Genomic DNA, 144179 nt, shown 5'->3' on the forward strand with positions numbered 1-144179 from the left:
TTTGGTCGTCTTTGTGATGAAATCTAAGACAATTTAAATGGCAGAGGTATGTTTGGAGTCAGGGGGTAATGCTCTGCTGTCGTTATGAAAGGGCAATGGAGAGGATCAGATTAGAGGCTGAACAGCGAGAGTCTTTCAAAGCGGCTCCGTATCATCTCCGTCTTCTTGTCCCTGCCTGTAGAGAGGTTAAATTAAATGGCTATAATAAATGTTTTGGTAATGCTGATGCGGTATGGCCGGCTATCAAAAGAAAACACTACGTAGAGAGAAGGTACGGTGGAAGATCAGAGACAGGAACAAATGGAGGGTGGGAGAACTATGTCAGCACATTACCAGCATTAGAAACGGACTTGTTTTCACTTAAACCTCAATTATGATGCCAGCTCCAAAAACAATTATATTGATGAATGCTTTCTAAGTTACTGTAATTAAATTATTCCATTTAATTAACAGATTATATTGAATTTCTCCCCAGAGGACGGCATTAGCCTCATCTGCTGTTTTACAAACAGGAGTACTCTAATGTTGTGTGCAATTGAAATGATTTCTAATGCCTAATGAAACAGTGTCACATCAGATAAATGCTGTCCTGAGTAAGAGAGCCAAGCTTGTAACTCAGCAGAAAAACAACTTGAGACAAAACAATAAAGTCACAGAAGTACAGTACTGAATGTGTTTTTTTTTTTTCCAAGGGCAGGCTTTGTAAAACTGACATCAAATGAATTATAATGCTGAGTTCCTACTTGATGTTTTAAAGAGAACACAGAAAGCCAGATGAAATATGCATTAAGCAGGTTTCAAAACATAATTGTCCTTGGATCAACCCTTAAGTGCTTATTTGAATGTGTCTTGAAAATGAGAGCTTTAAAATGAATTTGTTCGACTCACAGAGGCACATTAGTTTTGAAGGGAGATTATATAAAACAGCATCATGTGCACATTTCGTACTTACAGAAGGTAATTATACTCAATATAAAACTGCGACAGTTTTGGTCCACTGTTTCTCTGCAGTTGAGTTGAGTTGAGTTTGAGTTGGAGCTGCAGAAAGTGAGTCACCTGTAGCTGACCATTGCCCTCTGGTGGGAGGAATAAGCATCTGCTGGAAGACGGCTAAATACTGAGCCAATGAAAGATTTATTTTTATTTGTTGTTACAAATATCACAAATGTAAAACTAATCTATTCAAAACAAAGTGAAAAATATTTGAGGATGAAGACAATTAAAGTGTAATATTGAGTTATAACAACATAAAGAAACCAGGCAAGAAGACCTCCCAGATTTGTTCTTAATTATGTTCATATTTAGCCCTACCCTTTGATGAATTAGGATCAAAATTATTTTCTCCCAACCAAGAACTTGGATTCTGAGAGGAAAACTCAAAAGATAATAAAAATAATGAAAAAAATCTCTTCTGATCTTCATTTTAATAAAAAGTGGCAGGTCAAAAATTATTTAAAAACATCTCAGTAATCATTGACAAAACCTGTTCTGGCGTTACAGCAATCAAAACCTTTTTATAATTGTTGACCAGCGTTTTGCACATTTCCACTGGTATTTTGACAATTTATCTTTGGTGAGGAGTTCTTTGGGATTGGAAGGTTTCCTTGCCAGCCATCACCCCACATATTCACTATGAGATTGAAGTTGAAACTCTGGCTCGTCTGCTCCAAAACGTTAATATTACTTCCAGTGGTCAGAAGTTGGTCAAATCAGAAACTTACATAAAAATGTTTTTCTCTTTATGGACCTAATATAACCTTAATAACATATTAATTTAGTTTTCAATCCCTATAATAATTTTTTTACACTTTCACCTACTTTCACTATTCTTTTGTGTCAAGTTTGTGTTTTTATGAACTTTTTGTGCATTTGTCTGCAATTAGTTAGTTAGTAAGTTAATTGGTTAGTAGATTTTTTATCATTTAGGTTTTTGTAATTATTTTATCTTTATTGACCTAGTTAGTTAGTTAGTTAGTTAGTTAGTTACACTTAACTCCTCGCTCATTATTTCTATAAGCCATTTTTAAGCATCAGGATTGGGTCCTCTCAGAGAATTGTGTTATATATGTACAACATACATGTTTAATTTGTCTTTATAATTTAATAAAAGGAACATCAGCCACAAACTGATTTTTTTTCTTGCAAATATCCCCTCTCACAAGAAGAAGCAGCAGAAGTAAAGGTACCGTCTTGTTGGTTGTGATTATTGTCCAATCCCCTGCTGGCCTGGCAATATTAGTCCATGTGAGAGGAGGGATGACTTGTGATGCTGTAAGCACATACCAAGCATTCTCCCTCCTCTGCTGTGCAGTTGTTGGGCATATTGTGAGGTTTTAATACGGGGGCTGATATGGAGAAGGGCCCATATCACACTCACCGTACAGGAAAGAGAGGCGGCCAAAAACGGCAGTTGCTTCTCTTGGAGTTGAGGCGATCGTGGATTTAAATTGCACTCTGAAAGGTCAACACATGACAGGGCGATCGGTCAGCTCCCAACATGAGGATCTGAACTCAAGGGGATATTCTTCAAATTACTTTTTACTCTATTATGAGAAAATGTGAACATTTTGTTGCCGAAGATTCAGTTTCAAAGTGTAGTGTTGACACGTCTGAATTTTAAGCACACATATTCTTCACCAGAACATGCAAATTCATTCTACGTTGGCAACAAACAGCAGAAAGGCATCAGCACAGAAAGTAATAAAGCTACTAAATTTAATTAGAATGAACCATTGAAGTGATTATTGGCATCTTACTTTTTTAACTAAAATAAGCTTTCAAAGCAAAACTAAACCAAACCAAACTAAACCAAACAGGGCCTTCATTTTACATTATACATGTCAAAAAATAACCAAGGAACAAACAAAAGATAAGAAACTGCTTTTATTCAAACACATTTTGTGCATATTGTGAAAGCAGCAAATATGTGAAAATCCCTGTCTCAACAGCTCATGAGCTTCACAGTAATAATAAAACTGTCCGATGTGTTGCCAACAGGAAACCTAGAGAGAGAAACCTGTGAAGGATGCCAAATGTGAGAAAAAAGAAAGATAAAAGGAGAAATCAGCAGAAAAGACATGTGAAAAGCTTCAGGCTGAATGGAGTGCTGCTTTTTACTGCAATCTAACACTTTACATCATATTGAACCAAGCAAGACTCTGTAGAAGTCAAAGCAGGAAAAAACTCCTGAGAAATCTTTCTGTTAATTTATCAAACAGTATTTTGGGAGGAATTTCAAAGATAAAATAAACCAACATATAGATGCTGTGGTCCTTTTGAGATTAAAGACATAAACAGTCATATACAAAAAATAATTTTGTATATATGTTCCAATGAGGCTTGTTTGTCAGATTAAAAGAACTATTTCAAAATAACTTTTAGTCAGGTATTACACATACTTTTCATCAAGCCCACATTTCTGTATTAAAAATGTTTTTTAGTGGTCTAATATAATATTCTAATCCTAAATGTCATGTTTTTTGTCAGCTGTAACACAAAATCATCACAGTTAACAGAAATAAAGGCCTGAAAGCATCAGTCTGTGTGTCATTAATCTATATAACGTGTTTCACTTAGTGAACTGAGTTACTGAAATAATGAACTTTTCATTAATATTCTGATTTATGGAATATGACTTATATATGTAAAACATATTATGATATCAGAGGGAACTTGTTGCATTTGAGAGAGAGGGATGTTTTTAGGTGAATGTTTTCCATCAGCAGAAATGCACAAAGCAGGTCTTTAATTGTTGAATGAAAATGTTTCAGGAGGTAAAGATACACTATGGTAAATTGAGCAGACAGGTTCTAGATCTGATTGAAGGACTCTTAAAAACAACCCAGTTTGTATTATTTTCACTTACCCAGTTTTGGGACAAATGAGAACCAGGCTTGGGAAGATTCAACACTACAGGGTTCAGTTTCACTTCTATAGCGGTTTATCAAGTCAGAGGACTCCAAAGCACTTTACACCACAATCAGTGATCCACCCATTCACACATTGACAGTACTACACTGTAGCCACAGCTGCCCTGGGGTAGACTGACAGAAGTGAGGCTGCCATACAATCGTCGCCACCGAGCCCTCTGACCACCATCAGCAGGCAAGGAGGGTGAAGTATCTTGCCCAAGGACACAACGACTGAGACAGACAGAGAGGGTGTTACCTACCACCTGAGCCACCGTCGCTTGACCCCTTTATTTGAGAGTGAGCTGAAAAGAATAATCCACAAGAGTACAAGTAACAAGTAATATGTGGGTTCAAATTAATCATTTTTATTTTTCTAACAATTTTACATTAAGAATAATCAGATTATAAAAAAGGAACAACTGCAAAATTTCTAACTGGATTTTAATTGACAAATTATTCATTATGAAACACTTATTTCATAATAAACATAAATGCACAGATCAGATATTTCTGATCAGTGCATAGACCTGGCGATCCTGATTTCAGCTGATTCAGATTTTTCTTTAAGAACAATAAAGGTCAATGTATAATCCTCAAGGACAGAGAAATATATTCTTTTACCCGAGGCTGCAAGAACGAGAACAAAGTTCGTCCTCGCCAGGAGATTTCACACTTCCCAAGAGCTCAAGCGCAGAACTTTTATGTTTCTTAGACACCACACAAGAAAATAGTTCTGCCCAGAAAATGCTTCCAGAACAAGCTGCAAGAAATCCCAAACTAGGGCTGCAAGAACAGAACAATGTAATGTTTTTCTTGCCGCCCTGGGAGAGAGAACAAATGTCTCTGTTCTGCCAGAATACGTAAGATATAAGGACATTCAAAACTTTTTTTCTCCCATTCCTGCCAAGAATGTTCATTCATTATTTATTTTTGGAGAGTGACATCATACTGTTTGTGAGAGAACAATTGGGTCATGTGACAGAACACTGCTTATCGCATCCGAAAGTTGGGTCCAAAACAACCAAAACTGAAAGAAATGAATTTGAGCTTTCTGTTGTAGCTTCCCTGAACAAACAGCCATAGAGCAGAATCCTTATTAACTTCATTTTAAACACATCAATAATAAAACTAGCGAACTTTAAATCTTAACTTAAGAGTGCTGTGATTAGCAGTGAATTCAGTGACTCGAAAAGAGATCAGAATTTTTATTTCTCTGCCTGCTGATCACTGGTCAGATATTCTAGCCCAGATGACCAGCCCTTTGGTTAAAGTGTTGAATATGTACTAGCCTGTGCTAACCACTTAGCTGATAAAAGGCTAATGTTATCTTAAGTGAACATTTCCTCCTGTGGAAGAGCTTTATTGGGCTTCATCAGTTCAAAATGGCGGTCTGTTAAAAATGATGAGACTCCCTCTGGTCTCTTCTCTAACCCAATTTGTTGGATTATAATTTTTGAGCAAATGTTTGTTTAAAACAGCCAAACTTCTTTCCTAACCACCCAGCAGTTTTTAACAGGTGGTGAAAACATCAGTTTCAGCAAGAGGTCAAGCTGAAATTATAGCAGGCGGGAGACAAAAGAGCTGACAGGTGCCAAGAAATTTTTAGATGCCTCAAAAATATGCTGTCAGTGGCACCAAAAGGCCTGCAATCATAATTATAGCGTGCAAAATAAATATTTTCACCAAGGTGTACTTTTTTTTTCAAATTATTTTGTCCACCTTCTTTTAAGAGTGTTTCATGAATGTAGTTTTTCCATAACCTTTAATTTGTTTTATTGTCTGTGTTGTTAGTGCTTAAATCTCAGAGTTGTTAATTATCTAAACAAAACTTTAGACGCATCCGTTCATAAATGCTTGTTTATAGCAGGAAAGACAAATAAATAATAAATAAATTAAAGCTAAAAAAAAAAATTTAAGTAGGGATTATTTATAAAAATTAAAAGAACCTCGTTAGATTTTCAGCCATGAAGATCTCAGATTTGTGTGGTTGGGGGGGAAAGATGTTTATTTGTTCATCAATATTACATAAAAACATTAGTGGTTCAACACATTCCACACAGAGTAAGAATAAAACATACTATTTAGTTCACTCTGTTTGTTCACGTGTTTGACCTTATATAACTCCAGCGATACTGATATTCAGAACATGTTGTTTCAAGCCTGCAGTGGGTGCATTTACAGCATTTTTATAAGAGGACAAGAACTGCCCGAAGGAGCGTTTGGTTAAGAGCGACAGTATAAGTGCGTCCTGAAAAAAATCTCACGTACTCACCGAGTTTTCATGTGTATCCAATCAATAAAACATGACTCAGCCTTGTTCCTATCTATAATAACATTGTGACCCACATTTCCAGATTTTAACTCTAACATGTGCACACTTTAGTGGAAAAGATTAAGAACCTAGATAAGTCAATTCTGTTTTGTTAAGCTTTCTTACTAAACTCCTGCCAATGGCATCAAAAGAGGCATAAAGACTCATTACTGAGCCAGATCCATGGATACAGAAACATTATTCGGACAGCAGTCTGTAAAATGAGCGTATCAAGTGCCGTTCAGTCTTATTTAAAGACAAAGTTCCAACAACTGCAGGCACAGATCAGATCAGATCATAACTCCTGAACATAAGGATGAAACAAAAAGTATTTGCGTGAAACGAGGGGCTTTGCTGCAGGCTCAGGAATGTTGGCATCAAGTATGCAGCTCTGACAGACAGCTGCTCCGCTGTGGCGTTTTTAACATGCCAGACCAGATATCCGAGGCTTGCTGGATCACTAAAGGAAAATCAGAAAATGATCCAAAAAAAGAAAACTACTGAGGTGTGGACTAGCTTGATTTAACCACTATGTGCATGTTGTTTTATTATTCTTATTCAAATTTGAAGGGATTCTAGTGTTGACAAGAACAAGATGAAACAAACAAATAGACAAGACATAAAAAAGGAGTACAACTATCAACTCCTAGAGTTGAAAGGAGATGTACAGAAAGTGTGAATTCAAATTAAGGTGTCAGTGAGTAATGCAGAAGAGGGGCAAAAGACAAGCAGGGTAGGTGTTAATGGATCATAGGTATATATATTTGGTGCAATTCATCAAATGTAAATTATTTTGTAATCTATTCTTGTATAAAATGAGTTTCTAAGTTTTCTCAAGATGATTTCTGAATCTGTTCATGTCTGGATGTCTCCACAGTGCTTTGGAAAAGCATTTATACCCCTTAAACATTCTTACATTTGTTCATTTAAAAATGTACAAAAATGTTCTTCAGCACAAAGTAATGCATTAAAATTGTGAGTCAATACTTCGTAGAACAACCTGCAATTAAAGCTGCAAGTCTCTATGTCTCTAAGAGCTTTTTGATCATTCTTCCTTCCAAAGAAGCTTAAGCTCACTCAGATTGGACGGACAGTGTCTGTGAACATCCATTCTCAAGTTGTGCTGAAATGGATTTAGATCTGTGCTTTGACTATGCCATTCGAGCACATGAATATGGTCTGATCTAACCCAATGCATTGTAGCTATGGCTGCCTGTTTTTTGACCTTCTGCAAGGCGCTCTTCCCCAGTCTCAAGTCTTTTGCAGCCTCTAACATTTTTTTGCCCAGGTATGCTCTGAATTTATCTCCATCCATCTTTTCGTCAACTCTTGTCTATGTCTGCTGAAGAAAAGCATACCCACAGCATCATGCTGCCCCTGCCATGCTTCATGATGAGGATGGTATGTTCTATGTTAAGGGAACGGTGAAGTGTCCGGTTTCCTCCACACATAATGTTTTGTATATAGACCAAATGTTCCGTTTGGTCTCATCTGAAGACCACATTCCTTAATGTTCTATCTATCTATCTATCTATCTATCTATCTATCTATCTATCTATCTATCTATCTATCTATCTATCTATCTATCTATCTATCTATCTATCTATCTATCTATCTATCTATCTATCTATCTATACTATACTATACTATACTATACTATACTATAAGTATTGTGCTGGAAAACAGACCATAACAATTTTTAGAAGAAAGAAAATATATATTTTCATAGAATGCAAAAAGAATTTAGTGTATACGGATCTTTAGGGTCTAAACTTACAAATTAAACGAGGAACAAAATGTAAAAAGCACAACCTAAAGAATATTAAACAATGACTGAAGGCGTTGCCTTATTTGTGGACAAAGCCTCTCCATTACGTGGAGAAACAAATTAATACCCCTCAGTCGGATTGAGTCATCATAAACTTTTTTTAAGAGTCAAACCACCAGTTTATTTCCGCTCATAATCACCACACCGCAACATTCATTACACTCGGTGTGCTAAATGCCGCCTGGTTGCCCTGTTTATTTTGCACATGTTCGGCGCCGCCCTGCAGACGCGCTGATATCACGCAGTTGCGTAATTTGACAAGCCAGTGCAAACCAGAGGAGGATGAGCGTTTGACAGCTGGGTACCCGGGGACTGTTTTCGAGGCAAAGATAATTCATTGATGCTGAATTTGTTCGGAGATTTTAATTCTTTTACGACATAGGACGACCGTAAGGCTATCTGTGCTTTTAATGGCCGCAGCTCTGACGAATTCGGTTTGGGTTGCTCCTAGGCAGGACGCGCAGTTTCTCCACAAAACCCACCCAGCGGCGCCGCTGACATCATCCGACGGTCTGAGGGGTGAGGATCATGGACAAGTGCTGTGTAACGCCATCCTGGGAATTTCATCTTTCCCAGATTATAATCTGGTAGGTTGGCTGCGTTTTTGTATTGGCACTGCCTCTCAGCATCTCTGTCTCGCTGTTTTCTTTCTGATGTCCGCATATTTAGTGTGAAAAACAGGTTTGTTTTCATTAAATGTCTGATCCTGATATTGACGATTACTAACTAAGACCAAATTTTACATATTTTTGCTGATAACATTCACTGCTGTGTTGGGATGAATGGGATGTGCACCCGCCCCTGAAACTTGTCCAGCATAGTCCTGCAGAGCAACTGGATGGTCTAATTTCAGCTTTGCATTTGGAAACAGCTTACATGCAGCCTGAAGTCTTTGCATGGAGCTACATGTAAATCGTAGCTGTGGTTCAGTTGACTTACTATTGACAAAACTATGTCTTTGGTACACATGCAGGTCCAACATCAACTCCAAAGTGTATGTACTATAGTTTCCTGTCAAATAACATTGACATTTTTAATCGGAGGTGATTTCTTGAATTCTTCACGCCATTCTCCACACCTAGGTTATTAGAAGCTTGATTGAAGTTCACTGTAAAAACTGTGTTTAAAAAAAGGGGATATTTTGCCAATCCATTCCAGGGTTAAATATGAGCCAGGCCATAAATTACCCTAATAATTTGGATTTGTTTGATTCAGCATCCTGGGTTTTTAACCCTAAAAATAGATTATCGTGGTCTATCGCTCTCTTGCAATTTTCATTATAAATCCAGATTAGTTGGTCCCTGAGGCTGAAGCCATCTGCTACTCTAAGAGGGGGAAAGACCAAAGTGGACTTATGTTATCTCAAAACAACTCCAGTCTCAAAAACCTCATAGTGGTTTATACTAATTCTATCTAACCAACCTGTAAACCACTGTAACATTTGCATTTGATTGTTATTTACACATTAGATGCTGATTTACCCAGGAAATACACAGGAAAAAGTGTGCCACCAATAATCTTCCTGTGTGAAACAGATTCTAACAGAACATGTAAAGCCTTTTCAGTCAGAGGACTGGCCAGAGTAACAAATAACCTGGATTAGTAAACAAGTCATTTTGGATTAAAATGAAAGATTTGTATTATTTGTTTAATTCTGTTTATAAATGAATTTGTTACAAACAAAGACAACAGTCTCAAACAGAAATAACAAAATTTGGGTAGCAAATTTGATACTTAATTCATATAAAACCAGAGGTGCATTGATCAGACATGGCCAAGTTCCAGCTTTGATTTGCCAAAATCAATTTTTCCTGATTCCAATTTCTCTTTAAGAGCTATCATTAACAGCATTCAAAACATTTAGTTTTTTCAATCATTATTTTTAGATTTGATTATGTGTGTCTGAGAGAACATACATTGTGACAGGTTTTACTATTTTAAAAAAAAAGGTGATGACAAAAACAAAGTTACAGAGTTAACTGTTTGGCGTTGGCTTGTAGTATGATTAATTAGCATGCTAGTGCATTGAGCATAGGTTTCTGTTGACAGCAGCCTCCGCTTGTGTTCCCTACCTTAACTCTGTGATTTCCAAATCCATCATCATACATGTCAGCCAGAAGGTAACAATGTAAAAGGATAAAACGGTCCAACTTTGTGTCATATGTTTACCATTTCTGGTATCAATGTTTTCCTTCAATGCCAGTTCGATGAAATGTCCCCAACTAAAGTCAAATTGATATTCTGTGGCAGACAGTTCCTTTTTATACACAAAAATGTCTGGTGGCAAACAACCAACACTGCAAAACTACAAAATGGCAAAGCAATGAACTGACCAGCACCTGCTAATGTCTAACTTTCTGTGTTAGCCACCTGATTGAACAGCCAACATGCTTCCATAGATTATACAGTTTCCTTTCTGGAAGCTTCAACACATCAGATAATGAAAATAGCTAACAGAGTCTCCTTCCTGCAATGACAAATTCACCACCACAGTGTTGCGGTTAGCGTGACCTAGTAGTGGTTAGATACGGTGCAATGTCACAATATGTTTTTTATGTGTCCGACTGGCTGATCACTAGTCAGAGCAGGTTAAGCTGGACTGCACAAAATATAGTCTAACAATACTGACTCTGACTGAATAAGCGGTTCTTTGGCCAAAGTGTGAATGTTGACCATGGCTAGCAAGAGCTTAAGCTAACTACTACAAAAAAACTGATGTTAAACTTGTTTTTTTGTTGGGAATCATGTTCTTTAACACAGCTCCATGACATCAACATTATTAAATCACATAATTGTACAAGCTTACCATTTCTAATTGGATCCTGTGGGAAGTTCAGTAAAGCGTGATCAGGTTGTATATTTCAAAATGGCTCCCTGTGAAGCTTGATTAGACTCCTGGCTCTTCCTAGTCTCATTTCTAATATAAAAAAACTGGATCACAATTTTTGGCAAAGTGTTTGTTTAAAACCACCAAACTTTCATCTCAACAGCATAAACCCAGCATTTGAGTTTAAGAAGGAACATCACAGTTTTCTTGTGTGTTATTTACCTAATAATTTCCATTCTGCTCCCTCTAACAGGGTAAACCCGAGATGGACAACTACTTCCTCCAAGATGTAATAAATTCAAAAACTGACAGGGATACTGCTCCCATGCTGGAGCCACCTTTCAACGAAGACTTCGCCTCTTCTTACAGCGTCAACATGAGCCTGCTGCTTCCTGATGCCGCTTACCTGCACCCTGGCCTCTGCAGGACTGTGAGGCAAATCAAAACGGAGCCATCACACTCCCTGATGCACTCCACCTGCCAGGGCAACGGAGTACCAGCAACCCTCCCAGAGTACTCAGGAATGTTTAAAGCAGCTGACACTCCTGGTGGTAGCTTTTTCATCAAGCAAGAAGTGCCGGAATTCCAAGAGATTCCCCAGTTTCAGATGTTGAACAGTGAATTGGAGCAGAACTCTTTCCCCATCACCCCTTTAAGTGTTCCATGCGGGAATCAACACGTAGGACAACTATCAAACAGTTCACAGACTGAATGTTTTCCATTTAATCAGCACTCTGGTCATCAGTTTAGATCAACTTATATGCCACCATCTCCGCCAAATACTGAGCCTTCAAGTCCCTCCAACATTTCTCCTCCTCCCTCCTACGAAGCCAGCATTGCCTCAAAGACAACACTTCAGACCCACAGTTCCACTGAACCCAGACAGACTTCCAGCGAGCCATCGATTCAAAACCATGACCAAAATTATGCTTCTGGCTTCAGCCAAAGTCCAGTTGGTGGACCGCCTCAGAACTCCAGCCTGGCACCAGCTCAGACAACACCAGGTGTCGGGCCACTGTCTCCAGAGTTGGCCCAGTCTGCTCCGGTCAAGTACAACCGGAGGAATAACCCTGATCTGGAAAGACGCAGGATTCACCACTGTGATGTTCCAGGTGAGACTGTCTCTACGCCTAGCAGTGATGACAGGAGTTTGTAAGATTTATGCCTAAATATTTTTTCTTTCTTTTTAAGGGTGCCAGAAAGTATATACAAAGTCATCTCATTTAAAGGCCCATCTACGGACCCACACAGGTAAACTCCTTTCAGTTGCACATCTTTTTTTGGGGGTGAACATGATGATGTTGCCAGGCAGAGAAGTTTTCTTGGCTTGCATATTTATTCTGTTTGGCCCACGTCGTGCTGCTGTCAAATCACATAAACCCTGCAGCTCTCACAAAGAGGGGGGAGGGTAGAAACATCCAGTGATTTATGGCCCACATATGAGGCATGCTATCCATTTTTTTTTCTCCTTTTCCAAACTCTTTTATTAGATGTATGCTCTCAACAAGACTCTTAAATGATGTCCTCGAGGGAGGGTAGGGGGTATAGATCCACAAAAGTTGTGGGTTCCTGCTTCAGCTTAACTGTGTGATTTCTGCCTGGCGAAGGTGAGAAGCCGTACCAGTGCTCCTGGGAGGGATGCGAGTGGTGCTTCGCCCGCTCTGATGAGCTGACGCGGCACTTCAGGAAACACACCGGGGTGAAGCCTTTCCAGTGCGGTGTATGCAGCCGCTGTTTCTCTCGTTCTGACCACCTGGCCCTGCACACGAAGAGACACCAGAGCTAAGGAATCCCTTCACTGTATCTGCTCAGTCTTTTTAGATTTTACTTAACATGGAATAAATATTGAAAAAACAAAAGACTGCAGTTTATTCTATTTACTCTCAAAAGATAAAGATTGATGTTCTGATCTAACACTAATTGTATTTTTTATTCTAAGAATATTAAATCTGATTGTTGCCTTACTTTGTCTCATCATTGTGAGACATTTGCAGATCTATCAGTTAAACCTATTTAAGCAAATTTGTCCTTTTTCAAGCCTTGATTTTGATAATGTACCACATATATGAACATTTGACACATTTTTTTATCTCAGAACTGTTCATTGTGCAGATCATATCAGCATTGTGTTAGTTTATTTATGAAAGTTTTGTGCTGTCAACTGAAAGGAAAAGGATGTTGTTTTAGCCTGTAGGTCAAAGCATGATCATGAATGTGAACTATGGAGAATATCAGTGATCGGTAAAAGCTGCACATGCAAGATGAAATTAAGAGAAAGTACTTTGTTGTTGAGTACAGTTTGTCATGCAGTCAGTGCGTTGCTCATTGCATGACTTTAATACTCCCAGGTTTATGATACTTTAAATCAGTAGAGCATTGGCCACGAGAAGATCCTTTTTTTTTTTTTTCTCCTTTCCCTGTAATAAAAGGATGATGTTTGGCTTTAGATGTCAATGGTGTCATTTAGAAAGCAGAATTATTGCAAGGGAAAAATATTTCTTCTGCTTTTTCATCATACTATAATAATCAAACACATTTTAATGTCAAAGATAACTTGAGAAAAAACACAAGCATTTTTGTAAATTATGAGCTGTTTTACATTCAGCTATCCATAGTTTATACAAGAGGGGTAGCAAGGGGGACTGTCACCAATTTCCAGCAGTAATTGGTCAAGAAGGCAGGGTAATCCTTAGACATTTCGCTAATTCATCACAGGGCTACAAAGCGACACACAGGACAAACAACCATCCATGCACACACACTTCTAAGTGCAATTTGGAGTAACCAATTAATTCAACATGCATATTTTTGGATTGTGGATGGAAGCTGGAGTACCCAGAGAGAATTCACACATGCACAGGGAGAACATGCAGTCTCAATGCAGGAAGACCCCACGCTGAGATTTGAACCTAGGACCTCGTTGCTGCAAGGCAACAGTGCTACCAACTGCAGCCATAGAGTGAATGTATTAAGAAACAAAAAACAAGCTATCTCACTAACTTGGCCCTGTGTGACAATATTATTGTTCCCCTGGTTAAAATCAAGAATGAAATGGGATTAACCACATTTTCTTGGTTTAATTTAACTAGCCACACCCAGGGTTGATTACTGTCTGACCTATAGAATCAAGAACTCCTGTCTGACAACGTGAAGCAAGCTAAAATATCTCAAAAGGCAATACAGCATTCTGCAAAGAAATGTAAGAATTTCTAAGAAGTTCAGAGTCCAGTAAATCAAAGTGATCTACAAATGGGGAAAACATGGACTGATCAGCCAAATTACTCCAAGAGCACCTCAACGATTCATCCCAGACGTCACCAAAGAATGCAGAGCAACATCTAAAGCACTGCAGACCTCACTCACCTTAGTCTGTGATTAAACAAGGAAAAAGGTATAGGTAGGTAAAAAATGCAATTAATGGGAGAAGTCCTAGGCTAAAACTACTGCAGACCAAACAGAACACAACGGCCATTTGTTGGGGATCATCAAGATGTTTTTTTGGCAAATTTGATTGTAATCATGAACCTCATAGTTCCAAATCAGTCTTTCTTGTTTGTCTCTTTTTTAATTTACTTGTTTAGACCAGTTTAGGTTATTTTAGATCATTATGGAATGTAATTTAAAAAAAGTTATTTTTAATGTCTGTTCAATTATTTTACTTAAAACTGAAATGTCAAAGATACAAAGTTTTTAAAAACTCTGGGCCCGGTAACATTGATAGCTTTGAAGCAAGAAGAATAAAATAAAGATTTAGTAACTATTTTTTTTTTCTCAGAAACTGAATCACACAGTCAAACATTATCCACATGTGAATTCATAATAAAAATAAATCATGCATATGTGTTTTAATAAGCTATTGGTTCTTGGCAGATCTTAGAATTAGGAAAATCCAAACTCGGTTGAAAACCAGCTCACTGCATTACATCTGTTATCACGTATTTAATAAAAATGACTAATGACTCATGATTCAGCAACTTGTGGAGCCATTTTTAACTGCAACCAATTAAAGTAATTATCTTTGGCCTTATCTCTCTTTCACACCTTTGTGAAAGATTTTGGCCCACTTGTGTCTGTGAGTAATCAAAGATCGCTGTTTAAGGCCCATCCACTGTTAATTTTGACTGAATATTTTCATTTAGTTTTAGCAACAGTGTTTTTACTAAAATGTAACTTACTAAATCTTATGACATAACATCATTTGCCATGAATGTTATGACAAATGATGTCATGACATTTGTCATAACATTATTAAATTATATTTAATAATATAATTAAAATTTGGGGAATCTCAAAAATGTGCACAAGGTGGAACAAAATCTGTCATTTTGCAATACATAAACACAAATTTACTTTTATTTAAAACCTAGCTAACAAAACTTTTACGTTTCACTGGCTATTTTTCAGCTAATCCTACCTTTTCACATAAAAGTGAGGTCTGATTGGATTTTATCTGCTTTCTGTATTGTTGTCTGTTTTTTATTGGTTTATGAATAAAAATATTATAGAGATTTTATATTAGCTTTGATCTCAGGAAAAGGTTTGTTGATGAAAAAATTTGATCAGCAAAACTAACCCTGGTCCCACCATGGTATGTCCACCATGTTTGAGGCCCGAGCTTTGATTGGTCCATCATGACCCTCCACTGTTTCTCTGTCTTTGATTTGCTGGCATCCCTGTCCTGTTACAGGATTCAGTTTTTGCTTAGGCTTTGCTGTTGACAGATGGCCTCTCTGATGTTTTTATCGCCATTGAGGAGGTAATAACCGGCTCAAAGATCATAAGGTGCATTTGTCTGCAAAACAAGCCTCAGCTTGATATGCTGTGTTTGCTCATCTGAGGCTTTATTTATTTGATTGTGTGACCTGGTAAGAACCCAGAAGTTACTTTTATTGTGCTCTGATGCCTAAAAACAGAAAGATAACATTTATTTTGCTATGACCTTATATTTAAATGAAAGTACACAACATCATCTTGTCTGTTCAAGTCTTTTAGTTTGATTTGTACTTTTATAATTAGTCCAAGCTGTACCATTATTAGAACCAGTTTTAGAGCAATTGTGGCAAACAAAACAAGATGTCCTTGTCTTTCTTTACAGTTCACGGAAAGTGTGCTTGTGACATGAGTCATAGAGAAGGTACCGACAAAGGTTGCCAAGAGAGTCTGCTAAAGCTGCAGAAGGTGCCCGAGCTTGTTCTGAGAGTAGAGAACTTACCTGCATGTAGGGACGACTCAGTGCAGTTTTTTCTTTTTATTTTCTTGACATACAACTCAACATGATCTTTACAGTACAGCATCTAGGAAGTGATAAATCTGGAAGTTGATGTACTACAAACGAGAAATACATGGTGGAGTGGGAATAGCTTGTAATCATTTGAAGTCTTTTGCGGTTGACAAAAACATTAATCCAGATCCAGTTATAATGGAGCACAGAACAGGATGTTCAGGGTGTTTCCTTTAAACTGTAACCTGTTCTCAGAAACTGCATTCACTTCATGCTGGGTTGGAGCATACCAGGTCTTAAAATATCACTCTCTGTTGGTGCTGGATTATAGCAACAAAGCAATGTAGTTTCATCCTGAGAGATGTTTTACATAGAACTTTGAATACATCAATGCAAGAATGTGACTTCCAAATATCTCTGCACACATGCATTAAAAAGTACAATACACCTTGAATCAGCTATGGTTTTAAATGGTTTTAAGGCGTGCAGTGGCACAACCAATGGGGTCATGGGTGGCAATGGTGACTAAAGGACTGAGCTTCATTTGCCAGTTCCAATTTAAAATTCAGGGTGGCTGATAGCTGTTATATTCAACGGTTTCCTTTACTGTTTCGTTAACTTAGCTTATATGGCTTTTTTGTATTTCTAATTTCCTCTCTCTGGTATTAGAACTTCTTTCTGATGAGACGTGCAGTGGTAGGCTAAATTGAGATGGTTGACCAGTAGCTTATTTAAATTAATGTTCTTCTTTCTCAGTGAGAGTCAATTCACATAGAAATTTGACATTTCCTTCTCTGCGTCATTTTTCTGCTGTTAATAGTATTATTGCACAGAAAAAATCCACATAGATCTGTAAAGCTCAGTGTAAGGGAAGGTGTGAGTGTCTTGTTATATTTGACAAAAAACTAAGAAAGCATTTCAGAAAAAGATCATCAAACAGACATTTAAACATGATGGCAGTGGTGTGATGTCCTAGTTCTGGTTTCCTGCTTCAGGACACGGATGATGTATCGTATTTGATGGAACATGCAAACCAGCAAGTACACCTCTTGACTGTCTTAAAAATGGAAGATCCTGGTGTGGCCTAGTCAAAATCTGGAATTAAAATCCAACTCAGGATATGTGGGATGACCTTAAAAGGGCTGTTTATCATTGAAAGCTCTTAAATGTGGCTGAAATAAAACAATTCTGCAATGAATTGCACCAGGGTGATGTAAAAGACTGTTGGGGAGTTATAAATCATGATGGCAGTTGTTGCTGCCAAAGGTGGCACAACCCAGGATTAGGTGTAAGGGGCAATTACCTTTTCACAGAGCCAAGCTTTCTTTCTTCATAAACAAAGTCATCATTTTGTGAATGCTGAAGGCATTCACACTATAGAGATCCTGTTTCTCTTGATTATTATGTATATCTAACACTTTTTTTGGCACCTATCTCCTCCTTCATACTTTGTGCTATTTCAGCCATTCAACTTTTAAAATGTTCAGCTCATTTAGGACATTACAGCTATGACTTTTGGTATTAATACTTTATATACTTTTTAAAATATTCAGCTTTTTGTGCCGATTTTTGGCCCATTGAAATGAATGGAAAATCTTAAAAATTCCGCAAAATTCAGCTAAAACTTTGTGCTCTTTAACAGGTTACTACTTCTGCATACTTTCAGCTAGAAACACCATTCAACTTTTAAAATGTTCACAAGACATTAAGGTGATTCAGCTTTTTGATATCTATTATGGTTCTTCTACAATTGCGATTCAAATTTTAGGCAAGATTTTTGACGTTTTTGATTTTATAATGTAATCCTATGGCGGAATTCATCAGTTGGTAGAGTGTACGCTCTAGGTTGTTGAATAACCTGAGAAAGTACGAACAAACTCTCCTCACTTGCTCAATTTTCACTCTACTGGCACAAATTAGGTATCAAAATGTAGGATGCTCTTTCGCGATTCAGAAAATGTCACCCTCATTAATATAGGACTAACGGATTTCACGCAACACGTCTGGGAGCAACGCAAAGTCAACACACCCTGAATGGAAAACCTATAGGAATTTCGGAAAAAATCAGAGCAAAAAATCTTTAAATTCATGTTTTCGAATCGCCGCCTCTCCTAAACCGTTCAAGTTAGAGACATGAGCTTTGCACCAATTAATCTTCAGACCTTGCTGGCATTCACAGTGAAGGAATTGTTTTGATACCTTTTATCGTTTTGTCATAAAAAGGTTTGTTTAGGAGTACCAAATCTGTCCTTCTCAAAATCGCTTGAAATTAACAAATTTCAAAATTATCCACTTTTCTACACTGTCACATCTCCTACATGGATTTATGTAGACACATGAAAATCTCCAGGTTTGTTCACCGATCCCTGCTGATACCTACGGTCCAAAAATTATTTGGATGCTTTTTATCGTTTCCTCGTGAAGTAGGTTTGTTTGACAGTGAAAAATTCACCTTCACTCAGGTTAAAAATGGTCAAAATTATCTGCTTTTTCACAGGGTCACACCTCCCAGACAGATTTTTGTAGAAAATTGAGAAGCTCCATGATTGTTCACCAGGGCCTGCTGATTAATACAGTGCAAAGATCAAATTGATAGCGCTTATAGTTTCTGAGGTATTAGACGTTGTTCGAGAGCATGTTCAGGCATTTTTGTGTTTTTCTCAATTTTTCCCTTTTTGTCACCTAGTGTTGTGCCTTTATTATTATATTTTCAACAAAAATGTGTTAATATTCTCGTTCTCTTGTCCGTTCTGAGAAAAACGGTTCAAGAATGACGTTGATAGCCCTTACGGTTTCTGAGTTATGGGCAGTAGTTCGAGAGCATGTGCCACCATGTTATAAAGCCAGGCCATGATGAGACACAAAGTGTGGTGCTGCATGAGTGAGAAACAGCAGCTGTTGGGCGCTCATTAATTACCATAGCAACAGAACACAGCTGTCAGTGAACTTAAGTAACCTCTGACAGAGAGTGGCTCTGAGGCTGAGATCAGGCCAGAAGCTTCCATGAGTGTTCACAATAAGTCAGTCATAGCTGACAACCACATTAGATTTACAAAATAAGACCAACACATAGTTTACAAAATAAATGCCTTTTTTTCACACTGAACATCAACATGATTTTTTAAACTGATAATAGCATACACAATGATTTCAGACAAGCAAGCAGGTTCTATATGACTAATGGAAATAACCCAGACTTGAAAGGACAAACCTGCTAGATTTAAAAAAAAAGACAAAACAAAATAAAAGCCTTTACATTTTAAACTATAGAAAATTGCAGCACTAGGCTTCACACTAATGTTGGAACTCATCCAGTGTTTGAAATAGGACTAGATCAGCCCTTTAAAATAAGGCTTACTGAAATTTTCAAAATAAAAGCCTCAACCTTCCATAGTTACTAATGACTTTTTTAAGCTGATAATAGTATAGACAATGATTTTAGAACAACTAGCAGAACTAACCCAGACCAGAAAGGACAACCACGCTGGACTTTCAAAATAAGACAAAACATGCTCTACAAAATAATAGCCTTTACGTTTTAAACTATATATCATTGCAGGACTGGGCATTACACTACTGTTGGAGTTCACACAGTGTTGGAAATGGGACTATGCTAGTCCTTTGAAATAAGGCTTACTGAAACTTTCAAAATAAAAGTCTCAGCTTCCATAGTTTGTATTGATTTTTTTAAGCTGATAATAGCATACACAATGATTTTAGAATAGCAAACAGGTTCTTTATATCTAGTGGAAGTACGCCAGACCTGAAAGGACAACCATGCTGGACTTTCAAAACAACACCTAGACATACCCTACAAAATAAACGCCTTCATATTTCACACAGCAATAATTGCAGCATTGTTCTTAACACTATTGCTGGGACTCTGTGATGGAAATGGATCTACTTTATCCTTTCAAAATAATCTCACTGATATTTACAAAATAAAAGTCTCAACATTCCTTAGTTGGGGCCTGCCACAGTAATGAAGGGAGAACAGTGAGTAGCCTGACTCCCATGCCATTGCCTGGTGGCACCTATTACTACACATCTCTAAACTGGACGCCTTATTTATTGGCGACTGCCAAAGCAATGCAAGGACGCATGATTACTGGTGAAACAAGAACAGGTCTAGATAGACATCTTAACCTTCTACCCTCAATCATGATGCACACCGTTCTGTTGCTTTGGTTCTGTACCTCAGCCCCACAACATTTGGCTCTGGTCCAAGAAGCACACGCCAAGAGGCACGCCCCATCTAAATTGCTTCAGAAATCTTCTAGTTTATTACTATTATTATTGTGTGAATGCTGAAGAGTGAATAGTTTTAAACGGCAATTTCATAGACTTTTGAATATACGCTGTAGTAAGCATTAGAATTTTAGCTCATTTTAGCTTATATATTGCTTTTTGCATGGTAGATGGGTTAAATTAATATCAGCCTTCATGCTAGTGATAGCCAATATGCTAATGTTATCATTTTAGCTTCTCTTTCTCCTCTCTTCTCTCTTAGCTGAAGAACACTTTTGCGTTTTTTTGGCAATTTCTTGTTTGTTTTTGTGTTTCTTCAGCGTATTTGTTGTTTTTTTCTGAAATTTCTGCAATTTTTTGTGTATTTTAGCACTGACTTCAACTTCTTAGGCTATATTTTTGCTTCAGTCTGCTTTTTCAGCTCATCTATGGCAGCTCTTTCCTGCTTTTTTAAGTTTTTGTCAGTTCTTGCATTTCAACAACTCTTTCAACAAGTAGTTTTGAGGTAACTTTACATTGTTAAGCTGTTTTATAGCTAATAGTCTTCCTGCTCAAACAGATCACATGACAGTTTTTCTTTGCTGTTTCTGCTATTTCTACTAATTTATCAGATTTCAGCAGATTTCCTGCAGTCAATTTCAGCTTCCTTCTGCCAGCTTTCAGCTAAAAAATTCAGCTTACAGCATTCACACTGCATTTTCGCAGGAAATGCAAATATTTCTAGTTTGAAAACTGCTTTTTGTGTCGGTCTGATATTAGCATTTCATAAAAGATCTGAAACATTTAAGTGTGATTAAAAAAAAAAACACGGAAGGTATCTATAACAGGGAAAATACTTTTTCGCGGCACTATTTATGTACGGTAAACTTTATTGCTGCTTTTCTGGATTTTCTGTCGATTTAGGGGTGGCCCTGCAGCTCCAGCATCCCAGTAGCTATGTTCCACACTGATGGTTTCCTCCAAATCCAGATTAGGTTTCTAAATGCCAGTGTGAGCACAGTTCTCAAATGTCACTCAAATGTGTCATCGAAACCACATTCCATCCATCCCAATCATAGACAGCAAGGGGCTCCATCCCAGTAGTGTTACATACAAAATGCAACTTTATTAACCTTCATGCCTCCATTCATTTCAATATACATGTATATGTTTGAATTTATCTTAATTTCACAGCTCCATCCATATGAAAAAATACAGGAAATAAAAGGCAAAACACTGACTTGTTACTTAAACAACTTTTGGAGGAAATAAAACCGTAACAGGAAAAAAAGAGAAAACAAAATGACACCTGTTTTTAAAAGTTTTTAAAAATACCAGGATTAAAAATGTCTTTTTTTTCCCATTAGCAGAATCTCCCTTTTGAAGCAATATCACATTTTTTCTCACGGTAAGAATGAAAAGATCTGAATATATTTACACAACACTCACTTTACATAAATACAGGAACAACAATTACTGTACGTAATATTAGCAAACTTGAAACATAGGCATTGGCTTCACTACTTAAGTTTTCAAAATCAGAAAACAAAAATCCAAAATCAGATGTTACACAGAAAGTTAAATATTTATTTAACCGATCAAACGTCTCAAATCATTAACAAAGGCATCAAACTACCCAGCTGCGGGTTTGATTCCTCATGGCCTAATATGAAATCACTGCGCTGAAGCTGAAACAACCAGAAGCCTTTGTAACTCAGGTTTATTCCCCTTATGGAGGAGGACTTATTGCAGCCAAAGTAATGATGTGTGCTTCAAACTGGTGAGAGTGTTACAGTGGGACGCTGCATTTGACACCATGATATAAGGCTCAGTGCGAAGAGAAGGTTCAACGTTAGAGGTCCGACTTGCATATTGTTGTCTGTGCTTTTTATCTCGAAATAATATTCATAATAAAAAGAAACCATTATTTCCCCTTTTGAAATGTAGCAATTAAGAGAACACGTGTTGGAGTCGAAACGCTGCACAGAGCGGGTGATATTACAAGTTTGTGATATGAGGCACTATTTATCATTATTGCATAACTTTGACCCTGGTTACCGTAACAAAATTATGCTTCAAAACGAGGAAAGAGATGTGGTGTGTAGGGGGGGAAATACAATACACCTTGTCTCCGTGGAGACATCATCTTCAAGTCTAATTAAATTGTTTAAACACTGGTGTATTAAGGCATCCAACATCATATATAGATATACTGAATAAAGAGTACACGTGTTGTTGATATGTGATTGATTTGTGGAATTTTTTTGTTGCTGTTGTTGTCCAGGTTACAAGTAAAAATCAAATGTTTACATACATTACTTTAAAAGACAAATAACCTTTTTTTTTCCTTCATCATCTGCTGTTAGGTCAGACTAAACTTTACCTGTTTTAGGCCAGGTAAGATTAGCAGAATTATTTCTATTTGCTAAGTTCCCAAATAAGGTTTTTTTTTTTTTATATATATTTTTGTATTAATTTCTTTAAATTTTGAAATTTACATACATTAAGCTTATGACTTGAAACAATTTGGGAAAGCCCAGATGATGATGCATGGCTTTGGAAGCTTCTGCAAGTGAACACATGTGGATATACTTTAAGGCAACACCTCAAACGCACTGTTTCCATGTGGGGCTTCATGGGAAAATCAAAGCTAATCAGCCAAAATATCCACCAGTCCGGTTCGGCATTAGGTACAATGCCCAGATGCCTTAAATTGCCACGTTCATCTAATCATTTGCAAGTATCAGCAACAATTTAAGACATCAACCAGGAAATCGGTCTCTCAAATGGACCACCGTCCTAAGCCTCCCGCCAGATTAGTCACAATGTGGCTTAAAGACAACAAAGCCAATCGTTTGGAGTGCTGCCATCACAGAGCCCTGTTCTTAGTCCGATAGATGATTTGTGGGAAGAGCTGAAAAGGTGTGTGTGTGTGTGTGTGTGTGTGTGTGTGAGTATGTGTGAGTATGTAAAAGGCAGCGTATAAACTCGACCCAGTTGCACCGGGCCAAAATTTTAACACACTATCGTGAGAAGCGTGTACGAGACTACTGGAAATATTTGACCCAAATCTCATAATTTAAAAGGTAATTCTACCACATATAAAAGGACTGTAAGTAAACTTCTGAATTTAACGTAATGTAAAGAACAAAAAACATTTAAAAAATCTCATTATTGTGGTCTTAAGCAAATAGAAATAATTGTTAACCCTCACCTAAATCAAAAAATATTTGATCTTATTTTATCTAATTTAAGTGAGAAAAAAAACATGTGTATCTAAGTATCTGGTTTCAACCGCACTATAGCAAAACAGTAACACAGGCAATCAAGTACCTTAATACGGTCAGTGTATATAAATAATTTGTTGTTTATAGCAAACACTGATTCAGCCTTATAAAATAAAAAATGATGATTTGATCATGAACTTGTTTAACCTCAGACCAGAAGAATAAAAAAAAAAAAACGTTACATAACATTACATATGATAATTTACATGATGAACACCGTTAGCCCGTTTTCGCTGTATTTCAAATGAGATAAATTACGGTCTCAGAAAAAGACTTTACGTGTATAAATGTATCTCCTGCTTCTACAAATTGAAAGCCCTATTTCTCCATTGTATATACAGCTTGTAGAACTTCGTAATAGCTTTGTATCTTCACTACCACATATATTACAACATTTCAAAAGATCAGGTTTTGTTTTGTTTTTTTACATAAGAGGAAACGTTACAAGCCGTCACATGAAGTGCCCCTCAATCATACAAAAATGTCCTAATACTTTATACGGATGATAAAATATGATGAGTATTTGTTTATAAATTGACATCTGAAATAAAATTATCTGAAAATCATCTCAATTAACAAAGAAGGTGCTAATATGCTTTTGCCAAAACGATAATACAACTGGGCGTAATGACATGTGCACAAAAAATATACATAAATAATGGTAACATACAAGAGGGCTGCACAAACTCTGCATGTGTGGAAACTGTTCCCTGGATTTGGCTTCTTCTCTAAAAGTGAGATCTTTAAAGTTTGCGTGTATGTGTGGTGTGTGTGCGTTAGTGTATGAGCATATGGATTTCAAGATACCTTAATCAAAAAAGGTTGCCATGTCTTTTTACTGCCTTCTGCCCAATAACTGCATTTGGCAGCACTATGATATAACATCAATTGGCTCGGTACCTAAAGTTTGAAGCTTTTATACAGCATCAAGAGCGCTGAAAATACTTGAAAAAACATCTGCCTTTAGGACTATAAAAATATACTTTTAATTGAATTCCCTCATTGAGGTCAAGTGATGTTTTCTGAGAAATATTTCTGCCGGTAACTTCATCTAAAATCTTAATCTTCGGTGATATAATGTTACATTTATTTAATAATATCTGTATTATGTGCAGTGCTTTGCAGAAGTATTCAGACTCCTTGAACTTTTTCCATATTTCATCACTTAACAACCATAAAGTTGTATGTGCTTTATTGGGATATTATGTTATAGACCTAAACAAAGTGGTTAATCATTTTGAAATGGAAGAAAAGTGATAAATGCTTTTGAAAACTGTTTCCCCCAAATAAGTGTGCATATGTGTGCCCCCTTTATGATGCTCCTTAATAAAGTGCAGTGCATTTGCCTTAAGAAGCCCCCTAGTTAATAAATAAAGTCCACCGTAATGTCAAGATAAATGCCGCTGATCTGTGAAGGCCTCAGAGATTTACGACAAGACTTTAATGAGGAAAGAGCATCATGAAAACCCAGGAACACAGCAGACAGGTTGTGGATAAAGTTGTGGACATGTTTGAAGCAGGTACCTCTGGAGGAGCTGCAGAGATCCACAGCTCAAGTGGGAAAATCTGTTGGCAGAACAACTATTGGTTGTGCTTTCTAGGCATTTGGCCTGACATAAAGAAAAGCCATTGCTGAAATAAATCATGTTTTCTGCAAGCCATGTAGTGGAACCAGCAAACATGTGGAAATTTTGGTCAGATGAGACCAAAATTTAACTTTTTGGCCTACATTCAATTCGCTCTGTGTGGAGGAAAACTAACACTGCACATTACACTGAACACTCGATCTCTTCTGTGAAACACCGTGGTGGCAGAATTATGCTGTGGGGATGGTTTTCTTCAAAAGGAATGGGAAAGCTTAATGGAGCTTAATCCTGACAGAAACCTTTATAGAGGTTGCAAAAATTAGACTAGGCTGGAGGTTCACCTTTCAGCAGGACGATGACCCTAAACATACTGAGAGAGCTACAAATTCATATGTTAGAATGGCCCAGTCAAAGTCCAGACATAGATCCAATTGAAAATCTGGGGCAATACTTTAAAACTGATGTTTACAGGTGCTCTCCATCTAATCTGAGTGATTTTTGTAAAGAATGGGCAAAGATTTCATTCTCTAGATGTGCAAAGCTGGTTGGGAAAAGTCTTGCATCTGAAATTGCATTAAAAGATGGTTTTACAATGTACTCACCTAGGGATGCTTAAGACATATGTGCTCTGTACTTTTCAAATTTTTATTTATTTGCAATGAAATAGAAAAGCATGTCTCAATTTTCTTCCATCTGAACAGAACTATGCACTACAACTACCTTAGGTCTACCACGTAAAATCCCAACAATATACCTTGATGTTTGTCGCTGTAACGTGACAAAATGTGAAAGAGTCCAAGACTTGCAAAGCACTGTGTGTATATCCTGTGTGTAACTAGGTGTGCAACTCCTGCATTATAATGACCAGACTTCTGGTAATACCCCAAAAAACTGCCCAAAGTGAGGTGAGAACATTTCAAGTGATGTTTATGAACAACAAAAACAAAAACGTAAGACGATGTGGAGTGAATGACCATTTCATTGTGACTCTGAGCTTCAGAAACAAGAGCGAGGTTGACCTGGACACCTCCATCTCTGATTTGGACATCAACAAACACTTTGATCAGAATGTATTGCTCTTCTGTGCACAGAATGATCTCCGTAAGTCTTCAGCTGGTGTCAGTGACAGCTTGTGGTCAAGGGCTGCCTTGCTGTATAAAAACTACCACACAAAATTCCTTGTTTCGGTTCAATTTCAGCGGAGGAAAAATGAGCTGACTGATGAGTACAGGTAGATGGGGACAGAATGAAAGTCTTTAAGGTGCCTCTGTTGTTTTTTTTTTCATTTTTCCACATACTCTCCTCTGATTGTTTTAAGGTTCGCTGTACATGAGGGGGTTGTATTTGTCAGAATTAAACATAAGCAGTAAGCAGGTAATTTAAAAAAAGCAAGATTCAATAAAGAAAACATTTTTCATACTGAAAGTTTATATATATATATTTATATATATTCTTTAAGATTGCACTTTACTGATTGCTAATCACAGCTCAAAATCCACGTAAGATTTGCTTGAAAAAATGCTTTAAAGAGGCTCAAAATAAAGAAAAGCACTGATGAAGTATGGGGTTGTCTGAGGTTCGTGTGATAAAATGGTGCTTTTTTGCTGGTGTGATGATTAGGCGTGTCCAGTTTCTACTGTTTAGGAAAGCAGCTAATGGCTGAGTGGGTGGGTGTGGGGATAAAATGGATCCATCCATGTGAAGTTATTTGCACTTTGCGGGCTGCGGGAAGAGGTGAAAGTCCAACCCTCATTTAGCTTCTCAAAGAAAACGCCTTAGGTGTGACAGCTAAGTCCAAGTAAACCTTCCTTGATCAAACACTGCCCTCTGCTGGTCATTTGTTAAACTCACAGGGAGGCAAAGCAAAACAATACTGTCTGTAATTCCAACTCAGGCCAAGTCTTTTCCTGTAAAATCCATTTCAGGTTGAACTTCTTCCGGCTGTGATTTCAAAGGGGTCTTTCACATTATGAACGCTGGAAAAGCAGCTGTAATGTAAAGTGAGTAAAATCCAAATTTAAAGAGTGCCACTTCATCCTAAAAATCAAAGTGAAACATCAACAAACAGTGCTGTTAAAAACAATTCCCTATTGTTCGCCAATGACGGTTAAAGATCCTGTCATCACTTCCTTCAAATCCAAAGAGGATCCATAAGTCACCCTGTTTTCTGCTTTGACCGTCCATCCAGCTTCTCTGTCCCTGACCTGCTTGTGAAGGTTGAGAACGTGTGTGTGTACGTGTCTGTGTTTGATGTTGGGCGTCCAGGCCAGCTGAAGAACATTCAGAGGGAGATCCTGCTCCCTTGGCTGCCTGTGTGTGTGTGTGTGTGTGTGTGTGTGTGTGTGTGTGTGTATGTGTGTGCGCGCGTGTGTGTGTGCGTGTGTGTGTGTGTGGATGTGTCTGCTCCACTGACATCTTCTCTTAATTGCTCCTGTTGTGCTTCACACCAGCATGTGTCTCCGCCGGTGCAGGGCCAAGTGGTCGGATCTGGAGAAGCTGCGGTCACAGTCTGCACACTTGAAGGGTTTCACGCCTGTGTGTTTCCTGTAATGCCTCGTCAGCTCGTCCGAGCGGGCGAACTTCCAGGTGCAGCCGTCCCAGGTGCATTTGTATGGCTTTTCCCCTGCAGATTACAACAGGAGACACAAGAGTCAAATTTTCCGTACAGACACAGTTGAACCACTCATCAGGCATAACATTATGATCACCTGCCTAATAGTGTGTTAGCTTTCCTTCTCTTGCCAAAACAGCCCTGCATGTACTCTACAAAACCCCAGAAGGTATGCTGTGGTACCTGGCACCAAGATGTCAGCAACCTGTTTGTTCTGCTGAATATGAAACAAAAACTAAACAAAACCTCCCCTAAAGGACTAAAGCTACGATGGGAATGACGGACATTTTCGTCGATTAATAAAAACCAGATGAAAATCTTGAAGGGAGTTCAAATCCATTCAAATTTAACTGTGGTCGTGTTGAACAACAGGTTTGAAAAGTATCCAGTAAGCTTAATCTTGATCAGTAGAAAGTGAATATAATTCAATTTTAAGCAGCAACATGATACTTGCCAAAAAATGCTAATATTTCATTTTTACTGTTAAGTCCAAAATTCTTTTTACCCCTGGCAGATTTAGGTTTTAGGTAATCTTTTAAATTTTACCAACATTTTTCTTCTGACTGGAAGCAATAATAACTATTTTGAGTCCCGACTTGAATCTGATAGTAGAGGGGAGCTACAGATTAGGGTGATGGCAAATAGGCCTGGAGCTCATTACAAAACATAAATCATCAAAATACCAGAAAAAACATGCAAAAAAGCTGGCCAGCAAACATAAGAGGGGGTTGATTGCCATCGTGCCAATAAAGATTTTACCAGGGATTATTAACAAGGGTATAAATATGACATGCCGTTTTCTATAAAATATTAATAAAAAGAGGTAAACTATTAGTTTCAAAGTTCAGCCTCCATTTAGTTTTATTAATTGAGAGGTGCCTGCCTCGTTTCCTTGTCCTATTGGTTACATGAAAATAATTTTAAATCTATATCTGCCAGGGGTATGAATAACTTTGGTCTCAACTGTATATTTATTGTTCAGGTCAACCTGGTCTAAAGGCAATGTTGTACATTTTTGTTTTTGAAATGATAAATCGGAACTGGACATTTCAGACCATCATGCTGCTTTGACAATTTTCTACTTAATGAAGAATTTATTTTGTATTTTGTGTAAAATGCTCATCCTGTTAGGAGTTTCTTGGACTTTGAAAATACAAAATGCAACTTTTATTCGAATCAAACCCATAAAAAAATGTTTCCACAGGCATAAATAAATTAGTTTCCTCAAAGATGTAGGAGGCACTTGTTCCTCAATGACTTTATATTTTAGACGGCAATCCTAACAATATTTAGTTGAGTATAATGTAGTAAGATTTAGTCAACTAAAGCTAGACTTAAACTAAAGTTACACTAGATTAACTAAATTGTGCCCAAAACCTCATTAAGTTTTAGTTTTGGAACTATGACTAAAACTAAATAAAATGTTCTTTGAACCTTAACAATTTGTGGCTGAGCGCAGTTTCCTGCTAAGATAGGGTCATGAGGGGTCAGCACGGGTGGCCTGGCTTGTATGGAGCCCCAAACACCTGAAATGCATTCAGACATCTTTCTGTCACAGATTCACCACTGACTGCTCCTTTCTAACAACACTTTTGATAGAGACTGACCTCTGCAAACCAAGGATAGCCTACCTTACCTCACCACTTTTTTGTAGACACCAGACAGTGATCTAGCTCACATATGAAGTACTCGTAATGTGTGCTCCAACTTGATTTTTTTTTTTTACAAATTTATTAAATGTAAGATTTCTGGACGTGTTTTCTGACATCTTGTTGCCATTGAGTTATTGCAGCTTAGCTTAAATCCTGCTTCAGTTGTTTAAATAATAACGCCATTTTGGAAAGATAGCTTAACTCCAGAAAGTTTCAAAAGGCTGCTAATAAACATAAAAAAATCTCATTGGACAGATGCTTGCCCAGTCAATTTAAGGTCATCTTAATGGGCATATTTCATTATAATCTCTGAAAATGCATTTTTTGGGGTGTTTATATCAGCAAATAAAAGCACTCATGTCACCAATGAGCAAACTGGCTGATTTCTGAAAAACCTTTTCTAAAGCCTTGAGCTACTTGAATAATTTACGAGGACAGCTTCCTGTGACCTACTTTTTGCAAAACTCGTTACAACTGGATAATAAATAACTTCACAGTGGCTAAAGTAAAAGTGTTTAAAACTTAATAAAAGCAATAAAAAACATCTATGTTTAAAAAGACTTTAATTTATCAGTTGCTTAAACAGTGTGTTTTACATCTATGGGCACCCAAAGGTAAAGATGTGTATAAATCTATAAAATAAATGTATTATTTATTGTAGTACCATCATCTAACACTGAAACTTTACCAGCTTTTAACATGTACCTTTATTCAGAAAGGAAAGATAAGTCATATTATGAGGTAATAGTTGGTTTTTCTACCAAATCATATTGCAACAGATAATGGCATTCCTAAAAATTCCACCCATTTTCTCTACCCGCTTCTTCCGTACTGAGTCGTGGGGAAGCTGGTGCCTATCTCCAGCAGTCTACTGGCAAGAGGCGGGGTACACCCTGGACAGGTCACCAGTACATCGCAGGGCAACACACAGGACAAACAGGCATGCACACACCCATTCACACCTAATTTAATTAATTTAGAGAGACCAATTAACCTAACAGTCATGTTTTTGGACTGTGGGAGAGGCAGCCAGAGAACCCGGAAAGAACCCATACATGCATGGGGAGAAAATGCAAACCTTAATACAGAAAGACCCCCGGCCGGGACTCGAACCCAGGACCTTCTTGCTGCAAGGCAACAATGCTACCAACTGCGTCACCATACAGCCCTCCTAAAAATTCCAACAAAATAAATGTATTTTTACATTTTTACTTTATTTTTTGAGTGTGAAGAAGTTTTAATTAGTAATCACTGGCCTCCCATTATTTGGGATACAAATATACGGCTCTTTGAGGAAACCTTCATAATATGAGCTATAACAACATTTAATTTTCCTTTGGGATTAATAAAGTATTTTTGAATTGAATTGAATTGAATAAAACAGAGGCCCGTCTCTCTTGGCCATTTTTTGAAATGGGAAAGACAGAAGAACATATTGTTCAAGTAAAGTGGGTATGCATTGATCTGTATAAGTCAGTAATTGGCTACAAGAAAATAACTACTTGCCTATATATACAGTAAGAGCAATATTTTTATGTTAGCTACACTAATTAGCTATTTTAATCCATAACCTCTCAGTCTTACTGAAATGTAGTTAACTTATCCTTGTCTGTGCACCAAACAGTCAGAGGAAATATGAAAAACGACAAAATGATAACTCAGTAATTTCGTGTTTAAGGCTAAAATAAATCTGTCATTTTATCAACATTTCTGTTAGCTTCTTTCAGTTTTGAAAAATGTAAATGCAAACGAACATGCAGCTGATGGAGAAATATGCAGATTATTAACAGTTTGTTCATGTAGATTTTAACTTTGTACAATGAAACATTATTGCACTTTCTTGTTCTTTTTCATTGTCAGGAAACTCACTTTCCAATAACGGAGGGTTGGAATCACTGGGAGAAAAAAAATGTAAGAAATTAAGATGTATGGCTTGCCCGTTTAAAAATAAAATCTCTAAATGCTTGGAAAAAAGTTGAAAACTATGCTAAGAATAAAGTCTGAATGTTGAGAATAAAGTTTACATACTTAAAAAAAACTGGAAATCCTTTAAGAAAAATGGCTGAAATGAAAAGAAAAAAGTTGTATCAGGACTATTATAAAAAGCCAAGTCAACCCTGGCTCTCAGACCTGTGATTGTTGTGGAAATAAACTGCTTTGATAAAAAACAGCAATTTGTTTTTCTTCAGGATATTATCTCTACTTTTATTTTACCATTTTTACTATAAAATTATGTGAAATCTTTTCTTTTCACTCAAAATGTTAACTTTTTTTTCCTTTTTGACTCTTAATATTTGTTGTACTCAAATTCTTCTTTTACTAATGTCAATAAACCTCAATAAATCTCAGCTTTGCTAGCTCCTAATAGTGATGCAGGCTCTCGTTGGTCTGATGTTTTCAGAACAACAAACCCAAAGTTCTGTGTTGCACACAAATCACACCATATAATGACCTTCAGGGAATATAAGTCTCATAAGACCATCTAATGCCTGCAGAAAAACAATATTCTGTAAGCATATATTAAACAGTAAACAAACAGTGAACTTACCTGTGTGCGTCCTCCGGTGTGCTTTTAAATGTGAGCTTTTGGTGTACACTTTATTGCAACCCTCAAAGTCACATCTGTGGATCCTTCGCTTCTTTGAGTCCGGTGACTCTGACCTCCGGGGGCGTCGGATGCTGTCAATACTGAACGGCGACATGGAGCTGCAAGACAGATGAAAACCCCCAAAATCACTATAAAAAAATATAAATAATACTGGCAGCACTGTGCTCCAAAAGCATACAGAGTAGTGATTCCTGTGTGATTTATGAAAACACAGCAGATACTTCTGCCTAAAGCTGTTCCATAAAAAACAGATCTCCCTTTACTGTCCACCTAACTGCCTGCAACACTCTCCAAAATGCAACATACCGGCATCTATCAAAATGCAAACATGAACAGATACATTGTAATCTAATCAATTCATGAGGTCAGCAAACATTCACATCTCTAATAGGAATGTGACCCATACTGGATGACAACTTTTCCTGACAACAGCAGCATATTCATTTTACCGGTTGTCCTGTGTTAGGGGCTGAAGATTTCAAATTGCTGAAAGAAAACTGATGTAATACAAGCTTGACTGATTCTGCGTAACTTACAGGCATGAAAATTGCATGAATGTATAAATAGATACAATTTAATTCTTATTCAAATGTGACCTTTCCATCTTCCATTAGCTGTCTGTTTCCACTTTCATTTCCCTTAGGTACCGTATTTTCCGCACTATAAGGCGCATTAAAAACCTTAAATTTTTTCAAAAAATGACAGTGCGCCTTGTAATCCAAAGCGCCTTATATATGGATCAATTGGTTAATTGGTTGATCCATACTGGTTGTACACGGCGCTCTGTCAAAATGTTTCAGTACGACTGGTAAACTACAAAGCCGCACCGCTTGCAGCATTACGGCTACCGTAGTCAGGGGCGTCGCCGAAGTAATAGCGGTAAACACCTGTACTGTGCTTACTCCTAGTCCAACACCACTTGTGTGTGTATAACGTTTGAATGTACTGTTGCAGGAATTGCCTGAACTATATGTGATTAGAAGCTCAGTGTGTGGGGTGTATGTTTCGTGTGTGTGTATGGAAGATGTTGACATTACTCCTCCGGACAGAGGTGGCGCTGCGTGCTGCCGTAGCTGAGAATCAAGAGTGAAGGAGTGACGTCGGTATTATTGTGTGTGTGGGGTGGGTAGAGACGGCGACCGGAGCAGCGGTGTATGAGTCTGTAAGCCCTGTGTTTTTACGTGCTGCAAAGTCATTAAAAAGAACCCCGAATCTCGTCAACAACTCAGTGTTTTGATGCTGTTTCTTCATGCTCAACTCAGCAACGTATGAGTGAGGGAGTTAACCCCGAGGAAACTAGTAACTTTGGCCCTGGAGAAAGCGTCTCCCCTGTGTCATCAGACTACGGTCAGGGGACAGAAACAGGAAAGGTTAACAGTACTAACGTTTGATTTAGTGCATCAAACTGTTTCTTTTACGTGTTTACTGAATCAGGGAAAAGTTCCCTTTCACGTTTTAACTAACGTTTGATTTCAACTTCAACTTCATAGACTCCAATGCATTCCTAACGTGCGGTTGGCTCTATTCAATAGAATTCTATGTAGAGGAGACCTTACCATGAGAGTGAATGGAGTTATCAGAACGCTGGTTTGTAGTGTATTAATAAAGTTTGACTGACTGACTTATCTGACTGTTTTGTTGACATTCTCTTTAGCACAGCTCCATCTAGTGGATGCATAACGCAACCCCAGTCAAACGTTTGACTGCAGTAGCTTCTATTCTATGCGCCTTATAATCCGGTGCGCCTTATAGTGCGGAAAATACGGTAATCTTTTTTCAGCTTCAGCAGGGATGTGTTAGTTTGGTGGCTTTTTGTGATATTCCTCTGATATCTGCTACACTGAAGTTGTAATCTTGACATTTCTCTAAATTTTCCCTGTTGGACATAGAAGGGCAGAAGAGAATTAAACATTTTACCTTAAACTTGACTTTATGGAGTTGTTTGACACTAAACACAACTTCTCAGATGAGACCCTTCCCTGATTTTCTCACTGAGGTGTTAGGACGCTACCTTTGGCCAGCCCATTGCAGTCCAGTTTTGTCCGTAACGGGGCCAAATTTCGACCAATGCACAGAGTGAATACTCACACAGTTAATCCTAGATTTATTCACACAGTTATCATTTTGGAGGGGCAAATCCAAAGGCTTGACTTTATTTGATCTGTGGAGGGAGCTAAACATTATGGTAATGGCAAGACTTGGAGCTCATCACCACATTAATAAATAAAAGAGCAGTGGAAACATGCATATATGAGCAATTATATCAGCTTTGATTGCTGTAATACAAATAAAGAAAATCCACCGATCACTGAAAAGGGTATAAATAATGTCCTACATCCCATATTTTAACAAAATGAAAATAAAAAATGGATTTTTGTATGTTTTAAGAGCTGCCCGTCTCATTTCCCATCAGAAACAAACTTCTTGGTTAAATGAAAAAAATCCTTAAATCTGCCTGAGGTATGAATAATTTTGGCCTTAACTGTATCTATCCAGAGAGTGAGAACATTACTGACATGTTTCCCCCAACAGGCTGGTCTATTAATAAAAACAAGATAATGTCTAATAATAAAACATTTTACATATCATGTAAAATAGGCAAATATGAGCTACAGAGCAGTGTTGAATTTGTATGGAAAATAATAGTTGAGTTTGGGCAGTTTTGTGGTTGTTGATAATGTTTAAATTACTAGTTAATTTATGCAGTACATTTTACATTTCTGGAGCAAATGAATGGTTATAATAATAATAACAATTCTAATATTAATAATCACTTTAGATTTTAAAAAAAATACTATTTTGGTTTTAAATTTCAATAAATGATTTTGTTGTAGTTGGCAGTGTTGTTGTTTTTGATCATTATCATAGATTCAAGATTCTTTATTGTCATTATGTCACCATAATGAAATAGCTGACCCGGCTCAAAAGGTACACATGTAGGTTATAGACACTTACAACATTTTAAAAACACTTATAGAAAAAGAGAAGACATGTACATGGATTGTGGCATGTAGTGTTTAGTATTTATATAAAGTGTGGCTTGTGCTGAAAAATATGGGCTGGTGGTTTGTTTGTGAGCAGGGATGTTTAGTGTCTGCCTGCAGGGGGACAATTGCCTTCACTGCTTTGGGAAAGAAACTGTTTCTGAGTCTATTTGTTTTTGATGTGATGTTCCTAAAGTAAAGATGTTCGTAAAGTGGTACAAACAGTGCATTGCCCGGGTGGGTGTGGTCTGTAGCAGTTTGTCTGGCCCTTTTCTGTACTTGTGCCACATAAATAAAACTCGATTTATGCTGCACGAGTCCAGAAAAGGGCCAGACAAACTGCTACAGACCACACCCATCCAGGCAATAAACTTATCAATCTGGGGTTGTTTGAGCTGCGTTGTCTTGGCCCAGGACTGTTTCAGTTAAAATATTTCAAATCCAAATATTGATTTCCATAATGAACAAAGCTTAATAAACAACCATAAACAATAAAAAAGAAAAAAAAAACATTACAAACAATGGGCACGAGTAATGAGTGATGAAAAGATAAGTAAATCTATTCCACATGTACCATGTTATTGCTTTTTGTTGACATCAAAAACTTTCCATACAGCACACATCGAAACTGAGGGAAAGTCAGTGGTTTGAGAACTTATTCTGTACGTTTTACAAAACAGAGAAGCAGAAACGTAGCTTGGCCAGCAGGTGGCAGTGCAATTCTGCAGAAGAGTTTCTGTGAGGCAAGCTGTCAGGAAGCTGAGAGGCCTTCTGGCACATCAGAACTTGAAAAAGAAAGTCTTTTTTTCTGTCCAGTAATTTCAATAATTCCCTGGTTAATTCATTATAGTACATTAAGTGTTGATTTTATGATTTGTCACTGCCCAAAGGGAAACCCTAAGTCTGTAAATGCAGTTGGAGTAAAGTTTTAAACTAATAACTATCTCAATGTACTCCCTTATTATATAAGACTTGCCTAAAACAATACAGTGTCTAAGAGACCAGCGGTTGTTATCGATGGTGAGGACTTAATGCCTCACCCGAGACTGTTGACTGCAGAACAGGGAGCATCTTTCACAAAACGCTGAACACATGACTACAGCATACTCCCAGCCCAGTGCCCAGAGGCAAGAGATATGCTACAGGGAGACAACAAGAGGATCTCTGTTTACTTAAGGGGAGGAGTAATGTCTGTGAAATATATTTAACAGGGCTCTCATGGAGTTTGCACTGCAGCTACGAAGAAGCAGGCGAGGGGGGGGGGGGGTGGAGAGAAAGCACATCTCTGATCATGTTAAAGAGATTTGAAAGAGGAGCAGAGGCTGCCAGACAGGCCCTCCTGTGAACTGTCTCCGCCACACATAACCCACTTCCTGTCTCGCTGTCTTTCACCAAAAACATGAACTGTCAAATGCAGGCTCGGGCGTACCGAACAACTTTACAGTGAGATAGACACACAGAGAGACAAAAATACAGCCATGTAAAGCACTCATACACTCACACACACACACACACACACACACGATTACAAATCACCTGTTACTGTTGGCTTCCTACCAACCAGAAGCTGAACAGGAAATGAGCGCACAGGTCAGATATGAAGCGAACTCATACTTCCCTCTCTCTTTCTTACTCTGTTGCTCTCTCTGAGCTCACAAGCAGCACTGCAGCCAGATGCTACAACTGAACACTTAGGCAAAAAAACATGAATTTATAGTTATTCATAAGCCATCAAGTAAAATAACTAGTATTCATACCCTTTCAAACTTTTTTCCCATTCGTTCACATTACATCACAGTGTTTTGTGATAGAGAAACAAAAAGTCATGTATAATTGAAAATGATGCATCATTTTCCAAACTTTGTTAGAAAAGTATGTACCTTGTCCAAAAATGCCTTCAGAGGTCACCTATTTAGGTTCCACCAGCATAACAGCACAACTATTTGGCACACACTCCACAGATTTGGTCTTTATGGAAGAGTCACACGAGAAAAAAGCCATTGCAAAGAAAATCCCAGTTTAAAGTTTGCCATAAGCATGTAGGGGACACAGCTTACAGGTGAAAGAAGGAGCTCTGATCAGATCTAAAATGTGTGGCAGAAAACTAACAACAATCATGACCCTGAACATCCCCGGTGAGGGAAATGGTGGTAGCATCATGCTAAAGCAGAAGTGGGGTTGCTTTTGTTCAGCAGGGACGGGGCAGCTGCTCAGATGTAGAGATGCATTGAGCTAAATATAGAGCAATCCTGGAAGAAAACAAGACCCAAATGACTCTAAGCATATAGCCAGAGCTAAAAGGCATATTCATGTGTTAAAATGACCTAGTCAAAGTCTGGACCAAGATAATACTGAGAGCCTGTAGCAAGATTTGAAAGCTGTTGTTTAGAGATGATTTCCATCTAGTCTGACTGAGTTTGAGCAATTTTGTAAGGAGAAATAGTCAAAAATGTTATATACAAAGCTGTTAGAGACATACCCCCAAAAGACCTGCAGCTCCAACTGCAGCAAAAGTTATTGACTCAGGGGGACTTAACAAAAATGCATGCCAAGCTTTTTAAATTTGTTTCTGTAAAGAGAATTTAAATAATATGTTTGTTTTTTCTTTTTCCTTCCACTTCCCAATCATGTGACCAAATGTAAGCAAGTTCAGGAGGTCTGAATAGTTTTGCAGGTCACAGTGGACCAGCATCTAAAGTGTACTGCACTATATGAGTGAGTGTGTCTGCCGGGGGAAAAGTGAAGCAGAGAGCCAGGATTTACAATGGAAACTCTCTGGGATCAGACATCGAACAGATGAGCCAGATGTTTACATTCTGACTTCATCCTGACTGTAACCTCATGATTATAATATAATACAGAAAAGTCTAAATCTCTCTATTCTGGTTGTTCTCTCTTCCAACAAGCAGAGTCACCAATTAATAAACAGTTTTTCTGCTCCTGATTCTGTCATCATTGTTGCTATTTTTCAAGAGCTTGGTGAATAAGTTCATGTTTGCTAATTTCAGATATTTATGAACCTGTCAAAAAATGTGTAAAATGCTTCAAGCCTTGCAGAGAGAAGAGCTGCTTCTCGACAGCACTTAACATAACTGTATAAACGGTAATAGTGAGAAAATTGTTTATCTCACAAACTTTCTGATTTTTGTTTCGTATGATGAAAAGTAGAACGATTTAACGATTTAGCATTGTTGGTCAGACAAAGATGTACTCTCATGTAATAACAAGGACTGGAAAAGTTCTACAAACCAAAAAAAAAAAAAAAAGAGATGGTTTGTTTGGCTCTTTTATGGTACATTTTAAGTACTTCAAAGCAAAATTTCACAATCTATCACAATCAATCACAATCAATCACAGATTATGTGATAAAATAAATTAGGGATTTCAATGATCAAATAGCTATTAGGTATAAAATAAATAGTGATTTAGTAAAGGTAAGGGCTGAGGTCAAAAAGTCAAACTGAGCTGCAGGGATGTACAGTTCTTCATCTTAAAAAGATAAAAGCTAACAGCTTAAAGTTATCAGGGATTATTACATACGGTGGAATGCAAAAATATGTATACCCAATTCACATTTTGACATGTCACAACCAAAAATGTCAGTGTATTTTATTAAATTTATATGTAGTGGTCAAACACAAGGTAGCAAAGTACAAGAAAAATTTCCCATGGCTTTCTAAAAGATTAAAAAGTGTGGCATGCTTTCATATTCAGCCCCCTGTACTTAGATATCCCTAAATAAATTTCAGTGCAACCTCAAAAGGCAGGGTTAGGTTATATAAGGATATATAAAGCCCACAAAGGTTCAATTCATCATCCAAAAAAAGAAGAGTATGGCACAACTTCAGACTTACCAAAGCATGGACGTCCACCAAAAACTACAGGCTGTGCAAGGAGAGCATTAACCAGAGAAGCAGCCAGGAAGAGGCCATGGGTCACTCTGGAGAAGCTAGGGAAATCTACAACTCAGAGAACCTGTTGACAGAACAACTATTAGATCCGCACTCCCCAAACGTGGCCTTTACCAAAGAATGACTAAAAGAACAAGCACGTGGAAGAAGATGATCTGGTCTCATAAGGCTAAAATGTAAGTTTTTGGCCTATATTTAACATGCTCTGTGTGGGGAAACAGTGCCCTGAACACACCATCCTCATGGTGAAACATGGTGTGTGGATCCTTTCCTACATCAGCAACAGAAAAGCTTGTTAGAGTTGATGGGTAGACGCGTGGAGGTACATACATTTCAATAGTGGAGATAAACCACTATTTGAAAGTCTTGAGACTGGGGCAAAGATTCAACTTCCAGTAGGAAAATGAGGGTAAACACACCCCCAGAGCTACAGTGGAACGGCTTGGATCAGGGGTGTCCAACATCAGTCCTCGAGAACCACTGACCTGCTTTCTACAGAAGCAATGAACAAATCATTTGATTCTGATGTGCTGAAAAGGAGCTGCAAGACTGTAGCATTCACACAGCTGGTTCAGTCCAGGGATCCATTCAGGGATCGGTAAAAATGAGAAAATTCACACCTTCAGTTGGCCCAACTTGCTTTCACACAGACCGGAACAAAATAAGTCAGTATAGTCAAGGGAAAAAAAAACGCAGACAAGAAAGGCTCTCATCTGGGTTTCTGTTGCTACTTTGGTGTTCAAATGTAGTTGTGCGCCTGCACCTCTTCACTACTCCATGTAGCACTACAAGACATTTTTAGACTCTTGTCTATCGATTCGCACTCTTACTTTGTTTTTCCTCTATTTCTTCTTATTCTACTCCAGTGCGCTACTCTTATGTTACATCCTCTTCGCCCGCTTTTGGTATGCTGGCCTAGCCAGCAGATGTAACCATGCCAGGGTATGGTTCTCTGGTCTGTTTCAGGGGTAGGTTCACACAGCCGTGATCCCCGCTAGAAACCGCACTCTGGCATGGCACAAAGTGTTCCAAAGGTTTGGTGTGAAAGCACTGTTAGAGACCCCTTGTTAAGAAGAATAATTGTCATGTGTTAAAGTGGCAATTTCAAAGCCCACACCTAAATAAAACTAAAAGCCTGTGGCAATTCTATTTGCAAAAACAAGTTTGTAAAATTATTATTTTTACAAAAAAAATAAAAATAAAAATTAATGTATTGGTTCCCTTCTACTTCACAGTTATGGACTAAATTGTGTTGGTCTACATCATAAAATCCCAGTAAGATACTAAAAAGTTTGTGGATGGAATGTGACAATGTTAAAGGGGTGTTAATACTTTCGCAAAGCACCGTGTGTAAGAATAAGTTGTATATAAAATATGTATTTGTTTAATTTTCCATCACAAACATTACCTATGTTGTAGCTCCTTTGCAACATAAATTAGATTTATTTTCTGAAGGGATTCCAGAGGCAAACTCCTGCTGCTTCCAAACTTGTGTGAGCGTAACATTTTTGGTTGAATGAATGTGTCTGTTTGCATCCCTCAAAGCAGCGGAGAAAAATAGGAAGTGAAGATTAAACTGATTTCAAACAGAACTGACCTCTGCTTTAGTTCATTTGCTCCCCCCCAGCTGGTGTCACCTGTATCCCCACAACCTAAACATTATTTTTCACATTTCTTACAGCCAGCTGGGATCACGACACAGCACAGCCACTACTTTTCAAGCACATTTGTGCAATTATCAGGAAAACAGGAAAAGGGGTGTCTGACTTGAAAGACGGCCCACCAGGCATTTCTGTACCTGTCAGACGACACTACCCCACATCTCAACATTCCACCTGTAGCGTGGCCACTGGGTCCTTGGGGACCAGCCAGACTTCAGCAGAGGCTATTCCTCCCAAACACACAGGCAGTCACACACTTCTCTCTCTCTTTCTTCCTCTTTAACCCTCAATCTCCCACAATAGCCTATCCAGCCGTCCCCTAGGAAACGCATAAATATGGAGGAGGCTGCCCTAGAAGAGCATGATCCACTCACACACACACACACACACCGTAACTCTCTCCTTTCACTTATTTATTTATTTATTTATGAATACCTTGATTGGAAGCTGCAGGCACTCCCATCCTCCACCCTAACACTACTCCTCCCTGATGCCCTCTTAGCAGCTGCTTGTGTAAATGTGGGGGACAAATTAAAAAGAGGTTGCTTCTCCAGAACGCCCTGCACACTTTTAGTGCAGGGCGTTCTGGAAAAAAAACAAATACAGTGACGCAGCGGGGTGATATTCCGGCTTTGGTGGCAGTGAAGACGTACATGGAGCTTGTGTGGTGTGTCAAAACGCAGCTCACATTCTCCTTTCCTGTCACCAGACCGGCATGTAATTCAAGAGCACCACAGACGGCTTTGTTTTTCACAGACAAACACACGAGTCTGTGTTCTTGTTTACAATGGCCGACCTCTCCCTGGAACCAGCTGTTCCATCCACCGTGCATACAAACGGCACCGAACACACATATGCCAGAGGATTAATACTTACAAGTGTGAATGCATACACATAGAATGCACAGTTTCCACAAAGTCTGCACACAGAGAAGTGAGTGTGTGGGCAGGCCCTGGCAGGGTATTGCTTATCCAGACTGGTGATTTATCTCCATAGTGAAAGCTTGGGCAGTGCAGGGTTGGGTTCTACCAGCCCCTGTTGTTCTCTGACCAAGCGCTGCCCACGTGTGGGACTCTTCTCGTCCCTTTCAATAACCTGCACTGAAACCTGAATCCTAGAGTGAATACCTGCATGCACCAGATAAATGACAACCTCTACTTCTGAGCAAAGTGACCCTGCTATTTTTTAAAGCCTAATGTGTCGTACAAAATCTCATTTAGTTTAATTAGTGTTCATGTTAATAGAGCTAGTGTACAAACAAATGTCGACCCTGTAAACTGGAGAATTACCATGAAAACAAGGCAAGCTGGGCTTCAGCCTTACTAATGGTGTTGCATCATTAGTAGAATTTTCACACACTCCTCCAAAAATTTCCTTACAGTTATTCTGCACAAATTCCCTTTGAATTTGACTAGGTTGAAAGTTTAACTGTTCAGAGTTTCCGGGCAGCAGCGGCGGATAGAGGGACTGAGCCAAATCCATCTGAATGCTTCTGATTTCCTGCTTTGGATCAGAATATTATAAGCTATCATCCACTGGAGAGGAAGTCTTTTTATTTCAACACAGATGGACTGGCACCGCAGGAGCTGACGTCTGCAGACCGAACAGGGCATAAAGTATGTCTGAGCCATATGCACACAAGCATATAGATTCACACCCACACAGATGCATCAGAAGGTAGACGAGCACTTGTGCAGCAAGTCATAAAGTTAAACCTCTTACTGCTGGTGACCAAGGAAAACAGTTAAACTACTGTGATACCTCCTGATTTACATATTTTTATTGTTTTGTAAGAGGGAACCAGACATAGTCGACATATAATAGTGCATGGCCTTTTAGTCTAGTTGATAAAGATACATAAAAAGAAACAAAAATAATAATAATTCATAAAAACATTCCTGTTCTTCACTCAGGAAGTCTAATACTCGACAAAACTACATAAATTCAATTCATTCACATTGTTGAGTCCTCAAAGATTAAAATCGCTTAGAAAATCTGATTCACCAATGCACCAATAAATTATCTGATCCCCAAAATCCGGCTGGTCAGAAACTCAAAAATATTATCTATTCTGATCAGTCAATGCAACATTCTCACTCTTGAGTGTGGACGTTGTTACAGAGTGAAGAAGTGTAATAGTGAAAAAGTGTTTAGAGAACAGACAGCCAACTAGGTGAGAGTAAAAGTTCACCCTTAAAAGCTGAAATTAAAGTTTTATTTTGAAAGGAATGTGGAATAAAAGTCACAAAGGAAACAACTCTGAGGTGTGTGATGCACATCTTTTGCATAGGAAGTTAGAAAAGGTCCATAACAGGCTTGTCTGGACAGGTTCATTCTGAGGTCACCACTATCTTCACTCAACTTCCTCTATGGCTGTTTGCTCTTTTGCCTGCTTTCTTCTTGAAAAAAAAAAACAACCTGCAAAATTGACTTCACCTTTAGTTTTTGCAGAGCTCTGCCCTCCACTTGTCAAACAAGACAGCAATACTTACTCTTGCACAGCTCGGGCTATAGACAGCGCCGTGGAGCCGGTCTCGTTAACACTGTCCAGGGTCACGTTCGGCAGGTCATCGTCGTCGCTGTCGCTTTTGATCTGCCTCGGTGACAGGCCGTTGGGGTCTGTGTGTGCTGCAGGGATGGGGACACAGACACAAGAGTCAGACACATGACACTGGAGCTGTAAATGTATAAGGCATATCACATTGTCTTGTACGTAAAAGCATCACTGAGTGTAATGAAATAATTCAATTTCATTCAGTTTGAACAGATTAAGTCATTTCTATTGCTGTCAAAATGTGTTCTGATATAGGTTAAATTCCTTTTGTACAGAACTATGTCCTCAGCCCTGATATTTCCAGCGCCCAACTTGTGGACAGAGCAGCCAACCATGACACTAAACCCAGAGAGGCTGCACACTCACAGAGCAAAGGGAGTGCATAAAAAAGGACACACACACACACATGCACATATAATCTATAATAGCCTAAAGCCTGAGAGATAAGAAGCTGGGTGGAGCATTGTTTGGCTGTTGCTGCAGTTGTGGAAACATTAAATGAATCTGTCATTGCGCATGCCAGAAATGTAATATATCAAACTCAACAGTGCATGTGCACGCATGACTGTCACCCCACTGAGCTCCTGTTTCCCTAAATGTACCAAGCATTGCAAAAGTATTCATACCCAATAAAATGTTTGTTTTTTTTGTCACATTACTACCTCAAAGTTTAATGTCTTTTATAGGGATTTTTATGTGATAGACCAACAAAGCAGTGTATTATGTGGAAGGAAAATGATGGTTTACAACATTTTTGTTATTACAAAGAAAATCTTGAAATAGTGTGGTGTGCGTTTGTAATCAAACACGTTTACTCTGATAACCCTAAAAGAAGTTCAGTACCATCAGTTGCCTGTAGGTACAGACCATTTAAAAATCCAGCTGTTCAGCAAAGGCCTCAGAGTTTTGTTAGAGAACATTGGTGATCAAACAGCATCATGAAAACCAAGGAACACAGCAGGGATAAGGTTGTGCAGAACCAGGGTCAAATTGTTAAACAGTGTCCCAAGCTTAGAACATGTCAAAGAGCGCTATTCAATCCGTCATCTAGTAATAGAAAAAGTATGGCACAATTCAAGATCCACAGACCCACAGCCCAGGTAAGATATTCTGTTGACAGGGAAACTATTAGCCATGGAATTCCCAAATCTGACTTTTGTGGTGGAGTGGCAAGAAGCCCTAAAGCCATAGGAAATCAAATCTGCAGTTTGACACAAACCATGTAGGGTACAAAAAAAGGATGTGGCAGTGCTCTCATCAGATTAGACAAAAACTGAACTTTCTGGCTATGGCAGAAGGCTGTGTGGAAAAAACCATCCCCATTGGGAACCATAATGGTAGGGGCATTATGCTGCAGGGATGCTTATTTTATGCAAGCATTTGGAACCTGCTCAGGGTTTAAGGTAAGAAGGATGGAGATAAATACTAAGGAACAAAACCAGTCATAGACCCTAACATTCCCTAAACATAGAGTTAGAACCTTCTATTGAATGACTTAGATCAAAACATAGTTGTGTGTTGGAACAGATAAGGAATGGTCCAGAGATATGCAGAAAGATTTGAAAACCGATGCTCACAGGCGCTCCACATCCAATCACACTGAGCTTGAACCATTTTGCAAAGATTAAATTGGTAAAATATTTCAGTCTCTGCATATACAAAACTGTCATAGACAAAAATAAAAGGACTTGCAGCTGTAATTTCAGCAAAAGGGGGTATTAACTCAGGAAAGATTACTATAAACGCACGCCACTATTTTCAGAATGTCCTCTGCAAAACCTTCTGAAAACCTTGTTTTCCTTTCATTTCACTTCACTTCACAACTATGCACTAATGTCGGTATGTCACATAAAAACCAAATAAAAGTTTGAGGTTGTGATGTGACAAAAATTGAAACAGTTGAAGGAGTATGAATACTTCTGCAAAGCATTGTACATGACTGATGGAGAAAAATACATATATATATAATTAGCAAGAAGAAATTATCCTTTGACTGACTCTTCTTGTTGGCACAGCAATCAAGAAAAAGTCTAACTCGTGTGTCACTAGTGAGTCAGTAAAATCTAAAATCTACATAAGGTGATTGAACTTGTGGAGTTATACAGGAAAAGTTACACTGTTGTGAACATTGGATTCTTTGCCAAGGTTCACAGAGATACTGTTTCTTCTATCTCCATGGACACAGGCAGAGAACATCCTGGAGTAGTCCAGAAATCAATATCAAGAAAAAAAAACCAAACATAAATACAGACCTGCTGGAGAGTACTTGTCAAAGAAAAGGTGCTAAAATCTGCAGCAATGCAGCAATTTCACAATTAAGCTAAAAAAAAAAAAAATCGACCCTGAAATAACATGGCAAAGATTTTATGTCTGAAGACAAAAAGCCCAGCAGACAGAGCATATATGGAGATATACAGTGCTGTTCACTAATGTCTGCTGCTTCTCTAGCTACTGTGAGCTTTAGGCTTTTATAAGCTATCGGGACTTCACCTCCTCTGCCCTCTCAGCTGAGACTGTGGCCATAATGGTCCATAATAATGGTCTTGAGTTGGGAGCAGACATGGTGTTATTACTGAAGGGGTAAGTGAGTGAGGGGGGGCACAGAAATAATCCTCAACTCGGCTGGACTTTTGCTTTTAAAGGTTTCGCACTGTTGTTTCAGATGAAGACATGCAGAGTGGTCAGCAGTCCCGTCAAAAACCTGTAATTAGTTCGAAATGCATTACTGGGAGGGGGGGGGGGGTTCACTTTTAACGTCGGACACAAAGGAGGAGTGGTGGAGAGGTGGGCAGAGCACCGGATTTCTTTATTTCACTCCTGTTGTTTCCAGTCAGGCCCTGTTTCCATGGAAACCTCCTGCCGGAGACAGGGAGACAGAAGTGAAAGAAAAGGGTACCCACCCTCGCTGAAAGAGGGTGGCCAACCTGTGTGTGTGCGATTGCACAGGAGAGGAGATGTGAGTGTGCATCTGTAGGTCTGTGTTGAGAACTTACAGAGAACAATGCTGACATTAAGGTTCTCCTCAGGGGATTTGTTTTATTTATATTTTATTTAACCAGGAAATTCATTTGAGATTTAGAATATTCTTTAGGAGTGGCCAGGCCAAGTTGACAGCAAATCAAAAAAGCACTTAAACTCAATCAATACATAAAAGACACATTAAAAACATCAAATCATAAAATACAATCAATAAAACCAAAGATAAAAAACAATGTTGTGTGTCAAGTCTAGTCTTTGGCAAACTCATCCGGTAAAACATTTACATTCTACCATGTTAGTATTGATGTTAGTGGTTCTTTGAACCCTCTCATAGACACTAGTTGATTCATATGCAGCTGATGTTGGTGTCAGGGATCTGGGTGTGTTTGTGTTGGTGTGGTGTTTTCTCTCCCACGGATCTGCATGTTTTCCCCAGAGGGTGGGGCTTAGCAGTGTGCTCCTGCACACCTGCTTCTGATCAGGCATCAACTGGAGCTTAAGAGGAGCTGACTGCCAGTCTTTTGATGCTTAAGTGTCAACTCTTGTGGTACTTCTAGGCCTCTGAGTATTCTTTGCTGTTTTCTCCTTGTGCTGCCTGGCTTATGCTAACCTTGCACTGTCTACCTTCTCCTAAGGTTACCTCCCGAGTTCTCCCCTAGATCTCTCACTCTGTGACGCCCTCTGGATTCACAGTTCAAACCTCCTTGTACCATAACCTCCACGGCTGGCCACATTAAAGCTCCTCTCTCCATTGGAACCTTCAGATCAAACTGTCCACCCTTCATTTCATATTGGAAACCAGCTCACCACATGGACCAACATCCCCAGACTCTGCTCACTTCCCCTGGCTCTGACTCTCTTCACAGTATTCTCCATTTATTCGCTTCACTCATCTCTCTCCTTTTACACAATGATTCACCATCCCATATTAACAGAACCCCCAAGAACCATTCTCTGATGTCTCCTTTAAATTTCAATAAACTTGTTCAACTCCTGAGAGTTCTCCTGCATGTGCGTTAGAAGCTTGCCACAAAACACGAACCTTGGAGTGTATTCCAGAAGTTTGTACCAGAACATTGGACTGCTTTTCTTCACAAAGCAATACAAAAACCTTGGGACAGTTAATAACTGGTTATGTGAATGAATGTAATTTCAGCACAGTATAAAATGTCAAGCATTAAGGGTGATAAATGGCTTTATAAATCAGTATACCATTAGTGTGATTGCCATACCAATGAGGCAGACCCACCAACACTCAAATACAAGCTACATTGAGTCAAGATTTTACATTTGTTACATATTTTGACAATCCATGATAAACTGTATCAAGGGCATTTAAGCAATGTAAAGTGTAAATTACATCATCATAGTCAAGCAAGGAGGAGAAAGTTGCAGATACTGTTTTATTAGCCTGAAAAAAGGTCAGGGCCCGTATTTACAAAGATTCTCAAAGTCCAGTCAGAGAGCTCCAAACTTAGCCTAAAAATTCCTAGCAAGGACTCCTAGCTTAAGAGGGATTCACCTTGCTGTTGAGCGACTCTGAGCTAGGAGAGGACAGAAATTCCTATCTTAGTGAGGAGTGGTTGACGTGGTTGCTAGGTGTGATGCTATCTTATAAGGGATATGATTGGTTTTTAAAAGAAACAAGAAAAAAAATGCACTCCTGGTAATCAATGTGATCAAGCTCTATTAATAGCTAATAGAACTTAGAATGGATTCGGAAATGTCTTATTCATGATGACAAAACTTAGCAAGATTAACTTACTTGTCACTCAGCATCAAAATGTTTGATCATAGCTTATTAAAATGCTCGTCATTATTTTGTCAGTCAGTCAGCTTCTATACGTCTTCTTCCATAGTGGATCGCAGGGAAGCTGGTGCCTATTTCCAGCAGTCTATGGGCGAAAGGCGGGGTACACCCTGGACAGGTCGTCAGTCCATCGCAGGGCAACACACAAACAACCTTGTACATTCATTCACACACCTAAGGGTATAGAGAGACCAATTAACCTAACAGGTATGTCTTTGGACTGTGCTGGTCATTTTCATACAGCACCTATGTCATTTTAATTTAATAATATTAAAATTCAGCATTTTACTATGGCTGCCTTTCTGTATAAAGGGGTTAGGTTGGTAAAATGACCAAAACAAAACGGAGAAAAAAAGGTGGAGAAAACCAAACTGAACAGAGGAGCAGAGCCTGCTGGTGGAGAAGAGAGGAGTGTTCAAGGATAGATTTGGTCCTGGGATCATGGTGCGAACAAAGAAGCATTCTTGAGCAGATCAATGCGTCATTCCCTCTGCTTTCAGCACCGGCCTGTAATGTGAGCAGTGCTGGTACCTGCTGCATGCAGAACACCAGGGAACTTCTCCACAGACAGGGAGCGTTGTAGATGACTATTAGGCTTAGGCTACTGACATCATCATGTACAATACAACAAATACTTATTAACCTCATTTACATTTCCTTCTATGTATATACAGAGGTTGGACAATGAAACTGAAACACCTGGTTTTAGACCATAATAATTTATTATTATGGTGTAGGGCCTCCTTTTGCGGCCAATACAGCGTCAATTCGTCTTGGGAATGACATATACAAGTCCTGCACAGTGGTCAGAGGGATTTTAAGCCATTCTTCTTGCAGGATAGTGGCCAGGTCACTACGTGATACTGGTGGAAGAAAACGTTTCCTGACTCGCTCCTCCAAAATACCCCAAAGTGGCTCAATAATATTTAGATCTGGTGACTGTGCAGGCCATGGGAGATGTTCAACTTCACTTTCATGTTCATCAAACCAATGTTTCACCAGTCTTGCTGTGTGTATTGGTGCATTGTCATCTTGATACACGGCACCGCCTTCAGGATACAATGTTTGAACCATTGGATGTACATGGTCCTCAAGAATGGTTCGTATGGGGTAAGAACGCTGTCAGAAACAATGTGCATGTAAAGACAGAAATGTGTGCATATTAGTCAATAGTTGTGGATATGTAAAATCCAAAAGAGGTATCACCTAGACTGTTGCATGCCCAGAGTGAAGCATGGGGGTGGATCAGTGATGGTTTGGGCTGCCATATCATGGCATTCCCTTGGCCCAATACTTGTGCTAGATGGGCGCGTCACTTCCAAGGACTACCGAACCTATGGGGTAAGAATGCTGTCAAAAACAATGTGTATGTAAAGATGGAAATGTGTGCATATTAGTCAATAGTTGTGCATAAGTAAAATCCAAAAGAGGTATTGTATATTTTCTCTATAAGAATACAAAATAAAATGTTACAGCTTCAAGAAATTGCAAACACAAAGTTCAAGTTTACAGTTGTTGTTTATTCTTTATGAATACAATATACTATAACAGTTTGTGAATACGATTTCTTTTCTTTGAGAATACGAATTTACATCAGCGACTTGGTGTCACGTGATCTCAGGCTCAGGATATAGTGCGTGGAGTTATACAATAATGTACAGTAGGTGACAGTATGCACCTCTGAATTTGTTGCGAACCGCCAGCAGAAGAAGAGAAGAAGCAGCAGCACTAGCGCAAAAAGAACGGACCAAGAGCATATATTAACGACATTAAGACATATACAAACTTTTTAACATTACCTGGCTTTGTACCGTAGTTTCTTGGTCCGTTCTTTTGGCGCTAGTGCTGCTGCTTCTTCTTCTCTTCTTCTGCTGGCGGTTTGCAACAAATTCAGAGGTGCATACTGCCACCTACTGTACATCATTGTATAACTCCACTCACTATATTCTGAGCCTGAGATCACGTGATGCCAAGTCGCTGATGTAAATTTGTATTCTCAAAGAAAATAAATCGTATTCACAAACTGTTATAGCATATTGTATTCATAAAGAATAAATCACAACTGTAAACTTGAACTTTGGGTTTGCAATTTCTTGAAGCTGTAACATTTTATTTTGTATTCTTATAGAGAAAATATGCAATACCTCTTTTGATTTTACTTATGCACAACTATTGACTAATATGCACACATTTCCATCTTTACATACACATTGTTTTTGACAGTGTTCTTACCCCATAGGTTCGGTAGTCCTTGGCAGTGACGCGCCCATCTAGCACAAGTATTGGGCCGAGGGAATGCCATGATATGGCAGTCCAAACCATCACTTCTCCACACCGTAACTCTCCCGGATGTGGGAAAAACAGTAAAGGTGGACTCATCAGAAAACAATACATGTTTCACATTGTCCACAGCCCAAGATTTGCGATCCTTGCACCATTGAAACCGACATTTGGCATTGGCATGAGTGACCAAAGGTTTGGCTATAGCAGCCTGGCCGTGTATATTGACCCTGTGGAGCTCCCGACGGACAGTTCTGGTGGAAACAGGAGAGTTGAGGTGCACATTTAATTCTGCCGTGATTTGGGCAGCCGTGGTTTTATGTTTTTTGGATACAATCCGGGTTAGCACCCAAACATCCCTTTCAGACAGCTTCCTCTTGGGTCCACAGTTAATCCTGTTGGATGTGGTTCGTCCTTCTTGGTGGTATGCTGACATTACCCTGGATACCGTGGCTCTTGATACATCACAAAGACTTGTTGTCTTGGTCACAGATGCGCCAGCAAGACGTGCACCAACAATTTGTCCTCTTTTCAACTCTGATATGTCACCTATAATGTTGTGTGCATTTCAATATTTTGAGCAAAACTGTGCTCTTAACCTGCTAATTGAACCTTCACACTGCTCTTACTGGTGCAATGTGCAATCAATGAAGACTGGCTACCAGGCTGGTCCAATTTAGCCATGAAACCTCCCACACTAAAATGACAGGTGTTTCAGTTTCATTGTCCAACCCCTGTAGTTCTTAGATTATTGTACTATTGCCTAGAGTTTGTATTTATGTATATAAATATAGTTTTTCGGGTTTTTCCAATTTTTTCCTAATTTATTTTTTGAAAGCAGTCTGTAAATATTTAAATAATTCTATTCTATATTGTTTGTCATTTTGTTCACTCTTTATTTATGGTTATTCATTATTGTTTCTATTATTTATTTATCCTTCCTAGTATTACCTTACTAGAGGTGCACCTTTAATCTGTCCTGCCGCTGAAACTATTTAATTTCACCCCAGGGGGATGGTAAAGTTTATCTTAAATCTATATTAATAATTGTATGATTTTTATAGAGGTTTATGTGCGCATTTTCTCAACTGTTTTAGGGGATGGATTCCTATAAGATCCATCCCCGATCCATCAAACCGATAGTGTTTTATTAATTCACTGTTATTCAGTGTTCGGAGAATATCTCTCCATTCTCTCTGTCTTTTCGCCATCTTCTCTGCTTAAGACACTCTCATGCCCACTAAAGGTCTTCCTCACTACTCTTAACATTTCCTCACGTTAGGAGCTCTCTTAATGCCTAAGATGCTTCATGAAGCATTTTTATCTTTCTGAGGGAAAATTCTAACATAAATCTTCTAAGATTTCTTAGAATGACGAGCTAGTTTTAGTCTTAGGATTCTTGGTGAATACGGTCCCATTAGGAATCCATTAGGAGAAACAGGTTTTGGCTCAAGTATTTGTACATCTGCTTCATATGAAGATTACAAAAAATATTGAGTGGGAATGTTTAAGGATGTGCGTGTGTGTGTGTGTGTGTTCGCTTATATATATATATTTATTTTTTGCTCATTGGGTGTGAATTCAACAGAATACATCACAGTGTATTTTGCATAAAAGAGAAAATTATACCACAGAGTTCAAACAACTTATATACAAAAAGAATGGGCCCAAGACCCATCCCTGAGGAACACCCCTAGTCACATTTAAATAGGTACCTCATTTTTCACACACTTGGTTCTTTTGGAAAGATACCCTGTTTATTCAGCAACCAACATTAGGCTTTTGATACAGAAACATGGAAAAATCTAATTCACACACAATTATTTATATCTGACCATCCATCCTTCTATCCATCCATTATCCATGTTTGCTTGTCCTTGCAGGGCTGTGTGGGAGCTGGTGCCCGTTTCCATCAATCATTAGGTAAGAGGCAGGGTTCACCCTGAACAGGTCACCAGTCCATCACAGTTTTATCCAATATGATGTTGGAATTGTAACAGTGAACGTTTTCAATATTAGGTCTTATGCGAAAAAAACAACAAAATCATCTGCTAGTCTTGCTGGCCTACTACAGCCACCACACCCAAGGCACAACACTAATTCACCCTATTTCCTCTGTGTTTGGTCCTATTAGGGTCAGTGCTGAGTTGTATATGTGTGCACGCATGTGTTTGTTTAAGTGCCACCCATTTTCAATATCCATCAACATCCACACCCTTCTGTGCAAGATTTGTTTTTCCTATCCTTTCCCTCCTGTCTATCTGCTCCATGGGAGCAGATAGACAGCATTTAAAACGCCCATCTCTGAGGACCACCCCACCCAAGCAGCCAAGTGTCTGTCTGAGCACATGCTCTAATTACACATCTTTGTTTTTTTGCTTGTATGTACAGAACATACTGTACATGGGCGTGAGTGCAAGTCTAAATGTGTCTATCCATTTTCTGCAGGGAGTGACGAGAAGGGACCTCTTTTGCAACCATAAGCTGCTGTGTGTCTGGCGTGGACTTGGACTGAAACACCTCCTGTAGGCTTTCTTCCAGCGGCTGGCAGTAAAACCACACCCAAAGAGAAAAACCAACAAAATAGTCAAGGCTGTGCCATAGACATCAAATACTTGCACTATCCAAGATCTCTACTTTTCAGTCGAGGAAACAAAACCAGCATTGTAGGCTTTTTAAGATAAAAAAGGCCGTTTAATCTGTTAACCTTATCTTTACTCAGAAGGTGCAACTTTTTTGCATCCATGGGCCATTTCTAAAAGTATGGCAGCATTCAGAGAACTGATTCTGCAAGTAAACTGACTACAGACATAAAACCACCATGCATGCCTTGTCTTAGGATATCCAGTGTAACAATACACTATATAATATGGCTATTTCTTGGCATCTTAAAGCCTGACAGAATTATCTGTCTCTGACCCACATTCAGTCTAAATAATGTAGGCCCCTATATGCACATAATGTATTCTCTATTCAAATAATAATTCCCAACACAAGTGAACCTCAATGTATTATAATATAATTGAAAAGTAAATCTGTTTATTAATTTAATTAAAAAGTTATAACTAACTTTGAATCATAATCATCCCAAGGCTGCATTTTCTCTGCTGCTTGTCAAACATTTTCTACCACCCTTTTTCCTTCCACTAAATTTGTCCTTAGTATCCTTGAATGTAGTACACTGTGAGCCAGCTTTTTTAGTGTTCTAATGCTTTCTACTTCGGTTGTGGAGGGAGTCACTGAGGGTCTGCTCAGCAACCGTCAAATCAGTAGTCTTGCCCATAATTATTTAGGGCAGGGGTCCCCAAACCCCGAAATCTGGACCCAGAGAGCATTTTGTCCGGACCGCTAAGCATGTTCACATTTAAAATGTTAATATAAACACTTTATTCCTACCGGCTGCCGCGTCTGACTTTTGAACAGGTGCGAAGGGGAGCTATGTGGGTCAGTGACAGTCTGGTCCACAATCCTAGCCAGCTGGTGGCGGTAATGCACCACATCGTTGTATGCCAATCATAAGAAAACGACCAAGAAGAACCTATGCGGGGTCCTTGAACGCTGGCTGCTAAGTTACTAGCTTGGGAGTTCATGCTTGCTGATATGCAATGACTTGGTGCATAGCTGAGAGAGTAAAAGAAGATGGCTTTGTCAAAAATACATAAAGTGGACTGTGAAAATCACACATTTAAAGATGAATGGACAGAGGTATACGCTTTCCTATTAATTTCCGCAGGTGTTAGGTCAGTCTGCTTTATATGTTCTGAATCAGTTGGATTTATAAAGAGTGGAAATCTAGAAGCATACAGGTCCTTCTCAAAATATTAGCATATTGTGATAAAGTTCATTATTTTCCATAATGTCATGATGAAAATTTAACAATCATATATTTTAGATTCATTGCACACTAACTGAAATATTTCAGGTCTTTTATTGTCTTAATACGGATGATTTTGGCATACAGCTCATGAAAACCCAAAATTCCTATCTCACAAAATTAGCATATCATTAAAAGGGTCTCTAAACGAGCTATGAACCTAATCATCTGAATCAACGAGTTAACTCTAAACACCTGCAAAAGATTCCTGAGGCCTTTAAAACTCCCAGCCTGGTTCATCACTCAACACCCCAATCATGTGTAAGACTGCCGACCTGACTGCTGTCCAGAAGGCCACTATTGACACCCTCAAGCAAGAGGGTAAGACAAAGAAAGAAATTTCTGAACAAATAGGCTGTTCCCAGAGTGCTGTATCAAGGCACCTCAGTGGGAAGTCTGTGGGAAGGAAAAAGTGTGGCAGAAAACGCTGCACAACGAGAAGAGGTGACCGGACCTTGAGGAAGATTGCGGAGAAGGGCCGATTCCAGACCTTGGGGGACCTGCGGAAGCAGTGGACTGAGTCTGGAGTAGAAACATCCAGAGCCACCGTGCACAGGCGTGTGCAGGAAATGGGCTACAGGTGCCGCATTCCCCAGGTCAAGCCACTTTTGAACCAGAAACAGCAGCAGAAGCGCCTGACCTGGGCTACAGAGAAGCAGCACTGGACTGTTGCTCAGTGGTCCAAAGTACTTTTTTCGGATGAAAGCAAATTCTGCATGTCATTCGGAAATCAAGGTGCCAGAGTCTGGAGGAAGACTGGGGAGAAGGAAATGCCAAAATGCCAGAAGTCCAGTGTCAAGTACCCACAGTCAGTGATGGTCTGGGGTGCCGTGTCAGCTGCTGGTGTTGGTCCACTGTGTTTTATCAAGGGCAGGGTCTTCAACCAAACTTCAACCAAAGTTGTCCACCTGGGTCTGACAGTAGGACCAGGAGAATAAATGAACTAAGGGGACATCATCAGCGAGCTACACAGCTGTCTCTTACAGCACAACAGCAAGCATGAGTCTTCACTGCGAGTACAGTGGATTTTAGGAAATGCAAAAGCCTTACATAAATGTACCAATAATCACTCTTTATGTTTTTGGCATGTGTTTATACATTAAGAACACTTTTTGTGTTTTGGAAATAATTTCATAAGAAATGTGATTTTGGATAACTTTCTTACAGTGCCAGCAGTATTTCTCTGTACCCCTGATAAAGATGTGTAAAGATCCTAAGATGAATTAATCTTTATCTATCTGTATTAAATTATTAATCTTTCTATCTGTAGCATAATCTGACACTGAAGCTGTGAGCAAGCGTTGAGCATGTTTATTTAATGAGGAAAATGACCCATGTTTAGAGATGACTTTATACTTTACTTTTTTTTAAGGTGATCAGTGTCTCTAGGCTGTTAATATAACATGGTATGGGCCACTTTCATTTAGGCAATGGTGACTAGGTTTGACAAGGATTCATATTGATCTTGCCACTATGCACAGTGAGCAGTATAGTAAAGGAGGAAACTCCAGAGTCTCCCCATAGAAGCTATACGGCAAACTGTTGCTTAGGCAATGCCAGAAAAGAGCGTTTTTCTGACCTACCATCACAAATGTAAATGTGTGGAGTTTGTTAAAATCTACTGGAACTTCAATTGGGATGGAGCACTTTGATCAGATGGGACTAATAAAACTGAGCTTTTCAATATCAGATACTCCAGGAAGGTCTGGCATAAAACAAGGGATGAATATGTGAAAAAGCACCTCATGCCTCTGTCAGGTACAGACAAGGAACTGTGATCCTGAGGGCTTATTTGTCTTACAAAGATTCGTAACATTGATAGAGTGGACGGCATCATGAACACTTATAGGGAGATTGTAATTATAAACCCGGTGGCCTCTGCTAGGAATGTGAAAATGTGTCGTTACTGGGTCCATCAACAGCATAATAAGCCACAAAATATGGCCAAGTCAACAAATAAATAATTCGCCAGACACTCAATACATGTCTTCAGATTAGAGTTGGATTTTTAGAAAGTTATTCAGTGTGAGATTATGGTACCGCAAGAACAGATGGATTTATTTTAAAGCCTTTCACACATTTTGGGCACAAGCACTTTTAAATATGGTCGGCCCCGTCTCGTTTGGATCCAGCAAAGCATGATCCAGCAAAGCATGAAGCCACTTTGAAAGCTGCCTGGGGGAAGGTTTTGTCAGGAACCATAAGACATTTCTATGCAAAAGTCTTAAGTGATTCACCATTTCTTCTTTTATTCGCGTCTATGAGTTTAGACTTTATACCAACATTGCTTTAAACTCTGTGGTTGAGGGGGAAAAGCAGTCAAGGTAAACCATGAAAGCATTTGAAAAAACCTGAAGAAGTTCATCGAGACTCAAGCTGTATTGACTAAGTACTAAAAGTTTACAAGGTTGCCTAGCATCTTGCAAGCAAAGTAGAAAGAAATTAGGAGTGGTTTAAAAATTCTGCACAGTACTGTATGTTTTATCTGGTAGACAAAAAAAATCATCAGGCAGTAGCCCAAAATATGAAACTCTTTCTTTTCCTTTTGTGGGGCTATCTAACTGCAGGAAAACCTCAGAAAAATTTATATTTTTCTTAATTTCCAAAATAAACTAAGTCATCCTCATAAATATGTAGTAAATCCTAAAAGCATGGTCTCACCTTTGCCCTGGCTTTTGGCCTCTTCCAGTAGAGGTAGCATGATAGCATTGTTGAGGCTGGAGGGTGATCGCACTGCAGTGGTGTACATGAGGGGCAGTGACTGTACCACAACTGGGATGCGGTGAACATGGCCGGCCAGCTTCCCGGCTCTGTGCAGGCTCAGAGGGCTGGACGGAGGCGGCGGCACAGACTGCAGAATGTGCAAATACGGCTGACCTCTCACCCCACTTCCGGGGGCGACCAGCGGGCCTGGTGTGAGCACTGAAGAGGCAGAGGTGATAACTGACGGAGAAGACGAGGAGGAGGAGGATGACGACAATGAAGACGGGGAGAAGGCTGATCTGTGGGGGGGCGACGATGAGGAGGTTGTGCTAGTGGTGTTGGTGGATAAGGAGGAGGGGCGGGGCTTGTTGATTGACAGGTCCACGGGTTCTGTCTGTGTGTGGAAGTGGAGGTCGTGAGCAAGCAGATCTTCAGGGGGTTCAGATTTTACTCTGCTGAGGAAGAAGGGGACGCCATCCATCGCAGTGTAAGGGCGAACTTTAGGTGACTGTGGGAGTAAAAACAAAAAGGACGTTAAGAGTTTTGTTATGTCAAAGCTGTAAAAATGCATTAACCTGCGACACACAGGAAGGAAAAAACAAACAAGTGAAACCACAGGCAAAAAAAGCAGCTGAAATCTAATCTCTCACCGTCAGTGAGGCCAAAAAGGTGCACATTAATAAATTAGGGTCAAAGATAATTGTTTCTGCCAAAATTGCTCTCCAGAAATAATTACTCAGTATGATAGCAATGTCTGAAAAGGCATATGGATTGACATTTATATAGAAAGAAGCAGCATTAACTCGAGCAACCTAAAATGCAGGAGTAAAGATAGTGTCGCTCACACTCGCCTCTTCTAGTCTTTCTTTTCTCTTGGCGTGGGCAGCGCTTTCTCCCTCTTCCTCCTGTTTTCCATGACTCCCACTCAAATACAGCTCTCTTGGCTACCCATGTATCTCTCCTAAATCTCCATTTTTGTGGAAAAACATCATATGGGCTCAATTTCCTGACCGTCTCCCTCTGTCTCTCAGGCGAATGGCCTCCAAAGGCCTACGCTGGTGGCTCGAGGAACCCTCGGCACATCTTTGACTGAACACCGAGCAGATTGGGACACGACCGTTCTATCTATCTGCAAGGTTCAGGGTACGGTGCCCTCTCTGCTGTTATCTGTTCCTGTAAACTTCCAGACTTTAGCCCCTCCTTGACATCACAGTTTTTATTAGAAAATACAGTAATTTCTTCTAAGTCTGATGTGGCTATAAGTCTTGAGGCACTTTGTTCAATGAGTATGTAAAGAGCACTGAGCAGAAGCTGTATCACAATCTCAAGCCTAAAGTAAAAAAACTCCTAAAATTAACAACAGCAGGAGACACAATCTTTGCACCGAGTATTTAAAGCCTCTTCTTTCTATTTTAGACTCACATTTCTTTCTCCGTACGTAATGTTAGGGCTTGAGCTTGTGGTGAATTTAACATCATTTTGAAAGAGTGTGGGAGCATTTTTTATGCAGTGGTTCCTTGCAAAAAGATTCATACCTTTTGAAAGTTTTATATTATATCATATTACAACCACAAACTTTAATATATTTTATTGGGATTTCATGATACACCAATTAAGCATGATTGTGCAAAAAGAAAACAAAGGATGCATCTAATAAGTGTGAAGAAGTGTAAATATCAGAACCACTTTTCTCTGTGATTACAGTCCAATTGTTTTGGGCTATGACTCTACAGTCATTGGACATATGGAGACTCAAACGTTTGCCCATTGTTCTTTGAGGAATTAATCAAGTTCAGACAAAGTGCCTGAACATCAATTTTCAAGTCTTAGTGTGGATTTACGGTTGGATTTAGGTGTTTGACTGGGTCGTTCTAACACACGAGCATGCGTTGATTTAAACAGTACTGGCTGTATGTTTATGGTAATTTTCTTGCTGGAAGGTGAACCCTTCACTACAGTCTCAAGTCTTTTGCAGCCCCTTACTGCTTACAGTCCACGGTTGAGCCTTATGAGCTCCTTTCATCTTCCCATCCATTTAACCAGCTTCCCTGTCCCTACTGAAGAAAAACATCCTCACAGCAAGATGCTGCCACCACCATGTTTTATGTAAAGATAGGTTGTTTAGGGTAATGTACAGCATTCCAGCAACAAGGTTTTGTTTTTTTTACATGTAAGCCAAAAAGTAATATTTTTGTTTTATCAGAGCTGAGCACCTTTCACATGTTAGGTGTGTGCCCCTCATGGGCTGTGGCAAACTGCAAACGGGTGGTCTACAAACAGGCCAGATTTGTGGAAGGCACAACTGACTGTGTTGACAGATTCTCCCACCTGAGCCTTAAATCTCCGCAGCTCCTCCAGACTTACCATGATCCTTTCGATTGCTTCTCTGATTAATACTACCCTGGTTCGGCCTCATTTTAGGTGTATGGCCATGTATTGGTAGATCTGCAGTTGTGGCACACTCTTTCCATTTTAGATAATTTATTGAAGAGTGCATTGTGTCATAAGCTCTGCTCTAAATCTCTCCACCACTGAGGCTTTTAAAGAACAGATGTCTTTACACATGTACTTACTGATCAAATTAAACAGCATGAGCTTAATTTACCAATTAGATGACTTAAAAAAGGTAGTTGTTTGCACAGGATTCTATTCAGTGGTATCAGAGTTAAAGGACTGAACACAAACAAACACCACCCTTTTAACATTTATGTTATAGATAATGTATCCTTTGCTTCCTCTTCTATGGAATGCACTACTATGTAGTTATAAAGTAGTTTTTATTGGTCTATCACAGAAAATCCCAATAAAATACATTGAGGTTTGTGATTGTAAACTGACAAAATATCAAAAACTTCAAGAGGTGTGAATATTTTTACAAGGTAGTGTACTTATAGTCCAGATTTGTAAATTTCAACAATCGATTTCAGCTGAATCTCCTTGCTGTATAACTCGCCCCCAGTTGTAAATCAAATGGTGCCGATAGCCTCAGGACCTTTGTGGGGTTCAGCTCAGCGCCACTGCTATAAGGTCTACATTCAGAGTGCATGACAGTCTGGTTAATATTTGCCCCCCACAATGCACTTTCCAAATAGAGGCCTTTAAGACCATATTTACTCAACTTTATGTAAGGCCATCCTACACAAAACACAACGTGAATGATTTTAAAATGAAAAAGAGCTAAATCCCACTCTATATAGAGAAAACAGACAAGATGATCCTTTTTTTTTTTTCTTAGCAGTAGAGTTCAGCAGTCAGAGTCTTCCCCGAAGGAGTTGACCATTTATAGCCAATAGTTATTAAGTTATAACGGGCGGGGCAGGCTCTTCCTTTCAGAGGTCGCTCTCAGAAAAACAGGGAAGATTTGACTGGGAGAACAAACCCCTTTAATAAGATATCCCTTATAATTAAATCAAATACAGACAAGACCCAAAGTTTCAATAGCAGGAAATTGTACCCTGTGTGGACAGACTGACTATTGAGCTGCTTTATAATAATTAGTAATTTATATATATTTATTGAAATATTACATTTATCAAACTGTGTTGTGACACAATTTACAGTACTCACAAGATTGCACAGAATAGATGTAATGAAAGTTTACTTTTCCAATGATAAAAAAGGCTTAATTAATAAATTAATCTTTTGTTGCAGTGACTTAATCTCACAGTCAAAAAAAAGTTAAATCCCACCTGTAATTTGAGTTCATTTATTTAGTGGGAAGAAAATTCCACTTTAGGAAATAATTGTTTTTAGCAACATCACCTATGCCACCAAAACACCAGCACCCCAAACAAATAAGATAAATATAAGTCAATGATTTTCTTTTTCATCTTTTTTATTTGTTCATTTTTTAATCAGTAATCAGTGACTTCGTATTTCCCTAGGCTACAAATATCACATGGCACAAATAAGACAAATGATCTTTATAAGTCAAGCAAATAGCTCATTGCCTGAAATGGCTTGTATTAACTGCCAGAGCAATAATAGAAAAAAATAAATCAACTGGAACTGTGGCAAACTGGGCTGGACGAGCACCCAGGTTTATCTTGCCGTCCAAGTGATGAGGATGGTAAGAGGGCTGAAAAGATTCTCTAGAAGTCGTTATTAACCAACTGCTGCAAAGAGCAGCGTCTTGGGAGGACCAACATTTCACAATAACAATTGTTTTAATGCATTTGTAACATGATGCACAAATAAATTGGCTGATGACTGGAACTGGCAGATTTCCTACCTTGACTGGCCCTCACTGCTGACCAGCTGGTCATAAAGAATTTAAAAAGAGCTCCCGATCAATTAACACATTATATGTTGGATTTGGAGATATCTGGATTTGGGTATGGATCTACATACACATGGTGATTGATGTTAATAGTTCATTTAAGATGCTACCAACATTTTGATCATTTTGTCTTGGTTTTTAAATAGTAAAACCATGTTTCACAGTGACTGCTCTCTCACATACAGTGTGACGTTGCCTTATAATATAAACAATTAATGACAACAGGAAGGCTAGAAAAATGTCTTGAATCCTGTTCCTATATCTTCTTATATCAAAGCCCTTAAAAAATCTGGAACAGGGTGAAACTGGTCAAAGCAGTTCAAACTTTACAAAACCCACAAATCGGAGCTAGGCCACAGATTTATGATCGGTGCATCTCCACTTTTCTACACATCTTTACAATCTGTAATAACTGTTGTGAACTGCTTTATATAATGGGGAACTGATACCAATTTGGTATCGACATTTTTTTTTTGCTTTAGAAAGTTTGAAAATAAAAACTGAAAGGACAAAAACGCTGGAAGATTTTGTTCCCGATACTTCCCAAAGTGATCTCTCCAAGCGGTGGCCAGGTAGCCTTATCTGTTACCAGGGTTAAAGCTGTTCCACTAAGACAAAACAGTAAAAGACAGTAAGCTGTGTCTGTTAATCATGAACTAAAAAAAGAAAAAAAACATCTCAGATTTAGGACCATAAATGGAAATATTGGACAAGGCTGACTTTGCCTAATATAAAGCGAGGCAGTGAAAGAAAACAAAAATCAATGCCACTGTAACTCTGTTTAAGTGAAATCAAGCAAATAACATGCAAGTTAAAATTCAACCTGGTTCTGTGAAAAAGTGACCACCCTACTTCCCAATCATGCCCTCCCGTGACTAACAAAGTCTGGTTGTTTATTCCTTTTCGTTTATTCCTCTGGAGGTTTAGGCTCATTTTCCTGTTATGAAAGATTGAACAACAGTAAGTCACTGAGAAGGTTTTCTATGTCACTTCTGTAGAATATGCAAACAATAACTATGCTGCATTTCACAAAACACACTAACCAGAAACTGGTGCTTTTTGGGGCTTGGTTCACAAACAACTCTCAACCAACAGAAATGGAAAAACTGAAGCCACCTCCAGTCTCGTTTTGACAGATGCAAACACACACAAGCGCAATCCTGTGCGCACACTGACACACAGCTACGCCCGACCTGCCCGTTTGCTTCTGTCCTCACGCATTGTCTTTATTAGGGGATACTGGTTAGCTGGGCAGATTTTCCAGCCCCTTGCAGGCGAATCGTCTAACGAGGCAGACCATTTCCAGCAAAGGCTTGGCCCGGTGCCACTCAAATGAAGACCACATTTCTGCAGCAGTGTAAACTGTCTGCATCTGCCATCTAAAGGGGAAGCTCAGTCTGTTAGGGCAAGATTGGATCTCGGAGCACTTCAAAGCTGTGTGGGCTGCAGTGCTCACATCCTGTCTGTGACTGACATCACTACAAGGGAAATGATTTCAAACCCCAGGTATTAGGTAGTATCGCAGGAGCCCAGCTCTCAAAGCATTGAGCCACAGCTGAGTGCAGGACACCCAGAAAAGCAATCACCTGCTGCCCCTTTTCTCAACTTCTTAGATGTGGTGAGGCAGATCATTTTCTCATCAACATGATATAGCCGAACAAATTTCCTCCAGATCTGTGACAACCTGATGGCTTATTAGAAGCCGGTATTTATCTAACACATAGGAAAGTGCTATAATCTTCTTCCATAAAAATCTGTTGGTTATAAATTATAAGTGAAAATATTACTGATATTTTATGACGTAAATTGATCATGTCTGAACACTAATTTATCCAGATTAAAAATATTAAGTGCCTTGCACCCACTGAACACAGCTGTGACAGCAACACAGAGCCACACGGACCTGGTAACCAAGCAACAGCTTCACAATAACAGGACCACTTCATTTCTAGGTATGTCAGAACAGGGATCGAGGATAATGTACAGTATGTGAGCCATAAAAGCAGAGCTAAAGCCAGTACACATTGGGAAATTACATACAATTCTGTTATGTACCTTGGCAGCTCAAAATTTGGGATAGAATACCATTATTTCTAGATAAATGCACCAGTCAGCAAATTTTCTTTGTTCTTTATCCCAGTGGTTCCCAAAGTTGATGCTGAAACACTAAAGATTATTGCTAAGAGCATATTTTGTCATAATTATTACAAGAGATAAAAAGAGAAGCCCTTACTGGATAAAATTAGATCAATGGTTGTGGTGTCTGTTGGTAATGTCATTGTGTCCCGGCTTAATTAGCTTAGTACCATGTTTCTATGTCTGAACCAGTGATGGTTGGGGTCACAAGTCTATGTCTCAGCTATTTTGTTGGGCACAGGCTGACGAAATGGGGAAGCGCTGCTTTATCAGTTTTAGCAAATGTAAGAATGTTGAAAGGTTTAGCAGGCTTTTTGATAATGATCCTAAAAATGATCGAAAAAAGGTAATTCTATCAGCAAGATACCAAAGGGGTTTTGTTAAAAGGAGGAGAATAACAAGAGACTACTGCTTTACATTTTAACCACAAAATAAATCTCTTGCAGTCTTTATTCAGTAAAAATCTGGAGCTCGGCAGATTAGTATTTGCACATGAAATGTAGATAGGTAAGGAAGCTTTGGAAGGAAAGGAAAAAAATCTGGATTAAAATATTTCTGACTTTTTTTTTTTTTGTTCTGCCCAGAAAGGCAATTGAAAAAAGTTGTTTTACAGACTCGTTTTCTAAGTCTGACCACATTATCTTTTTCTCATGACTTTAGAAGTTAGCTGCAAGTAAAAAAAAAATAAAAATCTAGATTAAAATAAATGGTATGTTAAATGGCCTGCACTTGCATAGCGATTTATCAAGTCCCGAAAGACCCCAAAGCACTTAACACTACAATCAGCCTTCCACCCATTCATACACTGACAAGCTACATTTTAGCCACAGACTGACAGAAGTGAGGCTGGCATACAAGCAGCGTCACCAAGGCCTCTGACCACAGGCAAGGCAGGTAAAGTGTCTTGCCCAAGGACACAACGACTGAGACAAATAGAGCGGTGTTTCGAACCGACAACCTACTGGTTACAGGACAAACTTTTTTTTTTGTACTGCCCCGAAAGGCAAGTGAAAAAAAATTTTTTTGAGAGGTTTCTTTTCTGTTTGTTGTTTCTTGTAATACTTTGCTCTGCCAATAGAGGCACTGGAGGAAAACCACAAGCCTTCAGTAACAGCTGTGTTGTTCAAATGGATGGTGTAAATGAGATTGTTGTAAAGTTAATAAAAACAAAAAACACAGTAAAAGCAGATAAATAGTGACAAATGACCAAATGACAATTGCTCATCATGACTGCTCTTTCTTGGGACCAAGAAATCTTGGTCCCAAATGGCCTTAAAACTTGCTGTCAGTACATGCTATTCATAACTTGTCACAATAAATTAGAAAGGGGTATGATAAATCACAAGGCAAAAATTTAAATATTGACCCTTTAATAATTGTATTTTGTATTATGTATTTTGTTTTTACTTTAGTGACATCAGCTGATTAAAAACTCTTTACCTCAATCAACAGAGCAGTAAAAAATCTTGGTTTATTTCTCAAAGTGAAAACAAATGGTTTCTATCATCTCATTTTTCCAAGTGTGTAGTTTTGTAATACCTCTTCTGTCCACAAAAGGAGTGGCACAGCCAGCCAGCCAGCTGGATGAAAGTGAGTGCAGAAAGTTATGTTTTGTTTAAAAAAAATCTATAAGTCTGTTTTTAAAATATGTTTTTGGATTGGATATTTGACCTTAAAACAGCATATGTGGAGCCAGTCCTTTAAAAATGCTTTTAAATTCACTACGTTGGTTTTAATGACGCACTTAATTCAAGCGCAGGAACCTTTATCACAGTTCATAAAGCATAGTGTCGGTAGTAGTATCATGGTTTGGGCTTGTTTTGCTGCATTTCCTCCAGGAGGTCTTGGTGAAACAGAAATGTAAGAAAAATGCCTCAACATCTGAATCTAGTCAGAAAGTTTGTAATACACCAAGACAAAGACCCAAAACAAGCATGTCACCATTCCAAATACGTTAACACAAAAATTAGCATTAATGTTTTGAAATGACCAACTAGGGTGCCCGGCCTTACTCCTACAGAAATGCTGTGGAAAAACATGAAGTCAGCAACTCATGTTAAGATTGGAAGTGGGTCTGCATGGATGAATGAGCTTAAATTCCTTCAAGCTGATACCCAAGGCTGATCAACAGTCACTGGAAACATTTAGGTGGAGTTAATTGTGCTTAAGGGAGTCATGCCACATACCAAAAGGAAAAGGTTGCTTTTCAGGACGTCAGTTGTGCATTAATGACTCATTTTACGATCTACACATAGATCTTCTGTAAAGAATCTGAAGTTTGACATTTCAGGATTATAGAGAAAGTGTAAAAGATTCACAAACTTCATCATTGTCAGTACTCACAAGGCTTGTAGTGAGAAGAACCTTCTCTGTAGGACAAATTTGTATTGAGTGATAACAGTGACACAGAGATAAGATACATCTCTTTAAGTAATATATGTCCAAGGCCAACCATTAATAAATATCTAACTAGAGCTTTAAATGGAAAGCAGTAGAACAGAATTGTTTGCGCAGATTCACGTGCAAGAAACAGATATTATTCATGTGTTTGACAGAAAGCCTGGCAAGAGAGGATGAAGGGAAACTGAGTGACGTAAAGATGCAGGAACAGACAAAGCCAGATAAGATTTGGAGTTTCCCATGCAAACCCTCCTCCCTAGAGCAGTGACTACATCTGCGCACTAACCCCCACCTCCTTGCTTGCAAGGACTTTGTTGGCCCCAGTCACCTTTCAAAAAGACCCCAATGCATTCCTGTTCCAGCTGTGGCTCTCCTCCCCTTTTCGTGGTTTGTCTCTTTTCCCTCTGCCTACCACCATGCTCCCCAACCACTCCTCGTAGCCCCCACATTCACTAGCTCAGGCCTGGGAGTGATTATCAGCTCATTGCCAGGAGGACGAAGAGAAGAAAAGGAAAACAGAGAAGAAAAAAATGCAAAAAAGGAATTGTCTGGAAAATAACAGCTCTCTTACCCCTTGTTCCGATTCCAGGGGCTCGGCTTTGACTCGGACTGGAGGCATTCCGTCAAGCATTAACATCCTGTTTCTTAGGCTGCCTGTGAAGAAACACAGAGGAGGTGTAAGACGGGTGTTTTGGCATGACTAAGCTGGTCCCATACTTAGTTATTCACACATTGACATCCACAATGTAGTACCTGCGTCCAATGGGAAATGGGCATGTTTTAAATAGAGATTCAGAATTCAGGTTGAAAATCATTACATCAAAGATGCGCACACACTGTAGAAAGCCAGTACGCACGCTGCAAGTCTCCTTAATCATTCCTAACATCCTTGTTCGCTGCTGTGAAGCTTATGCAATAACACTGATTACAATCCTCTCAAGTCATTATTGGAATACAAACTCAAGCTGTGACATCATCTAAAAAAAGACAGGAGTTTCACTGACCACTAACATAAAGAAAATAATGACTACATACAATAAAAGCTTTGATCTGAACTTTTTCCCTCATACAATGTGTTACCATAATGCACAAACACAATATTTGCACATTAGTTAATCCCTTCTGCCTCATCATGTTATTTAAAACAGCCAGCATAGCCTGCCTCCTCAGTTCCACGCTGCAGCTTTAAGAGGGATAGTCAAATGGAGCCAATGACAACAATGCCTGTTCCGTATCCCCTCAGCTGGAGCCGACCTGAGGTAACCCTCCCTCTTATTATTTTAGCGGCTCTACATGGAGGAATGCAAGCAAGACAAATAGACTCTAAACATCTCTTTTACTCTCCACTGCTGGCACCGCCAGCCGGAGGTTGTGTCTCGGTCTTTGGAGTCAGCAGCAACGAGGCCATTGCAATCACAAATGTGAAACAAGTGATGGAGTATATATGGTGCGTTGCAAAAGTATTCATACCGCTTGAATATTTGCACAACACATACTTCAGTGTTTTTATTGAGATTTTATGTAAAGATCAACACAAATCACTGCAGAATTGTCATGTAGAGGGAAATTTACAAATGCTTTCGAATTGTTTTTCAAACAAAACTCTCTGAAAAATATAGCAAACAATAGGAAATAAAATTATAAGAAATATGCCACCATAAGGCAAAAACAGTACATATGAAGGAAAATATTCCGGGGCTTTAACATTATAAATATGTTTATCTGCACTCTAGGATGAAGTAGATTTATATATGACTTTATATATGAATTATTTTGTTTTTGCCATCAGTTTGACTGAGGCTGGAAAGAAGATGTTTTACAAGCAGACATTAAGTTCGATCCAACTACTGTGAGTCTCAAACTGTACGCCAACTGTATTTGTCTAATTAAGGAGTGACTTAGCTGCATCCATCTTCCTATCACCTCTTACTAGTTTCCCAGTCCCTGCAGAAGAAAAGCTTATCTACTTCATGATGCTGCCACCACCATTTGTCACTATGGGGATAGTGTGTTCAGGGTAATGTGTAGCACAGGTTTTCTACAACACATGGAGCTTTGCATGTAAACGAGAAAGTAAAATTGTTGTCTCATCTGACCAGAGCACATTGTAACGTATCCTTGCTTTGTCCCCCTACCACAAACGAGAGTTTTGTGGCTATAGTGACTAATAGTTGTTCAGTCAGCAGATTCTTTCTTCTATTTTTTAGGGGTAACAGAATAAAGGGGGCAGAATACTAATGCGCATCACACTTTTCAGATATTTATTTGTAAAACATTACGAAAAGCATCTATCTGGGTGTCTCTGCTCAGTCTGCTGCCCCCGCGATCCGGTCCCGGATAAAGCAGAAGGTGACGAGTACGAGTACATTACGAAAACCATTTAGAAAGTTTATTTCACCATGACAATTATGTGCTACTTTAAGTTGATTTTTTATAATGTAAAAATATGAGTAGATCTGCAAAGCACTGTTTTTACTGTTTGCAGCAAATGTTGGAGCATCTACCTTTGAATGGAGAAAAAGCACAGCATTTTTTTCCCCAACCTTTAAATCCAACTGCTAACTTCAAAATATTTACCCTGATGACGATCCAAGTGGGATCAAAACATCAGTAAAATTGTGTTATCAAATGTGCAGGCTTTTCTCCGTTCCTACACTCCAAACCTTTACGGCCCTGCACCTTCCCCCGGTGATGCCTGCGTAACTATCTTTTCAGTAGGAAGCATCTATTATTGTCAAAGATTCTCACGTTTTTGAAACATTTGGTATGTTACACATTTTTTTTTATCATTTTTGAAAAAAAGACATCCAAGATGTCCTAAAGAACTGCTACAGCAAAGTAATCAAGAGTCACAGATTGTTCCTTTCCGTCTCAGATTTTCAAGCTGGAGGCTAATCCTGACTGTTTGTGCATGAGGGGAGGTAGAAAAAGAGGGCAGATTTACACTCTCTATCTGCAGTCCCCCCTCCTAACCCCCACCAGAGCCGGCCTCTCAGGTCTAACTCCCTCAGGTACCCTGGCTGTGCTGCTATTGTGTTGTTGTCCAGGATGTCCTTCGGCTTCAGGTCTTGGTAGGCCCAGATAGCGTTGCCATAGTAACAGTTGGCGGGTGGAGCAGCAGCCTCAGTCCAGCCTTAAGCCATGTGTTTAGGAGAAAATAAAAAGGAGTGTGTTCAGACAGGCAGAAAGTGGGACTTGTTTTTCTCCGATTTATTGCAAAACTGTTTTCTCCTCACCCGAAGAACAAGTAATTTTTCAAAAAGGGAAACTTCCTTTCACAAGCAGAAAAAGGTTTTGATTTTATTATACATCTGTCTGTTCACCAGTTTTGTCAAATCACCAATGCTCATTTCTTGAAAGCAACATGTGTCATTAGTGCCTGATAGTCCAGTTAATCCAATTGTGTTCAAGCACCTTCCTAATGAACTGGCCTGCAGAGAGCCATTCATAGCAAATCAATGGTCGTTGCATAGCTCTGCATGTGACTGCAAAGACCAAAGAGCTAACAGTGGTAAAGAGAAACCCAACACTGCATAAGGAGCTAACAAAGGCCCAAATATCTTCAGATCAACAGCTTTTGCCCTTGTAAAAGAATAATTTCTGCCGGTTTAGGATTGCAAATCGCACAGGTTAAAATAAGAAAAAAGGCTTAAATGTATATAATTTCTACAGGACCACAAACCACAAAAAACTGTTTTATTTTTGCTGGTGGCAGGCTCAGACAACCACCAGTGAGTTGTCCATCAGCGACGTGAGGCGCTGTGTGTGGGAGATAGAGAGGTGGGGGAAGGGAGGTAGAAGGAAACAGGGTGGATTAAGATCACCTTTCCATTTGCTCCACTCCAAAATGAAATGGCCATCCCAGGTGGGTGTGGGGGAGTTGGTGGAGAGAGAAGGGCAGTGAAGTGTTGAGGCATCTCATTTCTCCCTCTAGCAAACCTTGCTCTCCCCTCAAATATAGTTTGAGTGAAAAAAAAAGGAAGTTAAAGGTAGCAGGAATGGCTTGATGCCTGTGTCTACTGCAAAAATGCTCCATGCCAAGAGATTTTTAACACTTTTCCGCTAATGGTGGCAACACTCCGGCCTATGCTTGGAATCGGGCGGGGCATTTTTAAGTCACTGGTATTGGTAGTTACTGATGAAAGTCAAGTACGGATACATGTTTCAGGTGTACAGCCTGTGACTGTGTGATTTTCATATACACAGCTTGCAAAGCTATATTAAAGGCTGTGCACCTTCTTTTGTTAATCTAACAAAATTATTCAATATCACTCACAAACTAACTTTTTTTTTTTCCTTTACAATACCGTTGTATAGAGCAAAGGTCTGTGTAGGAGACAAAGCAGCTGAAACACAACTAATTAATTTTTATTCTGTTTAATGCAAGGCACTGTGTATAAAGCAGGATAACAACTTTTCCGTTTTGTCCACATATGATTAACTGGAATCGCATTGAAATATGTTACAAGCTAAACTGTCAACAAGTCATACCAAAACAGAGAGTACACTCTGTAAAGTTTGCACTTTAGCTCTGGATGTCAACACCCGAAGCAAAATGTGAGTTTATCAGCTTTATGTGGTGAGGTAGATATACATTAAGAATGAATTATTAAAGCTATCCACAATTTATGTCACATGGTTTTCAAGCCATTATGGCAGCTTTCTTAAAAAGAGTTGGAGGAACGTATAAAGGCTGATCTGCAGAAACTCTACAAAATACTTGGCTGTCAGGAAAAACGAATAGAAGACAATGAAGCATCCAAAATGTCAATAGTGTGTAAGATGGCACACATTCATAATTTTGATTAAATCTATTGTGTTATTTGACAACAACATTGGTTTTAAAGTAGAGGATTGGGACTCTGTATCAGCAAGTGCCGGTCTTAAATGAGTCGGATTAGTTTCAGAGTCAAAAACACCAGACAACGACATGTGTTTTAAATTTAAGAACAACTTCTATAACCCTGATTTCTTGAGATGGATGAGTAAATGAATCAACCGATGTATTGTAAATATTTTAAAATCAATGCGCTGTGTTTTATGTGCACCAACTAACCCTAAAATTATCTCCAATGTATCTCCTCGGATGTTACTGATTCAAGGCACAACACATCCTTCCAAGAAGGTTCAAAATACTGTTGAAGATCAAACGCTAACCATTTACAATTGTGTCTTAGGCCCAGTTCAAGCTCTGCATTTGTTCAACCATTTTCTTGACTGTCTTCTAAACTGTAAATCCTGTAGAACTAATTTCATCTTTGTACCCCGCTGACAAAAGGTGGGACCAAACACTTAACAAAGAAATAAATCAGCCAAATCTGAAAGCAAAGCAGGACGCTTGTTTTAAACGGAAGCCACTGGAAGATTGTCTGGTGAGAAATCACTAACCTCTCACAGATTATGTCTTCCTTCTGTGAAATTCACATGTTCTGTACAACCTGCGGTCAACATAAAGGTTCAAACATGGAATGAGAAATTGTAGTACACCCACCAATATTATTCTCCTGAATAACCACAGGTGGTAGCAAACCCAGAACCACCATACACCGTATGGGCAATACTGGATTGTGGAACAATACAAAGCCAAAAAGAGCATCAGGACAGTGTATGGATGCACATAGATCAACCACCAGATGATCCTCCATTGTTCGTTTAATCTGTTAAATACATTGATCAGCAAAATCTAATTCAGATGATACCATGTGCAGTATAGGAAGATGCACAACATGGTTTCTTCTATTTAAAGCACTGAATGCATTAGGACAGTCTGCATCAGGAGCAGAGCATAACGCTCAGTCATATTTCCAGAAACTCCCATACATATCGTATGCATACTTCTGCTTTTCATCCACACCTCCTTGGTTTTGCAACCTCAGCTGCATAATCTGAAAGCACACTCCGCCCATGGCCTGAGGGGATCAACTTGGATTATTTGAAATGACAAATTGATCCATAATGGAAGATATGTGGTTGCATGTTTACTATAGACCCTTGATCCAAAATGGGCTACTGCAACTTCTTGTATTGTTCTGTACTTTTAAACAGCCAGAGGACGAACTGGTGTTATCACCACCTGATATGCTAGACTGTATATACCTGAGCCCAATGATGCAGCTGACGCTAAAATAGGATGAATATGAATATGTGCTGGTAAGGTCCCAACCGCTTGCACATGTGGATAGCATGTGAAGCTATTGAAAGCTCTAATGACAAATTGAGGTGCAATAAAGCAAGAAATAATTTTATAATCAGAAGGTATATTTTTGGCTCGTAAATGATTTGTTTATGTCCATTGTCATAGTAAGAAAGGTCATTTTAACCCGGATTACAAAGAAAAGAAGGGTTTATATAAACAACTGTTCTGCTTTCACAACGCAGCACTTAAGCACATGAAAAAAGGGTGTGCGAGATTGTGCAGTGGGTGGTGAACATCACTGTTAGTTCATAGGAGCAGGAAGACAGATCCTGTTTCTGGATGTTCCCTTGTAAGAGAAATGAAAAACATCTTTGACTAAACTAACAACCTCCTGAAATCAGGCTTGGTAGCTGGCTGCTCTTACTGTCTCTGCTTTCCTTCTTATCTCCTGCTCTCATGTGAATGTACTTACTCACAAAAACAACACAAACCCAGCAGAAACCCGCCGCAACAGAAGGGCCCCGCCAATGCTTTGTTCCCGTGCTCAGTGCCCACAGCAACCGCTTGCATCTGTGTCACAGAGGCCGGACCTGCTGCCACAAGCTGGGGAGGAAGAGGGGATGGTAAAGGGTGGTGTATAGGGGAGCAATCAAGGAGAGTTGAAAGAGTTGGGTTTAGCAGGAGGAGGGGGCAGGAGTCAAAGAAGTGAAAGTGGGTGGAGAGGGGATATGGAGCTGAGCCAAGGCCCGGTCCAGCGCAAAGCATAGAGTGCAAGAATGCCAACAGAACCTCAGCCTCCCTCAGCGGTCCCCTACCAAACAGAAAGGGGAAAAAATAAAAGAGCAAAAGGGGAAGAGCTGCAAACAAAAACCATCTCATTATAATTAAAAAAAGATATAAAAATCATTATGCAAAGCTATGAGTGCTAATGCACAGAAACCAGAGAGGTGTTGGGGGGTATGAGACGAGCATTTCCTGTGTTGTGCTTGAACTCTGCCTCTGGCCTCTTTGCAGCAGCTCACTTCCCTCTTCTGAGCCCCTGGACACCCCAGTGTGACACATTGGCCTGATAACTGGCCTACAACCGCTAGCTCACCAGTACACTACTCTACTTCTTCTCTTTTCAGTCGCTGAGTGCAGGAACTTTTAGAAAAGCTGTGAAACCTGAGCACTTCCACAATTATGCTCCTGTTACAAAGGAAAACAAAGAAAAAGTTGGGTGGACCTTAATGAACTGTACTTTTGAAGACCCTGTAAAATAAAACTGTAATGAAAGTATTCTAACTGCTTTTTGTCTCCAAAGCAACAGAGCCACAAAAACATCTCTTTTTCAAACTGAGCATGGTTCATGTTTACCACCCCATCTAGTTGGCCGATTTTTGTCTGAGTTCCATTCAAATACTGGAGTCCCCCACCGGGTTAAAACTTAAAGAACAATTTCACTGAGGCAACTACTGGTACTTGGTTTGGTCAAAGGTTCAGCAGACTTGTGTCTTGAACCTGCCCTTGGCTGTATTGCAAAGCCAAAGGCTTTCTTACATCGCATAAATAAAATAGTTGTTCTGGTACAAACTGTCATGGTCTGAAAGGTTTTAGTGTTGTCTTGGTTTGTTTCTCTAGTCTTGTTTTCTGAGTTCAAACTGTCACATCTAAACACCTTTATCTCCTCATGTCTATAGTTCCCGTGTCTCATTTTGTCTTGCATAATCTCCTTGTTGTTGTCTTTTGCCATTTAATCATCTTTGTTGATGTTCAGTTTTTGCTTTTCATATAAACTGTTGTCAAAGTTGATCACTGGTCTACTTATAGATTTTAAAAATCCCTTTAAATCCTTGTTTTAACTCCAAAGGAGGTAAAAGTGTTGGACAGTGCAACAACCGGTTCCTTTATGTACCCAAAAAGGTCAGGTACAAAATGTCCAGCGAAGTTGCTGAACCCTTTGTCAACAAGTCTTTAAACAGCTTGTAGTATTAGTATGTGTTGTCAAGGATGTAATTTGCAGGGGGGTTAGTGGGGTTATGAACTCCCCAAAAATCTGATTCAGTTAATATAACCCCCCAATAAAATCACATCATTCCAATTTACATAAATATCTTGCATGAATAACATGTTAAAATTCTCTATTTATAAGCAAAATAGTAGCATGCTTAATCGTCTGGTTATGTAACCCCCCCCCACAACCTGCCAAAAACTTGGTTTTACCCAACCCTGTTTGCTGTACCTTTGACACATGAAAAGAGAGCCAAAAAGTGGACAGACAATTTTTCACTGCTGGTCGACAAAAATCCCTTGTAAACAGAGTAAAAATGAAAATGAGGTAAATATATATGTATTTTTAAGTTAGCTGGTAATTTGTTGACACTATGCTGCTCACACATGGCTGTACACGCATGCCAGTGCATGTTTAGGCTAGCTCCGAGGGACAGTGATACCCAGGACCGTCATTTGAGCTGGGCCTTTGGGGCTGAAACCCAGATATTTTCTGAATAGCCCAGAATCCCAGAAAAGAAAACATTTAGAAGTGGATGTCTGTTAATAAGATGCATTAAGCACCGAAATGACATCAGACTACACATGTTTATCTGAAAACTCAGATTTGTTTCTGTTGTATTTCAATACAATAGAAACCTAACCTGACAATGAGTCAAAAGAAAAAGAAGACAAACAATGGTTATTTTCGCACACACAGCATCCCAACTTTGCAACTATTCGTACAGGCAGACTAGTTATTTGATAATTCTGGAGGGTTCAGAATGGCTGTTCAGTCTGCTTCGTTCATTACCTGAAAAGCTACAGCGAGCTTCTCGAACAGGACTACAATAGGGGAGACAGCTCATTTCAGAGCAGCAGCGAAACACAAGAACAGGTAGAAGCAGAGCGGCATAACCCAGGCTGAAGTTGGCAGTAAAACCTGAATGCTGACTCAGAATGGGCTAATCTTAAGCAACAGCTGATCTCTTATTCACCCAGCAAGACATGAGCATCATTAGGGTCATGATGAGGAACAGAGAGTAGAGGTGCTTTCACCTGAGCTAGAGTTAAATGGCCTGGCCGTGATAGAAAACAATGGGAACCCTCTCTGTGAGCTTCTAGCTGGATCTGCATCATGATGTAAACATATCTGGTCCTTTAGTTCGGTCAAAATCAAAGCACTCAACTCTAAAGTTACTAAACACATTAAAAAGTCTTTCAGATCACCACATTGTATCTTATTGCCGGTCCTATAGTCCAGTTCTACATGTAGACAGAAGAACGTGTGGCTCAATAAACCAGGAAAATATCTCCTGGTGCCAGTAAGATATAGAAAGTACAAAAGTAATCCTCCCCCTTCTCCTTCATATTTTCTGTGCTGATTCTAAACATACAGCTCTGGGTTGCTTAAAGGTGCAGAATTAATAAGAAATAAATCATAGTAATTAATAACAAGTGCACCATGCATTAGTTAACTTTCATTTTCTGAACGTTATACGTAATATATAAACTAAACTCATTAAACAAGGATACAGTTTTATTTAAGGTAATACATAAATATATCCAATATATGTATACATTTATTACTGCCTAATATTAGTAGTGATAACAGGCCAAAAAATGAGAGAAGGGTTCGGGATGACACTCTGTGTTATAATTTAAACACCTTTTTCTCTACAGAAAGTGTTTAATAGTAAAGACTCAGACTCAGTGCAGAACAACAGACTGGGTTGTAAAATGTTTAATTTCTTATTTTTGGCGGGCCAAATAAAAATAGTTTTCTCATAAGTGGCATGAAGGGCTGGAAAGATGGAAGTAAAACAGAACACATTCATGAAAGAAGGAGCAAATTTTAATGAAATGTTTAGATGGCTGTCAGCATACTTAAAATAATTAAATGTGTTTTTAGGATCTTACTATTTGACTAAAATTACACATTAATACAGTAAACAGTTTCTCTGAGTTTAAAAACAACTTTTGTCAGACGGACTGAGCAGAAATTCAGATTAGGTTTTTTCTAAATATATCTAAATATATCTACAGTAAAATGTTTTTCATCAATCCTGAACCCTGTTGCTCCTCCTCCTAAAACCAAGTAAAATTATAGCATACCTTTTCTGTTTGATTCACAATAATTTAGGGTGTATTCACACTTGCCACTTTTGGTCTGCTTTAAACGGACCAGAGTTCGTTTCCCCCCTTGGTCCGGACCTTTTGTGCAGGTGTGAATACACTCAAGTGAACCCTGGTCCGGACCAAACAACCGGACCGAGACCCACTTTTTGAGGTGGTCTCCAAACGGACTCTGGTGCGGTTCGCTTATGTTCTGAATACAAACCAGCCCCGATCCGAACCAACTACAAAAGGTGTACGTCTCTTTGGACATAAAAAGCCACCGTATCCGGTAGCAAAGGTGTGTGTTGTAAGGTAATCATACCTGATAAGCTGTGTGTTGCTTAGCAACGCTACTGGCTTGTTGTGGGACAAGGCACGTAGAGAACGTCGGCGTTCAGCACGCATTCTCCGACGGGGTTCCAACATTATAAATGGAACGTCTCAAAGTCTGTGTTGAATGAGCTGCTCTTGACTCTCACAATAATATTGCAGCTTTAATAACGACATAAATATGCAGATCAGAGGTGCTGCACGCAGCACGTCTACAACTGTTTTCCTAAATTTCCAGGTCTGTGCTCTGCCCCGCCCCCGTCATTTCTGTCCAATGGGAACAATGATCGTCACCCGTGTGGCTTTGTTTACAAGTAATAGTTCACTTGCAAAAAGTACAATGTGAAAACAAACCGCACCAAATGAAAAAAATAAAGTTCGCTTTTGGTCTGGACCAAACAAGCGGACCAAAGGACCTTCCTGGTGTGAATACACCCTTACATTCAATGAAAAGCCAGCCCAGGGAGAGAACTGGTACAACATGTCCTATATTAGGTAAAATCTAATCCCAAACCCCCAAACACCTCTATTGGATTACATTGAAATTTGGATCAATAGCGCCCCCTAGGACACTCCAAGGGCTATATCTCCCTCATACATCATCGGATCCACTTGAAATGTAGTATACATGATCGAAGAGTCAATGATGGATATGTTGACACAGTCAATTGATGACATCACTTTAGCCCCGGCCACTAAGAAACAAATGAGTGTAGCTTCCATCAGGAAGGTCCGATTCACTCCAAACTGAATATGGTTGATCTTTGTCAGCCCCCAAACAGCTCTATTGGATTACATTGAAATTTGGATCAACAGCGCCCCCTAGGACATCTCAAATGCTCTATCTCCCTCATACATCATCAGATCCACTTCAAATGTAGTATACATCATCAGGGATGTTCAATGCTGGCAACATGTTCAATGCTGAACATGTTGCCACAGTCAGTTTAAGACATCATTTCAGGGCCACCCACTAATAAACAAGTAAGTGCAGCTTCAGTATGGAAGGTCTGATTTCCTCCAAATTTTGAATACTTCTCGCCACACTAGAATTCTGCATGAGTGAAGATCATGACATGACGCTCAAAGCGCCACCTAGAGGCGACATTTGGAATTGCGCTGAGGTGCGAGGGGCTTCAATGTTGCTTGCAGCTTTAATTATCTTCGTTACCACACATGCAATACACTATTCATGGCATTAAACTAATTCAGCACATCAATCTTAACACATCAACCCTATTGTGTAACATGGTGTCCGTGGCATCATGCTGTGGGGATGATGAGAAGCTGGTCAAAGATGATAAATACAGGGTCATCCTAGCAAAAAAAAAAAAACAGTTAGAGGCTTTCAAAAACTTCAGACTGGGGTGGAGATTCCCTTTCTTAGCAGGACATGTAACAGGCAAACAGTCAGAGCTTCAACAGAATGGTTTAGATCAAAGCCTATATCTTGGGTTAGAATGGCCAAGTCAAAGTTCAGACCTAAATCCAATTGAGAATCCATGTGCAAAGCTGGTAGAGACATATTTCAAAAGACTTGCATCAGTAATCGCAGCTGCTAGTGGGTAAATAATAAACCAAATCAGAAGACAAAAGTACGATACATTTTCAGATTTTTATTTAAATAAAAGTTTGAAAACCATGTCCACTTTTTGTTCTGCTTCAAATATGCACTACTTAGCAATGGTCTGTCATAAAATCCTACTGAAATACATTGATATTTGTGGTTGTATCATGACCAAATGTGAAAAAGTTTAAGGTGTGTGATCACCTTTTCATGGTATAGGAGTGTTTTATATTAAGTTTAAAATATGGCTGACTTAATGTTCTTTTAAGACCCTCTGAAGCAGGAAACAGATGCTGAAGGTCCTTACTTTGTCTTTACTTTGTGCATCAAACCCCAATTATGTAAGAGCACATATTTCCTGTGACAAAACGAATACGTCTTTTTGACTTCCACCTTATGTCCGATCAGTTTTTATACTTCATATTTGCATCTTAGCATTTTGTCAGCCTCTTGTATGAAATGTGCCTCCAGGACACATCACCAGAGCTCGTAATGCCACATGTAAACTTTCCTCCAGGGTTACAGAAGGCATTCTCAGCATTTGTTTTCACACGCTGAGTACAGTTGTACTCCCCATAACAAGATAAGTGACCTTTATGTGAAATTGGTGGAGTTCCCCTTTTATGGCTTTCCAGACCAAGACAAAGAATACCAGGTAAACACTGCTGATGATGCTTGTTATGCTCATCTCTGTGACAATGTGTGTGTTTTTCCGCAGTCTACGCTTCGAGATGTACTGACATTGACATAATCTCATTTTTTTATATTATTCCTGGCACTCTTTGAATGGTCTCAGAATTTCCATTTCATAAACTGTATTTTCCTTGGCAAAGGCAGCAAGATAAAGTCTTTCAGATGCTGTTGCAAGATTTCTGAACAGGACTCAAGAGAGCAGAATCATTCAATGTCGCTACTTATAAAAGCGAGGACTTCTCTATCAGATGACAAGCCCCCGTGGCATCAAACTGCAGCTTATGTGCTCTGCACTGTTAAAGAAAAACACAGGAGAAGGAGAGAACTTCCCTTTAGGGTTAAACCCCCCTTTAAAAATGCACTCAGCTGATGCTTTTACCTCAAAACACTCTAGACATCTCCTCAGAGAATAACTGTAGTCCAGAGAGGATGAACATAACTTTCTGCATGAGCACAGCTATTAATAGAAAGAACACAATCGTTGTGTGTTGGATAATTTAATCCTACAAAAATCAGTGGACAATTTTGGTTAAAAAAAAAACAAAAACAAAAAAACGTTTGGAGACATTCTAAAGTTTTTAGTTAAGCAGATTAAACTTTTCTTAAGTGCCTTATCTTGCTGTTTACACAGACTGACAGTTTCTCGTTAAAATCAGAATCATTTCCTGTCAGGTGTAAAAGCTGATGGATTAATCTAAAGGTCAAATTTCTATCAGTAGTTTTGTATTATTTTCTTCTGTTTGTTCCTGTTCTTTTTCAAATCCAACAGAAAATGCAGGAATTTTCAAGCACCAGTCAAAGCATCTTTCCATAACCATTATCTGATTTCTATAAAACTCAAAAAAGTGCAGAAAAGTACATGCTACTGGTTGATATCTTCATAGACCAAAATAGCGAGGGTTCTTAGGTATAGTATATTTATTGAATAGGGGCATAAAATCTTCTTTCGATCAGCCAATCATCGATCAGACAGAAATACATTGCACGTTGCAGTACTGCATCATTAGGAAGAAAAGGCAAACAAAACACATTCTTCCAGAACGTCATCAGACAAAAGATGTGCCTTCTGTGGCTAATTCAGAAGCTTATTGGGGCAAGAATTTCATTGATTGATTGCATGTCAGAAAATGCCACATGCATGAAAAGGCTCAGCATTTATTAAAATGAAGACACAACATAAAATAGACTGAGACAGATCCAAAGATGAGCTTAGGGTGTGGATGGCTGAAGGCAGAATGGTGAAAAAATGAGTATTGATTTTATCGATCCCTGTGTCAGAATACACATCAAGTTCCACTTTGATAAAGTTCAGCCTCAAGAAAGCCACTGACTATTTCACAGACATATTAAACAATAGCTTATTCCGTGAGGTTTTAAATGCTTTACTGGATAAAAGTTATAATTATGTCAAAATCCATCTTCTCAGGCTTTAAGCTTGGCATTTATGGACAAAAAAAACTAATCAGCATCTTATTCTGGCAGCAAAGAGGTGATAGTACAGAACGTATGGAAAAACCAAACAATAGCAGGAATTTAAATGCAGGAAGCAATTTATCAGAGCTAGAGAGTTTTCTTTTTCAAAAGACAGGCAAAAAAAAACTAACAGCGGTCTTATCTCCACCCGCTTGAATACTGGCTTACTCCAAACGCTGTTACAGTTTCACTGATGTTGGGACAGACTAATTCTTTTATTTTTGATTTTCGGAAAAATACCAGGATTTTTTACTAACATTTACTAAAGCCAGGTGTGTATTCAACCATGTCCTGCATCATATGTTTTCAATGTAGAATAATAGGCTCTTATTTTAGTCCAATAGAGCATCTTGCCCAACACAGAACTGGTGTAATTTTAGGATTTAGGTTTAGTAAAGTATCTGATGAGGAACTGGGCTGATCAAAAAATTGGTGTGCCAACTTTCATTTATTCCTTCACAATGACATGTGAAGGGTAACTTTCAACAAAAAACTATTACAAAAACTCCCATCACATGAAGAGATGGATTGTGCTTGAAAAGAAGAGAAAGAGACAAAGAGAACCTGAGAGGAAAGCAGTTCCATTTATAGAGCTGATACTCATGTAAATACACAGATAGCTCACAAAACTCTCTCTCTCTCACACACACACACAAAGACACGCTTGCACAACAGTTAGGCCCACGGATGTTCCCATATTCTGGTGGATTGCCCTTGGGTCTGTGCTATTTCTGCCGGGGGCAGGGGGATCCTGTGTCAGTAATCCTGTCAGGATGAGGGGGATGAGGTCGCCGGATGCAGCTCAAGTCCATTGCCTTCATCCTAGTAACACATACGCACATACAAACACACAGGGAGAAAATAATCTGAAGGAACCTGTCGCTAATTTTGTCAGATGACAATAACAAGTTTTTTAGGTTTTTTTTTCTTCTACTCAAAAAATGTGGGGGTTTTTTCTCTGTCTTTTTGACATTATGAAAGGTCCCCACCTCCACCATTACCACCTTCTGCCTCTTGTGAAACTGTGGGAAATGAAGAAGCTGTTTATTCTGAGAGGAAACACTCAAAGCGAAAAGAAGAGTCGGTCACTGTCTGGTTTATCTGTCTGTCTTCGTCTGTGTGTCAAACGTACTTCTTACAAAACTGACTTCCTGAGTTGCTGCTTTGTTCTACAATTGTTGAAACACACGCACACACACACACACATACACACACACACACACACACACACACACACACACACACACACACACACACACACACACACACACACACACACACACACACACACACACACACAAATGCACACGCTTACAAACCTTGTGACCTCTTCCTGCACCCACGGTGAACCATATTTATCCTAGATTCAGACACAGACTCACACGTCCACTCCAACATCCCCCTCTGTATCGCAGCTCTGCCCATGAAAGAAGAATATGGATGCCCATTCAACACAAAATTCAACACAGCCACCCACACACACCTACAGTGCACACACAAATCGTGTGCAAATGCACACACACGCACACTCCTCCACAGTGCTCCAGAGAGAGGTAAACAGAAGAGTCTGACATCCTCTTGCATCATGTGCCTCAAATGCAGCAGAGAAGCAGCTAAACAAGCTGTGACTGTGACAGTTCTAAAGTGAGGTGGCTTTACTCAAGCGGACCTCGCCTTCCGAGTCAAAGCAATTTGCGACACCATTCCAGACAGTCTATGGTCAATTGGCAACAATTTTGATGTAAGCACGAGAAAGAATAAGTTAAATGTTTAGCTTGGTTACACTTGGAGGAACCACAATCGGACGCAGCTAAACACCTCATAGAGAGACAATTTAGTGAAAGGTCTTCTTGCTTCAACATAGTCTGGTGACCTCTAAGAAACACAGCACACACACTGGTCTCATTTCACTAAATGCAGTAGAGTTTCTGTCCGTGTATCTAAAAAAGCCTCTGACACAAAAACCTCACTTGTAAAAAGAAAAAGAGGAGGCAGGGACATATACACCAATCTAGATATTTTGCCACCAGATCTTGCAATAATACATCAATGACATTTGACATCACAGTGAAGTTTGTTTTGCAGATGTTATCTTGCTCTCAGCATATGACATTGTATCTTGAAGTGTAAGTTATTGTTATAAACCCCAGATATGAAGGTGAGTGCTTTAAGCTTGACATCCCGTATCCATATCTGAAAATCTTATTTTGAAGTAGGAAAGGAAGTAGTAGTTCCCATCATACAGTCGTCTAATAAAGATATCTTGGCTTGCAACACTCAATAACAAAAGCAATAAATAAGCCCCCACCAGTTTTAAAACATTTGAGGAACGTTGGGTGTTTTCAAATGAAACAGTGACAGAATGACAGACAAGAAAGGAATGATTTATAAGTGAAGTTGTACCAGCAAGAATTTTGTCATTTCTGATCTCAGTTTTTTTAAGGCTTACTAAATGTTTTTTTATGCCTTCTCGTCTTATATTTGGAACAGTGGTTAGGTGTTGCTGTGTGTATGGCAGCCATGCTAACTGCTATTAGTGCAGTAGTCGCTAACCTTGATTAGTACAGTTAGCATGGCTAGCAATACCAAAACAGCAGTCTCTGTGTATTCCCTGAAGAATCTGGACACTCTGAGATCTAAAAAAAGCTGCCAACACTTCCAAATGCTGCATGTTCGTGACAGACAGCGGCTAAAAGTTCAAAACCATGAAAGAACTTTGTTGGACTTTGTTGAGCCTTCCTGTTATTGGTTAAAAAGTCTTGCTCTCTCTCTTTCTGGCTCTCAGCTTGAATGAACAGCGAACATACCTTAACATGTTGTAAGAAACGGTTTTCCTTTTAAATAGGTTCTTATACATTTTGTGTTTAGTCCAAATTAAGCTTAAACACCTTTCTGATACCTAAAGTAGCTAACTTCGTGTCTTCTTTCTGAAGTAACATCCTTCATGCTGAAGAGGGCGGTTACAATGACAGAGCTTATTCCTAGCCCATTTCTCAGTGAATCATTATTTGTGAGCACTGTGAAAATACAGCGACTGGCTAATTGTTAGCCACTAACAATACTGAAGTTAGCATCTGCTTCAAAGCTTCCTATCAGTCCTAAAATGAATGGCTATTTCACAGTTTTTTATTACTCTAGACTGCATTTAGTCATCACTTATTCAAAATCTAAAATGCTTAGACAGATCAAATCTGAAGTAGATGATTTTAAACTACCCAGACTCCTTAAAACACTCTTTCAAAACTTGAGGAACCTTAATTCTATTTGAGAAAACCACAACAAAGTCATCTTAGTTTTCCCAAAAAAATGCAGAAATAGTGTCTGGTCTTGTGACCTGGATGTATGGTTAAGCCCTTATTACAGTTAATCAGGGGTTTAACAGTTTCAGAAGGATTCTGTATTACTCTTTGCATCTTTATAATGATGTTTTCAGTCTATTGAGGTAAGCTCTGCACAAGAGACAGAGAGAAAAAGGTTATTTGCAGTGGATCAATAAAAACTGCACTCAGTGACTCGGTGTGAGACTTTTATTTACTCTCAATTCACAGGTCTCCAACAAAGGTGACTGCAGTGCAGTACTTAATAGTCTTGAACTGATATGGCAGCATTATAAGTAGAATTATATATATTCTGTATAAATACTGATAAAAATATTAACCCCAGTGGAAAAACTTCAAAATCAGAGCAGTATTAAATCTTGATAATGCAAGTTAAGTATAAATGCCTTCCATTTAGAGAACATGTGATGCAAACATTGCTGCATATTTCGTGCCACCTCTGCAGACCACCCCCACTTTCACCACCAGGACACTTCTCTTGCCCTATTGGGGGATTCTTAGAAAGGTTTGAGCCTTTTATTCCCTCCAGGCTCTGATCCTGTATGTGTGCTTTCTTGTGCTCAACCATCTAAGCCTGAGTGCGATCCCCCAACCCCCGACATATGTACTGTGCCTATATAGAACTTACAATATGTGGTCGTCTGCATGCATCATAGCACATCTGCATCCAAAAGCACTTTGAAAGATCGACCTAGATGTTCTACATTGCACAATACAAGCTTGAGCAGGCACCAATACCCTGACTCATCTACAGTATTTCAAGTGAACAACTCAGAGAAATTACATCAACTGAAGCGCTTCTATATCCTCCTTTCCTTCTTCATCTTTTTTCCTCTCACTTGGTGTCTCTCGAGATATAAACAGTGGTGAACTTGAAGACACAGTGAGCCTAGAGGCGTTTTAGAGTTCAACAGCCTCACAGACTCCTTAAGATGCAGCATCACATTCTATCTAACTGTGTACGGAAATGTACAATAACAAACTTACCAAAACATTCCAACTCACTGACACTTATTACATCAAGCATGTGTGGTTATTTTTGCTTGGCAAGTTTTTCCCTTCAGTTTGACCGGTGCCGGATCTCCAAAGCCACTCCATGAACGCCAGCAGCTACGTTTACCTCCATTACTCATCCGATCACGCTTTCACTTTGATGTTTTATTTTTCTTTTTTTAAGCCAGCACTCTGGCATGTTGATACCAGGTTGAAATAAGGTACTAGATGGGTGACATTCCTTATAATCTATACCTATGTTTGTGTCTGCTCAAGTCAAAGAGCTAGTGGAAATCTTCAGTGCATAATTGTATCTTCTAAAAGTTGACCTGCAGTAACCTAAAACCAAAGACAAACTGTGCTGCATCCTTACGCAGGTCTGCAAAAGCCATCTGCACTGAGGCTAAAGAGAGGAAGCTCCCCAAAGGTTCTGTTAGGGGAATATATTGCTATAAAATGATCCACAAAACTGGAAATGCTGAGGTTCAATGGTGTTCCACATCCTTTCTTCTTTGACTTTCTGTCATTTCTCCTTCCGCTTGCCATCCAACCATATTTGGTAAAAGTAAAACTCAATACTGGGTAAAGGGAGGAAACGTCACTGCAGATAGAAAGCCCTTCCACTGGCGTACCTTTCCATCCTAGCCATGAAAGGCATCCTAGCCAAGGAACCTTAAATCTGTCTGGGGGCAAGCTCTGTGCAAAGTGAGTCACTTCCTGTTCGATCCGAGTGTGCAGCCCTTGAGAGTGTGTTGGTAATGAAAACAAAAAGAATGAATGAATGAATGTATCAAAGTTTTCATTCAGACAGACAGACAGACAGACAGACAGACAGACAGACAGACAGACAGACAGACAGACAGACAGACAGACAGACAGACAGACAGACAGACAGACAGACAGACAGACAGACAGACAGACAGACAGACAGACAGACAGACAGACAGACAGACAGACAGACAGACAGACAGACAGACAGACAGACAGACAGACAGACAGACAGACAGACAGACAGACAGACAGACAGACAGACAGACAGACAGACAGACAGATAGATAGATAGATAGATAGATAGATAGATAGATAGATAGATAGATAGATAGATAGATAGATAGATAGATAGATAGATAGATAGATAGATAGATAGATAGATAGATAGATAGATAGATAGATAGATAGATAGATTTTGTAAGTCCAATTTTTTAACACTGGTTGACATCATTTGTTGTTGCGCAACACTTTCTGCACTTTGTCTCTCTAACTCGCAGTCCCTAAAAACACATGCTCCAGAACTCTGTGGACAGTCTAAACTCAATTTGGTAAACAAACGTGGACTGGAGACCCGGGTGAAAGGTTGTATCCACCAGAGAAAATGCCAAGGGAGGGAACACTTAGTCTTTTTTGACATGATGAAATAATAGCTGTGGGACTTCAATTTGCAGGGCTCAAATATTGTTAAATCTTTCAGTACCCTGTGGAAATTTCAAATAAGCACAGATAAGTTGATTATAATTCCATATGCAACTGGATAAAACACAGTCGTCCTCTTCATCTTTGTATATATAGTTATATTTTCATACATAAAATGTATGGCCAACTTTAAATGAGGGGACTACAGATGCTGGCAATACCCCTCCCCCTTTTTACCCCACTTTCTTCTTTTGTCTTGTCTTAAAGTTAGACATGAATCGAGCCATATACTGTAGTACACAGCAGTCAATGCCGGTGTGCTTCATAACTTAGATCAATGAGCCATCACTCAGTATGTCAGTGGTTAACCCAGCTGATTAGGGGATAATTCAGGGAATTCAATTCAATAAATATGAATCAGTTCCTACATGTTCTTAGCATGAACAAACCATAGCATTTTCCTTGAAAGATTCCGTCTGTCAGCAAGAACTCAACTAGTTTGTTGTGATCTGTGACCAATAGAGGATACCTTCAGTCAAGCCATCTCACCCAGTAATTAAATGTCTGAGGAAAAGCAGAGTTGATGGACTGATAAAGTCCATATCTGTTAGTGATTGGCTTTTAAAACTGACACTATGACACACACACAGACACACACACACCTGTACAGATCTTTATCAAATGTCCTTGGACAGTGTAGTGGTAAAGCCAGCAGCAGCTAGCTAGATGAAGCTGAGAAAACAACAAACACAGGTAAGCCATCACGCAGTTGATTGAAATAAGAATGTTTTTTCACGCATCTCGGTACAGTTGTGTAAAGTGAAACCTTTTAAAAATTGGGTTAAGCCGATTATATAAATTCTGGAAACGTTGCTATATGCATTAAAAACAAGTTTGTTCAGATAAACATACGTATACCACTTTCAGGGCTCCTAAATTAAGTTATAAATATCTTGACTCACAATAAAAGTGTTAAGTGCCAGTGATGTTCTCAGCTTTATCCAGTTTTGATGCCTCAGAATGAAAGAATCATTTGAAGCTTTATTTAACTGATGTATCATTCAGTTGGCCAATTTTGGCTTAATTGGCTCCGAATGGTGGTGACTTTCAAATTTTTTAAATGCTTCAACACACATAACAACACAATACATCCAGCTCATGAGATGAGATGATATTGATATCTTGGATGTGGGGTCACCGGCATTTGGATAGGCTGAGGGGCGATGGTAGAGCTGAGCTGGACAATCCCTGGCTTATCGTTGCAATGGCGGTGATGTGGTGTGTTTGTGTGGTTGCAAGGGGCATGGTGGGGGATGCCGGCCCCGGATGCTTGCCACTGGCCGGGGACCTCTTGCCGGGTGAGTTTATCCCATCTTGGTGTGGGGTCAGCTCTGGTTGGTGGGCTAGTTTGGACCATGTAGACCCATCTTTTGTACATGGCCCCCTCTCCAGATGAGGATAGGGGTAATTGGGGACTGGGGTCAGGGCAGGGAGGTCAGGATCCAGGCCAGGGTTGCTCAGGTTCAGGCACCAGCGCAGGCTAGCCCAGCCCAGATTCAGGTGCTGGGGCGTTCTGCCTGTCTCCACCCCTGGAGGGAAGGGGACCACCAACTGGGTCCAGGGTGTGTTGCCCCTATGGGATATCAGCACCCGGACCTGGGAGTATGGCGTATGTATGGGGAGTGTGAGGGAGTGTACAACGTCCATTGTTGTTTGTCTTTACCTTGGGTGCGTGGGTGTGAGTGGTTTTATGTGTAAGCATGAGGGTGGGAACGTTTGATTGAGACTGTGTGTGCCTGTTTTTTGTGTTAGCTTGGGTCTAGGACTGCTCCCTCTCCTGGATCAGTTTAGGTCTCCCATCAAATGTAGGGCCTATTGCCTCCCTGCCACACAACCTGTCGGTGGTTGGTGTCTCTGCCCACTAGTGTTCTTGTAGTTCTCGGTGTCAGGGGCTGAGTGCTTTGGTGTGTGCCGGTTCACTCCCTGTGGTGGCTACTTGCCGGGGCCTTGACCCCTGGGATCTGTCGGGCCTCTGCTTGGGGAGTGATATGTCCCGGGGCTCGGACATAGATGGCTGCCAGCGGGGCCTGTGGGCTCTTCGCTCCAACTCCCCGGGGCTTCTGCACTGTGACTGCTGGGCGGTTCCCCTGGGACTCCCCCCTGCTCTTCTCTGGGGGGTTGCGGTAGTCCCAGTGATCTTCTTCTTCTCCTGGGGTTCCAGTGTTCTGGGGGGCCTTTGGATGTCTGTGGCTCGGATCTCCTCTGCATCTGTCTCGGGTCCAGGGGGGCAGGTCCGTGGCTCCCCACACTCACTATTGCATAATTTTATGGAGAAATCTTGTATACACAAGCACACTCACACTAAACCCACAGGTGTTTAGATTCAGGTGTTAACAGATACACAAATGTTCTATATTGAGCCGCATTTACCACTAAATACATCTTGCATTCATAAGTACCGTGCACTTTTTGGTAAAAAAGCTGTTAATATGAATGTTTCTGCAGATATAGAAGCAAGCAGGGTGTTATCTTGTATTCTCTTCATCCTTCTTTCTTTACTCCATTCTTTTCTTCTTCTCTTCCCTTTTCCTTTTTGCCCCACCTCTCTCTCTTTTGTGCTTCTTATTTTTTTCCTTTTCATTTCTGTCTCCAACAACTGAAATAATCCCAAAGCAGTTTCTAATAAAGTTCCTTTAATAAATATCAAGCAGAACTTTAAAGCGTTAGCTGCAATGCTCCATTTGTGAAAGTAAATCTGTCTGGCTTTTTCTTGGCACTCAGACAACAATTCTGAGCGCTACTCTGCCGGACAGGACATGGTTAAAAAAAAGCAAAACAAAACAAAAAAGATTAGATGATATTATATTCCAGTTTTTATGGAATTTTGAAGTGGTCCATAAAAAAAGCATTTCAAACACTCCCTTTCAGTGTTCTTAAAAATAGAATAAAGGTTTCATAAATCTGTTTTAGCAAAATCTCATTTTAGTTGAAGAATATGACCACAGAATGTGAAGCAGAGATGATTAATTGAAGTATAGTTTATCATCTGTATGAAGCACTGAAACAGATGCTAACTTTTGCTTTGTTTGTTAGCCAGCCGCTGGATTCTTACAGTGGTTATGCAGAGATGCACTGACAGATTTTCAGCTTCAGCTGTCCTGATCAGTGATCTACTGTTAAGAACTTTTTTGTACGACCAGTGAATGCACCCTAACCCTAACCCTAAGTACCAGCTCACAGTAACAATAATACTATTTGGTGTAGAAGTTGTAACTGCAAAAACATAAGACTCAACAGCAGCTATTTTTAGTATCTGCGCTTACATATTACTTGTAACGTGGCTGTTACTGTGTCGACGATTAATGTTTTACAAACAAGTACCTAAAATGTGGCCACAAGGGCAATTTAAAAGTGGTGGAAGCTTCTCTGAATCTTGTGCTCAGAAAGCCTGACGAGAGGTCAGTGAGCAGAATCTGTCAACGCAACATTGCCACTCATGGCAAGTACTTCCTTTCTTACTTCAAAATAGGAATCTCAAACAGACGCAGGATGTCAATAAACACACTCAGGGCTCAAAACACTAGCTTATACAGGTCCTTCTCAAAATATTAGCATATTGTGATAAAGTTCATTATTTTCCATAATGTCATGATGAAAATTTAACATTCATATATTTTAGATTCATTGCACACTAACTGAAATATTTCAGGTCTTTTATTGTCTTAATACGGATGATTTTGGCATACAGCTCATGAAAACCCAAAATTCCTATCTCACAAAATTAGCATACTTCATCCGACCAATAAAAGAAAAGTGTTTTTAATACAAAAAACGTCAACCTTCAAATAATCATGTACAGTTATGCACTCAATACTTGGTCGGGAATCTTTTTGCAGAAATGACTGCTTCAATGCGGCGTGGCATGGAGGCAATCAGCCTGTGGCACTGCTGAGGTCTTATGGAGGCCCAGGATGCTTCGATAGCGGCCTTTAGCTCATCCAGAGTGTTGGGTCTTGAGTCTCTCAACGTTCTCTTCACAATATCCCACAGATTCTCTATGGGGTTCAGGTCAGGAGAGTTGGCAGGCCAATTGAGCACAGTGATACCATGGTCAGTAAACCATTTACCAGTGGTTTTGGCACTGTGAGCAGGTGCCAGGTCGTGCTGAAAAATGAAATCTTCATCTCCATAAAGCTTTTCAGCAGATGGAAGCATGAAGTGCTCCAAAATCTCCTGATAGCTAGCTGCATTGACCCTGCCCTTGATAAAACACAGTGGACCAACACCAGCAGCTGACACGGCACCCCAGACCATCACTGACTGTGGGTACTTGACACTGGACTTCTGGCATTTTGGCATTTCCTTCTCCCCAGTCTTCCTCCAGACTCTGGCACCTTGATTTCTGAATGACATGCAGAATTTGCTTTCATCCGAAAAAAGTACTTCGGACCACTGAGCAACAGTCCAGTGCTGCTTCTCTGTAGCCCAGGTCAGGCGCTTCTGCCGCTGTTTCTGGTTCAAACATGGCTTGACCTGGGGAATGCGGCCCCTGTAGCCCATTTCCTGCACACGCCTGTGCATGGTGGATCTGGATGTTTCTACTCCAGACTCAGTCCACTGCTTCCGCAGGTCCCCCAAGGTCTGGATTCGGCCCTTCTCCACAATCTTCCTCAGGGTCCGGTCACCTCTTCTCGTTGTGCAGCGTTTTCTGCCACACTTTTTCCTTCCCACAGACTTCCCACTGAGGTGCCTTGATACAGCACTCTGGGAACAGCCTATTTGTTCAGAAATTTCTTTCTGTGTCTTACCCTCTTGCTTGAGCGTGTCAATAGTGGCCTTCTGGACAGCAGTCAGGTCGGCAGTCTTACCCATGATTGGGGTTTTGAGTGATGAACCAGGCTGGGAGTTTTAAAGGCCTCAGGAATCTTTTGCAGGTGTTTAGAGTTAACTCGTTGATTCAGATGATTAGGTTCATAGCTCGTTTAGAGACCCTTTTAATGATATGCTAATTTTGTGAAATAGGAATTTTGGGTTTTCATGAGCTGTATGCCAAAATCATCCGTATTAAGACAATAAAAGACCTGAAATATTTCAGTTAGTGTGCAATGAATCTAAAATATATGAATGTTAAATTTTCATCGTGACATTATGGAAAATAATGAACTTTATCACAATATGCTAATATTTTGAGAAGGACCTGTACTTGTTCTACCAGACGAAGTCACATGCTGACAGCAACTGGACAGGGCTTTACAAGGCAGACTTCACTTAGATGAGAAATACTGTGCTGATGCCATGAGGTCTTTATGTCCATAAGCACGTCATTAAACATGATATTCTTTGATACTGCTACAATTCTGAGTTAAATGAAAATCATAAGTAGGCTAGCAACATATCTTTTGATGCATAAACAAAGAAAATCTTCTATCTACTTCATGTTTAGTTCAACCTCTATCAAGGAATCTGCAGGGCATTTATTATTTATATATATATTTATATATTTTTATGTACTTTATATACCTTTTGCTTAATTAATTAAGGGTAACACAGAGGAGACTAGCTGATATTAAATTGGGTATTAAAGTCCACAGAAAGAAAATTGAAGTTTGCATGTTAGACCCTAAAGAAATCCTGGTAGACTTGGTAGGTAGCTGTATAGAGCATAGAGTAACACAGCGTTTGTCCACAACCTGTCACTGCACACTGCCAGTCAGCTGACTGACAAAGGGCTACCACGGTACTTGGAAAAAATTCCATCCATTCACAACACAGACATTCATTGCATGGAAACCAAAGAAGTGCCAACCATCACTTTGGTTGAATTTTGCATATTTTTACAATGAAAATAATTAGATTGTGTCATACAAATACCATGATACTATGAAAGCAAGATATCAAAGTTATCATACCACAAGAATTTCATACCAACCTATGACAGTCCCTTGACAAGACAAAATGTTTAATGTTGCACTAATTTGCAATAAATGACACTGATAGCTTAAATTTTAATTTTCCCCCTGTTTATTGCATTTATTGCTACAGTATAATGAACAGACAGAATAAAACCCTTGATATGACCGCCATCCCTTACAAATATTTGAGCAATGCATTAATTCACAAATTTCACTGCACATCTTCTTTTCTGTTCATGTCTAAGTCACACTGGTGATAATATTAGCGTGTTTATCCATGCACAAGAAGGAGGCCCCTTTGTGAATGGGTTCAAGTGAGACTTTAAACGGGCGCTAATCTCTCTCCATGAACATCCAAGAGCTAAGGGGGGTCTGATCCACTCCTCCACACACACACAAACACACACACACGCACTCCCCTGCTGTGGAGATAGAGGGATAGATATATCACTTACTAAGCGTACAGGGAAATTTTACTCAGACTCTTGAATCGACAGGGAACATTTATACACGATACCATCAGATGGAAGATTTTTGCTTACGTGAAAATACACATAGGTATGTATAGTACACTGACATATTGACTTTCTATGAATGCAAGAACAGTCGAACACAAACAACCAACAGCTGACCTGTAGATAAAGACAAGTCAGGGCCTCTCTGCATCGTGTGGGTAAAGTCACAGAGGTCAGAGCTTAGTTTCCACATCAAACCCAGGAGCAGAGGCCAGAGTCTCGGCCCCCTCCAAACTTCCTCTCTCCTACCCTCCCACTCCCTACTGCCCACCCACCCCCTTCACACAAACACACACACACACACACACACATACACACACACACACACACACACACACACACACACACACTCTTCTCCCTCCTCCCTCACTAGATGTACAAATGCCTTTGCTGTCAGCTCTGCCCTGGACCCCTGTAATTGAAAATAACAGCTAAGGGCCAGCCCCCGGCCACTCTCCTCTGCCCGGTGGCTCTCTGCAGTGGTGACAGCCACCCATCAATACCAATGACTATTACCCTCGAAGTGAGAGCACCACCGATGAGATCCAAGACACCACCCCTGCAACACTCTGCCACACACACTAATACGCACACGCACACACACACACACACCAGTGTCCTTCCTCCACTACCCGAGCCTCCTAATGTTTAACCCGTTGCTAACATTTGGGTCGGTTGAAGTTCAGGCAAACAAGCAGGTCTCTCTTACATACCCACAGAAATTGCACAATCAGGCGTAAACAACTCTACAACATGCAAAGAACAGCGGTAAACTTTTCACACTCCTATGCTCTGCCATCAAGACACTGAGCCACTGTTACTGTAGAACATTTCAACACCTTTGAGGCAATCCGGACTCAACAGAGGCAGGATATCTGAACCACAACCACCATCAGCATTGTTAAAGTCCGGCTGTTGCTCTTGTTCACTCTGAAGTGTAATCACTTTTTGGTTCCTCTGCTCATGACTGCCCATTTACACGCACTGACAATAGAGCTTTCATGCCCAGTGACCATCACTCAGGGGGTCTCTTGTTTCCCCGGACCCCAACATTGACGGACACCAAACACAATGCCATAGGTGATCTGAGATGTCATCCGCTTTGACAGAGCAATGACAGCTGAATGAGGTGCGCTGAGCACACAAGCACGAAGCACAACAACGTGACGAATGAAACAGACACACACATTCAGAGAAACAAGCACTGGAGCAGAAGACAAGAAAAACGCACAGACCTTGTCAAAAGCTGCAGAACCGCGGAGACTAGGAGACTGTTTTCCCTTCCACAGTTCCACTGTCTCGTCTCCTCTCCCTTTCCTCTTTTCTCTTCTCACTCTGCGTGAATGTGCGGAGTGTAAGTGTGTGTGTGTGTATGTGTGAATGTGTGTGAGCGGCTCCCTCCCCTTCGCTTCTGCCTCTCAGCTGCTCAGCTCGGGCAGTTCTCAGGAAATGAATGGGAGCGCACAGAGAACTGTTGTACTTGCAAATGACTTACCCCGAGTCACATGATCCGCTAAATGTAGGGTGGGCCAGTGGGTGGAGGCTTCACAAGCGAAAAAGGAAGACAATATACTCTAAGCTTTAACAGCGTGCATCGAATTACATGGGGCCCCTCCGGGGAGGTTTCCGACGTGTCCGTTCTCAGCTAGCCCGGACTCCCTCAGTGCACCCCGGGCTGCGCCGCTGCACCTCCCCGCTTAAAGGGGACGGAGAGGAAGAGGAGGCAACAAATACAGTCAAGTTAGAACTCTAACTCGCGTTAGGCTGCTCTTCTGAAACTTTCTTAAGGTGATTTTAATGCGTGCGCTTTAGCAACAGTGAATTAACATTGACTGTTAAGGTGAAATGTAAATTATAACACAAGTTTGTTTCATTTAAAAAAATATAGAACAGTTTTATTATGGTGCAGCTTATCAGTTAGCCATCAAATACATTTAATTTAAAAACATAAAAAATGAGAAAAAAATCTATGAGTATGTCATATGGTTTTCCGTATTTTGGGGGATTTTTGGCTTGAATTAAGTCAAATTAAAAGAAGCATTTTCAAAACTTTAATCAATAAATTTTAGGGAAAGTAAAATTCCATCTTTACACAGAAGTAACATTTTTCAAATTTCAAACAGGAAAAATCAAATGAAAAGCCCCTTAAGAGGAAATTTAAAGATGGAGGTTGCTGAACGCAAAAGGGTGTATCAGAGAGTGGGTCAGAGAGGGTGTTTCAGTTATGTTTGCCAATCATGTCTTGGTACCATGGAGCTCCATTGTATTAATTGTGTCCATTGTTAATGTAAATAAAATGTGCCAAAAATATATTTAGTTTTTTTCCTTTACTTTATCCAGTAAAAATTTGTTGATGAAGATGGTAACACAATAAGAGCAGGAGAACCCTGGTGTTGACAACAGGCTGAACAACGACAAACAGCCAGGTAACCGAAAGATCTAACAAAGAATGAAAGCAACTAACTGTCTTATAACTTCTGGGGTAATCAGTGACACGAGCCAGGTGAGTCTGATCGATAGGATGCACTGCAGCTGTGTGGATACATAAATGGAGGAGATGAGAGAAAATGATTAATAAACAGATATGTATACTGCAAAATCTAAGATACAAAAAGGTCTACAAAATCAAATGCTAAAGACTATCACTCCAAGTCCAGTCCTGGAGAGCTACCATCCTGCAACTTTTAGATGCATCCCGTCTCCAAGATACCTGAATCAAATAGCTGATGTAACTCACCACCATGTCATTCAGCTTTGCAGAGGCTTGGTAATGAGGTTTTTGTTTTTGATTCAGGTGTGTGGGAGAGGGGATGCATCTAAAAAGGCTTTGGGCACCCCTGATCTAAACCTACACACAGAGAGCAGAAAACATGTGAGAACCAAGAATCTTAAAACAAAAGCAAGGACACTGTAAGGAACACCTTAAGTGACAAAAAAAAACAAAATATTATCACAACTCCAAATGATCCAAACACAAAACTCAAAGACCCACAGATTACGATAGCTAAGACTGTAGAAATAAACTTTATTTCAATAACATCTTCACATGCAACCCTCCGTATGCCTTAAGACTCCCACAGAGTTGGGCATACTTTAACTGAGCGGATTCTGGGCGCACTGTCCTCAGTCACCTAAGGTTTCAAAGTCGAGCATACCAATTTCCTACACTTCTAGTGACAAATTCCTACATTTTCCACACTTTCTGCCATGGCATCATCTGATAAGGGGGAAGAGCTCATTTGACTTGTAGCTTTAGAAAAACAAAAGAAAAGAAAGTGACATATAAGGCCATTGAACCAAACTAGGAACGAAGAAGGGGGATGCATCTGTCAGTGCGGTGCAGAGAGTGGCAGTGACTGCACATCCTCGCAGTGGTCGGAGCAATGTGTCACCTATATGCAGTTCCATGTGAAGACTTTTTCCCGCCGAGTGGTTTATTGTGTGACACCGCATATGCGTATGTGGTCATAAAATTTAAGCTTTGCAAGGATGTTTCCGTCAGGAATCAAGCACACTCGAATATGTGGGAGCATTTACACTGTTTTTATCGTTATTTCTGTTAAGTCTTTCCTCTATATAGCTGGCCTGTATTTAGTTACAAAAACATGTTTGCTTCTTTAAAAACCCCATACCTCCTGTCACATGGAGATATGGAATATTCACCCTACCCAACATTGATAATTTTGCAATGTTGCCAATTTATGTTTTGTATTTTCTTTTATTTTGTCCAGTCCTTATTTTACAACAATACTACCTTATTGGGTCCAAGCTGTGTTTCTCCTCCAATTACAAAACACGGGAAACAGAAATGGAACTTTTTAGCGTCACTTGTTGTAACTATGTCCTTTCGCTGAAACTAGTGCAGAGAAAAGCTTTTATTTTGCGGCTTGTGGCATTGCTGGTCACTTTTTGGGCTGTGACGAGTTAGCTCTTTTAAAAAGACTGTGGTTTTCTCCTGACTGTTTAACACTGTTGCTCGACATTTCACAAAAATGTAAAACAGTATGTGTGAATGCAGTTTTTTTTTACTTTCATTTGATTAACCCAAACAAGTTTTAAACCAATTTCAACGATCAGTACACCTGTTTATGTAGAAGTCAGCTTTCACTCTTACCCACATTCTCATGCTGTTTAGATGGATGTCTGTATCCTCCATTCATTCATTCATTCATTCATTTATTCATTTATACCGTGTTATAAGCCAGTACTGATATGTGTAATTAATCCAGTTAGAATATGGTTAAATTGCATGAGACTTCTTTCTCAAAACCTCCAATTTCCAAGGTTAATGGAACTCACTGTAAAGAACTGAATGTGATATTTCAAAGAAAAATAGTTATAACTATGGTATTATAAGGAAGTATTACTGTTTTTTAAGAACCATCCTTACAAGTACTTTTTATTTGATGGATAAAACCTAAAGAAATTCTTTGGACTATGGTATGAGTTTATCTTTTTGTTTAAGAAACTGTCCCAGATAAGCATTCAGTCAGTGATAGATTACTTGTCCTGTCAATATACTTGATTATTTCCCATTTCTTGTAATAAACTGAATTAAATTAAATTGAGAAAAAATAATAAATTAATACAATCATAATCTATACTCTTTGTATATGCAATTCAAGACCATTTTTGAACCAGTTTCCCTAATTTCACTATTCTCACTAGAACTGTAGTTTCTGCCCCTGCAATCAAATAGCAAATTTTTGCCTGCTGTGTGTAACTGCCTGCATGATCAAAAACACCCAGGAATATTTTCCTCATAATGACAGTTTCGAAAATTTCTTCTCTGAAATCCCTGAGCTACAGTGCTCATGTCAGTTTTCCTCCTGGTGTTGGCAGCCTTACTGAAAGGCTTCTCTATGGTATTTGGGGCCGAAGCTTTCAAAGCTCAGACCCCCTCCCCTGGGAGCACTAATTAAGGTAAAGGAAGTGGGACTTATCTACATGGCTGATGGCGCTCATACCACTTTAAATTGGTGCTAGCCTTACTGTGCAGTGAATTTAAGGAGTCAGTTCTGGTAGCGAGAGCTGCAAAGGACAGAATACAAAAATAGTTATACAAATACTGTAGTAGCGTGAGCCTGTTCCAAATGATGTCCTCTTAATATTCATTCTGTTTCTGTTATGATTCGGGGTTGTTTGGTTTCGGGTTTTTTCTTTATATGTTTTTCACAGTTAAGGTTTGAATTGTTCTTCTGTTTATTATCATTATTATTATTAGATTTTGAATCATGTTTCTGTTTGTTTTCCTGCTCATGCTTTAGTTTTTGTATTCATGTTTTGTGAAGTTTGGTTTTTGGATCTGGTTATGCTTTAGTTTCATGTTTTTCTAGTTTCTGTTAGTTTGTACTCCTGAGTCTCTGTTTGCTCCAGCCACGTTTTGTTCTGTCTGTCATTATCTTTATTTGGTTCACCTGCTCCAAGCTAATCTGTCTCCTTACTCCACCTGGTTCACACTCCATATATACACACCTGTTCAGTTATTCGTTGTGGAAACATGTTCAATTCATCCTCATGTCCTGCTGTTCACGCCAAGCCTGTCTTTCCAGCCTGCCCATGTCAGTTTTGCTTGTGCCTTTATTATTTTGGTTTCTGCCTCCTAGTTTTTTGTTATTAAATCTTTTTCCACTTACCATCATGCTGCCTGCTAGTCTGCATTCTGGGTTCGTCCGTTGCCCAAGCCCTAACAGTTTCGGCCAAAATACTACTATTTTGCAATCAGTAGAGGATGAAAATTTAGCATCAAAGTGGGAGGATGGAAAGAGTGATGTAATAATGTTGTGATGCAAATTTACAGTCTCCTCCACCCAATGTTTTTTATCCTTAGTCTGCTGAAAGACCGAACAATGAACCTGTCATGGTTCTGGGGCCTTCAGAAGAGAGAACGGCCCACAGCATTACAGTTCACCAACCAAACCACACTAATGCCCATACATAAAAGTGGGCATAATGTGCTTTTTCATTTACTTTTTGATTTACTTTAGACTGGAGGCCCTGTTGTGAAGACCTCCATCTCATACCAAAGCGCATAGTTCCAGGTGAAATCCTAATATCATTTAGGAAACTCCACACAGTTACAGCTATCAATGTTTTACTTTGCTGTTAGGATTAATAAAGTTTTGAACCAGCCATAAGGCAGATTCCATTATGCAACGAAAAGAAGATGCAGCTATGAGGCAATACCATTTCCATGAAATAATCCACCTGGTCTGCAACAATGCTTAGGTAAGTGGCACATGTAAAAGTAACATCCACATGGATGGCAAGATCCAAGGTTTACCAGCAGGACATTGTCCAAAACATCACACTGTCTCTGCATGCTTGCCTTCTCATTGTGCATCCTGGTGCCATGTGTTCCCCTAGTAAGCAACAAACACATACCTCGCCTTCCTTGTGGTCACCATGGGCCATGTGACTGAAGTTTGTTGTGTATACAGCCCCATACACAACAAACTGGAATGCATTATGTATTTTCACACCTTTCTGTTGGACAGGCATGAACCTTTCAGCAATTTGAGCTACAGTAGATCGTCTGTTGTATCGAACCTCAAGGGTTAGCCTTCCCTCCCCCATGCATCATGAAGCCTTGGTGGGCCATGAAGCTGGCAGCACTACTGTTCCTTCCTTTGATATTTACTCACAGTTGCAAACCAAGAACAGCCAACAACAGCTGCAGCTTTGGAGATGCAGTGAGCTTGTCCTTAGTCATCACAGTTTTGGCTCAAACACTTAAGCTTGCTCTTTTGCAAGGGCGTAACTTAGGGTCTACCATGAGGGGTGGGGGGTGGGGGGTATGGGGGTTTAAGCTCTCTGCCTATTTATTTATTGAATCATTTACTTCTGTAAAAGGAGTCAGGCTAATTTGGTGTTCCTGTATTAGATATATATTGTAAACGTTTACTGTGATTTAATTAACTTTTCGGTTTTCTCTGTGTTTACTCTGCACCTTTTCTGTTCCACGTCAGTTCAACAATTAATAGAAAGCTTACATTTTCTGATCTTTTTTTCTAACACATAAATATTTAACATTTTAGATCACTTTTATATTCATGAATGATGCATGGTGGTGTTTCTGGAACGGATTCGTGTTTCAGTTCATTTCATTGAGGAAAATGGATTCCAAATTTGAAACTTTGCCAGTTAAGAGCTCCATCGAAGAATGAGTAAATTATAAAGTAGAGGCACCACCAGGGGGGTTTTTAGAGTCTTGAAACATTGGGGACTTTAGCCCAGGCCCTAAATTTAATTTAATTTTCACAAGATAGCGGCCCAGTTTATTTAAAATTCAACTAATATAGGACATGTTGTATCAGTTCTCTGCCTGGGCTGGCCTTTTATTAAATGTAAATTATTGTATATCAAACAGAAAATGTTTACAATAATTTTACTCGGTTTCAATTTTTTTGCTAGTAGTTGAAATGAAGGAGGAGAAAAAACAGAGTTCAGGATTTATGAAAAACATTTTGCTGTAGCAGATGACACATTTTGTGATATTTAGAAAAAACGTAATCTGAATTTCTGCTTAGTCCGTCTGACAAAAGTTGTTTTTAAACTCAGAGAAACTATGTTTACCGTAGGTCAAATAAAGGTGCTTCTTTTCTCATCTACACAAATAACCTTTTTAAAATTTACTCTCATCAAAGTGATCCAATCCTGAGGCTCCATGGTCATAGTGTCTTACATTTCAAAAAAGGAAACTGCTATATTGTTGATTTTCTTAAATCTTTTTGAAATGGTAAGATCATCAAAACACATTTATTTATTTCATTACCCTGTTATGGTTTGCGAGATATAGGACCCCAGAATGCAGACGAGCAGGCAGTGTGACGGTAGGTGAAAAAGGATTTAGTAACTAAAACTCACTCTCAACAGGAGACAGGAACCAAAATAACAAACGGACAGGCAAGATAGGAAAAAACAGACATGGGCAGGTTGGCAACACAGGCTTGGCATGAATAACAGAACAGGAGCATGATCTGAAAACAAGACTTGAGCATGAAAAATGTTTCCGCCATGAATGACAGAACAGGAGTGTATATATGGAGTGTAAACCAAGTGAAGCAAGACAGATTAACTAGGTGCAGGTGAACCGAATAAAGTTGATTAACAGAGAACACAACGTGACAGGAGCAAAACATGGCTTGAACAGAACGCAAATCCAAGGAAACAAACTAATATAAATATAAATAGAAAAACATGAAACAAAAGCATAAACAGGAAAATAATAAACAGAAGCATGATTCAAAACTTGAGCAGTGAAAAGCATAAGGAAAAAACCCGAAACCAAAAACCAAACAACTCCAAATCATAACATACGCTTTCCAAACATTTGATTAAAACTGATTCTCTAAATATAATGCTTCTTTCATAAACCTGTTCTGTTTTCTTTCGGTCTTTCCAGCCCTTCATGCCACTTATGAGAAAACTATTTTTATTTGGCCCGCCAAAAATAATAAATGAAACATTTTACAACCCAGTCTGTTGTTCTGCACTGAGCCTGTGAGTCTTTACTATTAAACATTTCTGTAGAGAAAAAAGGTGTTTAAATTATAACATACAGTGTCATCTGGGACCCTTCTCTCATTTTTTTGTCCTGTTATCAATACTAATATTAGTTATTAAGAAATGTATACATACAATGGTAAGTATATATGTATTACCTTGATTAAAACTGTAGCCTTGTTTAATGAGTTTAGTTTACATAATATTACATATAATGTTCAGAAAAATTAAACAGTTAACTAATGCATGGTACACTTGTTATTAATTGCTATGATTTATTTCTTATTAATTCTGCACCTTTAAACAACCCAAAGCTGTATGTTTAGAATCAGCACAGAAAATATGAAAAAGAAGAGGGAGGCTTACTTTTGCACTTTCTATATCTTACTGGCACCAGGAGATATTTTCCTGGTTTATTGAGCCACACTTTCTTCTGTCTACATGTAGAACTGGACTATAGGACTGGCAATTTGACCAAACTAAAGGACCAGATATGTTTACATCATGATGCTGTTGTAATTATGAATCTGAGAATATTATTTAATATTTAATATTAATATTTTATTATTTTATCAAATAATATTTCGGTCTGTTAAGGGTTGTCCTGTGAATACCAGCCCAGTAAGGCGATGGTATTAGGACAAAATAGAAAGGTGTGAGATGAGCTCTGACATTATTGAACAGCAAAACTCTCCACATATGGAGTGAATTCACACAATTTCTTAAAATACAAGAATTTATTAACAAAAATAAGTCAGCGCAAAATCAAACATATTTCAATCAACAAACTCTTTACTATGTTAAAACAATCCAACTAAACTACCAAGCAGAATTAAAGAATATGTAAGACTAATGGGCTATGTACAATATAAAAAAGTTGATTAAAGATGATTGAAAACCACGACTGAAAAGAGTGATGCAACATTACCATTCAATGTTATTTATGTTTGAGAACAAAGGATTATCTTGAAGAATCTGGAAGTGAAGTGAAGTTAGTCTTGGAACTAACTTAGGCAATAATCAGCATACCATTAGACAACCATTCACAATACAGATCATTCTTAAAACATTAATATTTTACCCAAATGTCAAACAAATAAGTCAGGCACAGAGATACATCTTACACTCCTACAGGCACAGACTCACATGAAAATGAAACAGGTGTAACGAAGGGCAAAAATAGCAACAAAGATGGAATGGAGAAAACACTATCAATACAAAAAAGGGAGATTGAAAAATATAAATACATAAACAAATATGCAAAGAGAAGGACATATTAAAAATAATAATAAATCCAAGAAATTATGAAATGATATAAAGCTATACCAATTCTGCCACTAAAAGCAATCAATACATAGCCACAATTGTGCTCTAAGCTTGTTGATGTCTACAAAAAGTGTGTTGTTACTCTGCCGCTTGCCAAGGGACACTTAACTAAATATTAGTGGGAGCCTGTGTATGGGCATGTATGTACAATTCTGACCTTGTTGGTATCGCAAAAAATCAACAATAAATTCAAACTTGTGCAGAATTAATTCAACTTAATCCATGTGTCTACCAGGGACAATTAGTTTTTCAGCAAGTAAAAGACACACGAGTAAGACATGAAATGGGAAAAAGAGATATATACATAAAGATAAGAAAAAGAAAAGATTTAATGCAGCAACTAGGGATGCACTGAATCAGCAGACAGTTCTGGTGCGGATATTTTCTTGACTTATAGAAGTCTCTCTTCAAGAGATGCTGAATCTGTTTTGGTTAACAAGGTGCCATCCTATTGTAAGCCAAGCAAGGCAGTCCAAGACATGTTTATTTTTATCGCATCATTCATACACAAGGCAATTCAAAGCTGTTTTACAGAAAAACAAAGGAACAGAGAGAAAGACAACTGCATAAAAAGAAAAACATTAAATAATAGAACAAAACTAACCATTAAATAAAAACAATAGTTAAAATGCTAATTTAAAATAAAGAGCCAAGACATGATAAAAATCAATCAATAAATAAGAAAACTGTAGTAAACGATAATCTTTTTGGTCCTGGTTTAAAGAGCCAATAGTTTCTGTACAGCTCAGGATTTAAGAGAGTTTGTTCCAGTCAGTGACTTTGCATTAGTTCCTCATACTGAACAAACGTGTGGTAACAGTGAAATGTTGGTTGCATTGTCATTAAATTTGCAGCAATCCCTCGTACTGAATATGTATGTGGGGAAAGTGGAAAGGTAAAGGAAATAGCAAGAATAGTTCCTTTTGTGGCTTCCACTAGGAAAACCACTGGCTTAGAGTTAATCTGTGTAAGCTTAACTCTAAGCCAGTGGTAAAATCTTTGGGAGGAAAAGTTAATTGCATAGAGTTTGTCACAGCAGTAGGTCATTTGATGGCCTTGTCCAGGACAGAGAAAGCTTAAATACAGAACGACAAGGCCAAGTGGATCATCTATAGAAAGAGAGCATGAGGATATTGGCATCAATAGATGTCCCCTCCAGGAAGGTGTCACAGCTAAATATAATCCCAGGCCAGGTGTAACTTCTATGTAGAGAAAAACTGGGAGAAATCATAATGTTAATGTCAGCAGTAACTGCAGAAAATCTATAATTGGAGAGCAGTAGGAGAAAGTAGCAGAGGGAGGAAAAGTGGTCAGGGTGTCCTTATGCAGCCTTAGCCTATAACAGCATAACTACAAAGATACAGTAGCTCAGAATAACCTAAGCCACTTTAACTGTAGCTCTATCCAAAAGGAAAGTTTAAAGTCTAGCCTCAAAAGATCATATTTCTCAGATTTCCGCTAATTTTCAACATCTTCCTGGTAAATCCGTAATTAGGTCCTTCTCATGTTAGAGATCTGATTGTTTTATATGTGCCCAAGAGACTTTGCTCTCTGGTGGTTCCTAGAGTCTCTAAAAGTGGAATGAGAGGCAAATCTTTCAGTGATCAGGCTCATATCCTGGGGGAGCCTGTCCACTTTTAATTATCATCAGAACTCTCGGTGCAGTTTTTGTGTAAGCTGACTTTTTGGGGCTTCTAGTGACTTGTCAGTGACTGACTCTGGATGACTACCTAGAATAATATGATCCATTTTCGTTGTGCTGGTCAGGACTCTGGCTGCAGCATTTTGGATGAGCTCCAGTTGTCTGAATTACTTTTTTAACAAGAAGTTAAACACAATTACAATAATCTGACCTATTGAAAATAGAAGCATGCACCATTTTTGTGTTTCTTCTTTAAGCAAAAAACTCTTTGTCACATAGGTTTCTTGCATGCTCTATCATCTTTAGCTTTAATCTATTTGACAGCTGATCTCAAGCCTAGTATTTTTGCAGCCAAAAACAAATACTTCTGCCTTAAATGACTTAAGACAGATTAAATTCTGACTAATCCACCTATTAATATTATGGACACACTGACTCAGTAAGGAACTGTGATCTTTGTTCTAATGACACAAACATTTATCAAACTTGTGGTAAAAGATGCTGTAATACTCCATAATCTGAGCTAGAGAGGAGCATGTTGATATTAAATAATAAAAGTGGCACATGAATGGAGTCCTGAGGAATCCCACATGTGATCTTTGTTTGCTCAGACTTATAATTGACAAATGAAACAAAGTACTGCCAAGTAAGGTCTGCACAATTTTGCAGAGTAGCAGATAACCATACCCCCTATCTCAGACTAGAAATTATTATATGATAATGAGCATTATTGGAATTTTCGCAACGCTTCATAATTGCTTTAAAAAGCTTCAACTGGTGCAAAAGAGTGATCAATTATGGATTATTGTGGCATTAAAAATAAGAGAAATATTTAAATTAGCCTGATGAGAGGGCTGGCAGAGTAATAAGCGGTTTAAAGGCCGAGTGTGTGTAAGGGAACGCTAATGTAACATCAGTTTCAGGGATGATCTTTATAATGATGACCTGAAGACCTCTTTTAAATGAGGTCCTCGGGGTATATAGAAAGGAGGGATGCAGAGCAAAAGTAAAAACAAAAGCTTCGAACAAGTTGGAAGAGGGAGGATTGTCGACTGAAAAATGAGGTGGGGGTGGCCATTACAATGAGGGAAAGTGAGAGAGGATGATAGAAGATGGTTTCTGGGACATAGGTTACTATAAAGATGGAGAAGGCGAGCAACACAGGAAAGTATCTATGGAGGGGTTAGGTCTTGACATCTGCACTTCAGCCTCGCAGGGATTATTCAACACCTGACAAGCAAGCACATCTCCCGAAGCAACACCAGCTTCCAGGCATGTTGCAAATATGCCACCCTGGGGCGGGAGTAGTTCAAAGAAGGCGTGGGTGCCTGGGAGATGGTTTGTTGGAGGAGCATAATAGGCTGTAAGACATCAAGAAGAGCAACATGAATACACCCTCTCCCTTGCATCATCTGACCCAATCTCATCAAATTATTGTAACACCATTTATCATTTAGTCACACGCTGGGGAATCTTTGCTGAGGAGGCGAGCGTCCCACTGCTGCAAAGGAAGCTGGATATTAATGTGAGTGTGTTTTCCATGCAGAAAACACTGTCATTTTAGTTTTTCGCAGGGGATTGAGCTTGAAATAACACATTTCATGTCCTTTTTTTTCAGTTTTTTGCTAGAGGTTATTTTCCATTTAAGTGAGAGGTCAATTAAATTATGATTCACTTTCAAATATTTTCTTCCAGGCTTTCAGTGGAGTAATAAAAAAAACAACTGACAAAGTCCAGATAGAAACACACAAGAAGTGGCCATGAGAGAACTCAAAGGGATAGATTTAACTTGAAGCCTTGAAAGTTGAATGAACAAGAACTTATTATATATTTGTATTTGTCAGATGTCGGGAATCAAGTGCTCATCCCTGGAGCTTATCTTTATCCCCAACAACCTCGCTATTCCCAGATTGTGAATTTGCAACACAAGATGAAAAGCTTGTTGCCTGACCGTCACAAGTCAAGGTTTTTCTTTGTCACTCAGGAATCTGGGAGATATAGAATGAACTCTCAACTACAAGCTGTCAAACACAATTACTTCCTCCTCTTTCTTTTTTTTAATTTTACTTTTGTACTTCTTAGGGAACATCCTGACTAAAAGTTTTGCAGTTTGCAGCACAATCACATTTCTTGTGAAAGATTTGTCATATGTGCCAAATGGTGGTCACTAAATTTTGTTAAAACACATGTTAAAGCCTCAGTCGTGATTAAGTTTGTATATCAGAGTAAATGTTTCATTTATAACTAAATGCAGTTTTGTTTATATGTGTACTCCTCTGAATACATTTTAGATCACAGTATTAATTCCTAAAAGAGCACAATATGCTAAAAGTTGCTGTTCTTGGGGTCAATTAGAGTCAGACTGTTGAAATATTTAAAAAGGAAGATAATGGAAAAATTCAAAATCAGTTTGGTTATTTATGTAGCACCAATCAAGAACAAATGTCTTATAAAGGCACTTTGCAAAAAACTAAAAATAAATATATACAGATACATAGTCAATTCATTTTAATCAGATTACAATCCAGTTTTGTCCTAGTTATAAAACAGAGCAGTCAGTTTCAGTTAATTTTCCATTTGGTAAAAAGTTTTCTAGGAAACCCAACTAAATGTATCAAGTCTCTGACTTTGCAACATTTATTTCTCCTGAACAAGCATGTAGCGACAGCAAACAGTTGATTGCATTGAGTCATTAATTTACAGCTCAGTTGATGGCCCCCTCTAGGAAGGTTTCACAGCTAAACAGAAAACTAGGCCAAGTGTGTGTCCATAAAGAGAAAAAACATAGACAGAACACAAAGGTAATGTTAGCCACAGCTGCAGGTAATGCACAACTGGAGAGCAGTAGGGAAAAATAGCAGTGTGGAAAGTTTGTCAGTATTCTCTCCAACAGTCTAAACCTATAGCAGCATTACTATAGAGATACTGTAGCTCAGGATAACATTAGCTACTCTAACTAATGTACATATCTCCTGGGCACCTCCCTCTGGATGATTTCTGGACTTGTTATCCTACCGACCTGATTTTAGATGGACAGATGGACAATAAGACAGTCAGGATGTGAATAAACAATTTTAATAAGCTGATTAGCCAGTGGAAACTTCAGTTCTTCAGAAAATGATCATGATAAGGCCACTGTGGGATCAGTTAACTTTTTTTTCATGCAGCTACATATTTTTTGATAATTTCGTTTTAGATTTTTATACCTTCTAATAAGGCTCAGTTTTATTTGAATTACGTTTTGTACCACTCACCCTGCTACCAAATAGCTATGATAACAATTTCCACCACCAGCTATAACTTTATGATTGATTTGATCCTAATATTAATTTTATCTTTTTTATTTGTCTCCAACAAAGTTCTAGCCTTTTAAACCATGGACCTCACTGGAACCTCTGAATGTCTACACTCACTTTATTAGGTATACCTTGCTAGTACCGGGTTGGACCCCCTTTTGCCTTCAAAACTGCCTTAATCCTTTGTGGCATAGATTCAACAAGGTACTGGAAAAGTTCCTCAGAGAGTTTGGTCCATATTGACATGATAGCATCACAAAGATGCTGCAAATTTGTTGGCTGCACATCCATGATGAGAATCTCCCGTTCCACCACATCCCAAAGGTGCTCTATTGGATAGAGATCTGGTGACTGTGGAGGCCATTTGAGTCCAGTGAACTCATTGTCATGTTCAAGAAAGCAGTCTGAGATGATTCGTGCTTTATGACATGGCACGTCATCCTGCTGGAAGTAACCATCAGAAGATGGGTATACTGTGGTCATCCGAGGATGGACATGGTCAGCAACATGGACATGGTCATCAACAATACTTAGGTAGGCTGTGGTGTTGACACAATGCTCAATTGGTACTAAGGGGCCCAAAGTGTGCCAAGAAAATATCCCCCACACCATTACACCACCACCACCAGCCTGAACCATTGATACAAGGCAGGATGGATCCATGCTTTCATGTTGTTGAAGCCAAATTCTGACCCTACCATCCGAATGTTGCAGCAGAAATCGAGACTCATCAGACCAGGCAACGTTTACCCAATCTTCTATTGTCCAATTTTGGTGAGCCTATGGGAATTGTAGCCTCAGTTTCCTGTTCTTAGCTGACAGGAGTGGCACCCGGTGTGGTATTCTGCTGCTGTAGCCCATCCGCCTCAAGGTTCGATGTGTTGTGCGTTCAGAGATGCTCTTCTGCATGCCTTGGTTGTAACGAGTGGTTATTTGAGTTACTGTTGCCTTTCAGCTCGAACCAGTCTGGCCATTCTCCTCTGACCTCTGGCATCAACAAGGCATTTGCATCCACAGAACTGCCGCTCACTGGATATTTTCTCTTTTTCTGACCATTATCTGTAAACCCTGTAGATGGTAGTGCGTGAAAATCCCAGTAGATCAGCAGTTTCTGAAACTCAGACCAGCCCCTCTGGCACCATCAACCATGCCACGTTCAAAGTCACTTAAACCACCTTTCTTCCCCATTCTGATGCTCGGTTTGAACTGCAGCAGATCGTCTTGACCATGTCTACATGCCTAAATGCATTGAGTTGCTGCCATGTGATTGGCTGATTAAAAATTTGTGTTAACAAGCAGTTGGACAGGTGTACCTAATAAAATGGCCGGTGAGGGTATATTGGTATTTGGCGGAAAACTATCAGCAACTATCAGAAAATTATCAGATCCTTTAAGCCCTTTTAGGTGCAAGTTCGTGCCACTATAAATCTGACTCCAACACATCCCACAGATTCCCAGTTGGAATGAAATTTGGAGTTTTTGGAACCCAAATCACCACGTCTAACTCGCTATTTTGTGTCTCACCCCAAACTTTTCACATTATGGCAGTATTGATAATCCTGGTAAAAGAGAGCAATTGACAATATTGGTGCAATAAATGCTGGCCTCTAATAAACCTGTGCAATTTCTTCTTAACACAAAATGATGAATGAGCCAGTCACATGGAATCAATTAACTGCATTTAAGTATCTAGACATGCTGAATTCAACTTGCTGAAATAAAAATCGAGCATCAGAGTGGAGAAGACAGGGGATATAAGTGAGTGTATCTAATTTTTAACTATTAGGATTTTTCTCTCATGCATTTACTGCATTCAATCTCCATTTGTTTCAGTTTGTTTTGTTATTCTGATCAATTATTAGGTTTAATGTTTGCCGTTTTATCCTTACTTTGATTGTTTTATTCTTAATATGATATTGATTTCCTCTGTGTAGTCAGGTCATTATATTTCACAAACTGTGATCCATGTTTTCGCTGTAAATGACATATATTATATATATGGATATACATATCCATATATTATATATTATATATATCAATATTGGCATTAAAGGCTAAACATGAGTAATATATTATATTTTAAATTAGATAAATTTAAATTCTTTTATACCAAAATGTGAGACATTTGGATAACCTCAACCCATACACATGAAGCTGCATCTTTAAAATGGTTTATTGTGGAAGAGTGATAGTATTTTAGTTGTCCAACACAAGTAGAAACACATTATATATTCAGTACACACAATATAATGCACGTGATGCAGCATGTATGCAGCCTGCCCGACCCAATGTACCTTTACAGCAACACTAGTAGTGCAAGAATGATATTTCTTCTTTTCCTCACAGCCAGTTTGAAGCGGCATATCAACACCTACGGTATAAGGGTTCGGTGTGTAATTTTACAGTGTGTTGGTGGGATAAATTTGATGCAAACTACATTAACAAACATGGCCAACAGACGCAGCGAGTAATGAAAGCCTTTATAGGAATAAAAAAGTATTATTTTATCGTTAAAATGTAGTGGAGTGAAAGTAATACATTTTCCAAAAAAATGCAAGTAAAATACAAATTCTCAAAACTGTACTTCAGTACAGTAGTGAAGTAAGTTTACTTCATTACTGCCCAGCTCTGGTCTTACAGTGGATCTGAAGAGGGTGCTCAGGGTTGTACATAATGTTTTCCATTTTATAAAGAATCTCTCTATGCACAATCCTCTCTGGAGGTTCTAGATGAGTCCCCAAAACAGAACCAGCCTTCTTTAGGTCACTGGCTTTGGTGCTGTTTCCCCAACAAATGATGGCAAAAGAGATTGCACTATCTCACAGCTTTACTGTTGCACCTGCAGTCCAGTCTGTTGTCCAGGTGAAGGCTGAGACATTTATACTCCTCCACCACCCCCACTTCTCCTCCCATGATGGTGTTTGACCTCTTCTTGTTTCCCTTGAAATTTACAATCATCTTCGTTGTTTTTACATTCAAGATAAGATGCTTGTTTCCACACCAGGCCACAAAGCAGTCCACCTGCTCCCTATAACCAACTTCAGCACAGAAGCACCACAGGGGACTGTACTCTCACCATTCCTTTTACTCTGTACACCTCAGACTTCCAGTACAAGACAGACTACTGTCATCTGCAGAAATACTCAGATGATTCTGCAGTGGTAGGATGGACAAGAAGCTGAGAGGAAGGTGGTGGACCGCTTTGTGGCATGGTATGGAAAAAAACATTTCATCTTGAACGTGAATAAAACAAAGGAGATAATTGTAGCTTTTAAGAGAAACAAGAATAGGTCAGACACTATTTCTATCATAGGAGAAGAAGTGGAGGTGGTGGAGGAGTATAAATACCTCGGTGTTCACCTGGACAAGAGACTGGAGAGCAACTGTGAAGCCATCTACAAGAAGTATGCTGAACTTGTTGGGACGGAGACTCGATGCAAGAACAAGGGTATGTACAATGTTTTCCTTTGCATATGTTCATCATCCGTGAGTGTAACAGAAATGAGTAGTTATACAATACGTGTTTAGTGTGTTTTTGCAAACATATAAATGTTTATACGTCACGTTCTTCGTCTTTGCCGCCGTACTTGTTGGTTTTCTTGTCTACAGCCTCAACCCACCCATGGGTAAAGTTATGGTTCGCACAGAAGAACCAAGTATTCTGTTGTGCCCGATGTGAACCTCTTTTCACTGGTGGAAACATGTGTCACTGGTTCAAAATCGCGTTCAGGAACCATAACTGGTTTCCCACCAAATCTGATTCGCTTTGGTGGGAAAGGGGTATTAGTCATTTCTTTGATGTTCTTTCCATGTGGCTGACACAGTGCCTCCCAGTCTGCAGCTTTAAAACAACTCTGTAAGGCTTTTTCAGCTTCCTGTGTCAACATTTCACAATTCTGTTTATTATAGGTTACCTCTGAACAAGGGGTTTATATTCCAAGCAGAGAAAAACAACATTGTGATCTGATTTGCCAAGACAACGTATTGTTTTAGAGATGTATAAATCTAAGGGGTAAGAACGCTGTCACAAACAATTTGTATGTAAAGACGGAAATGTGTGCATATTAGTCAATAGTTCAAAATCCATCTTGGCGCTAGTGCTGCTTCTTCTTCTTCTGCTGGCGGTACACAACAAATTCAGAGGTGCATACCGCCACCGACTGTACATCATTGTATAACTCCACCCACTATATTCTATGTTTTAGTTTTGTATTTCATAAAAATAAAAACAATGCTTCATTTATAATACTCTTGATACCCCCCATCTCCCCTCTGTTCCTAATATTCTTTTTAGACTGAATTATCTCCTATTACCTTTTTCTGTCATCCAATCCCGGCACTACGTTTACTGGCGGTGAGGAGTGTGACAGCGCATGCGCATGCGCAACGCGAATCGACTAACTCTGTGATCCACTAACCAGCCTGAGATCACGTGTCGCCAAGTCGCTGATGTAAATTTGTATTCTCATAGAAAAGAAATCGTATTCACAAACTGTTATAGCATATTGTATTCATAAAGAATAAACCACAACTGTAAACTTGAACTTTCTGTTTGTAATTTCTTGAAGCTGTAACATTTTATTTTGTATTCTTACAGAGAAAATATACAATACCTCCTTTGGATTTTACTTATGCACAACTATTGACTAATATGTACACATTTTACACTTTACATACACATTATTTTTGACAGCGTTCTTATTCCATGTAAATTCTTGACATTTGCATAAAACAAACCAAAACTTTTGTTTTTTTGGTAGAGCAGTTGACAAACAGTTGAAAAATTGGGAGTATGGCAGAAAATGAGGCAGGATTAAAATCACCAGATATTGCCACAAATGCATTGGGGTGTTGCGTCTGTAGCTTAGCAACAGCTGGGCTGATGACATCACATGCAGTGTCGGCAACAGCTGATGAAGGAAAGTAAGCAATTGCCAAAATAACACTGGTGAACTCTCTTGGTAAATAATATGGTTGAAACCTGACTGCTAACTGTTCAATATCCAGGGTACAAAGACAACACTTCACTGTAACATGTCCTGGATTACACCTATTGTTCACAAGCACTATTAGTACAACTTCTTTGCTTTTGCTGCTCCTACTTAAATCTGTCTGCTCATGTGGTCAGAAAGCCTGGCAGAGAGATGCTGGAGTCTGGGATATAAACCTGCAGTCAATGTGAAACACATAATACTCTGTCCTTGTTAGGGCTTTGAGTTCATCCAACTTGTTTTTCAACAATTTCACATTGCCCATCATAATCGATGGAAGAGATTGTTTGGACCCCCTCCTTCTCTCTCTCCTCTCTGCGCCTGCTCTGCATCCAAGGCACCTCCTTTTCAACTCATCTGGGATTTGGGGCTTTAGTTGAGTTATTATTTGAGCTTTTGAGACGTTGATCAGCCGCTCTCAGTAATAAAAAAAAACCACCTGGTTGCTATGGTTAAGCATCATAGCAAAAGCACAGCATCTGCACCAGAGGGAATAATCATCTAAAAGACCAATTTTCATTCACAAAATAAGGAATTAAATAAAAAAATAAAAATTATATATATATATATATATATATATATATATATATATATATATATATATATATATATATATATATATATACAGCGGTTGGACAATGAAACTGAAACACCTGTCATTTTAGTGTGGGAGGTTTCATGGCTAAATTGGACCAGCCTGGTAGCCAGTCTTCATTGATTGCACATTGCACCGGTAAGAGCAGAGTGTGAAGGTTCAATTAGCAGGGTAAGAGCACAGTTTTGCTCAAAGTATTGAAATGCACACAACATTATGGGTGACATACCAGAGTTTAAAAGAGGACAAATTGTTGGTGCACGTCTTGCTGGTGCATCTGTGACCAAGACAGCAAGTCTTTGTGATGTATCAAGAGCCACGGTATCCAGGGTAATGTCAGCATACCACCAAGAAGGACGAACCACGTCCAACAGGATTAACTGTGGACGCAAGAGGAAGCTGTCTGAAAGGGATGTTCGGGTGCTCACCCGGATTTTATCCAAAAACATAAAACCATTGCTGCCCAAATCATGGCAGAATTAAATGTGCACCTCAACTCTCCTGTTTCCACCAGAACTGTCCGTCGGGAGCTCCACAGGGTCAATATACACGGCCGGGCTGCTATAGTCAAACCTTTGGTCACTCATGCCAAACATCGGTTTCAATGGTGCAAGGAGCGCAAATCTTGGGCTGTGGATAATGTGAAACATGTATTGTTCTCTGATGAGTCCACCTTTACTGTTTTCCCCACATCCGGGAGAGTTACGGTGTGGAGAAGCCCCAAAGAAGCGTACCACCCAGACTGTTGCATGCCCAGAGTGAAGCATGGGGGTGGATCAGTGATGGTTTGGGCTGCCTTATCATGGCATTCCCTTGGCCCAATACTTGTGCTAGATGGGCGCATCACTGCCAAGGACTACCGAACCATTCTTGAGGACCATGTGCATCCAATGGTTCAAACATTGTATCCTGAAGGCGGTGCCGTGTATCAGGATGACAATGCACCAATACACACAGCAAGACTGGTGAAACATTGGTTTGATGAACATGAAAGTGAAGTTGAACATCTCCCATGGCCTGCACAGTCACCAGATCTAAATATTATTGAGCCACTTTGGGGTGTTTTGGAGGAGGGAGTCAGGAAACGTTTTCCTCCACCAGTGTCACGTAGTGACCTGGCCACTATCCTGCAAGAAGAATGGCTTAAAATCCCTCTGACCACTTGTATATGTCATTCCCAAGACGAATTGACGCAGCATTGGCTGCAAAAGGAGGCCCTATACCATACTAATAAATTATTGTGGTCTAAAACCAGGTGTTTCAGTTCCATTGTCCAACCCCTGTATATCAGAATGAAACCAGAGATACGCCAATATGCTGCCACTTTGAGCGGCACAATTCAAAAGTGAAAAGTTTAGGTATTCGCAACAATGCTTTTGGGTCGTAAATATTCAACTATAGAAATGGCAGGATCTGAGTAATCTCAGCAAAACACTTGCCAGTACATCACGGTGCCAATGCAAGCTTGTTTTCTTGGTGCAGCATGGTGTGATGTTTTTTCTTGATGTCCTTGTGAAATAAAATAAAACATGTTTCTTACATATCTTACATATCCTATCTCTTTTTTCCCAGCAATATTAGCTGCAAAACCCCCTCCCTGAGAACAGACTTTTTTTTGGTTGTTTTTTGTTGGACTACATTCGCTAACGTTCGCTAACATCTGACAGCTGACGACTTGGAACATCCCTGAAGAGCTGCAGCTGAAAAGATGTTTTGACCCAGGCATCAAGGCATGACACACTGTCCTTGTCGTTTTACACACTGATTAACACACATATTTTTTCATATGATTTCAATCAAGGGATTAACGATTGCACTCATGCTTTAATATATTTTTTTTACATTATGTTGTTCCCCTCAGTTCTGCAGCTGCTAATGAGGGGCCTTGTCTCACATGATGTAATGCCTCTCTGTCTTTGAGATAACTCCATGTAATTTTGAGGATTTGTTTCAGCAGATTGTAAAGGTTCCACTGTGAATTACAACAGCTGAGGGTCTAAACATAAAAATAGATGTAATGCTTTTAATTAAGAAGTATGTACACTCCAGCATACCATCCATGTGTGATGTAGTGTGCAGAGGTTTCTGCCATTATAAAAGGTTTATCAGAGCACTTCAAAAGCATTGGGCTTACTAATGATAATGCTGTATGAATGTTATATAAAATAACAACGAAAAATCCAACAACATATTTTTTATATTGCATATTTAACTAATGTTTGGACATAACACTCATAGACAGTATCCCTTCACATGGTGTCATTGTTGCAATCACTTATAAAGGTGGAGAGAATGTGTAAGAATATCACTAGCCAAGAAGGGGATGGAAGTTGACTAAATGTCAGCTGTCATTGTTGACAATATTTATTCAAACATATATCACAAATATACAGCAGCCTGCACTATTGCTGGCAATCTGTTAAAAAAGCCCTAAATAAATTGTGGTTACTAAGGCTGGGTGCATATGTCTTGCTTAAATGCTGTTCTCTCTTCTTGTTTTTCCCTTTTTTGAAAAGTAACTAGGAGAAATTGGCCACTGTGTCACATAATTTTTAAATCAAAGAAGTGGTGCTGGAAGCCATTGATTTACAAATATAAAATTTATAATCACACTGATCATCTTAAAAAAAACTATAACAATAAAAAAGAGATTGTTACAATTATTCTCTTGTAATTGTTTCAGGTGCAACTCATGACAACCCACATGATTTTAATTATTGTGTTTCTTGTCTCCAGGGACCAAATGCAGTTAAATTAAAGGTTGGATTTCCAAAAATATATAATAATAATAATAATAATTGTTAATACATTTTTTAAATAATTGTTATTATTAAAAGTCTCATTGACTTTTTGAGACTAAAGAGAGACCTGGTCACACCACATACATGCTTGTATTTTGTAGTTATGATTTTGCTCTATTTTGTATACTTGCTAATTGAAAACAGACAAAAATATAACCAATTTAAAAGGTTGAGACATCTGACTTATGAACATTTTTATAAGTTAAACTTTACCACTTTTACTTGAAGGGAAACTATTCAATTATGACATCTTTTTTTTCTGTCGAAAAAATCATTTTATTATATGTGTATCTAAACTACTAAACATACTAATGTATTATAACGCTATATTTTGACTTTTATTTAACTTCCCTTTAGGATGAATAAAGTATTTTTCAATTGAATTTACTTTCATTTCAGTCATACTTTGATATTTCTTAAAATATTGTGTTTTCAGTTTTCATTTCCACCTGAGTAATTTGATAAATTAGGGATGGACAGTCAAACATTTTTGAAAAAATGTCAGTTGAGAATAAAACATTGGGAAACAGAAGAATGCTGAGACATCCAGAAGAATACAGAGATATCGGAGCATTCGGACATCTGCTTGCTCAGGGGCCTCTCCTGGTCTTCTTGTTATGCATGCATGCAAGCAAGCGTGTGTGTGTTTGTCTTTGTACATGTGTGTGTGCTGTTTGTGTGCATGTGTTTGTCCAGGCGTTTGCACACCTGCACAGACTGAGTGGGTTGGCTCAGTGGGCTGGCGTGGAGCTCCGTGGATCCCCCTCCAGGCCAGTTCTCTGTCAGGCCCTGCCAAGGTCAGCTGTCTGCCAGTGGGTGGGTGGGGGTGGGCGGTGGTTGCCAGTGGGGTGTGGAGCAGGGAGGGGGGACGCTTCAGCAGCATGGCCTCTGGGGTCTCAGCACACGGTGTCCAAAAGCGACCGCAAACCTCACACTCACTCCTAGAATGTACACCAGCACAGAGACAGAGTGGAAAACAAGCAATCATTCATAGACTCATTTTAGAATTATCAGAGAAATTTAGCAAAGAAAAAGAAATACTTTAGAATATTTGACAAAGTAACTTAACCTCCGGAGACTAGAGCTATGAAAGAGAAGCTAGGAAAGTAACATGGGGACCTGTGTGTTCATTCCGTATTATGTTCATTCCACTTCTATCCATTACCTGGATCACCTTACTGGGTGGCTTGACCCAGGGTGGGATCTGAGATAGTGAAGCCATACCTGACACACTTACTTTTTCACATTTTGTCACAACCACAAACTTTATGTATTTTAATTGAATTTAATGTCACAAAACAACACAGAGTATTATATGATTATGATGTCAATAGAAAATTATTCAAAGTTTTTAAGCCTTTGCACAAATAAAAAATCTACTGACAAAAGAAAGCAACTGTTAAAAGAAAGAAGTCCTGTTTGCCGTCATGTAGGGAACACTGCCTACACGTAGTAACGATACTCTGGTCATATGATACCAAAATGAAACCTTTTGGCCTATATCGTAAACTCTATTTGTGAAGAAAACTAACACTACACATCACTCTGAATGCACCCGCCAACTGGGAAACATGGTAACAGTATCAGTTAACACTTAATGTTAATGTAAAAATGGATGAAACTAAAAAAAATCCTTGGAGAAAACCTGTAAGACTCTGCAAAAGACCAGTGTGGAGGTTCACCTTCCATCAGGACAACAACCCTGAACATGAAGCCAGAACTACAATGGAAAGGTTTAGATCAAAGAATATCAATGTGTTAGAATGACCTGAATGATCAGAGTCCAGGTCTAAATTCAACAGGAAATCTGGTTAAGATTTGTAAACTGATGTCCACAGATGCTCTCCATCCGATAGAGCTTGAGCTATTTAGAAAAAAGAATGGGCAAAGCTTTACGGTCTAGGTGAGCAAAGGAGGATGGATGAAATTTAGAATATGACTTTCCTGGTTTGTTGCTTCTAAAGTGAGTTTTAATGTGTTCAGTGTCTTCAATGAATAGCCTCCTCATAAAGAAATGGAAACCACCTGAATTGTGTGACAGCACAAAAGCAATTACCCACTGCCACTCCTCTGCAAATCCCACCACTGCTGTCAAACCTGTCATTAACCCCAGTGTGTGTGCGTGGATGTGAGTGCATAACTAGCCACCAGAGTCCTCAGTGTTAGTGGTTGGTTGCTGTTTTCTCAGCTTCCAGCTTTTTGGTTTTGTTGCAAAGGGACCTTGTGTTGTCCCCCTTGGCGGCTGGACCCCTCCCACTTCACCTCCTGCACCCCCCCACACACCTCACCTCACCTCCGCCCCCTCTACTCCCAGGCGTTGGGTAGAGAGAGAACAGCCAGTGCTCTCCAAAAGCAAGGACAGAAGCTGCCAGCAGGTAGCCATGGCAACAGTCTTTCTTTTGCTCGCAACTTCCCTGCTCGGTAAAAGCGAGTGTGGAGAATTGCAGGGCCCCTCTCCTCCTTTTTTTTGTCTGCACTCCCTCACAGCCCAAATTAGACGGGTCACAGTGTTTTTTTGGCACCCGTTTAAGTAATCATAGCGATGGATGTGCATAAAGAGAAATTGAAGAAAAAAGAGAGGTGAGGCGGGGGCAATCCAAAGAAATAGAATGGGGGTGTTAATCGAAAAGAGGCAGATTGTTACACAACAAATTATTTTCTTAGTAAGCATAAGGCTCTGGTGAGTTTCAGTCAAGGATGCTTGAGATATGTGCCAGCCATGGTGTGGAACTTATCAATCTACCGTGAAAGCAAGGCAGAAGTATGAGTAATTTCAACAGCTGAGTCTTCATGAGAGGATGGAAATATCTGGCAAACACATCGGCTCTTTGTTCCAAGCAGAATGGGATTAAAGTTCATTTCTAGATCTATCTTTACAGAAGTATATGAGTACTTTGTGGCTACTTAGGGCCCTCACCTGGCTTGCAAGCACCAAGAGAACAATAATTTTAACAGGACAGCTTTAAAAACACACCAGTTGCACACACAGGAAAAACTTACAAAGTTTCATTATGTTAACAGAATCCTAATTTAAAGCTGATTTGATCATTTTGTTTCTTGTGAGAAAATCTCCTGAAGGATTGACGAATTGACAGTGCCTGCCACTAGGTGTAAGGCCCAAGACCATACTAAATATTTGTTGTACCTTTGTAATAAGTCATCCACGAAAAAGAAAAACCTTTCTAGTAGTATCTTTGAGCTTTATTTTGAAAGGCCAGTCACTGTTTTTTATTCCTGGCTTAGGTTCATTATTAATGTGGAACCTCAATTTCAGGTACGGTATCCAATGAAGACCTGAAACCTTTATGTTGAAAAAAATTGATGACTTTTATTATGAAGTGCTAACAATTCCTTGATATTACTGGCTTAACTAAATAATTAATACAGAACCTACATTTTCAATATTCTTAAATATCAAGGTTTTTTATTTTGAAAAGTATCTGTAAGCCTTATTTTGTTTTTCGTGCCGGGTTTAGATCTATTAATTATGTGAAACCTACTTTTGCAGTAATCTGACCAATGACATATTTAAGCTTTTATGTTTCAGAGTATGTGGAAACTTTATTTAAAATTCTAATTGCTAACCCTGTTTATTCTAGTTATAAAAATGTTAGAACAATGTGAAAAGACTGATCTGATTTTCATGTAAAACACATTCTGTCAGATTGTGGTTGAGAAGTAGTTAATTTATAAAGCAAGTTGTGTTGAATGGAGAAAACAAAAATGATCAAACCTGACCAAATTTAAGGGGCCCAAAAGAAACTATATTTAGGGCCCAGTTTAACCTTGGACCACTTTCACATCTTTAGAATTCAATGTTTAGTAGTTGAAACAGCAGCATAAGGTATATGAGGAGAGTCTAGCTATATCTCTTTAGTTCTTATTTTCTCATGTATTGCCCCTGATAGACACTCGGCTGCAGGTTTGATTGTTTTGTTAAGGCTTCTGCAGAAGGCTAATGAAGATCCTGCGTGTCCTCCTGAACGTTTGTATGTCCAGGAAGAGGTACTAATATCAAGAGCAAAAACTTGTATGATGAAAAACCCTGAACTGTTTTTCTTTCATCAGCTGCCGCCACGGGCTCGCTTGAGTTTATTAGTATTCCAGCCTTTTGAAAATAATTCAGCCCTGCTTATTTTCTACTTGATTTATTCTGCGTGAGCCACCCCTCATCAGAGCCAGGGTTCTGAAATTACGCCAAAATAAACTGGTTTCCTTTCTCTGCTATATGTTGGTCTTAGAGAAAAACTTTAAGAATACAGCCATGGGATTACATCACTGCTAAACAATTTCTATTTTTACTCCGGCTGAACGTTTTTCTTACTTCCAGGAATTTCCTAAACAGGATAAATCTGAAAGATCAAGCACAGTGCGGCAAAAAAATTAAATTAAAGTATAGTCATACATACAGGGTCAAAATAGGGATTAAATACTCCACAGAGATGTTTGGAGAGCACATTCGAAGGGATTAGGAGTCCTTGTAAGGAAAACTTCTTCCAGGTCTCGGGTGCATGTTGTCATTGTTGCAGGTGAATCTCTGATACAATGACATACTGCATATCTTGAACCATTGGTATTGTTGAGTCTTTAGGTTTAGTCAGTCAGTCACTTTCTACCACTTATTCCATAGTGGGTTGCAGGGGAGCTGGTGCCTATCTTCAGCAGTCTACGGGGGGGAGGCAGGGTACACCCCGGACAAGTCGCCAGTCCATCGCAGGGCAACACACAAACAACCATGCACACACTCATTCATACACCTAAGGGCAATTTAGAGTGACCAATTAACCTAACAGGCATGTCTTTGGACTGTAGGAGGAAGCTGGAGTACCCGGTGAGAACCCACGCATGCACGGGGAGAACATGCAAACTCCATGCAGAAAGACCCCCGGCCAGGAATCGACCCCAGGACCTTCTTGCTGCAAGGCAACAGTGCTACCAACTGCACCACCCGTCTTTAGGTTTATATTTCTTCAAACTCAGCATTCAATGTTTTCTTGTTTCTTTTTAAAACAGATCTCTTCCCACATTTTGGCATACCCCATAAAGATGTGGGTGGAGGGTTACTGCTTAAAATTTTGGAAGACCAATTGGTCCCCAAGCTTTACCTACCTGGCTGATGTCTTGAGATGTTGCTCCAATATTTTTGACAGAATGTTATTTTCTTTTGATGTCATGTATTGGTGAAGCTTACCTATTCGTCCTGCAGCAAAACAGCCCCACAAATTAATGCTGCCACACCCTGTCCTTCACAGCTGGCATGGTGGTCTCAGGCTTACAACTTCAAACTAGGTCATGATGGCTGAACACATCAATTTTACTTTCATCAGATCACAAAGATTGTATCCAGAAATTAAAGCATTATCTTACCACAACTATTTTCAGCATTGACAATTTTTTGATTGTAGTTAAACAATAAGTGTACTGGTTTATATTAAAAAATAAAAATATGACATGGAAACAGAAATCAGCAACACTGCTATTGGGGGCCGGCATTGTGGGAAGATGGCAGTCTCGTAAACGTGGTAGCATAACAGCTTTCTGCCATAAGGAAGCAATGAGGAGAATTACATCCAGATAAACCACAAGGATATTTTTGGAGACAGAGCAGCAGAGTTTAGGAGAATGATGATACTGTTGTCTGGACACATGAGGCGCTGCAGCAGGCATGTAGGACCCATAACAGGAAGATTGAGCTGAATGAACAGCTGATGCCCGGAAGACCCAGACTGATAAGTTTTGTCATTTGCAGTAGTTTTGGTTATTATGTGAAATAAAATGAGCGTATTTGTAGGTGTTTAGCAAGGAAGTATGTTTGGTGTGTATATGTTTTGACACCTCATTTTATATTTACATTTGTCATTTTTTTATTGATGCATGCTAGTGTAAACAAACAGCATGGGGTCTCAGGAAGCATGCTCCTAAATGTTGTCCTTTATGAATACAAACCTAATAGGAATGGATTGAGAATGGTTATTGTCCTTTGGGTTTGAAACAATAAGACAGAATAACTGTTACCTAATGTTGGTTCATGTTCGGATAAAAGGACGGATTTTTTTTAGATCTGTAAGTGTGCATGTTTGTCTGTTTAACATGGATTTGTGGAGCTTCTCTGAGCTAAAAAACAGAATTGATACTGGAAGCTGGTGGGGCGGCTTGACAGATACTGCTTGCTTTGTGTATGTTCACACTATTCTTTCGTGATCCCAGGAAACTCACAATGTTTTGGTATATTTCCAACAAAACAAACAAGCAAGTGCACTAAAAAGAAACATATTTTTTGTGGATCCTAATGAAAAAATATCGCGACCCCTCCAGAGATCTTACTGCTCTCGAAAAGTAAGTTTTGTCTTCCGCAACGTCTTTTTCCATTTATGGTAGGGATGAACATTGTCACCATGAACGGCATGATGGCTGGAACATCACAACATCACAACCATTGCTAAGACGTGCACATATTTGGTTGAATTGCTTTTCTTTTTTTATTATGTCACATAAGGAAGGAGTTTGTTTGAGGTGTTGCCTTAAAATACATCAACAGGTGTGCCTCCATTTAACTGAAATGTTGTGAATTGGCCTTTCAGAAGTGTACAATGCCATGACATCATCATCTGGGCTTTCCTAAATTATTGCAAGCCATCCTAAATGTATTATATGTTTTTTATTATAATTTGAGTTGAATGTAAACTTCTGAGTTTGAAGAAAGTAATAAAAAATAGAAAATTTGCTCTCATTTTCTGGCATTTAAGAAATAAAAATAATTTTCATAATCTTAAGTGACCTAACAGGAAAGGTTTGAAAGTTTAGTCTGATTAACTGAGACAATGAAAAATAAAAGGTTGTATTTACGTACAGTGTATGTTAATGTATCGTTTGAAATGTACATAGAAATAAATTATATGATTACCACAAAAAATGGAGGTTTGTATGCCTGCAGCAAATCGCACTTTACTTCTGGTAATGGTGGACAAGAGTTCAGTAACATGATGTTCAGGTTCCGCTATGAATCTCTTTTATGAAAACAGTTATGTCTGGTGTATGTGTGCGTGTGTGTATGTGGGGCTGTGAATATGGATGTGTGCACATTCACAAGCTTGCTTGACTTCCCCACATTGATACCAGATGGCCCTTCCCATCATGGCCAATAGAGGAATTCAGTTGGCAGGACCTCTTCTATTTCATGGTCAGTGTGTGTGTGTGTGTGTGTGTGTGTGTGTGTCTCCCTGAGCCCTCCTTTCCACCACACACTGACCTATTTGTATTCTGGGCAGAGCAGATGAGGCTCCAGGCCCACTGCCCTGCTCCCCTCTAGCCGGTCCCCTCGGGAGGGCATCTGTGGATCTGCACTGGGCAGATAGGGGCCGACCCATCATGGCAGTACTTTAAAGACCACCTCACTGGTCCGAGGAGAGTCAGTGTGTTTGGAAATGGGTGTGGAAGGCCTCTGTGCCTCTGAGATGTCTCTCTTTGTATTTATTTGTGCCAAGCAGTGTTCCTTTTGTTTTTGATGGCAAAAGAAATCACCTGACTCCTGTATGAAACTGAAAATTTATTATCCAGGCCCAATAATGGCTTCCAATGACAAGGATGGGTTAATAGGTTTTAAAAAGTAAAATAATAGTTGAAAGACTGTCAGACATGTTGTGTCTCTCATATAGCTCTGATTGGTTGCTCAGAAGGGACTCATCTCCATCCTCTCTTAGATGATACATGGTCAGCCTGAATGTGTTGCGCGAGTGTGTCTGTCTGTGTGTTTCAATTCAAATTGAAATGGGCTCATTTGAAACCACCCAAGCGTCTCTGATAGACCCCCTTATTTTTAACCCGCATCCATTCACCCTGCAAACATTATTTGTTGATTTGTGGCCACACACATACGTTATGAAATCCAAACACAAAGGTGTGTGTGTGTGTGTGTGTGTGTGTGTGTGTGCGTGTGTGCAAGTGGAGCTACTTGCACAGATGAGGTTGGCGAGCCATAAAGGAATGCAGGGCGGTATAATCACAGCATCATCAGCTCTGTCCTCTGAGAGAGACGGCCAATAATGCCCCTCTAATTGAATAACTTATCCACAGCTATTTCCCAGGGGGGGCGAGCAGCAAGGCACTGTCGCGGAGAGGGAGAAGGGGGGCAGATGGAGCTGAGCAAAGCAGTCAGCATCCTCCAAGTGCTACAATTAAAGGTAGAGTTGAGCAAACACATATAATCACTCAGAACAGTGCAACCATTCTCCAGCCAGTACCCTTTTAGCCATTTTGGATGAATATTTTTAACAAACGCAGGATCTTAAACGGCTATGCATGAACAGAAACTCATCTGTCTAATAAAGCGCATCACTCTGTCTTTGTTGCAAGGATTTTGTCTTATGTAATCCTAAGAGGTTTGCAATATTCCCAAGCCTGAAGGTGAAGATTAATCCCCTTTCAGACCTCCCAAAATCTGGCTCCCTATTCAATCCCTATTGCACCCCTACGGGGGGTAACTATACATTCTGTTTCCTATTTTCCCATCATTTACCTCCCTGGGAGAAGACAGACACATGCTGAGCACAATAGAAGTACATTCTATGGAATCTGCACCAATTAGGTTTATTTTGTAATCCAGTGCTGCATCAAATAAAGACTGATCCATTTCTAGGTTGAATTAACATGATGGGGTTTCACCCAGCTATTGAGATAGGTTTTCAAAACCAAAAACGGGTTAAAATGATTAATGTCTAACACTGAAGCTACCAAAGACTCATGACCTCACAAAAAAAAAAATAACTCATGACCTTAATTAATAATATTTGGGTTAACATTTTTACTTTTAGTTTAATTATAACTAAATATATATATATATATTTAGTTATAATATATAATATATATATATAATATATATATATAATATATAATATATATATATATATATAATATATATAATATATATATATATATATAATATGTACTCCAGGTACTATGGCAAAACGTAGCAAAACGAAGCATAAACAAAACATAGTCATGGTAAACATAGCATAAACGAAGCATAGACATAGAAAAGGAACCAGCGAGGAACTAAGCAAACGGAACAACTAATATACACAGAGCACAGAGAGGGGAACAAAAGGCAGGTAATAAAAGAAACAAGGAACAGGTGAAACAAATACAAAGGCACAGGATGGGTGAAAGGACTAAACAAACAGAAAACACAAACTAAGCAAGAGAATAAATCAGAGGAGGAAATAAAGAACTAGAATAACTATGAACTAAAGTAAACAGAGAAACTAGAGGGGAACATAGAAACAATAACTTAAGAAATAAATAAAGAGCCATAAGGAGAATCTAAATTACAAAATAAACCATCAAGTCCAAAATGTCACTCCATGACATAATCCCCTCCTCAAGGTCGGATTCCAGACGACCACTTAGAGACTAAAACAAAAGTTCAAAACAACCCGACCAGGGCGGGCGGAGGGGGCCCCGGAAGGAGGGCAAGAGTCCAAAACACAAACCACCAAACCAGGGTGGGCGGAGGGGGGCCTTGGGAGGAAGGCCAGAGTCCAAAACAAAATAACTCCCAATGAACAAAACAACAAAACCAAAGTCCATAATCTCCAGCGGCGCAAACAAAAATCCAGGAGGCTGATGATCAGGGGCCTGCGACGACGAAGCCAACGGCGAAGTAGGTGATGATCCGGAAGTCGGCAGCGACAAAGTAGCCAGCGAAGTGGTCGATGGTCTGGAGACCTGCAGCGACGGAGATGCAGGCGTCTAGGAGGCCGGCGGCGATGGCGAGGATGCAGGCGTCTAGGAGGCCGGCGGCGGCGGCGAGGATGCAGGCGCCTCGGAGGTCGGCGGCGAGGATGCAGGCGTCTAGGAGGCCGGCGGCGGCGGCGAGGATGCAGGCGCCTCGGAGGTCGGCGGCGAGGATGCAGGCACCTCGGAGGTCTGCGGCGAGGATGCAGGCGCCTCGGAGGTCTGCGGCGAGGATGCAGGCTGCCTGGAGTCCGGCAGCAGAGATGCCAGGCAAACCCACGAAGTGAGGAGGGGGCAGTGTATGACGTGGCGAGATCCTCAGAGACTTAAAGCTGGCGTCCGGTTCGGACCCAGGCTTAGAGTAGTCAGGAGTACGGTCAATCAAAAAGTCAGTCATCACATAGTCAGGCTCTAGTGCGTCAGGCTGCAGTGCGTCAGGCAAAGAGTCAGGCAAAGAGAGTCAGGCAAAGAGAGTCAGGCAAAGAGTCAGGCAAAGAGAGTCAGGCAAAGAGTCAGGCAAAGAGTCAGGCAAAGAGTCAGGCAAAGAGAGTCAGGCAAAGAGAGTCAGGCAAAGAGTCAGGCAAAGAGTCAGGCAAAGAGAGTCAGGCAAAGAGTCAGGCAAAGAGAGTCAGGCAAAGAGAGTCAGGCAAAGAGAGTCAGGCAAAGAGTCAGGCAAAGAGAGTCAGGCAAAGAGAGTCAGGTAAAGAGTCAGGCAAAGAGTCAGGCTCTGGTGTGTCAGGCAAAAGGTCAGGCTCTGGTGTGTCAGGCAAAGTCAAAGAGTCAGTCCATATCTCCAGTAACACCCCCCAGAGGAAACTGAGCAGGTGCTCAGGACCAGGTCGTGGAGACAGCCCATCCATGGGCTCCACCGAAGCATGGTGTGGAAGTGGAGGCAGCCCGCCCACGGGCTCCTCCGTGTCGTGACGAGGCTCTGTAGACCCAGCGACGGCCGGCTGAGGCTCTGTAGATCCGGCGGCGGCCGGCTGAGGCTCTGTAGATCCGGCGACGGCCGGCTGAGGCTCTGTAGACTCTGTAGGCTTGGCTGCATGCTGTGAGTCCAGAGGTTTGGCTAAATGCTGCGAGTCCAGAGGTTTGGCTAAATGCTGTGAGTCCAGAGGCTTGGCTGCCTTAACGGCCACGAGAAGAGGATCGAAGGGACCTCCAGCGGAGACTGGAGCTGGAGCGTCAAGCCATCCCACAGCAAGAAACTCATCCTGAAGTAAAGAGTGCACCCAATCCAGATCCTCTGGGTGATCCATTAGATGGAGCACGAACTTACAGCAACGATTCTTCATAAGTCTCCTATTCAAACCCTCCAGCCCGGCTTCAATCCAACTCGGGGCTGGAGGCTGCACCAGTGGCTGGAGAACTGCAGAGGGCGCTGAGTGACCGCCCACAAACTCCGGGGAAGACAGCCGCGAGGAGGTCATGACGGATGGACCCTCCATGGAAAAGTTAGAGGCGCCCACCCGTACCTTCTCGGTGGCGACTGCCCGCCGACTATGACGTCGTCCAGGGCAGGACAAAAACCAAGCCGGAAACTCTGCAGCGGCAGGCGGCGATGGGGGCAGCTCGGCTGGAGCTGCTGCAGACGTAGAACGCTTGCGGCGAGAACGACGTCGCTTGGAGGAGGATCGTGCTGGTGAACAACGGTTCGAAATCCACATCAGCCCAGTCGGCCTCACAGAAGCACGCTTCCATCTCCTCCAGCAATAAAGGTGAGGGCGAAAGTTCCACCTCCTCACCGTACATAGTCCTCAGCGTCTCCACTTGCTGCTTAACCCATAGCTTCAGCTCTGAGACTTTGTCTGCTTGGTCCTTAAGTTGGCTGGTTCCCAATGCCGTGGAAGGATTTTGGGTCGGACCAAAGTGCAGACAAGAGCTCGGTAGCCGCATCATAGGTTATTCCACACTCCAGGTACTATGGCAAAACGTAGCAAAACGAAGCATGAACAAAACATAGTCATGGTATATGGAAGCAAATCGTTACCATGTTTCAAATGAAAAAGCATGCTCAGAAATGCTTTTTCATTTTAAGAATGTGGCTGCATTGTTTGACTCATAAATGAAATTAGTTATCAATCATCCTATTTGCATTTTAATTTTCTTCTTTAAGACTGCTCATTCTTCCACTTAATTAAAATGAAAAAGAAAAAGACAGTTGAGATTTATTTTTCAAAATGTACCCCAGCAAATAGATCCCAAAATTCAATTTGACATGTAAAATTTGAAAATGAAAAAGCATTTTCAGAAATGCTTTTTCATTTTAAGAATGTGGCTGCATTATTTGACCCATAAATAAAATTAGTAATCAATCATCCTATTTGCATTTTCTTCTTCACGCCTGCACATTTTATGCCATAATCAAAAAGAAAACAAAGCAGACATTGCTTTTTCGTTTTCATGGTCTGCCCAGAACTCGAAAACGAAAAAGCATTCCGAGCGGCGGGCGCAGCAGAGTGACGTCAGCAGCCGCTCTTCCTCAGCTCCCTGCTGACCGAGCTACCCATCTTGTTCGGTAGGGGCGCTGTGCACGTCTGCAGTGCATTACATTGAAAACGTGCCGAGAAATTGATTGAATTGCAGCAGGGCCGAGCTCAATTTGTGGCAGTGGCAGGCAGAACTGTAGTTCCGGTGGCCGCCACAGCTTGCCACCGAAGCTGCCACCGGAACTGCCACAGCCTGCGGCAGGGTTGCAGGGGATTCCGCGAGGATGCCAGAAGGTGCCAGACCGGCCGTAAAACTTGCCAATGCGGTTGCCGCTGTTTTTATGGAAGCTGATGCTGATTATTGGCAAATGGGTTGTCATTATTGTTATAGCCTGTTACCTTTAAATAATGATGTCATTATTGATTATTACTTAATAAACAGCTTTAGACCCATAACATAAGGTGATATAAGGTACTTACTTGTCATGGAAAATAAATAGCACTATGTGTATGTGTGACGTGTTGAAAGGATGACGAAGATTTATTGCACAAACAGCTGGTTTATTATAGAGCACGAGCGGCTATTCTGAATTGTCACTCACAGAAAATTATAAATAAATGCTTAAAAACACACTGGATGTCCCAGGCTATAAGCCTGCCACCGAAACTACCAGTTCTGCCTGCCACCGGAACTGCCAGTTCTGCCTGCCACCGGAACTGCCACAGCCTGCCACCGAAGCTGCCAGTTCTGCCTGCCACTGCCTCAAATTGAGCTCGGTCCTGCTGCAATTCAATCAATTTCTTGGCACGTTTGCAATGTAATGCAATGCAGACGTGCACAGCGCCCCTACCGAACAAGATGGGTAGCTCGGTCAGCAGGGAGCTGAGGAAGAGTGGCTGCTGACGTCACTCTTCTGCGCCCGCCGCTCGGAATGCTTTTTCGTTTTCGAGTTCTGGGCAGTACTTTGCGGGCAGACCACGAAAACGAAAAAGCAATGTCTGCTTTGTTTTCTTTTTGATTATGGCATAAAATGTGCAGTTGTGAAGAAGAAAATGCAAATAGGATGATTGATTACTAATTTTATTTATGGGTCAAATAAAGCAGCCACATTCTTAAAATGAAAAAGCATTTCTGGAAATGCTTTTTCATTTTCAAATTTTACATTTCAAATTGAATTTTGGGATCTATTTGCTGGGGTACATTTTGAAAAATAAATCTCAAATGTCTTTTTCTTTTTCATTTTAATTAAGTGAAAGAATGAGCAGTCTTGAAGAAGAAAATTAAAATGCAAATAGCATTATTGATTACTAATTTCATTTATGAGTCAAACAATGCAGCCACATATGGTAACGATTTGCTTCCATAATGGTAAACGTAGCATAAACGAAGCATGAACAAAACATAGACATAGAAAAGGAACCAGCGAGGAACTAAGCAAACGGAACAACTAATATACACAGAGCACAGAGAGGGGAACAAAAGGCAGGTAATCAAAGAAACAAGGAACAGGTGTGACAAATACAAAGGCAGAGGATGGGTGAAAGGACTAAACAAACAGAAAACACAAACTAAGCAAGAGAATAAATCAGAGGAGGAAATAAAGAACTAGAATAACTATGAACTAAAGTAAACAGAGAAACTAGAGGGGAACATAGAAACAATAACTTAAGAAATAAATAAAGAGCCATAAGGAGAATCTAAATTACAAAATAAACCATCAAGTCCAAAATGTCACTCCATGACATAATCCCCTCCTCAAGGTCGGATTCCAGACGACCACTTAGAGACTAAAACAAAAGTTCAAAACAACCCGACCAGGGCGGGCGGAGGGGGCCCCGGAAGGAGGGCAAGAGTCCAAAACACAAACCACCAAACCAGGGTGGGCGGAGGGGGGCCTTGGGAGGAAGGCCAGAGTCCAAAACAAAATAACTCCCAATGAACAAAACAACAAAACCAAAGTCCATAATCTCCAGCGGCGCAAACAAAAATCCAGGAGGCTGATGATCAGGGGCCTGCGACGACGAAGCCAACGGCGAAGTAGGTGATGATCTGAGTGGCAGGGTGTGGAGCGGTTCATTGGAGGGCAGACAGGCTTTCCAGGGGGAAGAAGGTGACGAGGAGCCTTGGGTGTGTCGGTCATGGGACTGAGATCCAGGATGTTACTGTTCTGATGATCAAGTGTCAGAGTGCCTGAGCTTCATCGAGAAGGTGAACCAGGAAGCTTCGAGGACGTAACCATAAAAGGTGGAAGAATGGCCAGGGTTAGATTTCTCAAAAAAGTCAATGGTTATCAAGAAGTCACATGGAGGACTAGAGGTAAAAGAAGAAGGGGCCAGGATGAGACACCTCAAAATCCTGCATAGGAGAATGATCTATAGTACAAGACCGTGGGATCCAGTAGTCCGGACCGTTGACAAGGTACTGCCAACAACAACCTCACCGAGGGGATTCCACGATCAATCGGACCGAATAGGCAGGGAGGCCATCAATCTTCCTTGGAGGTGGCGGGGGTTCGGAAGAAGGGCACAAAGTGCTGGAAAGGACAAGTTTGATCTGAGAGACATGAAAAGTAGGATGGATTTGGAGACTTTGGGGAAGGTAGAAACGAAGACACAGTAGGACAGATCATGGATTTCATTACATAAGCAGCAATGAATCCAGGAGACAATTTAGCAGACATGACATTTATTGGAATGTTGCGAAATGAGAGCCATACATTTTGTCTGGGTGAATATTTAGGGGCAGGAGTTTTCTTTCAATCAGCAATGCGGCAGTTCAGTTCTGCTGAGCCGAGGTGGTTAACAGCCGAATGTGTCTGCAATGACAATGTGGTGATGGAGTGGAGTGACTGAAATGTCTTTTTCATCAGATGAGAAAAGTGGTTGGTATCCAAGGGAGGCTTCGAAATGGCTGAAGATATGGGGGTCAAAGTAACAAAAATTAACTTGAAATGAATTGAAGGTGTGAAATATGGTAAAATTGAGTGCCTTAAAAACCAACTTGTATTTAATATCGCCTCTGTGAAAATAATCTCTGAATTTGGCGGTCATTAAAATGATAACATGGTAAATATTAATGTTATAAATATTAAGGTAATCAAATTTAACATTGCCCATTTTCATTCACTGCCTTGATTTTAGTTTACCTGTTTTTACCACTTTACCACAGTTTTATCATCATCACGTTCACAGTGTAATTTTTGTTACTTCCGGTAGATCTAAATACAGCAGCAGCCCCGGCGCAACAGCGAAGTACTTGTAGTCCATCACCATGCCCAAGCATTTTTTAGTAGTAGGCAGTGATATCGGTCGACCTTGTATGGGAATGGGACAATAAACGATTTGCTGGAAGTTCTTTAGGATCCACAACACAGCATGCAACGCTCTCAAACATTGCCAATATAAGTGGAATGCTGTAGGATTATTTTCAGACTATGTGTGGTGACTATTTGTCAAAGGAAACAAATCAACCAAACTGAGGACTTAACTCAAATAAGCACTGATGTGCATCATAGGTTTGTGGTTTAAGCAGTAACCTGTTATCAAAAGAGGCCAATATACAAACAAAAGTATATCTTTTCAAAGGTTTTTTCCAGGTAAACAAGGAAAAAGACAATGACAAATGTGGGTTCCACCCTTCCATCCAGTAATTAAACCCAGCGGTAGGTTCAACACGATGAGCCAGGAATCAGACGCTTTCTCTTTTTTTTTTATTATTAACATAGTACAAAACAATACAGAGCACAATATAAACAAACATTAGAATACAAACTCTCTCTGAGGATTACAAGCTAGGGGGCGCGAAATAATGATAAAATAAATTAATAATTACAGAAGAGAGGAGCAAGACAACAAAACGGTTCATAGCAATCTGTTGTGAGATGATTCTAGCAGTTTTCGTAACTTTACTTAATGATGAATAATATTTTTTTAATTTGTTAATAAAACAGGGGAACGAGGGCTTATTACCTCTCCACTTACCGCAATGAATGTGGTATTTAGTTAAAACAACAATAACATTTAAAGCATCTGAGAAAGCTGGACTTAAGTTATCCACATAAAATAAAATATCACAAACATCAAACGAAGGAATCGTAAGTTACAAGTTTAATCCAGTTTCTAATGTCCATCCAAAAACATTGTGAGTAATGAAATAGAAAAAAAAAGATGTTCCAGGGATTCCTCTGTTGACTTACAGAAAACACATAAATCAACACCAAAATTAAATCTTCTTTCAAGAAACACAGCCACAGGATCAATTTTTATTTTTATTTTAAAATGGGTCTCCTTCACTTTAGGAGAAATAGGCCATTTAACGAATTTGGAATGAACAAAAGTCATTGTTTTGTAATTTCCCTTCAAAGGTTTCTTGAAAGGATTTTTATTATAATCAAAGTAAATCTTTTGTCTCCTCCTATCGTTAATAATCTTGTTGTTACACTTAAACGCAACTAAGTTACAGTCGTTCACTTTTAAAGTGGGCACTGAAAAAGTCACTTTTGAATACCCCATGACATTTCTAATTAATTGAATCATTGCTAATGGGTTTGCTTTACATATCTTCTTAAACTCTTTATAACAACAACTAAGATTGAATTTTCTAATAAAAGATGAAAAATCCAAAAGATCTAAATGATCATCTAAAATATTGATAATCCTTTGCATATATGACACCATTTTCATACCAGTCTTTTATAAATATTGACTTTCTACCAACTGTAATCGCTCAATTATTTCACAGAATTGATAGATGGGGTGAAATGTTATGTTAAAATATCATTTTCCAGAACTGGAGAACTTGTTTGTGGAAGTTAGATAGTTTTACTGGAATTTAACTGATCTCAAAATCACACTTAGCATGGAATTCAATTCCTCCCACCTGCTTAAAGATGAAATTAGGAATATGAAACCATATTGAATTTTGATTGAATTTTTAGCACTTTCTGTTCTTAATACATTTTTAGATACTAGAATTCTCAAATATTTGACTTCATTTTCGACTCTAATTGACGAAATGCTTTGATGTGTTCAATTATCAGGCACCTTCTCTGGAACACGGAGGGAACACAGCTCGGTCAGACAGCTGCCGAAGCGAGCTGCCGCCGAAATGTCGAACCTGTTTTTTTTAAATAAGTGGAATCTTAATAACCTGAGTAGATATTTGAGTTCAACAAACCTACATTCTCACCCAAAAACATCTTAAAAGTTTATTTGGGGTCACACAAAACGTATTAATTACATTTTTTATTCACAATTTTTGGCACCATCATCCGCCATTGTTGCCCGAGCTCAACCAATCTGGTTCGACCTGCAGTGAATCATGGGAAATTGTGAGTCACGGACTACAAAACTCTGCGGTCGCACCGGGCTGCTGCTGTATTCCGATCTACTGGAAGTAACAAAAATTACACTGTGAACGCAATGAATGATAAAACCGAAGTGGTAAAAACAGGGGAGCTAAAATCAAGGCAGTGAATGAAAACAGGCTATGTTAAATTTGATAACCATAATATTTATAAAATTAATATTTACCATGTTATCATTTTAATGACCTCCAAATTCATATATTGTAATTTCCACATTAATCACATGTTGGTTTTTACGGCACTCAATTTTACCACGGTCAGCATTTCACACCTTAATTCATTTCAAGTTAATTTTTGTTATTTTGACCCCTCATAAGAAGAAACATGTAAATTGTGGGCATATTCAGTAGCATATTGGAGGTGATTACTCCAATCAATGGGAGAAGAGGAGGTGACACACCTCATGGCTTAAGCTCCTGGTTCAGCTTCTCAGTCTGACCACTGGATTAGGGATGGAAACCTGATGAGAGACCTACCTCTTCATCCAGGGGTGAGCATAGCATGTTCCAGACTTGAGAGATGAACTGAGGACCATAGTCGGACACAGTGTCTCGAGGAATGCCATGAAAACGGAAAACGTGTTTAACCAAGAGCTGGAGGACCTGGAAAGAAGTATAATTCTTTCTGAGAGCAATGAGATGACAGGCTTTGGGAAAACGGTTTATTATAATCAGAATGTGGGTTATAACTCTAGAGTTGGATATTCCTACAACAAAATCCAGGGAGATTTGGGATCAAGTTTATTTAGGGATTGAGGGTGGCTGAAGAAGGCCAGATGGAGGTTGTTTGCTGGTCTTGTTTCTGGAGCAGATGAAGCAGGCGAGGCCATAACTTCGGACATCATGATGTAAGGAGAGCCACCAAAATCTTTGGTTTATCAGTGCGATATTGCGGCTGATACTGGGGTGACAGGTGAACTTAACGGTGTGGAACCAATGAATAACCCTGGATTGGACATAGGAGGGGATGTAGGTGTGATTGGGTGGATCAGTGCCAGGGTATGGTTTAGACAGAAGGGCTTGGTTGACGATGTCTTTGACTTCCCAGATATGTGTACCGATGGAGCAATCCAGGGATAATAACGGTTCAGCTGAGCCTTTGTGCTCAGGAGAGAGCTGACGAGATAATGCATCGGGTTTGGTGTTCTTGGAGCCTGGATGGTAGGTAATGCTGACGTTGAAGCGAGAGAAGAACAATGACCAGCAAGACTGTCTAGGCTTAAAATGTCTGGCTGACTAAAGGTATGAGAAGTTCTTGTGGTTGGTCCAAACCAGCACCAGGGGCAGACACGTAGTTAGACCTGGGCTTCCGGGGCAGAAGCCCCGGATGTTTTCTGAATAGCCCCGGACTTCTTGATAGAAGAAATTTAGAAGTGTTAAAAAGATGCAGCCACAATATGGTACTGGACTTTACATTTTTATTTAAAAACAATCAGTTTTTTTTCATTTGTGGTCCATATAATCACCTCCCGCTCCACCAAACCTGACACTGAGTTTAAAGGAGAAGACAAAAAAAGTTATTTGCACACTCGTGGCACCGCTATTGCGCCACTACGCGCCCAGCCAGAGACGGACTCCATTCTGGAGAAGTCCAGAACAGCAGTTTACTCCAGGTCGACCTGCCTCCTCCATTCCCTGAAAAGTTACACTGAGCGGCTCAAACAGGGCTCATTTCAGAGCAACCACAGAGTCAACCGGAGAGTGGGAGCCTGGTGGGTGTGTTCAGGAACAGGTGGACACCGAGCGGTATAACCCAGACGAAGATAGCGGTGAAACCTGAATGCTCGGAATGGGCTGATTGTAAGTTGCAGCTAATCACTTATTCACCCAGCAAGACATGTTGGAGGTTCACTCTAATGAGCATCTTCAGGTTCATGATGAGGGACTTTCACCTGAGCTACAGGTGAAGGTAAATGATCTGTGATAGAAAACAGCAGCAACCTTCTCTGTGAGCTTCTAGCCGGATTTGCAACATAATGTGAAAATATCTGGTCCTTTACTTCAGTCAAAATAAAAGCATTTAATCCTAATGTATCTGAGCTCATTAAAAGGTCCTTGAGATCATCACATTGATCTCATGGTAGCAGCCAGTGTTATAGTCTAGTTCTACATGTAGACAGAACCAAGTGTTGCTCAATAAACCAGGAAAATATCTCCTGGTTCCAGTAAGACGTAGTAGAAAGAGCAAAAATAAGCCTCCCTCTTCTCTTTCATATCGTCTGTGCTGATTCTAAACATACAGCTCTGGCTTTAAAGATGCAGTATAATTAAGAAATTAATCATAGCAATTAATCACAGGTGGACCATTGATTAGTTAACTATTTTATTTTTCTGAATTACACATGTAATATTAGATAAACTAAACTAAGTATGAATGGAGCGGGAGATCGATAGACGGATCGGTGCGGCTGCCACAGTAATGGGGACTCTGTGCTGGTCCGTTGTGGTGAAGAGAGAGCTGAGCCGAAAAGCGAAGCTCTTGATTTACCGGTCGGTCTACGTTCCTACCCTCACCTATGGCCATGAACTTTGGGTCATGACCGAAAGAACGAGATCCCGGATACAAGCGGCTGAAATGAGCTTCCTCTGTAGGGTGGCCGGGCACTCCCTTAGAGATAGGGTGAGGAGCTCGGCCATCCGGGAGGGGCTCGGAGTAGAGCCGCTGCTCCTCCACGAGAGGAGCCAGTTGAGGTGGCTCGGGCATCTATACCGGATGCCTCCTGGACGCCTTCCTCGGGAGGTGTTCCAGGCACGTCCCACCGGGAGGAGGCCCAAGGGACGGCCCAGGACACGCTGGAGGGACTATGTCTCTCAGCTGGCCTGGGAACGCCTTGGGCTCCCCCCGGAGGACCTGGTGGAGGTGTCTGGGGAGAGGGATGTCTGGGCGTCTCTGCTGAGTCTGCTGCCCCGCGACCCGGTCCTGGATAAAGCGGAAGACGACGACCTAAACTAATTAAACAAGGATACAGTTTTACTGAAGGTGAGACATACATACAATATGTATACAGTTATTAATAACTGTAATATTAGTACTGATAAGGTCCAGGATGAGGCTCTATGCTATATTTCAAACACCACAACTTAACACCCTTTCCTCTCAAAGTGTTTAATAGTAAGAACTGCACCAATGTCTCACATGTTCAGTGCAGAACAAATGACTGTGTTGAAAAAATTTTCTTTTATTATTTTTGGCAGGCCAAATTTCTTCAGAAGTGGAACAAAGGGCTGAAAAGATGATGAAATAGAACAGGTTCATAAAAGAAGGAACAATTTAAAAAAAATGTTTCGAAAGCTCTTGACATTATAAAATAAATGTGTTTTAGGATTTTACCATTTGACTAAGATTTAGGAAAATCAACTTTATACCACTTTCCTTATATAAGAATATAAGAATAAAGACAATGAAGCCTCAGGAGTGGAACATTTTAATGAAAATGTAATGTTGAAAAAGGTAATTTATGTAGATGACAAAAGAAGCACATTCATCTGGCCCATAGTAAACATCTCTGAGTTTAAGAAAAACTTTTGTCAGCAAAAATTCAGATTAAGTTATTTTCTAAATAGGAGAAAAAAATGGTGAACAAGAAGGTACACAGAAGACAAGATTGATTGTTCCAGGCTTGGAAGAGGTAACCTTAAAAGGTGGAAGAAAGGGTTAGATTTCTCAAAATCACTTGAATCGCAAGTGGAAAGGACTGCAGCAGCTTATCTCCGCCCACCAACTAAACCTGCTATCTCAGAGAGACAGAAGCACACACAGACAACCCACACCTGGATTCTTGTCAGCAGGTAGAGCACACACGTGCAAATAAAACCAGAAGAATAAACAAATAGTTGAAAACCTAATCAATTCTAAAATGTAATAGTAAAGATTACTTAATTTTTTTCTTATTAATTAACTTAACAGTTAGTGCCAAATATGTTCAAAATGATGTGTGTTATGAGGGTCAAAATATAGTGTAGAACACAATGTACTCACATATCAAATCAGTAGACTTTTTTAGTACATGGGTACCACACCCAACAGAGCATTTGGTAGATATAAAAACTACTCAACTTGAGGTAAATCAAGCACAGTATGTGGGAACAACACCTTCACATAATTCCCTAGCTATATAGCTGACAGAAACAAATACATAATGAATTGGATTCTAAATGTGTTTATGTTATTCACTGGGAAAACATCTAGTAAAAATAGGAACTGGCTTTTGAAGTCAACAGTGCATTGGTGTAATCACCCATTAAGTGACTAGAACAAAAAATGGCAACGGCAGATTCACTGACAGGAAACACCTACAAAAAAGAATAGTGAAATATCGAGGGGGCAAAATAACCAGAAAACCACAATATCTAATAACACTTGAATTTAGATAAAACTTATACTTAATGCTGCATAAAATACTGCCTGTCTATATTGACATTATGACCAGCCAAAGTGTCAATATTGAACATAGCAGTAGTTTGTGTTAACTTCGCAATTTAAAGCCCATTGTTATCTTCAATCTACAAGCTTATTCTCTCATGTAAACTAAGGTCATTAATACAATCCACTTACATTGACATTATTATACAGCATAATATTATCACCCCACCATATTCTTTTTCAGCGCCATGGAAAAGGCTAAGTGTAGATGGATGAAATCATTGTGTAGTTCAAAATGGTAAATGACGTTAAAAAGGAATGATGAGTCTTCTTCTAGTTTCTAGCCCAATCCAACAACCTGATCATTTTCTGACCCGGTGTTTAAAACTACCGTACTTATGTCCAGACAGTATTAACTCAAAATATGTCTTAAAGTAATAACCCAGAAGTTATTGTAATGTCGTATTGTGAAGTTATGCCCATTGCCTCCAACCGATACTCAACCACTGTTGGAGATCTTCAGGTCTATTGGAAGGTTTCTAATAATCACCCCTGGAATAGTGCCACATGTGAACAACACATGGACCCAGATAATTTTATCTTAAGTCCTGATGACAATGCGTATTCCAACCTCCTCTCTCCAGAGCTGTGCCTCATCAGCAGGCACGATCTCTACTCAGGTCAATACCTTTATGCCCACAAGCTCACTAAAAGTCAATAGAATTTTTATTAGGAAACAATAATGGGGGTGTTGGGGTGGCTATGAAGTGTAGAAAGAAAGAAGATAAGGTGTGTGCAGAGGTAGTACATTGATTTACCCTTCATAGTTCGGTGCACTACATTTACCCAGCATAGTGCTCAAATTAGTGCCCTCCAGCTCTCTCCCAATTAGTTTCCACAGAGACGAGGTGTAAAGCCAGTCACTGGCCTCATTACCTTCCCTCTCTTTTCCTCATACTGTGCCCCCCTCTTACTGACTAACCCTGCCTTCTACTCTCAGTTTCACTATTTTTTTTGTTTGTCCCCTCTCCACTTCAGTCTCTCTCATCTTTTTTCCTCCCCTGTTTCAGTACTCATTCCCAAGCCTTTATTTGTGCTCTCTCACTCTGCCTCTCCATTTCAGCATCTGTGTATTTTCCTTCTGTTTAAAGTGCCACACAGTCTGAGGAGAGTGCATTTATTTCAGGTAGCATGGTGTGGGATTGGCTGAAAGACTCAGCCACCTGATGAACAATAGATGATGGTGTTCTTTTGTCACTGCAGTGATGATAGTGCAAAAGCCCTTCAACTAATGTAGAATCATTTTAGTATGTTTTCCCTTTAAACCTCAGGGCATACTGTGCATTAAAGCAGGCACACCTCGTTCTTCTATGACATGTTGAAATCATCAACATGGCACAAACAAAACATTTACCATCTAACTGACTAGCTGCATGCTTGGATAAAACAGTTTTTTTTTCTGTCTCTATCCCCATCACCACCCAAGGCATGCTTGTCATATCCACAGGGCTGCATGCAGGATTATGTGTGTATGTGTGTCTCTACCTCCTCTGATTGCTGAGTGTGATCGGCAGATACGTCCTCACAACTGGAGCTCATCAAGCCCAGTTAGGAGGAGTTTAAAGAGGAGTGGATCCCCTGTGGCAGATGCCAGATTGTTTTGCTCCATTAGGGGTCATCAGGCCTACAACTTCTTAGTTCCTGCATTCTTTCATGTTTCATTCTTACCTTTTGTTGTCTCCTCCTCAGCAGGCCAGAGAATTAGATGCTGGTTCACTAGTGCCCTGGAGCCACGTGGAAAACTTGGTGATGACAACTGACTGGTTCAGTCCAGATCCACAGAAGCAGAGCCTCAGTCCAAATCAATAAAACTCCAGTGCTGCCCACACCATCACAACTCTTATCATATTTTTGCAGACCCAGCTGTATAACTAAGATATAGATGGCCTGAATGTAGTTTTCTTCATGACCCGTGGACACCTGCTGTGCATACTTTACCTGGGGATTAGATGACAGCAGGATGCACTGTGAGAGGATGACAGTTCTTGGGAGTATGTGTGAGTCTATGATTCAAACATGTTCTGCAGGAAAACCTGTGACTGTGACATGTAAATGGAGTGATGCATGTCAGCTAGTTTAGGCGGTCAACTCGTGCTGCATATATGCTCTACAAATAATCTACCTCACCCACATCAAACGTACCCTTCAAATCTGTGTGGTCTATTTAACTTGAATATTTCCTACCTTAAAACTGGCCTGCTTTTAACCTAGGCACCTTGGACTGAAATACTCTCATTACTCCATATCATGCAGAGAAACGTGTTCAAAGAGTGATGGGATCAGAACCAAGGAAAAGATGTAAATGTACATATCCTTTTCAACAGGTTGGTTATTGCTGCATGCAGAAGAATATTCTGGAAAGGTTCAGGAGTATGAAAAAAAATACAAGCTGTTAAATTATCTTAAAATTTAATCTTACCAAGGAAGTGTTATAGTGGGTCACAGGGGAGCTGGTGCCTATCTCCAGCAGTCTATGGGTGAGAGGCGGTGTACACCCTGGACAGGTCACCAATCCATCGCAGGGCAACACAGAAACATACAGGACAAACAACCATTCAAACCTAAGGACAATTTAGAGACCAATTAACATAACAGTCATCTTTTTTTGGACTGTGGGATGAAGCCGTAGTACCTGGTGATGCGTGCACGGGGAAAACATGCAAACTCCATGCAAAAGACCCCTGGCCGGGAGTCGAACCCAGGACCTTTTTGCTGCAAGGCAACAGTGCTACCAGCTGCGCCCCCATGCAGCCAAGAACAAATTCTCATTTATAATAAAGATCTGGCAAAAAGGCAGCATGCAAGGCAGCTAAACCATGTATAGTGAATTCCCTGGTAAAGAAAGACCACAATAATTCATGTTATGTTACAGGTTTACGTTCCATGATCCTAATAAATGGCATACCTAATAAAATTGAATGTGAACAGAAAAATTAAGTGGCTTTTCATCACATTACAACCATAAACATTTTAATAAAATACGCAGCAAGTAAGCCCACGGTAACTCTGGAAGACCTGCACAGTTTAGATGGGAGAATCTCTTAAGAGGAGAATTATTAGTTGTTATTAGTTGTTCACTCCACAAATCCAGCCTTTATGGAAGAGTGTGAAGAATGAAGCCATTGTTGAGACAACATCCTAAGATGTTGGGTTGGGGTTTAAATGTTGTCACTAACAAGTAGGGGATACAACAAAGATGTGGAAGAATATGCTCTGGTTAGATTAGAATACATGTGCATCTCACCCTGAACAGACCATCCCACTGGGGAAACATAGTGGTAACAGCATCATGCAGTGGTGGTGCTTCTTTTTAGTAGGAATAGGGAGGCTGTTTAGATTTGATTTGGAGATGGATGGAGCCAAATATAGAGCAATCCTGGAAGGAAATCTGCTAGAGGCTGTAAATGACTTGAGACTGGGGTGGAGGTTTACTTAAAGCAGGAGAACCACATAAAAGTACAGCCAGAGCTACAATGTAATGGTTTAGGTCAAAGCACATTCATGTGTTTTTCCAACATTTTTAAAAAATGTTGGAAAACGTATCACAATTATGTACCACTGTCCCAATAAAATACAATGATGTTTGAAAAAATGAGGAAACATCCAATGTCTGAATACTTTTGCAAGCCACTGTAAATTACTACTTTTCTCCAATAAACGTTTCTCATAAAAAGCTTGAGAGGTTTTCTTTGTGAAATCTGGGCCAGACATTTGTGATCCTCAGAAGATAAAGCCTTCAGACATTGGTCATCCAATGGCTCCAGTGATAACATCAGGTTGTATATCGATATCCAGTTTTCTCACATGTTCACAGTTCTGAAAATCTCTGGTTATATTACCCATAGGAAGCAGCAATGTCCTCATAAGACTGGCCAGATTCTGTGCAAAGTTGATTTTGTCAGCAGTCTGTCTTAATTTTTGGTACATTCTGAATGTGACAGTGTGTGATGAGAGCAAATAACTGCAGAAAGAATGAACACTGACCACATGTGCATATTGATGAAATATGCAGCCCAGAAATTTGTTCTTCTCCTAAGCATCATCTTCAGTGTTATTCACTCACATCTGGTACATCTGGTACTGATGTCAGCAAACAAGGAAACATCATCAATATGTATTTAGATTAGATTTAGATTTTTTTGTATTCTCATATTAAGCTTATTAGCATTTAAGTATCACAATAAAAATCTAGTCTAACATTTTTTTCGATATTTTAAGCTGCTGCTTCTTTTTCCAATATTGGCAGAAAACAGATATGTTACATGAAAATAAACCAAGTTGTTTCTGTTTAAAATAAATCCTATGACAGAAACACACAGTAACACATCATTGGCCACAGAACAGAGGATTTTTGCCAGCAGGAAAGCAAACACCTTTTCCTTCTCAGATCACACCCCCAGCAATTTCTTCCTGGTTCCCTCGCCCTTCGACCCTCCCTCCCCTCCACGGTAACCCTGAGAGAATCTGGGTGAGGTGTCAGGCCGATGTGCTGAGTGCAAACAAAAGCCACCCTGTCCATCCTAGACCCAGATGTTCCTTACTGATCCCCCCTGTGTATTTGGCTGAATGTAACCGCTGCAAAACTTCCCTCTAATTCACTCTCAGTTCATGCTCTCCGATTGTGTTGTTCTCTACTAAGCTGTAGAGTCCCGTATGACCGTCAGAATCAAAGCTTAGTGCACAGCAACAATCAACAGTTTAGTGCTTGCAACACATTCTTTTGCATTTATTATCTTCTCTCACCCCCCCCCCCCCCCCCCCCCCCCCCCCCGCTATCACCCCCTCTACAGACCCCCAGTTTGTTGTTTCTGGTTAATAGTGTAGCACGTCTCAGTGTCTGATGTTGCAGTTGGTTGCCGTGGCACCACAAAGAGGCTGTCTACCTTTCCGGTAGAGACGCAGTGGTGACTGGTTGCCAAGGAGTAGATTTCAGGAAGGAGGCGTGGAGGAGGGAGGGTAAAGAGAAGGTCTGGCAGACATAAAAAAAAGGGAAAAACACAGAGAGAGAATCTGGAAAATAAAATGTAACTTAGCAAGGGAAGGTGGTCTATCTTTTGGGCATTTGCCATGATGTTTAAACCTTGTTAACCTGAATAAATATAAAAAGCTGTTTTCAAATGATGATTTCCTTTATTGAGGGAAAAAAGGTATCCAAACCAACATTTCCATATATATCACTATATACATATATGCCTGATTACTACCATACCCATATAAAAAAGAAATCACCTAAATTGAACTTGACTTATAATATGAAGTAGGCTAAAAGCAAAACATCATGTCCTGATGTAAAGAAATTTATGACCGGATGAGAAACAAACGAAGGAAAACGAAAAAACTATGGTAAACTATTTCAGTAGTGACCTGCCTACCTAAATTACTCAAAGAACACATCAACAACTCCAGGAGCTCAGTGTCTATGATTCAACAATATGAAATAAACAGGGCAAAAAACCACATCCATGGTAGCAGTCCTCAGGCCAGTGGTTCACAACCGCCTGCGCCATTTTGCTATAACACTGGTACCCCGCCAGTGTTTTCTTTCCCCTAGGATATTGATGTTGGAGGTGGGGGTTCACAGAAGACTATATATAGATATATATATATATCTATATATAGATATAGATATAGATAAAATCTAAAATGTTCTTCTACCTGCTATATTTATATATCGTTTCTATATCTTTTTCCTTATCTTCTTCAACTCTCTCCATCTTTGTCTCTCTTTATCACATCTTTTATCTGTTTCTGTTTCTTCCCACCTTTCAATCTTTATCTCTTGTCTCTCTTTATCTATCCATCATGTATGTATTTAATTACCAAGCTCAGTCTTTTAAAGTCAGGGGGATAATTTCACCTCCAACAGCCAAGCCAGGTCAAAACCTTTTATTCTGTGGTGACTGGACTTCAGCTGCGTGTCAGGGGCAGGGCATGAAACACTTGGGCTATTTTGTGTACCTCCACCATATGTACCAGGAGCAGGAGAGTTAGCCCTGCTGCTTATGCCATCAAAACGAAATTATACAATCTTAAAACCCACAGATACCCTTGGCTGCTTTCCAGGTTTTGGTGGCGTGTTTTTCTGTGCGCTGTCTGTCCGCTGTCGGGAGCATGTGTTCACCTGCGTGCGAGCTCACGTAAGTCAGCGTGTCAGCGTCGGTGACACAGAGTATGAGGGGTGTGTTTTCGTCCAGCTTTTGTCAAGTTTGGCCAAAAAAGGAGGTTAGCGACAACGCAGGGACAGAAATATTGTATTTAATCTCTTTAACTTGAATATTTAAATCTTAGGCATTTTATTCTCTTCACTCAAATTGAACAATAAGAAAACTCTGTTACCATGAAAGTGAAAAAATTATCTAAATAAATACTAAGTCAACATAAATAATAAACCGGCTTTCGTTTCAACAAAAACTGGATCTCTTTTGAATTAGTCCCCAATAAACAGATATTTAAACCTAAAAAATCAGCAACAGAACACTTAACAAGATAACTTTCAGGCTCACTATATCAGTTTGACGTTGTTTTCATCATTTAACTGAGCTTTAATGAGACACCTGAGATAGCTTGTCCTTGTCCTTGATAAGCTTTGATAGATCATTAGCAGAGCATCGTGCAGGTGAACAGCAATGACACCCTTACTCTAGTCTTTCTCACCTATAGTTGCTTTGTTGTAGTTTATAATATTTTTGTCTCTTTTGGCTGATAAAAGCTTGGTGTATTTTACCCCTGGGTCATAATAAAGCATCACACATCCAAGAATCATCTCTACTAACTGATAATATTTACCTGTAATCTTGGAAATAAAACATGAAATGTTTCCAGGTACCCCCTGCAATGTGCACCGTACCACTAGGGGTGTGATTGAGAATCACAACCACAAAGGCCCATCTCACATTTCACCAAACACATCATGACGATCCAGAAGACCTTTGGGAAAATATTTTGTGGTCTGAAGAGGCAAACATAGACCTCATATATAAG

At 39.7% G+C, this 144179-nt stretch overlaps 2 protein-coding genes across 5 annotated transcripts; one reads left to right on the top strand and one right to left on the bottom strand.

The window, feature by feature from the left end:
* Positions 1–8260: 8260 nt before the first annotated feature.
* klf5b (Kruppel-like factor 5b) lies at positions 8261–14726 on the top strand. Its single transcript, XM_047369624.1, has 4 exons — positions 8261–8637; positions 11131–11989; positions 12069–12128; positions 12485–14726. The coding sequence occupies exons 1-4, from the start codon at positions 8461–8463 to the stop codon at positions 12661–12663; spliced, it is 1275 nt and encodes a 424-aa protein (XP_047225580.1). The 5' UTR covers positions 8261–8460; the 3' UTR covers positions 12664–14726.
* A 6700-nt stretch (positions 14727–21426) lies between these two features.
* Positions 21427–93728, bottom strand: klf12b (Kruppel-like factor 12b). 4 transcript variants are annotated; one of them, XM_047370382.1, is made up of 6 exons: positions 93589–93728; positions 66212–66294; positions 56784–57333; positions 43118–43256; positions 32010–32167; positions 21427–27821 (listed from the first exon to the last, which is right to left on the bottom strand). In XM_047370382.1, exons 2-6 carry the CDS (start codon positions 66275–66277, stop codon positions 27640–27642), a joined length of 1095 nt encoding a protein of 364 aa, XP_047226338.1. In that variant the 5' UTR covers positions 66278–66294; positions 93589–93728; the 3' UTR covers positions 21427–27639. The 4 variants fall into 4 exon arrangements, with proteins under 4 accessions (XP_047226338.1, XP_047226340.1, XP_047226339.1 ...); XM_047370384.1 differs by having other exon boundaries at positions 43118–43253; positions 93589–93650; XM_047370383.1 differs by lacking the exon at positions 93589–93728 and adding an exon at positions 93329–93551 and having other exon boundaries at positions 43118–43253.
* Between the last annotated feature and the right edge of the window lie 50451 nt (positions 93729–144179).

This window comes from Girardinichthys multiradiatus, chromosome 7 (assembly GCF_021462225.1).
Source record: "Girardinichthys multiradiatus isolate DD_20200921_A chromosome 7, DD_fGirMul_XY1, whole genome shotgun sequence".
NCBI lineage: Eukaryota > Metazoa > Chordata > Actinopteri > Cyprinodontiformes > Goodeidae > Girardinichthys > Girardinichthys multiradiatus.

Coding starts and splice junctions, on each gene's coding strand:
- klf5b (XM_047369624.1), top strand. CDS start 8,461: ATGGCCGCAGCTCTGACGAATTCGGTTTGGGTTGCTCCTAGGCAGGAC. Junction 11,990..12,068: donor TCACCACTGTGATGTTCCAG/GTGAGACTGTCT, acceptor TTTCTTTTTAAG/GGTGCCAGAAAGTATATACA. Junction 12,129..12,484: donor CCATCTACGGACCCACACAG/GTAAACTCCTTT, acceptor TGCCTGGCGAAG/GTGAGAAGCCGTACCAGTGC.
- klf12b (XM_047370382.1), bottom strand. CDS start 66,277: ATGTTAATGCTTGACGGAATGCCTCCAGTCCGAGTCAAAGCCGAGCCC. Junction 43,257..56,783: donor GGCCAAAAGCCAGGGCAAAG/GTGAGACCATGC, acceptor TCCCCATCCCTG/CAGCACACACAGACCCCAAC. Junction 27,822..32,009: donor ACACCGGAGGACGCACACAG/GTAAGTTCACTG, acceptor TGTAATCTGCAG/GGGAAAAGCCATACAAATGC.